The sequence below is a fragment of the Bombina bombina genome, unplaced genomic scaffold (assembly GCF_027579735.1).
Source record: "Bombina bombina isolate aBomBom1 unplaced genomic scaffold, aBomBom1.pri scaffold_927, whole genome shotgun sequence".
Taxonomy (NCBI): Eukaryota; Metazoa; Chordata; class Amphibia; order Anura; family Bombinatoridae; genus Bombina; species Bombina bombina.
In genome coordinates, this window is record NW_026511785.1 from 1 (window position 1) to 133,674 (window position 133,674).

Consider the following 133,674-nt stretch of genomic DNA (forward strand, 5'->3'; position numbering starts at 1 on the left):
TATTGCTCAGTGTTGAAGAAAAGTGGACTTATTTAAAATATGAATTGCTCATATTTATTTGTAATGTCTTTATTTTTTTGGCTGGCACATCCACCATCTGTAAAAGGATAAATATCCCAGTCATGGTGACCTCTGCATTATTTTCTGAATATTCTTATATACAGGCATACCCTTAAATTTATATGTATGATCCATCATATCCCACTCAAAATTACCATAAACCAATTTGTAATATAGATAAGGCGCTCAGTATATTACTACATAGATAACATTCCAGTCATCCTCCTGTTTGATGCATGACTTAAAATGTTTGTTTTTTATGTTGTTCATTTTTTTTATTTATTTTTTAATATATTTTTTTTCTTTATCTCTATTACAAATTCCAATTATTTTGGAGACATTTTGATCAATGCTTTAGTTTTGCTTTTTGAGATGATCATGTTGGTCATCCTTCGTTTTCAGTTTACTTTTACTTTTTACTTTTACAAGGACACGAGCAGACATTTTGGTTTTAATTAAATAAAATGTCTAAGGTGCCAGGTTTTGGTTTTATTTTAATCCTTTTTTTGTTTTGTTACTTCTGCAGCCACTATGTAGTCAAGTATTATGGCAGCTATTTTAAGAACACTGACCTGTGGATAGTAATGGAATACTGCGGGGCAGGATCAGTCTCAGACATTATTCGATTACGGAATAAAACTGTGAGTATTTTTGTATTTGTATTTTATATCCACTGTTCATGACCTAAACATAGAAGATTATTTTAAATCATAGCTTGCTCCTCTTGTAAAAGATTTTCACAATATTTGAGTTTTTTATTACATCAGAAGCATGAAAGCCAGAGTTAATGGGATATTCCAGTTAAAATTTAAATGCACATACAGTATCTCACAAAAGTGAGTACACCCCTCACATTTTTGTAAATATTTTATTATATCTTTTCATGTGACAAAACTGAAGAATGACACTTTGCTACAATGTAAAGTAGTGAGTGTACAGCCCTTATAAGAGTGTAAATTTGCTGTCCCCGCAAAATAACTCAACACACAGCCATTAATGTTTAAACCGCTGGCAACAAAAGTGAGTACACCCCTAAATGGAAATGTCCAAATTGGGCCAGAAGTGACAATATTTTGTGTGGCCAGCAATATTTTCCAGCACTGCCTTAACCCTCTTGGGCATGGAGTTCACCAGAGCTTCACAGGTTGCCACTGGAGTCCTCTTCCACTCCTCCATGATGACATCACGGAGCTGGTAAATGTTACAGACCTTGCGCTCCCCCACCTTCCTTTTGAGGATGCCCCACAGATGCTCAATAGGGTTTAGGTCTGGAGACATGCTTCGCCAGTCCATCACCTTTACCCTCAGCTTCTTTAGCAAGGCAGTGGTCGTCTAGGAGGTGTGTTTAGGGTCGTTATCCTGTTGGAATACCGCCCTGCGGCCCAGTCTCCGAAGTGAGGGGATCATGCTCTGCTTCAGTATGTCACAGTACATGTTGGCATTCATGGTTCCCTCAATGAACTGTAGCTCCCCAGTGCCGGCAGCACTCATGCAGCCCAGACCAGGACACTCCCACCACCATGCTTGACTGTAGGCAAGACACACTTGTTTTTGTACTCGTCACCTGGTTGCCACCACACACGCTTTACACCATCTGAACCAAATAAGTTTATCTTGGTTTCATCGAACCACAGGACATGGTTCCAGTAATCCATGTCGTTAGTCTGCTTGTCTTCAGCAAACTGTTTGCAGGATTTCTTGTGCATCATCTTTAGAAGAGGCTTCCTTCTGGGACAACCCTGCAGGCCAATTTGATGCAGTGTGCGGCGTATGGTCTGAGCACTGACGGGCACCCCTCACCCCTTCAACCTCTGCAGCAATGCTGGCAGCACTCATACGTCTATTTCCCAAAGGCAACCTCTGGATATGATGCTAAGCACGTGCACTCAACTTCTTTGGTCGACCATGGCGAGGCCTGTTCTGAGTGGAACCTGTCCTGTGAAACCGCTGTATGGTCTTGCCCACCATGCTGCAGCTCAGTTTCAGGGTCTTGGCAAACCTCTTATCGCCTAGGCCATCTTTATGTAGAGCAACAATTCTTTTTTTTCAGATCCTCAGAGTTCTTTGCCATGAGGTGCCATGTTGAACTCCCAGTGACCAGTATGAGAGAGTGTGAGAGCGATAACACCAAATGTAACACACCGTATAACACTAACTAGTCACATTACACTGGGAAGGGAAAATGGCTAATTGGGCCCAATTTGGACATTTCCAATTAGGGGTGTACTCACTTTTGTTGCCAACGGTTTAGACATTAATTGTTGTGTGTTGTTATTTTGAGGGGACAGCAAATTTACACTGTTATACAGGCTGTACACCCACTACTTTACATTGTAGCAAAGTGTAATTTCTTTCATGTAATTAGCAAGAGTCCATGAGCTAGTGACGTATGGGATATACATTCCTACCAGGAGGGGCAAAGTTTCCCAAACCTTAAAATGCCTATAAATACACCCCTCACCACACCCACAATTCAGTTTTACAAACTTTGCCTCCTATGGAGGTGGTGAAGTAAGTTTGTGCTAGATTCTACGTTGATATGCGCTCCGCAGCAGGTTGGAGCCCGGTTTTCCTCTCAGCGTGCAGTGAATGTCAGAGGGATGTGAGGAGAGTATTGCCTATTTGAATGCAATGATCTCCTTCTACGGGGTCTATTTCATAGGTTCTCTGTTATCGGTCGTAGAGATTCATCTCTTACCTCCCTTTTCAGATCGACGATATACTCTTATATATATATATACCATTACCTCTGCTGATTTTCGTTTCAGTACTGGTTTGGCTTTCTACAACATGTAGATGAGTGTCCTGGGGTAAGTAAGTAAGCTTATTTTCTGTGACACTCTAAGCTATGGTTAGGCACTTTTTTATAAAGTTCTAAATATATGTATTCAAACATTTATTTGCCTTGACTCAGGATGTTCAACATTCCTTATTTTCAGACAGTCAGTTTCATACTTGGGATAAATGCATTTGTTTCAATCATTTTTTCTTACCTTAAAAAATTTGACTTTTTCCCTGTGGGCTGTTAGGCTCGCGGGGGCTGAAAATGCTTCATTTTATTGCGTCATTTTTGGCGCGGACTTTTTTGGCGCAAATTTTTTTTTCTGTTTCCGGCGTCATACGTGTCGCCGGAAGTTGCGTCATTTTTTGACGTTTTTTTGCGTCAAAAGTGTCGGCGTTCCGGATGTGGCGTCATTTTTGGCGCCAAAAGCATTTAGGCGCCAAATAATGTGGGCGTCTTTTTTGGCGCTAAAAAATATGGGCGTCATTTTTGTCTCCACATTATTTAAGTCTCATTATTTATTGCTTCTGGTTGCTAGAAGCTTGTTCACTGGCATTTTTTTCCCATTCCTGAAACTGTCATTTAAGGAATTTGATCAATTTTGCTTTATATGTTGTTTTTTCTTTTACATATTGCAAGATGTTCCACGTTGCAACTGAGTCAGAAGATACTTCAGGAAAATCGCTGCCCAGTGCTGGAGCTACCAAGCTAAGTGTATCTGCTATAAACTTTTGGTATCTGTTTCTCCAGCTGTTGTTTGTATTGCATGTCATGACAAACTTATTAATGCAGATAAAATTTCCTTTAGTACTGTTACATTACCTGTTGCTGTTCCGTCAACATCTAATTTTCAGAGTGTTCCTGATAACATAAGAGATTTTATTTTTTTTAAATCCATTAAGAAGGCTATGTCTGTTATTTCTCCTTCTAGTATACATAAAAGTCTTTTAAAACTTCTCTTTTTTCAGATGAATTTTTAAATGAACATCATCATTCTGATACTGATAATGGTTCTTCTGGTTCAGAGGTTTCTGTCTCAGAGGTTGATGCTGATAAATCTTTGTATTTGTTCAAGATGGAATTTATTCGTTCTTTACTTAAAGAAGTATTAATTGCATTAGAAATAGAGGATTCTGGTCCTCTTGATACTAAATCTAAACGTTTAAATAAGGTTTTTAAATCTCCTGTAGTTATTCCAGAAGTGTTTTCTCTCCCTGATGCTATTTCTGAAGTAATTTCCAGGGAATGGAATAATTTGGGTAATTCATTTACTCCTTCTAAACGTTTAAGCAATTATATCCTGTGCCATCTGACAGATTAGAGTTTTGGGACAAAATCTCTAAGGTTAATGGGGCTGTCTCTACTCCTGCTAAACGTACTACTATTCCTATGGCAGATAGTACTTCATTTAAGGATCCTTTAGATAGGAAAATTGAATCCTTTCTAAGAAAAGCTTACTTATGTTCAGGTAATCTTCTTAGACCTGCTATATTTTTAGAGGATGTTGCTGCAGCTTCAACTTTTTGGTTAGAAGCTTTAGCGCAACAAGTAACAGATCATAATTTTATAGCATTATTATTATTCTATAACATGTTAATAATTTTTTTTGTGATACCATCTTTTGATATCATTAGAGTTGATGTCAGGTATATGTCTCTAGCTATTTTAGCTAGAAAAGCTTTATGGCTTAAAACTTGGAATGCTGATATGTCTTCTAAGTCAACTTTGCTTTCCCTTTCTTTCCAGGGTAATAAATTATTCGATTCTCAGTTGGATTCTATTATCTCAACTGTTACTGGAGGGAAGGGAACTTTTTTACCAAAGGATAAAAAATCTAAGGTAAATTTAGGTCTAATAATCATTTTCGTTCCTTTCCTCACAACAAGGAACAAAAGCCTGATCCTTCATCCTCAGGAGCGGTATCAGTTTGGAAACCATTTCCAGTTTGGAATATATCCAAGACTTATAGAAACCTATAGCCAGCTCCTAAATACCCATGAAGGTGCGGCCCTCATTCCAGCTCAGCTGGTATGGGGCAGTTTACGTTTTCTTCAAGAAAATTTGGATCAATTCCGTTCACAATCTCTGGTTTCAGAACATTGTTTCAGAAAGGTACACAATTGGCTTCAAGTTAAGGTCTCCTGCAAAGAGATTTTTTTTTTCTTCCCGTGTCCCAGTAAACACAGCAAAGGCTCAGCATTTCTGAAATGTGTTTCAGATCTAGAGTTGGCTGGAGTAATTATGCCAGTTCCAGTTCTGGAACAGGGGCTGGGGTTTTATTCTATTTCTTCATTGTACCAAAGAAGGTCAATTCCTTCAGACCAGTTCCGGATCTATCAATATTGAATCGTTATGTAAGGATACCAACATTCAAGATGGTAACTGTAGGACTATCCTGCCTTTTGTTTAGCAAGGGCATTATATGTCTACAATAGATTTACAGGATGCATATCTGCATATTCCGATTCATCCAGATCACTTTTAGTTTCTGAGATTCTCTTTTTAGACAAGCATTACCAGTTTTGTGGCTCTATCGTTTGGCCTAGCGTCAGCTCCAAGAATTTTTTTCAAAGGTTCTCGGTGCCCTTCTTTCTGTAATCAGAGAACAGGGTTTTGGTATTTCCTTATTTGGACGATATCTTGGTACTTGCTCAGTCTTCACATTTTCGCAGAATCTCATACGAATCGACTTGTGTTGTTTCTTCAAGATCATGGTTGGAGGATCAATTTACCAATCAGTTCATTGTTTCCTCAGACAAGGGTAACCTTTTTAGGTTTCCAGATAGATTCAGTGTCTATGACTCTGTCCTTGTCAGACAAGAGAAGTTTAACATTGATATCAGCTTGTCAAAACCTTCAGTCACAATCATTCCCTTTGGTAGCCTTATGCATGGAAATTTTAGGTCTTAGGACTGCCGCATCGGATGCGATCTCCTTTGCTCGTTTTCACATGCGACCTCTTCAGCTCTGTATGCTGAACCAGTGGTGCAGGGATTACACAAAGATATCTCAATTAATATCTTTAAACCGATTATACGACATTCTCTGACATGGTGGACAGTTCACCATCGTTTAGTTCAGGGGGCTTCTTTGTTCTTCCGACCTGGACTATAATCTCAACAGATGCAAGTCTTACAGGTTGGGGAGCTGTGTGGGGGTCTCTGACGGCACAAGGGGTTTGGGAATCTCAGGAGGTGAGATTACCGATCAATATTTTTGAACTCCGTGCAATTTTCAGAGCTCTTCAGTCTTGGCCTCTTCTGAAGAGAGAGTTGTTCATTTGTTTTCAGATAGACAATGTCACAGCTGTGGCATACATCGATCATCAAGGAGGGACTCACAGTCCTCTGGCTATGAAAGAAGTATCTCAAATTTTGGTTTGGGCGGAATCCAGCTCCTGTCTAATCTCTGCGGTTCATATCCCAGGTATAGACAATTGGGAAGCGGATTATCTCAGTCGCCAAACGTTGCATCCGGGCGAATGGTCTCCTCACCCAGAGGTATTTCTTCAGATTGTTCAAATGTGAGAACTCCCAGAAATAGATCTGATGGCTTCTCATCTAAACAAGAAACATCCCTGGTATCTGTCCAGATCCCGGGATCCTCGGGCGGAAGCAGTGGATACATTATCACTTCCTTGGAAGTATCATCCTGCCTATATCTTTCCGCCTCTAGTTCTTCTTCCAAGAGTATTCTCCAAGATTCTAAAGGAATGCTCGTTTGTCCTGCTGGTAGCTCCAGCATGGCCTCACAGGTTTTGGTATGCGGATCTTGTCCGGATGGCCTCTTGCCAGCTGTGGACTCTTCCGTTAAGACCAGACTTTCTGTCGCAAGGTCCTTTTTTCCATCAGGATCTCAAATCCTTAAATTTTAAGGTATGGAGTTTGAACGCTTGATTCTTGGTCAAAGAAGGTTTCTCTGACTCTGTGATTATTACTTTGTGACAGGCTCGTAAATCTGTATCTAGAGAGATATATGATAGAGTCTAGAAGACTTATATTTCTCCAACATAGGTGTGTCCGGTCCACGGCGTCATCCTTACTTGTGGGATATTCTCTTCCCCAACAGGAAATGGCAAAGAGCCCAGCAAAGCTGGTCACATGATCCCTCCTAGGCTCCGCCTACCCCAGTCATTCTCTTTGCCGTTGTACAGGCAACATCTCCACGGAGATGGCTTAGAGTTTTTTAGTGTTTAACTGTAGTTTTTATTATTCAATCAAGAGTTTGTTATTTTAAAATAGTGCTGGTATGTACTATTTACTCAGAAACAGAAAAGAGATGAAGATTTCTGTTTGTATGAGGAAAATGATTTTAGCACCGTAACTAAAATCCATGGCTGTTCCACACAGGACTGTTGAGAGCAATTAACTTCAGTTGGGGGAACAGTGTGCAGTCTCTTGCTGCTTGAGGTATGACACATTCTAACAAGACGATGTAATGCTGGAAGCTGTCATTTTTCCCTATGGGATCCGGTAAGCCATGTTTATTACGATGGTAAATAAGGGCTTCACAAGGGCTTATTAAGATTGTAGACTTTTCTGGGCTAAATCGATTCAGTTTTAAAACATATTTAGCTTTGAGGAATCATTTTATCTGGGTATATTGATATTATAAATATCGGCAGGCACTGTATTAGACACCTTATTTCTCTGGGGCTTTCCCATAGCATAAGCAGAGCCTCATTTTCGCGCCGGTGTGGCGCACTTGTTTTTGAGAGGCATGGCATGCAGTCGCATGTGAGAGGAGCTCTGATACTTAGAAAAGACTTTCTGAAGGCGTCATTTGGTATCGTATTCCCCTTTGGGTTTGGTTGGGTCTCAGCAAAGCAGATACCAGGGACTGTAAAGGGGTTAAAGTGTTAAAACGGCTCCGGTTCCGTTATTTTAAGGGTTAAAGCTTCCAAATTTGGTGTGCAATACTTTTAAGGCTTTAAGACACTGTGGTGAAAATTTGGTGAATTTTGTACAATTCCTTCATGTTTTTTCGCAATTGCAGTAATAAAGTGTGTTCAGTTTAAAATTTAAAGTGACAGTAACGGTTTTATCTTAAAACGTTTTTTGTACTTTATTATCAAGTTTATGCCTGTTTAACATGTCTGAACTACCAGATAGACTGTGTTCTGAATGTGGGGAAGCCAGAATTCCTGTTCATTTAAATAAATGTGATTTATGTGATAATGACAATGATGCCCAAGATGATTCCTCAAGTGAGGGGAGTAAGCATGGTACTGCATCATTCCCTCCTTCGTCTACACGAGTCTTGCCCACTCAGGAGGCCCCTAGTACATCTAGCGCGCCAATACTCCTTACTATGCAACAATTAACGGCTGTAATGGATAATTCTGTCAAAAACATTTTAGCCAAAATGAACCCTTGTCAGCGTAAGCGTGGCTGCTCTGTTTTAGTTACTGAAGAGCATGACGACGCTGATATTAATATCTCTGAAGGACCCCTAACTCAATCTGAGGGGGCCAGGGAGGTTTTGTCTGAGGGAGAAATTACTGATTCAGGGAACATTTCTCAACAGGCTGAACCTGATGTAATTGCATTTAAATTTAAGTTGGAACATCTCCGCATTCTGCTTAAGGAGGTATTATCCACTCTGGATGATTGTGAAAAGTTGGTCATCCCAGAGAAACTATGTAAAATGGACAAGTTCCTAGAGGTGCCGGAGCTCCCAGAAGCTTTTCCTATACCCAAGCGGGTGGCGGACATTGTTAATAAAGAATGGGAAAGGCCCGGTATTCCTTTCGTCCCTCCCCCCATATTTAAAAAATTGTTTCCTATGGTCGACCCCAGAAAGGACTTATGGCAGACAGTCCCCAAGGTCGAGGGAGCGGTTTCTACTTTAAACAAACGCACCACTATACCCATAGAGGATAGTTGCGCTTTCAAAGATCCTATGGATAAAAAATTAGAAGGTTTGCTTAAAAAGATGTTTGTTCAGCAGGGTTACCTTCTACAACCAATTTCATGCATTGTCCCTGTCACTACAGCCGCATGCTTCTGGTTTGATGAGCTGATAAAGGCGCTCGATAGTGATTCTCCTCCTTATGAGGAGATTATGGACAGAATCAATGCTCTCAAATTGGCTAATTCTTTCACCCTAGACGCCACTTTGCAATTGGCTAGGTTAGCGGCTAAGAATTCTGGGTTTGCTATTGTGGCGCGCAGAGCGCTTTGGTTGAAATCTTGGTCGGCTGATGCGTCTTCCAAGAACAAGCTACTAAACATTCCTTTCAAGGGGAAAACGCTGTTTGGCCCTGACTTGAAAGAGATTATCTCGGATATCACTGGGGGTAAGGGCCACGCCCTTCCTCAGGATCGGCCTTTCAAGGCGAAAAATAGACCTAATTTTCGTCCCTTTCGTAAAAACGGACCAGCCCAAAGTGCTACGTCCTCTAAGCAAGAGGGTAATACTTCTCAAGCCAAGCCAGCTTGGAGACCAATGCAAGGCTGGAACAAGGGAAAGCAGGCCAAGAAACCTGCCACTGCTACCAAGACAGCATGAAATATTGGCCCCCGATCCGGGACCGGATCTGGTGGGGGGCAGACTCTCTCTCTTCGCTCAGGCTTGGGCAAGAGATGTTCTGGATCCTTGGGCGCTAGAAATAGTCTCCCAGGGTTATCTTCTGGAATTCAAGGGACTTCTCCCAAGGGGGAGGTTCCACAGGTCTCAGTTGTCTTCAGACCACATAAAAAGACAGGCGTTCTTACATTGTGTAGAAGACCTGTTAAAAATGGGAGTGATTCATCCTGTTCCACTAAGAGAACAAGGGATGGGGTTCTACTCCAATCTGTTCATAGTTCCCAAAAAAGAGGGAACGTTCAGACCAATCTTAGATCTCAAGATCTTAAACAAATTTCTCAAGGTTCCATCTTTCAAGATGGAAACCATTCGAACTATTCTCCCTTCCATCCAGGAGGGTCAATTCATGACCACGGTGGATTTAAAGGATGCGTATCTACATATTCCTATCCACAAGGAACATCATCGGTTCCTAAGGTTCGCATTCCTGGACAAACATTACCAGTTCGTGGCGCTTCCTTTCGGATTAGCCACTGCTCCAAGGATTTTCACAAAGGTACTAGGGTCCCTTCTAGCGGTGCTAAGACCAAGGGGCATTGCAGTAGTACCTTACCTGGACGACATTCTGATTCAAGCGTCGTCCCTTCCTCAAGCAAAGGCTCACACGGACATTGTCCTGGCCTTTCTCAGATCTCACGGCTGGAAAGTGAACGTGGAAAAGAGTTCTCTATCCCCGTCAACAAGGGTTCCCTTCTTGGGAACAATTATAGACTCCTTAGAAATGAGGATCTTTCTAACAGAGGCAAGAAAAACAAAACTTCTAGACTCTTGTCGGATACTTCATTCTGTTCCTCTTCCTTCCATAGCTCAGTGCATGGAAGTGATCGGGTTGATGGTGGCGGCAATGGACATAGTTCCTTTTGCGCGCATTCATCTAAGACCATTACAACTGTGCATGCTCAGTCAGTGGAATGGGGACTATACAGACTTGTCTCCGAAGATACAAGTAACTCAGAGGACCAGAGACTCACTCCGTTGGTGGCTGTCCCTGGACAATCTGTCTCAAGGGATGACGTTCCGCAGACCAGAGTGGGTCATTGTCACGACCGACGCCAGTCTGATGGGCTGGGGCGCGGTCTGGGGATCCCTGAAAGCTCAGGGTCTTTGGTCTCGGGAAGAATCTCTTCTACCGATAAATATTCTGGAACTGAGAGCGATATTCAATGCTCTCAAGGCTTGGCCTCAGCTAGCGAGGGCCAAGTTCATACGGTTTCAATCAGACAACATGACAACTGTTGCGTACATCAACCATCAGGGGGGAACAAGGAGTTCCCTAGCGATGGAAGAAGTGACCAAAATCATTCTATGGGCGGAGTCTCACTCCTGCCACCTGTCTGCTATCCACATCCCAGGAGTGGAAAATTGGGAAGCGGATTTTCTGAGTCGTCAGACATTGCATCCGGGGGAGTGGGAACTCCATCCGGAAATCTTTGCCCAAGTCACTCACCTGTGGGGCATTCCAGACATGGATCTGATGGCCTCTCGTCAGAACTTCAAAGTTCCTTGCTACGGGGCCAGATCCAGGGATCCCAAGGCGGCTCTAGTGGATGCACTAGTAGCACCTTGGACCTTCAAACTAGCTTATGTGTTCCCGCCGTTTCCTCTCATCCCCAGGCTGGTAGCCAGGATTAATCAGGAGAGGGCGTCGGTGATCTTGATAGCTCCTGCGTGGCCACGCAGGACTTGGTATGCAGATCTGGTGAATATGTCATCGGCTCCACCTTGGAAGCTACCTTTGAGACGAGACCTTCTTGTTCAGGGTCCGTTCGCACATCCGAATCTGGTTTCACTCCAGCTGACTGCTTGGAGATTGAACGCTTGATTTTATCGAAGCGAGGATTCTCAGATTCTGTTATCGATACTCTTGTTCAGGCCAGAAAGCCTGTAACTAGAAAGATTTACCACAAAATTTGGAAAAAATATATCTGTTGGTGTGAATCTAAAGGATTCCCTTGGGACAAGGTTAAGATTCCTAGGATTCTATCCTTCCTTCAAGAAGGATTGGAAAAAGGATTATCTGCAAGTTCCCTGAAGGGACAGATTTCTGCCTTGTCGGTTTTACTTCACAAAAAGCTGGCAGCTGTGCCAGATGTTCAAGCCTTTGTTCAGGCTCTGGTTAGAATCAAGCCTGTTTACAAACCTTTGACTCCTCCTTGGAGTCTCAATTTAGTTCTTTCAGTTCTTCAGGGGGTTCCGTTTGAACCCTTACATTCCGTTGATATTAAGTTATTATCTTGGAAAGTTTTGTTTTTAGTTGCGATTTCTTCTGCTAGAAGAGTCTCAGAATTATCTGCTCTGCAGTGTTCTCCTCCTTATCTGGTGTTCCATGCAGATAAGGTGGTTTTACGTACTAAGCCTGGTTTTCTTCCAAAAGTTGTTTCTAACAAAAACATTAACCAGGAGATTATCGTACCTTCTCTGTGTCCAAAACCAGTTTCAAAGAAGGAACGTTTGTTGCACAATTTGGATGTTGTTCGCGCTCTAAAATTCTATTTAGATGCTACTAAGGATTTTAGACAAACATCTTCCTTGTTTGTTGTTTATTCAGGTAAAAGGAGAGGTCAAAAAGCAACTTCTACCTCTCTCTCTTTTTGGATTAAAAGCATCATCAGATTGGCTTACGAGACTGCCGGACGGCAGCCTCCCGAAAGAATCACAGCTCATTCCACTAGGGCTGTGGCTTCCACATGGGCCTTCAAGAACGAGGCTTCTGTTGATCAGATATGTAGGGCAGCGACTTGGTCTTCACTGCACACTTTTACCAAATTTTACAAGTTTGATACTTTTGCTTCTTCTGAGGCTATTTTTGGGAGAAAGGTTTTGCAAGCCGTGGTGCCTTCCATTTAGGTGACCTGATTTGCTCCCTCCCTTCATCCGTGTCCTAAAGCTTTGGTATTGGTTCCCACAAGTAAGGATGACGCCGTGGACCGGACACACCTATGTTGGAGAAAACAGAATTTATGTTTACCTGATAAATTTCTTTCTCCAACGGTGTGTCCGGTCCACGGCCCGCCCTGGTTTTTTTAATCAGGTCTGATAATTTATTTTCTTTAACTACAGTCACCACGGTACCATATGGTTTCTCCTATGCAAATATTCCTCCTTAACGTCGGTCGAATGACTGGGGTAGGCGGAGCCTAGGAGGGATCATGTGACCAGCTTTGCTGGGCTCTTTGCCATTTCCTGTTGGGGAAGAGAATATCCCACAAGTAAGGATGACGCCGTGGACCGGACACACCGTTGGAGAAAGAAATTTATCAGGTAAACATAAATTCTGTTTTCTTAGTGTCTTTCTCATCATTTTTTCTTGGCATTCTTTTTGAATACCGAGAATTTTACAGTTTCTTCCGGATGGTTTAGATAAAGGTTTGTCCGCAAGTTCCTTGAAAGTACAAATCTCTGCTCTTTCTGTTCTTTTTTCACAGAAGGATTGCTAATCTTCCTGATATTCATTGTTTTGTACAAGCTTTGGTTCGTATAAAACCTGTCATTAAGTCAATTTCTCCTCCTTGGAGTTTGAATTTGGTTCTGGGGGCTTTTCAAGCTCCTCCTTTTGAACCCATGCATTCTTTGGTCGTTATATTACTTTCTTGGAAAGTTTTGTTTCTTTTGGCCATCTCTTCTGCCAGAAGAGTCTCTGAATTATCTGCTCTTTCTTGTGAGCCTCCTTTTCTGATTTTTCATCAGGATAAGGCGGTGCTGCGAACTTCTTTTGAATTTTTTACCTAAGGTTGTGAATTCTAACAACATTAGTAGAGAAATTGTGGTTCCTTCATTATGTCCTAATCCTATGAATTCTAAGGAGAAATCATTGCATTCTTTGGATGCTGTTAGAGCTTTGTATTATTATGTTTAAGCTACTAAGTCTTTCCGAAAGACTTCTAGTCTATTTGTCATCTTTTACGGTTCTAGAAAAGGCCAGAAAGCTTCTGCCATTTCTTTGGCATCTTGGTTGAAATCTTTATTTCATCATGCCTATGTCGAGTCGGGTAAAATTCTGCCTCGAAGGATTACAGTTCATTCTACTAGGTCAGTTTCTACTTCCTGGGCGTTTTAGGAATGAAGCTTCGGTTGATCAGATTTGCAAAGCAGCAACTTGGTCCTCTTTGCATACTTTTTCTAAATTCTACCATTTTGATGTGTTTTCTTCTTCTGAAGCAGTTTTTGGTAGAAAAGTACTTCAGGCAGTGGTTTCAGTTTGAATCTTCTGCTTATGTTTTTCATTAAACTTTATTTTGTGTGTGGATTATTTTCAGCAGGAATTGGCTGTCTTTATTTTATCCCTCCCTCTCTAGTGACTCTTGTGTGGAAAGATCCACATCTTGGGTAGTCATTATCCCATACGTCACTAGCTCATGGACTCTTGCTAATTACATGAAAGAAAACATAATTTATGTAAGAACTTACCTGATAAATTCATTTCTTTCATATTAGCAAGAGTCCATGAGGCCCGCCCTTTTTTGTGGTGGTTATGATTTTTTTGTATAAAGCACAATTATTCCAATTCCTTATTTTATATGCTTTCGCACTTTTTTCTTATCACCCCACTTCTTGGCTATTCGTTAAACTGAATTGTGGGTGTGGTGAGGGGTGTATTTATAGGCATTTTAAGGTTTGGGAAACTTTGCCCCTCCTGGTAGGAATGTATATCCCATACGTCACTAGCTCATGGACTCTTGCTAATATGAAAGAAATGAATTTATCAGGTAAGTTCTTACATAAATTATGTTTTCTTCAGTGTTGTCACATGAAAAGATATAATAAAATATTTACAAAAATGTTAGGGGTGTACTCACTTTTGTGAGGTACTGTAGATCAATTACATCTGAAACATATTGCAATATATATGCATTGGCTAAAATGCTTCTAGTTAAAGTTATCACGGTTTTAGTGTTAACATTTTTCTCTGCACATGAACGTAAAGCATAGCAAGATATTGTCAGTGCTCCAGCATTTTAAATACTGCAGCTACTCAGAGCACCAGTAGGGCTTGTATTATGTCAACAAAAATGGAGTCATTGCCAGATGGTACAAGCACTTTAGACTTTCTGAGCAAGTGCGGTTTAAAAATACTGGTGCACGGTGCATACTTAAATACACTTTTGAAACACCTATATTGCTTTTATTAGAAGCTTTTTAGCTAACACATGTATATTACAAAAATGCTTCTATTCAAAACTGAAATGAAACAATGTGGATTCCAATTTTGTCTGGAATGTTCCTTTAAACTTTTAATTTTTTAGATAGAGCATGCAGTATTATTATCAAACTGACTTTGGTATCCTTTTGTTGAAAAGCGTATCTAGGAAGGCTCAGGAGCAGTAGTGTGGGGGTTAAACACAACAAAACATTATTTCTCTTGTTAAGTGTATCCAGTCCACGGATCATCCATTACTTATGGGATATTCTCCTTCCCAACAGGAAGTTGCAAGAGGATCACCCACAGCAGAGCTGCTATATAGCTCCTCCCCTAACTGCCATATCCAGTCATTCTCTTGCAACCCTCAACAAAGATGGAGGTCGTAAGAGGAGAGTGGTGTTTTATACTTAGTTTATTTCTTCAATCAAAAGTTTGTTATTTTTAAATGGTACCGGAGTGTGCCGTTTATCTCAGGCAGTATTTAGAAGAAGAATCTGCCTACGTTTTCTATGATCTTAGCAGAAGTAACTAAGATCCATGGCTGTTCTCACATATTCTGAGGAGTGAGGTAACTTCAGAGAGGGAATGGCGTGCAGGTTTTCCTGCAATAAGGTATGTGCAGTTAATATTTTTCTAGGGATGGAATTTGCTAGAAAATGCTGCTTATACCGGATTAATGTAAGTAAAGCCTTAAATGCAGTGATAGCTACTGGTATCAGGCTTATTAATAGAGATGCATACTCTTATAAAAATGTAATATAAAACGTTTGCTGGCATGTTAATCGTTTTTATATATGTTTGGTGACAAAACTTATTGGGGCCTAGTTTTTTTCCACATGGCTGGTTTGATTTCTGCCTAGAGACAGTTTCCTGAAGCTTTCCACTGTTGCAATATGAGTGGGAAGGGCCTATTTTAGTGCTTTTCTGTGCAGATAAAAATACTGACAGAGACATTCAGCTTCCCTCTGCATGATACAGGACATCTCTGAAGGGCTCAAAAGGCTTCAAAGTCATGTTTGAGGAGGGTAACAATCACAGTAGACTCTGGCAGTTGTTGTGACTGTGTTTAAAAAACGTTTTTGTCATTTATTATTCTGTTTTTGTTATTAAGGGGTTAATCATCCATTTGCAAGTGGGTGCAATGCTCTGCTGACTTGTTACATACACTGTAAAAATTTTGTTAGTGTAACTGCCTTTTTTCACTGTTATTTCAAATTTTGGCAAAATTTGTTTCTCTTAAAGGCACAGTAACGTTTTTTATATTGCTTGTTAACTTGCTTTAAAGTGTTTTCCAAGCTTTCTAGTCTCATTGCTAGTCTGTACAAACATGTCTGAAACAGAGGATACTTGTTCATTATGTTTAAAAGCCATGGTGGAGCCCCATAGGAGAATGTGTACTAAATGTATTGATTTCACCTTAAACAGTAAAGATCAGTCTTTATCTATAAAAGAATTGTCACCAGAGGGGTCTGTCGAGGGGGAAGTTATGCCGACTAACTCTCCCCACGTGTCGGACCCTTCGCCTCCCGCTCAAGGGACGCACGCTAATATGGCGCCAAGTACATCAGGGACGCCCATAGCGATTACTTTGCAGGACATGGCTGCAATCATGAATAATACCCTGTCAGAGGTATTATCCAGATTGCCTGAATTGAGAGGCAAGCGCGATAGCTCAGGGGTTAGACGAGATACAGAGCGCGTAGATGCTGTAAGAGCCATGTCTGATACTGCGTCACAATATGCAGAACCTGAGGACGGAGAGCTTCAGTCTGTGGGTGACGTCTCTGATTCGGGGAGACCTGATTCAGAGATTTCTAATTTTAAATTTAAGCTTGAGAACCTCCGTGTATTGCTTGGGGAGGTATTAGCTGCTCTGAATGACTGTGACACAATTGCAGTGCCAGAGAAATTGTGTAGGCTGGATAAATACTATGCAGTGCCGGTGAGTACTGATGTTTTTCCAATACCTAAAAGGCTTACAGAAATTATTAGTAAGGAGTGGGATAGGCCCGGTGTGCCCTTTTCCCCACCTCCTATATTTAGAAAAATGTTTCCAATAGACGCCACTACACGGGACTTATGGCAGACTGTCCCTAAGGTGGAGGGAGCAGTTTCTACTTTATCAAAGCGTACCACTATCCCGGTTGAGGACAGTTGTGCTTTTTCAGATCCAATGGATAAAAAATTGGAGGGTTACCTTAAGAAAATGTTTATTCAACAAGGTTTTATTTTACAGCCCCTTGCATGCATTGCGCCTGTCACTGCTGCGGCGGCATTCTGGTTTGAGGCCCTGGAAGAGGCCATCCATACAGCTCCATTGACTGAAATTGTTGACAAGCTTAGAACTCTTAAGCTAGCTAACTCATTTGTTTCTGATGCCATTGTTCATTTGACTAAACTAACGGCTAAGAATTCCGGATTCGCCATCCAGGCGCGTAGGGCGCTATGGCTCAAATCCTGGTCAGCTGATGTGACTTCAAAGTCTAAATTACTCAACATTCCTTTCAAGGGGGCAGACCTTATTCGGGCCTGGTTTGAAAGAAATTATTGCTGACATTACTGGAGGTAAGGGTCATACCCTTCCTCAGGACAGGGCCAAATCAAAGGCCAAACAGTCTAATTTTCGTGCCTTTCGAAATTCCAAGGCAGGTGCAGCATCAACTTCCTCCGCTTCAAGACAAGAGGGAACTTTTGCTCAATCTAAGCAGGCCTGGAAACCTAACCAGTCCTGGAACAAAGGCAAGCAGGCCAGAAAGCCTGCTGCTGCCTCTAAGACAGCATGAAGGAACGGCCCCCTATCCAGCGACGGATCTAGTAGGGGGCAGACTTTTTCTCTTCGCCCAGGCGTGGGCAAAAGATGTTCAGGATCCCTGGGCATTGGAGATCATATCTCAGGGATATCTTCTGGACTTCAAAGCTTCCCCTCCACAAGGGAGATTTCATCTTTCAAGGTTATCTGCAAATCTGATAAAGAAAGAGGCATTCCTACGCTGTGTACAAGACCTCCTAGTAATGGGAGTGATCCATCCAGTTCCGCGGACGGAACAAGGACAGGGTTTTTATTCAAATCTGTTTGTGGTTCCCAAAAAAGAGGGAACCTTCAGACCAATTTTGGATCTAAAGATCTTAAACAAATTCCTCAGAGTTCCATCTTTCAAAATGGAAACTATTCGGACCATCCTACCAATGATCCAAGAGGGTCAGTACATGACCACAGTGGACTTAAAGGATGCCTACCTTCACATACCGATTCACAAAGATCATCATCGGTTCCTAAGGTTTGCCTTTCTAGAGAATCTTTACGAAGGTTCTGGGCTCACTTCTGGCGGTTCTAAGACCGCGAGGCATAGCGGTGGCTCCGTATCTAGACGACATCCTGATACAGGCGTTAAGCTTTCAAATTGCCAAGTCTCATACAGAGATAGTTCTGGCATTTCTGAGATCGCACGGGTGGAAAGTGAACGAGGAAAAGAGTTCTCTATCCCCACTCACAAGAGTCTCCTTCTTAGGGACTCTTATAGATTCTGTAGAGATGAAAATTTACCTGACGGAGTCCAGGTTATCAAAGCTTCTAAATGCTTGCCGTATTCTTCATTCCATTCCTCGCCCTTCGGTGGCTCAGTGTATGGAGGTGATCGGCTTAATGGTAGCGGCAATGGACATAGTGCCATTTGCGCGCCTACATCTCAGACCGCTGCAATTATGCATGCAATTATCCATGCTAAGTCAGTGGAATGGGGATTACACAGATTTGTCCCCTCTGCTAAATCTGGAACAAGAGACCAGAGATTCTCTTCTCTGGTGGTTGTCTCGGGTCCACCTGTCCGAGGGTATGACCTTTTGCAGGCCAGATTGGACAATTGTAACAACAGATGCCAGCCTTCTAGGTTGGGGTGCAGTCTGGAACTCCCTGAAGGCACAGAGATCATGGACTCAGGAGGAGAAACTCCTTCCGATAAATATTCTGGAGTTAAGAGCAATATTCAATGCTCTTCTGGCTTGGCCTCAGTTAGCAACACTGAGGTTCATCAGATTTCAGTCGGACAATATCACGACTGTGGCTTACATCAACCATCAAGGGGGAACCAGGAGTTCCCTAGCGATGTTAGAAGTCTCAAAAATAATTCGCTGGGCAGAGACTCACTCTTGCCACCTGTCGGCAATCCATATCCCAGGCGTGGAGAACTGGGAGGCGGATTTTCTAAGTCGTCAGACTTTTCACCCGGGGAGTGGGAACTACATCCGGAGGTGTTTGCTCAATTGATTCATCGTTGGGGCAAACCAGAGTTGGATCTCATGGCGTCTCGCCAGAACGCCAAGCTTCCTTGTTACGGATCCAGGTCCAGGGACCCAGAAGCGACGCTGATAGATGCTCTAGCAGCGCCTTGGTTCTTCAACCTGGCTTATGTGTTTCCACCGTTTCCTCTGCTCCCTCGACTGATTGCCAAAATCAAACAGGAGAGAGCATCAGTGATTCTAATGGCGCCTGCGTGGCCACGCAGGACCTGGTATGCAGACCTAGTGGACATGTCATCCTTTCCACCATGGACTCTGCCTCTAAGACAGGACCTTCTAATACAAGGTCCTTTCAATCATCCAAATCTAATTTCTCTGAGACTGACTGCATGGAGATTGAACGCTTGATTCTATCAAAGTGTGGCTTCTCCGAGTCAGTCATTGATACCTTAATACAGGCACGAAAGCCTGTTACCATGAAAATCTATCACAAGATATGGCGTACATATCTTTACTGGTGTGAATCAAAGAATTACTCATGGAGTAAGGTTAGGATTCCTAGGATATTGTCCTTTCTCCAAGAGGGTTTGGACAAAGAATTATCAGCTAGTTCCTTAAAGGGACAGATTTCTGCTCTGTCTATTCTTTTGCACAGGCGTCTGGCAGAAGTTCCAGACGTCCAGGCATTTTGTCAGGCTTTGGTTAGAATTAAGCCTGTGTTTAAACCTGTTGCTCCCCATGGAGCTTAAACTTGGTTCTTAAAGTTCTTCAAGGAGTTCCGTTTGAACCCCTTCATTCCATGGATATTAAGCTTTTATCTTGGAAAGTTCTGTTTTTGATGGCTATTTCCTCGGCTCGGAGAGTCTCTGAGCTATCTGCCTTACATTGTGATTCTCCTTATCTGATTTTTCATGCAGATAAGGTAGTTCTGCGTAACAAACCTGGGTTTTTACCTAAGGTGGTTTCTAACAAGAATATCAATCAAGAGATTGTTGTTCCATCATTGTGTCCTAATACTTCTTCAAAGAAGGAACATCTTTTATATAATCTGGACGTAGTCCGTGCCTTGAAGTTTTACTTACAAGCTACTAAAGATTTTCGTCAAACATCTTCCCTGTTTGTCGTTTATTCTGGACAGAGGAGAGGTCAAAAAGCTTCGGCAACCTCTCTTTCCTTTTGGCTTCGGAGTATTATACGCCTAGCCTATGAGACTGCTGGACAGCAGCCCCCTGAAAGAATTACAACTCATTCTACTAGAGCTGTGGCTTCCACCTGGGCCTTTAAAAATGAGGCCTCTGTTGAACAGATTTGCAAGGCCGCGACTTGGTCTTCGCTTCACACTTTTTCAAAATTTTACAAATTTGATACTTTTGCTTCTTCGGAGGCTGTTTTTGGGAGAAAGGTTCTTCCGCTTAATCCCTGCCTTGTCCCTCCCATCATCCGTGTACTTTAGCTTTGGTATTGGTATCCCATAAGTAATGGATGATCCGTGGACTGGATACACTTAACAAGAGAAAACATAATTTATGCTTACCTGATAAATTTATTTCTCTTGTAGTGTATCCAGTCCACGGCCCGCCCTGTCATTTTAAGGCAGGTCTAAAATTTTATTAAACTACAGTCACCACTGCACCCTATAGTTTCTCCTTTTTCGGCTTGTTTCGGTCGAATGACTGGATATGGCAGTTAGGGGAGGAGCTATATAGCAGCTCTGCTGTGGGTGATCCTCTTGCAACTTCCTGTTGGGAAGGAGAATATCCCATAAGTAATGGATGATCCGTGGACTGGATACACTACAAGAGAAATAAATTTATCAGGTAAGCATAAATTATGTTTTCCTTAATATAAGGAGAGTCCACGGTTTCATTCCTTAATGTTGGGAAATACTGAACCTGGCCACCAGGAGGAGGCAAAAACACCCCAGCTAATGGTTTAAATACCTCTCCCACTTCCTCCATCCCCCAGTCATTCTTTGCCTTCCGTCACAGGAGGATGGCAGAGAAGTGTCAGAAGATTCAGAGTAGTTCCTTAGGAGGGGTATCTGCCCTTTGATATGGGACTGGATTTTTAAGTAGTCTTGTCAGCCTCTCAGTGAGAGCATTGACGAAAGTAAGGAGATGCAAGGGGAGTCTTTCTGCAAACTTATCCAGGCTGCCTGCTAACAGCTCCTTAAGCAATCAGTGTTGACGAGTTTCACTACTGCCTGCTCATTTTCTTCACTCAAGCCCATGTCAGGAGCGATGCTACAAGACTGTCACACTTGAGAGTCTGTGTTTCTGTTCCACAACATGGATTCTGGTAAGATTGTTTAAATTTTTACATATGTTTAAAACGCTATAATACAGGGTCACAGTGTGGCTCCTTTTATCTTAATAGAATCATCTCTCCTGAGAGGATTTTTGAACAGTGGGGATTAATAAAATGTGTTGCTTTGATTTTTTGATTCTTTTTTTGTGATATTATGTGGCTGGAACACACAGGTTTTTACTTTCACTTTGAACACTGCGCAGCTTGTAGCTTGGCACACTTTTTCTCATAGCAGGGGCGGTCCTGCCTTGCGTACCACGTGACCGGGAGTGGTCTCACTTTCATTTCCTCTTTCCTGACCGAGCTGGCTGTTGGAGAAGACGCTTTTTCTCTGTATTGTCTAAGTCTAGGAGGTGGTGAGTGCACCAGATATTAGGAGTATAAAGGTGCCGTTTTTTTGTGAGAAATAAAAAGATTGTTTTATTTCTGTGTTCCACTGTCATTAGCTTAAGCTATGGAGGATTCTGATATACTTGAGGGTACTCCCTCTATTCCAAATAGTAATACCTGTTTATATTCTGAGGAGGCCATGGTATGCCTGCCCTCTCAGCTATGTTCCACATGCCTTGACAAAGTTATTAGGTCTAAGAAGGTTAACCCCTTTAGTACCACTGAGCCGTCCACCTCTGAGGACTCGCCATCCCGTGAGGTGTATACCCATCAGTCATCTCCCTCATCACATGTAGCTTCCCGTAGCATGCCAGATCCTCCATCTGGAGGGAGCCTTTTACCATCAGACTTTACCACGCAGTTAAAAATGGTGTTGTCTGAGGCCCTCAGTGCTTTACCTCGCCCTGCCAAATGTAAGCTAAAGGTTAAACATAGCTCTCCGGTCCAGGGGTCATCAAGTGATTTATTGGATTTATCTGTTTTTCAATTATCCAAGGATGAGTCACTCTCTGAGGCTTCAGAGGGTGAACTTTTTGGGTCGGAGTCTGCTACCTCTAAACCTCCTGCAGCGGAGGAACCAGCCTTTAGATTTCAGATTGAACACTTACGTTTTCTTCTTAAGGAGGTCCTGTCTACATTAGAGGTTCCAGAGGTCAAGCTCCCTTATTAACCTTTGATTCCTAAATTAGACAGAGTTAACGAGGACAGGGTAGTGCCGTTAACTTTTCCTGTTCCTGTAAAAATAGCAACCATTATTAGGAACGAGTGGGATAAAATTGGATCTTCCTTTTCCCCTTTGTCTTACTTTAAAAACGCATTCCCGAACTCTTAATTGGAGATGTGGGGTTCCGTCTCTAAGGTGGATGGTGATATCTCCATGCTTGCCAAGCGTACTACTATCCCTCTTGAGTATAGCTCTTTGTTCAGAGAGCCGATGAATAAGATGGAAACTTTTCTAAGAAAAATGTTTCAACATACGGGTAATTTGTTTCAACCGGCAGCAGCTGTTGCCTTGGTTGCTGGAGCTGCGACCTACTGGTGCGACTCCTTATCGGAATTGATCGAGGTGGAGGGTCCCCTCATCGTTATCCAGGAAAGAATTAAAGCCTTGATAATTGCTAATTCTTTTATTTGCAATGCAAACATACAGATTATTCACCTAAATGCTAAGGACTCTGGTTTTTCAGTTCAGACCCGTCGGGTGCTCTGGCTGAAGTCCTGGTCTGCGGTTGTGACTTCTGAGGCTAGGAACTTCTTTCCCTTCCTTTTAAGAGAAATATTGTAATTGGTCCAGGCTTGGACTCCATTATCTCCACGGTTACAGGGGGCAAGGGTGCCTTCCTACAGCAGGATAAAAAGAACAAGTCTAAGGGACAGAGTTCTAATTTTCGTTCCTCTTGTTCTGAGAAATCCCAACGACAACAGTCCTCCTCTAAGCCTGAGCAAGCCAAGAGTACTTGGAAGCCGGCTCAATCCTGGAATAAATCCAAGCAGAGCAAGAAGCCCGCCGAGACCAAATCGTCATGAAGGGGCGGCCCCCGATCCGGTGCTGGATCGTGTAGGGGGCAGACTGTCGCTATTTTTAGACGCTTGGTTAAGGGACGTGCAGGATCCATGGGTCCTGGAGTTTATAGCTCAGGGATACAAGATAGGTTTCAAATCTCATCCACCCAAGGGCAGATTTCTCCTCCTCAAGCCTGTCTTCCAAGCCAGAAAAAAAGCCTTTCTGGGGTGCGTGTGGGATCTGTCCCCCTTAGGGCTCATTGTCCCAGTTCCTATTGCAGAAAGAGGTTTGGGATACTATTCAAACCTGTTCGTGGTTCCAAAGAAAGAGGGAACTTTCCGCCCGATTCTGGACCTAAAGTGCTTAAACAAATTTCTAAATGTTCCCTCGTTCAAGATGGAGTAAATAAGGTCCATCCTTCCCCTAGTTCAGGAAGGACATTTCTTGACACTATAGATCTGAAGGATGCTTACCTTCATGTTCCAATCCACAAGGATCACTTCCATTTCTTAAGGTTTGCGTTCCTGGACCAGCACTTCCAGTTCATTGGACTTCCGTTTGGTCTAACTACTGCTCCAAGGATTTTTACAAAGGTTCTAGGGGCTCTTCTAGACGTTGCTAGAACCCGGGGTATAGCAGTAGTTCCCTACTTGGACGATATTCTGGTACAAGCTCCATCTTTTTGTCTGGCGGAGGACCATTCGGTATCTCTTCTCTCTCTTCTTCGATCTCATGGATGGAAGATAAACTTTGAAAAGAGTTCTCTTATTCCAAGTACCAGGGTAGAATTCCTAGGTACTGTAATAGACTCCATATCCATGAGAATATTTCTAACAGACCAGAGATGTTGTAAGCTAGCTTCGGCATGTGTTGCCCTCTGGACCTCCTTAAGGCCATCTGTGACTCAGTGTATGGAGGTAATTTGTCTCATGCAGTGACGTGCAGTGAGGTCAGAGGCAGGTGAGGCACTGGCTTGGATACGCCTTCATTCTTTAGATATCCTTTGTTGAAGAAATAGCAATGTACATGGGTGAGCCAATCATATGAGGTATTTATGTGCAGCCACCAATCAGTAGTTACTGAGCATATTTAGATACGAGTTTCAACAAAGGATATCAAGAGAATGAAGAAAATTGGATAGATGTAAATTGGAAAATTGCATGCTCTTTCTAAATCATGAAAGAAAACATATGGGTTTCAGCCAGAGAAGTAGAGAACATACCATTAGGATAGCAACTTGCAAGTTTTGCTTAATAAATGTATTTTGTGTATGACCTGGTCAGTGTTGTAAGTTACATTTATTAAGCAAATAAGCACAAAATCACAAAATGGCTGCTCATTAAAATATATTTCTTATTTTAATATATTTAGTAATAGTAAGTTACAATACTGACCTTGTCTAACACAAAATACATTTATTAAGCAAATAAGCACAGCACTAAATCATAAGATGGCTGCAATATGGCTGCTCATTAAAATATATTTATTAAGCTGCCAGAGAAGTTGGGAAGTGGAACATAGATAGCATAGCCAGCAACTTGCAAGTTTTGCTTAATAAATGTATTTTGTGTATGACCTGGTCAGTGTTGTAAGTACTTACAACACTGACCGGGTCATACACAAAATACATTTACTAAGCAAATAAGCAGAGAAGAGGATCAGACTGCGTCACAAGTTCCTAGTTCCAACACACACAGGCACTTCAAATTTAAGCAGAGGGGGGCACCCACTACCCGGTCCCGTACTATTAACTTACAAGTTGCAACCCCAAGTGTCACAATAAAAAATATATATCATGATATTACAGGCTGTACTGCACGATCATCACACTATCACACGGCATGGCTTGTCATTCTGATGATGACTTACTTGTGTGACAGTGTGACGGACTGTGTGCACTTGGACGGCTCCTTCCTTCAGGTGAGGTCACAGGTGACAGCCGACAGGTCACGGTCAGGCAGGACCAGGGCAGGGCAGCAGCTGCGATATGCGGTGCGACGTGCGAGTCTCTAGTACAATAGATCAGGCAGCCTCCTCCTCCACTCGACTCTTGCGAGTCGCTACTTGGTTCAGGCTGAGGTGTCAGGCAGGAATGAGTGGCACTGGCTGCTGTTCCCGCCGCCGCGCTGCTCCTTCCTTGCGCATGCGCAGCCAGACACTCAGTCAGTAGTGCACTGTAAGGCTAAGCAGAGCCAGGGAGTCAACACCGGTGTTGATTGGATGAGCCGGTCTCCCAGGAAAAAGTCGAGGCCTCATGAGAGATGCCTCATATAGCAATTTTCTCATCCGCGCTGCTCCTGCAAATAACCACCGGGTGATGCTGCAGAGCAGCTAGATATAAAAATACACTACAAATATTGCACAATAGAGAAACACCAGAACCCAGTGCCTCTCTATTGCGCAATATTACAGTTTGACATGTAAAAAAAAAAAAAAAAATTTAACTTTTTTTTTTTAAATAAAATTCTTTATTTGTTTTTCTTTTGCCCCAAATGGCAGGTGCGGCACTGCCTTACCTGCCTCCAATGAGTGCACGTCACTGGTCTCATGGTGTCCAGCATGGACATCTTTCCCTTTGCCAGGTTCCGTCTCAGACCATGGGCATGCTGAGGCAGTGGATCAGCGATCATTCGGATCTGTCTTAACAGATTTCTCTGGACAATCTCTGGTGGCTCTATCCAGATCATCTGTCCCGAGGGACATCCTTTCTCAGACCATCCTGGGAGATTGTGACTACAGATGTGAGTCTATCAGGATGGGGAGCTGTTTGGAGTGCTAAGAAGGTACAGGGCCTGTGGTCTCAGGAGGAACGCTCCCTCCCGATCAACATTCTGGAACTTCGGGCAGTCTTCCATGCTCTGAAGACTTGGCCCCTTCTGGGTTTGTCTCGGTTTATCAGATTCCAATCAGACAATATAACCTTGGTGGCTTACATCAACCATCGGGGGGGGGGGGGGGGGGAAAGCACCCGAGCAATGAGGGAAGTATCTCGGATTCTGGAGTGGGCGGAGGCCCACAACTGTTCGCTGTCAGCGATCCACATTCTGGGTGTGGAAAACTGGGAAGCGGATTTTCTCAGCAGACAATCCTTTCATCTGGGGGAATGGTCTCTCCGTCTCGAAGTGTTTGCGGAGTAATGCTACAGGTGGGGGACACCGGAGATAGATCTCATGGCGTGTCGTCGATGGGCGGCCCTCTAAATTATATTTCTTCTGTTATGTGTGATCAGTCCACGGGTCATCATTACTTCTGGGATATAACTCCTCCCCAACAGGAAATGCAAGAGGATTCACCCAGCAGAGCTGCATATAGCTCCTCCCCTCTACGTCAGTCCCAGTCATTCTCTTGCACCCAACGACTAGATAGGATGTGTGAGAGGACTATGGTGATTATACTTAGTTTTTATGACTTCAATCAAAAGTTTGTTATTTTAAAATAGCACCGGAGCGTGTTATTACTTCTCTGGCAGAGTTTGAGGAAGAATCTGACAGAGATTTTTTACTATGATTTTAACCGGAGTCGTTAAGATCATATTGCTGTTCTCGACCATCTGAGGGAGGTAAAGGCTTCAGATCAGGGGACAGCGGGCAGATGAATCTGCATTGAGGTATGTGGCAGTTTTTATTTTCTGAATGGAATTGATGAGAAAAGCCTGCCATACCGTTAAAATGACATGTATGTATACACTTCAGTATTCTGGGGATGGTATTTCACCGGAACTACTGTGTTAAAGGTCACTAATCCTTTTAATAACTATTCTCATGTTAAACGTTTTTGCTGGAATGTAGAATCGTTTACATTGCTGAGGTACTGTGTGAATAAATATTTGGGCATTATTTTCCACTTGGCAGTTTTTTGCTTTAATTGTGACAGTTTCGTTTCTCTTCACTGCTGTGTGGGAGAGGGAGGGGCCGTTTTTGGCGCTCTTTGCTACGCATCAAAAAATTCCAGTCAGCTACTTTTATATTTCCTGCATGATCCGGTTCATCTCTGACAGATCTCAGGGGTCTTCAAACTTCTTTGAAGGGAGGTAAATTCTCTCAGCAGAGCTGTGAGAATTCTTATAGTGACTGTGTATAAAAAACGTTGTTTTGTTTTCTTATGTACAAATTTAATTAGTGTTGTTTTTTACTAATGGGAACAAACCTTTGCTAAAAGTTGTGTTGTTTTAAAGTTTGATGCAATAACTGTTTTTCAGTTCATTATTTCAACTGTCATTTAATCGTTAGTACCTCTTTGAGGCACAGTGCGTTTTTTTGCTAAAAAAGATTATAACCAAGTTGTAAGTTTTTTTGCTAGTGTGTTAAACATGTCTGATTCAGAGGAAGATATCTGTGTCATTTGTTCCAATGCCAAGGTGGAGCCCAATAGAAATTTATGTACTAACTGTATTGATGCTACTTTAAATAAAAGTCAATCTGTACAATGTGAACAAATTTCACCAAACAGCGAGGGGAGAGTTATGCCGACTAACTCGCCTCACGCGACAGTACCTGCATCTCCCGCCCGGGAGGTGCGTGATATTTTGGCGCCTAGTACATCTGGGCGGCCATTACAGATAACATTACAAGATATGGCTACTGTTATGACTGAAGTTTTGTCTAAATTACCTGAACTAAGAGGCAAGCGTGATCACTCTGGGGTGAGAACAGAGTGCGCTGACAATGCTAGGGCCATGTCTGATACTGCGTCACAGCTCGCAGAGCATGAGGACGGAGAGCTTCATTCTGTGGGTGACGGTTCTGATCCAAACAGATTGGACTCAGATATTTCAAATTTTAAATTTAAATTGGAGAACCTCCGTGTACTACTAGGGGAGGTCTTAGCAGCTCTCAACGATTGTAACACTGTTGCAATACCAGAGAAACTGTGTAGGTTGGATAAATACTTTGCGGTACCGGCGAGTACTGACGTTTTTCCTATACCTAAGAGACTAACTGAAATTGTTACTAAGGAGTGGGATAGACCCGGTGTGCCGTTCTCACCCCCTCCAATATTTAGAAAGATGTTTCCAATAGACGCCACCACTCGGGACTTATGGCAAACGGTCCCCAAGGTGGAGGGAGCAGTTTCTACTTTAGCTAAGCGTACCACTATCCCGGTGGAGGATAGCTGTGCTTTCTCAGATCCAATGGATAAAAAATTAGAGGGTTACCTTAAGAAAATGTTTGTTCAACAAGGTTTTATATTACAACCCCTTGCATGTATCGCGCCGATTACGGCTGCGGCAGCTTTTTGGATTGATTCGCTTGAAGAGAACCTTAGTTCCTCTACGCTAGACGACATTACGGACAGGCTTAGAGTCCTTAAACTAGCTAATTCTTTCATTTCGGAGGCCGTAGTACATTTAACCAAACTTACGGCTAAGAACTCAGGATTCGCCATACAGGCACGCAGGGCACTGTGGCTAAAATCCTGGTCAGCTGATGTTACTTCTAAGTCCAAATTACTTAATATACCTTTCAAGGGGCAGTCCTTATTCGGGCCCGGTTTGAAAGAAATTATCGCTGACATTACGGGAGGTAAGGGCCACGCCCTACCTCAAGACAAGGCCAAAGCTAAGGCTAGACAGTCTAATTTTCGTCCCTTTCGGAATTTCAAAACAGGAGCAGCATCAACCTCCACTGCACCAAAACAGGAAGGAGCTGTTGCTCGTTACAGGCAAGGCTGGAAGCCTAACCAGTCCTGGAACAAAAGCAAGCAGGCCAGGAAACCTGCTGCTGCCCCAAAGACAGCATGAACCGAGAGCCCCCGATCCGGGACCGGATCTAGTAGGGGGCAGACTCTCTCTCTTCGCCCAGGCCTGGGCAAGAGATGTTCAGGATCCCTGGGCACTAGAGATCATATCTCAGGGATACCTTCTAGACTTCAAATTATCTCCCCCAAGAGGGAGATTTCATCTGTCAAGGTTGTCAACAAACCAGATAAAGAAAGAAGCGTTTCTACGCTGCGTACAAGATCTGTTAACAATGGGAGTGATCCATCCGGTTCCGTGGTCGGAACAAGGACAAGGGTTCTACTCAAACCTGTTTGTGGTTCCCAAAAAAGAGGGAACTTTCAGGCCAATCTTAGATTTAAAGACTCTAAACAAATTCCTAAGAGTTCCATCGTTCAAAATGGAAACTATTCGGACAATCTTACCCATGATCCAAGAGGGTCAGTACATGACCACAGTGGATTTAAAGGATGCTTACCTTCACATACCGATCCACAAAGATCATCACCGGTATCTAAGGTTTGCCTTCTTAGACAGGCACTACCAGTTTGTAGCTCTTCCATTCGGATTGGCTACGGCTCCAAGAATCTTCACAAAGGTTCTGGGTGCCCTTCTAGCGGTACTAAGACCGCGAGGGTTTTCGGTAGCTCCGTACCTAGACGACATTCTAATACAAGCTTCAAGCTTTCAAACTGCCAAGTCTCATACAGAGTTAGTTCTGGCATTTCTAAGGTCGCATGGATGGAAAGTGAACGAAAAGAAGAGTTCTCTCTTTCCTCTCACAAGAGTTCCATTCTTGGGGACTCTTATAGATTCTGTAGAAATGAAGATTTACCTGACAGAAGACAGGTTAACAAAACTTCAAAATGCATGCCGCGTCCTTCATTCCATTCAACACCCGTCAGTAGCTCAATGCATGGAGGTGATCGGCTTAATGGTAGCGGCAATGGACATAGTACCTTTTGCACGCCTACACCTCAGACCGCTGCAATTATGCATGCTAAGTCAGTGGAATGGGGATTACTCAGATTTGTCCCCTACTCTGAATCTGAATCAAGAGACCAGAAATTCTCTTCTATGGTGGCTTCATCGGCCACACCTGTCCAGGGGGATGCCATTCAGCAGGCCAGACTGGACAATTGTAACAACAGACGCCAGCCTACTAGGTTGGGGCGCTGTCTGGAATTCTCTGAAGGCTCAGGGACTATGGAATCAGGAGGAGAGTCTCCTTCCAATAAACATTCTGGAATTGAGAGCAGTTCTCAATGCCCTTCTGGCTTGGCCCCAGTTAATAACTCGGGGGTTCATCAGGTTTCAGTCGGACAACATCACGACTGTAGCTTACATCAACCATCAGGGAGGGACAAGAAGCTCCCTAGCAATGATGGAAGTATCAAAGATAATTCGCTGGGCAGAGTCTCACTCTTGCCACCTGTCAGCAATCCACATCCCGGGAGTGGAGAACTGGGAGGCGGATTTCTTGAGTCGCCAGACTCTTCATCCGGGGGAGTGGGAACTTCATCCGGAGGTCTTTGCCCAAATACTTCGACGTTGGGGCAAACCAGAGATAGATCTCATGGCGTCTCGCCAGAACGCCAAACTTCCTCGCTACGGGTCCAGATCCAGGGATCCGGGAGCAGTTCTGATAGATGCTTTGACAGCACCTTGGAACTTCAGGATGGCTTATGTGTTTCCACCCTTCCCGCTGCTTCCTCGATTGATTGCCAAAATCAAACAGGAGAGAGCATCAGTAATTCTAATAGCACCTGCTTGGCCACGCAGGACTTGGTATGCAGATCTAGTGGACATGTCATCCTGTCCGCCTTGGTCTCTACCTCTAAGACAGGACCTTCTGATACAGGGTCCATTCAAACATCAAAATCTAACTTCTCTGAAGCTGACTGCTTGGAAATTGAACGCTTGATTTTATCAAAACGTGGTTTTTCTGAGTCGGTTATTGATACCCTGATTCAGGCTAGGAAGCCTGTTACCAGAAGGATTTACCATAAAATATGGCGGAAATACCTATACTGGTGCGAATCCAAAGGTTACTCCTGGAGTAAGGTTAGGATCGCTAGGATATTGTCTTTTCTACAAGAAGGTTTAGGAAAGGGTTTATCAGCTAGTTCATTAAAGGGACAGATTTCAGCTCTGTCCATCTTGTTACACAGACGTCTGTCAGAAAATCCAGACGTCCAGTCCTTTTGTCAGGCTTTAGCTAGGATCAAGCCTGTGTTTAAAGCTCTTGCTCCACCATGGAGTTTAAACTTAGTTCTTAACGTTTTACAGGGTGTTCCGTTTGAACCCCTTCATTCCATTGATATAAAAATGTTATCTTGGAAAGTTCTATTTTTAATGGCTATTTCCTCGGCTCGAAGAGTCTCTGAGTTATCAGCCTTACATTGTGATTCCCCTTATCTGATTTTTCACTCAGACAAGGTAGTTCTGCGTACTAAACCTGGGTTCTTACCTAAGGTAGTCACTAACAGGAACATCAATCAAGAGATTGTTGTCCCATCCTTGTGTCCAAATCCTTCTTCAAAGAAGGAACGTCTTTTACACAATCTGGATGTAGTTCGTGCCCTCAAGTTCTACTTGCAGGCAACTAAAGATTTTCGCCAAACTTCTTCCTTGTTTGTCGTTTACTCTGGACAGAGGAGAGGTCAAAAAGCTTCTGCTACCTCTCTCTCTTTTTGGCTTCGTAGCATAATACGTTTAGCCTATGAGACTGCTGGACAGCAGCCTCCTGAAAGAATTACAGCTCACTCCACTAGAGCTGTGGCTTCCACTTGGGCCTTTAAGAATGAGGCCTCTGTTGAACAGATTTGCAAGGCTGCAACTTGGTCTTCGCGTCATACTTTTTCCAAATTTTACAAATTTGACACTTTTGCTTCTTCGGAGGCTATTTTTGGGAGAAAGGTTCTTCAGGCAGTGGTTCCTTCTGTATAATGAGCCTGCCTATCCCTCCCGTCATCCGTGTACTTTTGCTTTGGTATTGGTATCCCAGAAGTAATGATGACCCGTGGACTGATCACACATAACAGAAGAAAACATAATTTATGCTTACCTGATAAATTCCTTTCTTCTGTTGTGTGATCAGTCCACGGCCCGCCCTGTTTTAAGGCAGGTAAATATCTTTTAAATTATACTCCAGTCACCACTTCACCCTTGGTTACTCCTTTCTCGTTGATTCTTGGTCGAATGACTGGGACTGACGTAGAGGGGAGGAGCTATATGCAGCTCTGCTGGGTGAATCCTCTTGCATTTCCTGTTGGGGAGGAGTTATATCCCAGAAGTAATGATGACCCGTGGACTGATCACACAACAGAAGAAAGGAATTTATCAGGTAAGCATAAATTATGTTTTTTCTTCTGGCACCTTTTATACCCTTATATTTCTCCTACTGTTCCTTGTTCCCTTGGCAGAATGAATGGGGGAAGTGGGAGAGGTATTTAAGCCATTGGCTGGAGTCTTTGCCTCCTCCTGGTGGCCAGGTTCAGTATTTCCCAACAGTAAGGAATGAAGTCGTGGACTTTCCTTATACAGAAGGCAATGCAATTATCTGGTAAGCATAATTTATGTTTTTATTTTTTATTATTACAGTTGCTTGTATAACAAACACATCACAACATTTTCTTTTGGATATATACATACACACACACACACACACACACACACACTCATATGACTTTATGTGCAGGCTGTAATGTTTGGTTCCACAGGAAGTGTTCTTTGTAATTCATGAAAAAGTGATGTCTGGGAAAATATGCAATGGAAACTTTTTTTTTAATAAACGCCACAATTATTTTATACCTAAATTGCATAAATATAGAAACTACTGGAAAATTACAAATTATATGTGGTAACCAGAAACACAAGAGGGTAAATGCAATCTGGGAAAAGAATTTTAATGGATTCAAGCTAAGTGATTATTATTTTTTTTTATATACAAGCCCTTAAGTTTGCTGTGCATTGAGCAACCCACCCCTGATATCTAAACAAAATCCATCTTGATTCTCCAAAATACTTTAACTTGACCATATGCCCTGCAGCAGGTCCTGTGAAATGAGCAATTTTATTTCCATTGCATTTCTGCTTCTGTCTCCTTTAATCTTTTGGTGAACCAAACTTTTTATATTTTATCATGGCCAGATTTGCAATCATGTTAACCTCAGAAAAGTCCCTGTTTGTTGATCCATATTAGATAAGAGATCTTGTACATTTTCCAGCTGTTCAGGAAGAACATCTGCAGTTACCACAGAGTATAAGGGAGCAGTGCGACCTTACACATGACTTTGAAGTGGGAACCGTGAAAAAAGCTAGGACAGCATTTAACCTTGTATTTCTAGAGCAGGCACCGAAATATGTATAGAGGCATTCTGTGGATTAAAATGCTTGTTTTGATTTTGGTCATGATTAAACAGTGGAAGTACGTACTACTACGTTTCAATGTGCTTAGAGAATGTACTTTTTTATGTTTAAAATGTAGTGTTAAAAAAAATAATAGGGCATGTAAATAACATGTCAATTCCTTCTGCAGTTTTATTTATGTATTTTAATATTTACATTTATTTATATCACTCTGTTCATGATGGAATCTGGTAGTGTGCTTGTTCTTAGAAGGTGCTTTAATAAAATAAATAAATAAAAGCCAAAAGAATCTCCAAAAAGAAAAACAAACAAAAAACACTAACTAAAGATCAACATTGGTCAACAACAGTGGTCAAAATGCATTCAGATTAGAGGCAGTCGTCAAGGTCTAAGACATTAGCGTATGAACCTCCTAGATTTAGCTTTCAACTAAGAACACCAAGAGAACAAAGCAAAATTGGTGATAAATAAAATTTTTGTCCTTTTCTTAAGGAGCTACTATTAGAATGGTTTTGAAACCTTTGCTCTTCATTCCTTTCATTGGGGTCAATCACAATCCTGTAGAAAGGATTTTGTGTAGAGAATTATTAAATAAACTTTTGTAAGGGATTGTGATGTGCCATATTTTACATGTTGAATTTGAAAAGAGGTACATCTTTTATGTGAGGGCAGTATCAAGACTAATTAATAGTTTCTTTACTATGGCATGGAGAGTCCACGATTCATTCCAATTACTAGTGGGATATTCAACTCCTGGCCAGCAGGAGGAGGCAAAGAGCACCCCAGCAAAGCTGTTAAGTGTCACTTCCCTTACCCATAACCCCCAGTCATTCTCTTTGCCTCTGTCAAGGGAGGATGTGCGAAGATGGTGTCTGAGAAGATTTAATCCTTTTATGGGTACTTTCCCCTGCAAGCAAGGATTGGTGCTATGCTGTGCCCATGTCAATCTCTTTAGTAAGAGTAATGGTGGCTATTAGCAGTTAGAAAGTGGTGAGGTTGTCTTTGCTTTATTTCTAATATTATTGCTACCCCTTTATAGAAAGCCAGGGTTGGTTACTCTGTTCTTTCTTATATCTTCAGGTCCCTGTCAGCGACCAGATGAGACTGACACACTTGGAGCTGCTGTGACTGCTCAGCAGCAGAAGACGCTGGAGGGTAAGTCCTTTTATATTTATTTCTACAGGACAAAATATCATGGGAAAGGAGATGGCCAGGAACCTAGGGGGACTTGCTTCCCTCACGAAGGGTAACATTTTTTTTTTATACATATCTTAGAGTTAGGATATGTTGCGGCTGAGCAGCTACAAAAGGGAATTTTTCCTCTCCCATAGCAGGCTATTTCTATTGCTAACCCTGGCAATTTCCTTGCTTGGACATATTTATAGCATATTCCCTGTGTTGGTTATTTTGTGAGGGATTAGACCTTGGATGGCACAGTTTGTTTTTTGCGCCTGTTTTCGTTACAAGGGTTACAGCCATAAGTACTAGGTTGTTGTTGTTCCCTTATTGCTAATTCCTTTGTGACATAGCTTCCAGGTCTGACAGCAGTATCTGGCAGCGGAATTAAGGTCGGAATTGCCTTTTTTCACGAAGGGTGTTTTTTACTTAGAAGAGTCCTGAGTTCAGGCCGTTATAACTGTTAGTTTGTTTCCCTCCCTCTGTTAACCCAGATCGCAGAAGTGTGAGGTATTTCACTAATCCTCTAAGGAAGTTTTATTAAGCACTGGTTTGTGTAATTCATTGTGAGCGGATATTATAGCGCTGATAAATGAGTCAGGCTCTGCCAAAATATGTTAGCTTGTCATCAGCTTGTCAAGTAAATCAAGACAGTCTGATACGTGGGATTTATATCAGAGCATTTTACTTCAATGGCAGTTAAATTGAGTGCATTGAGAGAGAGAGGCCGTTTCCTGGGCGTGGCCTGTTTCAATGCTGATGTTCAGCATAAGCTCCCTTACATTTCCCCTGTTAGTGGCGATCGCATTGCGCGCCTTTTAGTTTGTATCTCTTCCCGTTTACCCTCCTTTTAATACTGAGGCAGGCTGGATTTTTGGGGTTTCCTAATGTAGTAGGAATTATGTGTTTTAGAGTCTGCCGAATCACTGTCTGTTGTGCTTCAACTATTATTTAATATAGAATCCTTCGATAGCTCAGCAGGTAGAGCGGAGGACTGTAGTGCTAAAGCAGTAAAAAGGGTATATTCAATATAATTATTGGGAATAATCCTAATTCAACACAACAGCTGTCAATATATGTTCAGTTTCATTCTCCTTCATATTAATATTAATACTGGTATATTTATATTTGTAGAGGAGCTACCTTGCAAAGATTTTGCATTATGCAATATTTAATAATATGTTTTCCTATTTTTTTAGTAGGAACTCTGTATTTTCCTTCTCTCATTTTGAAGTGAATATTTTTGGTCTGTCTCGTCATATATGTTACATCACACACTCTCTCTCTGTTATGAGCTGAGTTTTTTCCCTCATGTCTGGGACATGTTTATAATCCTTTTTTTGTGTAAGGATTCAGATGTTTCTTGTCACGGACTCTGTGCATGGCTGGTGGCGTATCGTGCCTAAGGTAAAGGGCACTATATCCTCCCTAGCCGAGAGACTGTCTATCCCCCTAGAGCAGAGCTTTCCAAACTTTTCATGTTGGTGACACACTTTTTAAACCTACATAATTTTGCGACACAGTAATTCAACTGTACTAGCAAACAGGAGGTTAAACTAACTTGTTTTAAGAGATACGGACACATACATAAATGATATAATAATGAAATGCATTTACAAGTAGCAGTATGTATGTGCAAGAATTAAAAAAAAAAGTTTAATACCACCAATAGCTACTTACTATTTTAATGGGATGTATGAGGTTAATGGGATGAACACAGTTTCTGAATATTTGGTGGAATATTAGATGAAGACACTCGCATTTCATCATCAAGCATTTTTAAGCTTCCACTTCCTATCCATATATCGAGAACAGGAGTAGCACTGCACTACTGGAAGCTAGCTGCAAAAAACAAAAACAGTTTGACTTCTGACCTTAGCTCAGCATTTAAGCTGCCGCCCTCAGAGCTCTGCGAGTTGCACTGACTACTACCCGCACAGCAAACACACCGCTATCCCACTCACTGACTACACATGCAGTCACAAGCCGATTGAGGAGGCTACACGTGCAGTCAGGAGCCAATGTGCCGCCAAAGCTGCCAATGGGAATAGTTTCAGTTCCCTCTGAGCTGCGCCAATAGGTTAAGATGGTCTGTGACCCACTAGGTATCAATCACGAGTCCAGCATGTGATATGCATAGCAAGCAGGCGGAAAGTCAGAAACCCAAAAAAAAAAAAATGTAAAACAAATTTTAAATTAAAAAAAAATTGTGCTAAAGCAGGGACACACCTACACACTGCTGCCGACACACTGTGTCACGACACACAGTTTGGAAAGCACTGCCCTAGAGGATAGTTATTTTTTCAAGGATTCTTCGGATAAGTAATGGATACTTAAAGATGTTTCCACATCAGGATTTTCGATGGCTACCAGTGGCCAGTAAGATTTGCTGGGCCCATGGCTCTTATCCGCCGTCAATATCTGTTCTTGCTGTTACTCCTTGTCCGACCTGGGTTTTGAACCCAGGTAAAGCTTCTGCTTTCTCATCTGGGGTTTGCTTCTGTTGTCAGCTTGCATTCCTAATCAGAAGTTAAGTAATCATGGAGATTACAACATTCTGTATATCTTATTAAGTGTTTCTCATAGCACAATGGTAATGGTAACTACTTAAGAGCTTAGAGTTGTGAGTTAAATAGAGCATGGTCTTTATCGCTCCTTTTATATCTCTGTTTATCTATTTTTATCCTTCTTTTGGTCTACATGGTAGACGAGCAATCCCTATACAACTTTATCCATCAGTCTCATGTCTTTGTAGGCATTATCTCAAATACTCAGATCAGGTGCTGAGTATTTCTCCTTGATTGGTCGTAGGACTGGTTCTCTTTTCCTCTGTCCTGGTGGCTTGTTTAGGTTTCCCTGTCTCAGGCTCATGCTCCGAGACCTTTCTGGTAGTTGGTTACCACAGATACCAATCTTATGGTTGGGTAACCGTTTAAGGTCCGTTAAGAGATCTCGGAATCTGTACTCAATGTCATGATAGTCCGGTTTATCAGATACTATCGGACAACATTTTTTTCTGGCATTAGGCAGGAACATAGTATCCTTAGCAATGAGGAGGTAAACTGCATATTTTGGTGAGCAGAATCTCTCACTTCCTTGTTTATGCGATCTTGTCCCAGGTATGGACAACTGGGAGGCTGATACCTGATCTGGTGGACGTACTCCTAGGGGAGTCCTCTTAATCGGAGGTATTCTCAATGATAATTTTCAGTTGGGGATCCGGAGTCGGTTCTGATGATGTCTTATCTAGGCATCTAACTTGTTCGGATCCAGATTTTAGTGATTGCAAGCAATTCAGGGACGCCCTAGCATTTGCTTGGAATCGGTATGATCTCCATTTTTTTTCTCGGGTGTCTACCCGTATCAGGAGCAGGCTTCAGAGTTGGGATGCGGACATGGTTTCTATGTTGTCCTTTCCTCTTTTCTTTTTTCTCTGAGGAAGGACCTGCTACTTCAGGGTCCTTTTCTTCATCCAAAGCTAGTTTCTCTGAAGCTGACTACTTGGAGACCGATCACCTAGTATTGTCTAGGCATGGTATTTTCTGAAGGGGTTTTTGATACTATGCTTCTGGCTTGTAAGCTGGTATCTCGCTAGTTTTACCATAAGGTATGGCGTAAATACCTTTTTTGGTGTGAATCGTAAGCTTTTTCTCTTGGAACAGGGTAAAGGTAACCTAAATTCTGGCTTTTCTTCAGGAGGGCCTGGAGAAAGGTTTGTCTGTCAGCACTCTGGGTCAGATTTCTGCACTGTTTATTCTCTTGCTCAAACGTCTGGCAAATCTGCCAGATGTTCAATCTTTTGTTCAGGCTTGTGTTTAAACCTGTTGCTCCTCCTTGGAGTCTTAATCTTGTTGTTAAAGTTTTGCAGCAGGCTCCGTTTGAGCCAATGCATTCTGTTGATATTAAATTATTATCTTGGAAGGTTTTGTTTCTTCTTGCTATTTCTTTTGCTCACAGAGTTTCTGAGCTTTCGGCTCTGCAGTGTGATTCCCCTTACCTTATTTTTCATACGGATAAGGCAGCTACTAAGCTGGGATTTCTTCCTAAGGTAGTGTCGGATCGCAAAATAATTAAGGTATTTGTTGTTCCTTCTTTTTGTCCCAATCCTCCTTCCCAGAAGGAACGTTTTTTTTGCATAACCTGAATGTTGTGCGTGCTCTAATTTTTTACTTTCAAGCTACTAAAGATTTTCAGCAATCTTCTTCCCTGTTTGTCGTTTCTTCTGGTAAGCATAAAAGGTCAGAAGGCCACAACTACTACTCTTTCTCTCAGGTTGAGAAATGTGTTATCCGGTTAGCTTATGAGACAGCTAGACAACAGCCTCCTGAGAGAATTACGGCTCATTCCACTAGGGCTGTCTCTTCTTCTTGGGTTTTCAAAAAATGAAGCTTCCGTGGAGCAAATTTGCAATGCGGAAAGATGGTCCTCTTTGCATACTTTTTCCAAATTCTACAAATTTGATACTTTTGCCTCGGCTGAGGCTTCCTGTGGGAGAAAAGTTCTTCAAGCGGTGGTGCCTTCTATTTAGGTCCGCCTGTCTTGTTCTCCCTCCCTTTCATTCTGTGTCCTCTGGCTTGGGTATTCGTTTCCACTAGTAATTGGAATGAATCGTGGACTCTATGCCATAGGAAAGAAACACAATTTATGCTTACCTGATGATAAATTTCTTTTCTCCAACATAGGTGTGTCCGGTCCACGGCGTCATCCTTACTTGTGGGATATTCTCTTCCCCAACAGGAAATGGCAAAGAGCCCAGCAAAGCTGGTCACATGATCCCTCCTAGGCTCCGCCTACCCCAGTCATTCTCTTTGCCGTTGTACAGGCAACATCTCCACGGAGATGGCTTAGAGTTTTTTAGTGTTTAACTGTAGTTTTTATTATTCAATCAAGAGTTTGTTATTTTGAAATAGTGCTGGTATGTACTATTTACTCAGAAACAGAAAAGAGATGAAGATTTCTGTTTGTATGAGGAAAATGATTTTAGCAACCGTCACTAAAATCCATGGCTGTTCCACACAGGACTGTTGAGAGCAATTAACTTCAGTTGGGGGAACAGTGAGCAGTCTCTTGCTGCTTGAGGTATGACACATTCTAACAAGACGATGTAATGCTGGAAGCTGTCATTTTCCCTATGGGATCCGGTAAGCCATGTTTATTACGATCGTAAATAAGGGCTTCAAAAAGGGCTTATTAAGACTGTAGACTTTTTCTGGGCTAAATCGATTCATTATTAACTCATATTTAGCCTTGAGGAATCATTTTATCTGGGTATTTTGATATAATATTATCGGCAGGCACTGTTTTAGACACCTTATTCTTTAGGGGCTTTCCCAAAGCATAGGCAGAGCCTCATTTTCGCGCCGGTGTTGCGCACTTGTTTTTGAGAGGCATGGCATGCAGTCGCATGTGAGAGGAGCTCTGATACTTAGAAAAGACTTTCTGAAGGCGTCATTTGGTATCGTATTCCCCTTGGGGCTTGGTTGGGTCTCAGCAAAGCAGATACCAGGGACTGTAAAGGGGTTAAAGTTCAAAACGGCTCCGGTTCCGTTATTTTAAGGGTTAAAGCTTCCAAATTTGGTGTGCAATACTTTTAAGGCTTTAAGACATTGTGGTGAAAATTTGGTGAATTTTGAACAATTCCTTCATGTTTTTTCGCAATTGCAGTAATAAAGTGTGTTCAGTTTAAAATTTAAAGTGACAGTAACGGTTTTTTTTTTTAAAACGTTTTTTGTACTTTGTTATCAAGTTTATGCCTGTTTAACATGTCTGAACTACCAGATAGACTGTGTTCTGAATGTGGGGAAGCCAGAATTCCTATTCATTTAAATAAATGTGATTTATGTGACAATGATGCCCAAGATGATTCCTCAAGTGAGGGGAGTAAGCATGGTACTGCATCATTCCCTCCTTCGTCTACACGAGTCTTGCCCACTCAGGAGGCCCCTAGTACATCTAGCGCGCCAATACTCCTTACTATGCAACAATTAACGGCTGTAATGGATAATTCTGTCAAAAACATTTTAGCCAAAATGAACACTTATCAGCGTAAGCGCGACTGCTCTGTTTTAGATACTGAAGAGCATGACGACGCTGATAATAATATTTCTGAAGGGCCCCTAACCCAGTCTGATGGGGCCAGGGAGGTTTTGTCTGAGGGAGAAATTACTGATTCAGGGAACATTTCTCAACAAGCTGAACCTGATGTGATTGCATTTAAATTTAAGTTGGAACATCTCCGCATTCTGCTTAAGGAGGTATTATCCACTCTGGATGATTGTGACAAGTTGGTCATCCCAGAGAAACTATGTAAAATGGACAAGTTCCTAGAGGTGCCGGGGCTCCCAGAAGCTTTTCCTATACCCAAGCGGGTGGCGGACATTGTTAATAAAGAATGGGAAAGGCCCGGTATTCCTTTCGTCCCTCCCCCCATATTTAAAAAATTGTTTCCTATGGTCGACCCTAGAAAGGACTTATGGCAGACAGTCCCCAAGGTCGAGGGAGCGGTTTCCACTTTAAATAAACGCACCACTATACCCATAGAGGATAGTTGTGCTTTCAAAGATCCTATGGATAAAAAATTAGAAGGTTTGCTTAAAAAGATGTTTGTTCAGCAGGGTTACCTTCTACAACCAATTTCGTGCATTGTCCCTGTCGCTACAGCCGCATGTTTCTGGTTCGATGAGCTGATAAAGGCGGTCGGTAGTGATTCTCCTCCTTATGAGGAGATTATGGACAGAATCAATGCTCTCAAATTGGCTAATTCTTTCACCCTAGACGCCACTTTGCAATTGGCTAGGTTAGCGGCTAAGAATTCTGGGTTTGCTATTGTGGCGCGCAGAGCGCTTTGGTTGAAATCTTGGTCGGCTGATGCGTCTTCCAAGAACAAGCTACTTAACATTCCTTTCAAGGGGAAAACGCTGTTTGGCCCTGACTTGAAAGAGATTATCTCTGATATCACTGGGGGTAAGGGCCACGCCCTCCCTCAGGATCGGCCTTTCAAGGCAAAAAATAAACCTAATTTTCGTCCCTTTCGTAGAAACGGACCAGCCCAAAGTGCTACGTCCTCTAAGCAAGAGGGTAATACTTCTCAAGCCAAGCCAGCTTGGAGACCAATGCAAGGCTGGAACAAGGGAAAGCAGGCCAAGAAACCTGCCACTGCTACCAAGACAGCATGAAATGTTAGCCCCCGATCCGGGACCGGATCTGGTGGGGGGCAGACTCTCTCTCTTCGCTCAGGCTTGGGCAAGAGATGTTCTGGATCCTTGGGCGCTAGAAATAGTCTCCCAAGGTTATCTTCTGGAATTCAAGGGACTTCCCCCAAGGGGGAGGTTCCACAGGTCTCAGTTGTCTTCAGACCACATAAAAAGACAGGCATTCTTACATTGTGTAGAAGACCTGTTAAAAATGGGAGTGATTCATCCTGTTCCATTAAGAGAACAAGGGATGGGGTTCTACTCCAATCTGTTTATAGTTCCCAAAAAAGAGGGAACGTTCAGAACAATCTTAGATCTCAAGATTTTAAACAAGTTTCTCAAGGTTCCATCGTTCAAGATGGAAACCATTCGAACTATTCTTCCTTCCATCCAGGACGGTCAATTCATGACCACGGTGGATTTAAAGGATGCGTATCTACATATTCCTATCCACAAGGAACATCATCGGTTCCTGAGGTTCGCATTCCTGGACAAACATTACCAGTTCGTGGCGCTTCCTTTCGGATTAGCCACTGCTCCAAGGATTTTCACAAAGGTACTAGGGTCCCTTCTAGCTGTGCTAAGACCAAGGGGCATCGCTGTAGTACCTTACTTGGACGACATTCTGATTCAAGCGTCGTCCCTTCCTCAAGCAAAGGCTCACACGGACATTGTCCTGGCCTTTCTCAGATCTCACGGATGGAAAGTGAACGTGGAAAAGAGTTCTCTATCTCCGTCAACAAGGGTTCCCTTCTTGGGAACAATAATAGACTCCTTAGAAATGAGGATTTTTCTGACAGAGGCCAGAAAAACAAAACTTCTAGACTCTTGTCGGATACTTCATTCCGTTCCTCTTCCTTCCATAGCTCAGTGCATGGAAGTGATCGGGTTGATGGTAGCGGCAATGGACATAGTTCCTTTTGCACGCATTCATCTAAGACCATTACAACTGTGCATGCTCAGTCAGTGGAATGGGGACTATACAGACTTGTCTCCGAAGATACAAGTAAATCAGAGGACCAGAGACTCACTCCGTTGGTGGCTGTCCCTGGACAACCTGTCACGAGGGATGACATTCCGCAGACCAGAGTGGGTCATTGTCACGACCGACGCCAGTCTGACGGGCTGGGGCGCGGTCTGGGGATCCCTGAAAGCTCAGGGTCTTTGGTCTCGGGAAGAATCTCTTCTACCGATAAATATTCTGGAACTGAGAGCGATATTCAATGCTCTCAAGGCTTGGCCTCAGCTAGCGAGGGCCAAGTTCATACGGTTTCAATTAGACAACATGACAACTGTTGCGTACATCAACCATCAGGGGGGAACAAGGAGTTCCCTGGCGATGGAAGAAGTGACCAAAATCATTCTATGGGCGGAGTCTCACTCCTGCCACCTGTCTGCTATCCACATCCCAGGAGTGGAAAATTGGGAAGCGGATTTTCTGAGTCGTCAGACATTGCATCCGGGGGAGTGGGAACTCCATCCGGAAATCTTTGCCCAAGTCACTCAGCTGTGGGGCATTCCAGACATGGATCTGATGGCCTCTCGTCAGAACTTCAAAGTTCCTTGCTACGGGTCCAGATCCAGGGATCCCAAGGCGGCTCTAGTGGATGCACTAGTAGCACCTTGGACCTTCAAACTAGCTTATGTGTTCCCGCCGTTTCCTCTCATCCCCAGGCTGGTAGCCAGGATCAATCAGGAGAGGGCGTCGGTGATCTTGATAGCTCCTGCGTGGCCACGCAGGACTTGGTATGTAGATCTGGTGAATATGTCATCGGCTCCACCTTGGAAGCTACCTTTGAGGCGAGACCTTCTTGTTCAGGGTCCGTTCGAACATCCGAATCTGGTTTCACTCCAGCTGACTGCTTGGAGATTGAACGCTTGATCTTATCGAAGCGAGGGTTCTCAGATTCTGTTATCGATACTCTTGTTCAGGCCAGAAAGCCTGTAACTAGAAAGATTTACCACAAAATTTGGAAAAAATATATCTGTTGGTGTGAATCTAAAGGATTCCCTTGGGACAAGGTTAAGATTCCTAGGATTCTATCCTTCCTTCAAGAAGGACTGGAAAAAGGATTATCTGCAAGTTCCCTGAAGGGACAGATTTCTGCCTTGTCTGTGTTACTTCACAAAAAGCTGGCCGCTGTGCCAGATGTTCAAGCCTTTGTTCAGGCTCTAGTTAGAATTAAGCCTGTTTACAAACCTTTGACTCCTCCTTGGAGTCTCAATTTAGTTCTTTCAGTTCTTCAGGGGGTTCCGTTTGAACCCTTGCATTCCGTTGATATTAAGTTATTATCTTGGAAAGTTTTGTTTTTAGTTGCAATTTCTTCTGCTAGAAGAGTTTCAGAATTATCTGCTCTGCAGTGTTTTCCTCCTTATCTGGTGTTCCATGCAGATAAGGTGGTTTTACGTACTAAACCTGGTTTTCTTCCAAAAGTTGTTTCTAACAAAAACATTAACCAGGAGATTATCGTACCTTCTCTGTGTCCGAAACCAGTTTCAAAGAAGGAACGTTTGTTGCACAATTTGGATGTTGTTCGCGCTCTGAAATTCTATTTAGATGCTACAAAGGATTTTAGACAAACATCTTCCTTGTTTGTTGTTTATTCCGGTAAAAGGAGAGGTCAAAAAGCAACTTCTACCTCTCTCTCTTTTTGGATTAAAAGCATCATCAGATTGGCTTACGAGACTGCCGGACGGCAGCCTCCCGAAAGAATCACAGCTCATTCCACTAGGGCTGTGGCTTCCACATGGGCCTTCAAGAACGAGGCTTCTGTTGATCAGATATGTAGGGCAGCGACTTGGTCTTCACTGCACACTTTTACCAAATTTTACAAGTTTGATACTTTTGCTTCTTCTGAGGCTATTTTTGGGAGAAAGGTTTTGCAAGCCGTGGTGCCTTCCATTTAGGTGACCTGATTTGCTCCCTCCCTTCATCCGTGTCCTAAAGCTTTGGTATTGGTTCCCACAAGTAAGGATGACGCCGTGGACCGGACACACCTATGTTGGAGAAAACAGAATTTATGTTTACCTGATAAATTACTTTCTCCAACGGTGTGTCCGGTCCACGGCCCGCCCTGGTTTTTTTTAATCAGGTCTGATAATTTTTTTCTTTAACTACAGTCACCACGGTACCATATGGTTTCTCCTATGCAAATATTCCTCCTTAACGTCGGTCGAATGACTGGGGTAGGCGGAGCCTAGGAGGGATCATGTGACCAGCTTTGCTGGGCTCTTTGCCATTTCCTGTTGGGGAAGAGAATATCCCACAAGTAAGGATGACGCCGTGGACCGGACACACCGTTGGAGAAAGTAATTTATCAGGTAAACATAAATTCTGTTTCTTTCCGGTCATGGAGAGTCCACGACCCGCACTTATTTAAAAAAAAAATTTGTACAAATTTCAGGCACCTCTATACCCTTGTGTTAACTTTTTCCATTTCCCTTCGGCCGAATGACTGGGGGTTATGGGTAAGAGAAGTGACACTTAACAGCTTTGCTGGAGTACTCTTTGCCTCCTCCTGCTGGCCAGGAGTTGAATATCCCACTAGTAATTGGAATGAATCGTGGACTCTCCGAGAAAATTTTTCTGTGAGCTAACCGTTTGAATTGTTCTCCAATCAGCGCTCTCCCCTTTGGACGCCTTTTGTTGTAGCTAGAGCGCTTATTGGAGAAAAATTCAAACCATTAGCTCAGAGAAGAGGGCGGTGGAGCGCGGGATATTTTAATTTCATATCTATATTTAAAAGTAAGTTATAGTGCAACCTTATTACAACTGATGAATTAAACTCCATCTCAAATATCACTAACATTCTGGATCTGTTTTGAGTCAATTGATGTTTATGCATTTTTTGGCTCATTAAGCGCTTTTTCACTTTAAGTAGATTTCATTAAATATTTTAGATTTGGCAAAAATAGTTGAATGTTTAATGTTGAGTGTGTTTCACCTAGAAGTATGACGTTTGTGCGTTAATGGAATATTGTATTGTGTAAAATTTGGTTGCAACTGAGTTACATTAAAGGTCCTTTTTGAACGTTAAGCAACATTAAGCAGCCCAACATGTCAACATGTGCTTAATGAGATTTATTTGCAGTGTGGGAATCCAAAACTCATACTTCTGGAATAGGCTTGGGCAGTGATAAACTGAAAACACAATATTGCATTATGTCACATATAGTATAGGAATTGCTTGGGCTCATGTAGTATATAGGGTGAGGAATTAGGATGATATGACACACGATCATATATAAGTGGTGGATGTTCCGAAGGCCTGGGGAATAGTAACATTTCAATGGAAGGCCCCTTACATTTTTAGAGGAGATGATCACATGCAAGGTTAACAACTAATGCGGTATAAGGGGCGTTAAGGATATACGGAAGACATTGCTTAGTTGGAATTGTAATAAATAGGTAAGAATGGATGGATATTTGATTTAAATATTGTTACAATAAAATAATTGCACAACAGAGATCTATGTGAGATTAATCATTTATCCACCAATGAGAAATTATCCCATGCAGCTCCCCATATAAATCTTAGATTTTGAATGGATACATATGTTTATTTACAATTTCAATAAGCGACTTGGTCTTTATGATGCATAACTTTTGTAATGGGAGATTGACTATGGAGCTCTATATATACACACCTGATTTTGACATACTTGTTTAAATTGAGGTGTGTTTAAATTAGACATTATGATTGGCTACTAAATAGGATATTAAAGGTATTTGTAAGATTGGTATGACACGCCTGATGAAACAGCCAGCACGGCTGAGAAACGCGTAGCGTTCTGCTTAACAGGGGGCAAATACTCTTGTACCCCCCCCCTTTTTATATTATTTGTTTTAATAAAGAGGTTTTTTTTTATATTGGTACATGACTACGGTCAATTAGTCTCATTATCTAGGGGAGCAGTGGGTTGTTAACTCGACACCCAGTATCAGTGAGCTGGGATACTGGAATCTCCCATCTTGTGTGAATTACCTGGCCTCTTTGTGAGTATAAATGCTATATTTTCCTTCTGTAGAACTATGTATGGTGTTGCTGTAGTAGGAGAAGCCTTCTTTTGTCATCTATTTTACAGAGTGGATTGGGCAGTGATAAATTTAGCCTGTGCAAAGTTTTGAGATATTTTATTGATCTTATTTATTTTTTTGCTCATTCATCACTTTTCATATTAATCAGATTAAGTTAAATGTTTTAGATTTGGGAAAAATAGTTAAATGTGTCTAATTTTGAATATTTTTCACCTAAAGACCAGTGTAGATATGCGTCTTTGGAATATTTTATTGTGGAAAATGTGGTGGCAATTGAGTGATATTAAAGGTCACTTTTGTACATTAAGCAGCCCAAAAAAATGCTTTATTTGCAGCGTGGGATTCAAAAACACTTAAAGCTTCTTGAATATGCTTAAGCGGTGATAATCTTTGCTTGTGCAAAGTTTCATGGCTATTGATGGTTGTTTAGGCATTTTTTTGTCTCATGAAGCGTTTTTCATGTTAAGCAAATAACTAGGGCAGCAACTAACTATTATTTTCTTCTTAAATGGAAAGAGTCCACAGCTGCATTCATTACTTTTGGGAAATAAGAACCTGGTCACCAGGAGGAGGCAAAGACAACCCAGGCAAAGGCTCCTCCCACTCCCCTTATCCCCCAGTCATTCTTTGCCTTTCGTCCCAGGAGGTTGGCAGAGAAGTGTCAGAATTTTTTATTTTATTTTTTTGTCTCTTATGGAGGGTAGTACTCTTCGGCATGGGACAGGAGTTTTAAGTAGTCCTGTCAGTCTCTCAGTGAGGGCTTGGATGAAGGTTAGAGTCCGGAGATGCAGGGAGAGTCTTTCTGCGAAACCATCCCGACTCAGATTAACAGCTCCTCAAGCAATCAGCGTTTTCGAACTTCGCTCCGCTGCCTGCTTTCTTCTCTCAAGTCCATGGCGGAGGCAATGCTATTAGCCGTCACACTTGAAAGGCCGTGTTCCTGTTCCACAGCATAGATTCTGGTAAGATCGTTTCAATTTACTTTATTCATCAATGTACTGTAATGTAAATGTTTCCCGAGAGGCTACCACCTTGCGGGTCTAACTTATACATAAGGTTCTCAGTGAGTCTCTTGTAGTATCTTGGAATCGAGGGTTATTATCTCCTGAGGGGGATTATTGAACAGGGGGGTTTATAATCATGTTTATGTGATTCAACCTGCTTATGTGAGATGTTTTATGGGCTCTTGGTTTGGAACATTGAGGCCTTTGGAAGTGACACAGCCTTTTGTTTTGGAACACTTTTTTGGACTGTACGGTTCACCTTGTGTTCGGGCGTGGTTCTGTTCAGTTTTCCATTTCTGCATACCCGACCATGTGGCAAAGTAAATTTTCTAGTCCACAGGGGTCTGGTCATAGGAGGTGGTGAGTGCCCCAGCCATTAGGGGTGTCAGGTGCTGTTTTTGTTTTTACTACTTTAGTCTATATTTATATATCCTCTATCCAGTTATGGAGGATTCTGATGCTGAGACTGTGTGCTAATTTCAGATTCAGTTACGGAGGATTCTGATACTGAGACTATTTTGATTTCAGATTCTGTGTCCGGTGAAGAATCCGGATTGGCCTCTTTAACACATGTCAACCAGTTTTGTTCCGTATGCCATTTCAGAGCGCCTGGTTCCTCAGGCTCGGGGAATCAAGGGACTGCTGAGCCATCCGCCTCTGGGGGTCCTGTCCTCAGAGAGGCGAGTTCCCTACCAATTCATACTTCTACACATGCGGGTGACCCAGTTTCTGATTCCTCCATGCAGGGTGGCATGTTCCCCCCCCCCCCCCGGGGCGAGTCCAGACGTTTATTTGAGAATGTGCTCATTCCCTATTGTCCCGCACGTTCCGCCTTGGGGAGGGCCTCTACAGTTCTCTGAGGGTGTAACTGTCCCTGAGTGTTGTGCCTTTCGTTACAGGATTGCACGCCTTTGCATATTGCTCAGACATGTTTTTTAGTTATTGAATGACCATATCGTTGCCAGATACGGGGATTTTCAGTCTGCTAATTCGAATGGTGCACCTCATTAGACATGTGGGGATAAAGTAATCTCCTGATTGTCATTTGTTTGCGATCTTTCCCAGTTTTGAAAGATGGGGCTCAGTTTGGCTGGTCCTGCGGGTAGGCCTGTGTCTTTTTGGGCGTTAACCTCTGGTTTGCCTTATATTTTATTTATATCTGATGGGATGTCTTTTATTTGTTTTTATTTCCTTTGGGAACCTTCTGGGATTGATACTCTTTATTACTTCTTCGGAAGTTGTTTTGGACATATTAGTCCTATGTTAAAAATGTCTGTTTTCAGTTTTTTCCCCTATGAGGAAGAATGTATGCAGCTTGCCGGTTAGGACCCTAGGTGCAGGCTGGTCCTGTTGGGTTTGTTCGGTCTTGCGGCTGTTCAGACACGTGGCGCTGTTCTGCATGGCTGGTTCGGTAGAAGTGCAGAGTGCTCAGGTTATCATTTTATTTTCATGTTCAACTAAGCATTCGAGAGGACCTGTGGGTTTGTGAGGTGGGAAGGATTGTTTCAGTCCTTATAGCCTTCAGTCATAGAAGGCCGGGCAGGGGAGTTTTCCCGCTGCATCACTCTATCTGACATCTGATTTCATCAGAACTTAGTTTCCCTCCCCCATGTGGTGGAGGGTTGGAAGGCTTAATGCCCCTTACCGCAGTTAAGCGGTTTGGCCTTCATTTTTAGGCCTCTGGATTTGTCCTTTTGGGCTTGATCCAACAGCTTGTACAGGATAGCTGTCTAGCATGTGGATGGTTTGCAGTTTGAAACCAGTTGCAGCTCTTGACACCTTGCAGGTGTACGCGTAAGCTGTTTGTAGTGTATCTAGATGCAGCTCTTACTCTGTCTGTCTGAGTTATAAGAGACCTTTGGGTCTTCTTCCATTGTCTCCGGGTGAGTTGGCTCTCCTTTTAGGGATCTGTGTTTCCCGGTGATGGTTGTTCCCTGCTCAGGGTTTTTTGGAGCTGGGTAGGCTTATTGCCTTTCTCTTCCTTGTGTCCTCTGCTTGTGCAGAGGTGATAGAGAGACTAATCCTGCTAGTAGTTTTTTTTGTTGTTTTTTACCTCAAGGTATCCCTTGGTTGTCATGAGGCTCTGAGAAGTATCTTCGTACGACTTCTAGCCTTGCTCCTTGGAGCATTGGACTTTAGCTAGGGGTGGTTCCTTCCTTTGGTTTTTGAGTTCTTCTCGCTATCCGGATTCTCTGGATATGCATCCATACCCTTGTGTCTGGTTTGTCTAGGGTAAGGTTTGCGTGAACTATTAGGTGTCCGGACCTGTTTTTCTCCCTGAGACTTGAATATTCGCTTGGCCTTTTTCCTGACCAAGTCTTGGGTGGTTTTGGAATCTTGGATCTCAGGGCTGGTCGGGGTGTTCCACAGTAGTGGGAACTTGGGCTATGTCCTTGCTTCATCTACCTAACCTGGTCATGGTTGGCCAGGTTTTCTGAGTATTTTTTACTCTTTGGCACAGAGTAGCCCATGTCATCTGGTGGTTAGCCATGTGGCTTGAGCCTTAAAGGTGGTTGGTTCATACCCAGCTGCTGGCGTTGGATGTCCAATTTCTGGTGCTCCTTAGGGTTGCATTCCCCTGGTCAGCTTGCCAGTGTTCCTGTGGATTCCCTGCTCTGCAGGCGAATGGATTGGCTGTGCCTCTGCTTGGCAAGCTACTTGTAGGGGGTCCTTTTCTAGGACATCTGTGTTGAGAATTTCTCTTCCCATTAGCCGGTGACTTCGGGCCTTGAGGACAGTTGTTGCCTTTCCAGCATCATCCCTTTTCTTTGGGGGATATTATCCTCCCTATGGAGATTAAGTCCTTGTTTTGGCTTCTCCTGGATGGGAGGCGGAAAGGTGGGATTGGTTCCCCCAGGGGTCTTGCTGGCTCCAAGCAGACTTGTTGGGACTTTATTTTGATAGATCCTTAGGTCCATGGCCTTGTTGTCGGTTTTCAGAGTTGGGTTGTACTTGTACTCTGTGGGGATGGCTGTGCTATCCTTACGCTTGTTCCTTTACCTGTTTAGGGATTCTTTTGTTCCCCTGTCTTGGATCCCTAAGGCTGTGTTGGTCCAGCTGGGTGTGGGTTTGCAGGTCAGGATGGCCAAGCAGTCTAAGGAGCTGCGTTCGGGTCGCAGTCTCCTCTGGATGTGTGAGCTTTGTTGAGTCTATCCTGTTAGCTTACTCTGCTAGGGTATACATTTTTCTTTCAACTGGCTCCATTGATTTCAGAAGAGGGTTTACTCTTCCTTCGGGTTCTGAGGGTGTACTCTCCTTCTCTGGGGGCCTCGATTGAGGTTTTGCGTTCCCCTTTTTAGGGACCTGTGTGTAGGTCCGGCGACTTGGGTTGCCTGGAGCGTGCCCTCTGTCTGGGAGTTGCTTTTGCAGTCTGTTTCTTGCTTGACTGCTTCTTCCTTGCAAGTACCCTCTATCTCATCCTGTTATGGACTCTGTGTTCTCAAACTTGGGGTTTTTCACCTGGGTGTATTACACACTTTTTCATGGTTGAATGCTTTGGTATTCTATGGTCAGGCACTGGGAGGACTTTGCCTCTTCAGTTGCATTCCGTGCTTGCATGATGTTGCTGTCTCTGTGCCCGGGTTTCACTTGGTATAGGCATGGCCTCTCTTCCCTGTTTGGGTTCTTTTTTTTTTTGTATTAGGAGATCTTTCAGTTTCCTTGGTTCTCCTTTGCCTTGTTCCCTTTGGGGTTTCAGCTGGTGTCTCCATTTGTGGAGATGAGCGGTGGTTGACCGTTTGTTGGGCGACGGTGTCTCCTGGAGGACTGTTGGCTTAGTCAAGTCAGTTTGCGGTCTCTAGTTTGGCTTCTGGACTAACTGCGAGTCAGTGTCATTGGGGCTTTTCCTCTTAAAATTTTCTCGGCTTCGGACGAAGTGTTTTTTTTTTTTATTGGGTAGAGGTTCTGCAAGAAACTCCCTGGAGTGGGAACAAAGAGGCGCCAAAATAGGGTGATAACGTATAGACAAACTGACGTGACGGCAAACAGCAAAAGAACTACTCACAAGCAGAGCAGCACTATGGGTGCCAGATACAGTGGACCGGGACCTAATCGTCGCCCGACAGAGAAACACTCAGCTCAATTCTCAGGGCGATCACGAGGGATCCTTCCACCAATCCAAAGAGGAAATGAATTGATTTTAGAAACCCAGAGATAATTTGTTGCAACCGGGAAATCTTAGTTTTACTTTGCTTCCTTTGAAGGTGGTTGAAGCATTTAGATGGGCATGATTTCTTCAGTGAAAGGGGCTTTTTATTCTATATTGAAGCCCGGTTCCCCTCAGAGTGCAGTGCTTGTCAGAGGGATATATTTGGGGTATCGTTTGTGATACAATAGTTTTGCCTCATGGGAAATCCTTCATAGACCTTCTGTAAATTTAGTCGTAGGGACTCGTCTTCTGCGTCCCTTTACAGATCTACATTATACACCTAATCCATTACTTCTGATGTAAATTTTTATATATAGACACTCATATAGCGGGCACTTATTAAAAGTTTATCTATATAGTATATATATATATATATATATATATATATATATATACACACAGCCCTGGTGCCCTCAGTATGGGCCGCCTATTGTACCCTCCCGTCTTGGCATTCAGTGTCCTCTATAGCTTGGGTATTGTTTTCCCAAAAGTAATGAATGCAGCTGTGGACTCTTTCCATTTAAGAAGAAAAACATAAATTATTCTTACCTCCACCCGTAATTTTATGTGTGGTGTCCTTATTCTTCTGGCACCTTTCACCCTGATATTTCTTCTATTGTTCCTTGTTCCTCGGCAGAATGACTGGGGGATGAGGGGAGTGGGAGGAGTATTTAAGCCTTTAGCTGGATTGTCTTTGCCTCCTCCTGGTGGTCAGGTTCTTATTTCCCAAAAGTAATGAACGCAGCTGTGGACTCTTTCCATCAGAAGAAAAGGGAATTATTAGGTAAGCATAAGTTATGTTTTTCATAATAGATTAGTTGGTCAATTTATTTTTTGATTAATCGGATTAAAGAAAAATATTTTATTTTTAGATAACTAATTGCTTAAAGGCAGAGTTACTGTGAGAGCAGAACATGAGGTAATCGTGAGCAGGGCTGAGAGGAGCTAGAACAGGGCTTCATACAGGGTGAGGAAGCAGCTGCAGAGGGGGGCACCACTAGAGCATACAGGAAGCCTAAATACTCTGTACAGATAGGATGAAGGGGCATCCAGAATGTGTATATATAGGTTAAAGGGGCATCTAGGGCACAGTGGGGTCAATTTATCAAGCTGCTTCGAACAGGGGCGCACATACGCACCCCTGTCCGCTGCAGCTTGCTTCTGGCGGGCTGAATTCCACTGCCGGAATTAAGCATTGCAAACAAGCGCTATTTTGCTATTTTTATAATATCATTTCAGGATAAATTTCCTTTGGATTATAATGTATCTCAAATAGAAATCTTCAAAAAGAAGAATTTTATTTTTAAATTAAAAATCAGTTTTTTTTTTAAAACAATTCTTTAAAAAAAAAAAAAAAAAATCATTCATTTTTATCCACCCTGGTTGACCTGCATTTAGTGGGTGAAGTCCAGGATCATTCTACCTCTCTGCCCTAAATTCAGAGAGTAAAGCCTTCTGTTGTTGCTGCTCCTCACAGTGGCAGCTGAGTAGCAGTCAGATGAAGAGACACTTGGTCTTGTAGGTAGGGCTTAAAGGGATAGTCTAGTCCAAAATAAACTTTCATGATTCAGATAGAGAATGTAATTTTAAACAATTTTCCTATTTACTTTTCTCTTGTAAGGTGTATCCAGTCCACGGATTCATCCATTACTTGTGGGATATTCTCCTTCCCAACAGGAAGCTGCAAGAGGATCACCCACAGCAGAGCTGTCTATATAGCTCCTCCCCTAACTGCCACCTCCCAGTCATTCTCTTGCAGCTCTCGACAAGGGAAGTAGCTAGAGAGATGTGGTGCATTAATGTAGTTTATCTTCAGACGGTCCCTAAGGTGGAGGGAGCAGTTTCTACTCTAGCTAAGCGTACCACTATCCCTGTCAAGGACAGTTGTGCTTTTCTAGATCCAATGGATAAAAAATTAGAGGGTTACCTTAAGAAAATTTTTATTCAACAAGGTTTTATTCTCCAGCCTCTTGCATGCATTGCCCCAGTCACTGCTGCTGCGGCTTTCTGGTTTGAGTCCCTAGAGGAGGCTCTACAGATTGAAACCCCGTTGGAAGATTTTATTGACAAGCTTAGGGCTCTTAAGCTAGCCAATTCATTTGTTTCTGATGCCGTTGTTCATTTAACCAACCTAACGGCTAAAAATTCAGGTTTTGCTATTCAGGCGCGTAGGTCGCTATGGCTTAAATCCTGGTCAGCTGACGTGACTTCAAAGTCTAAACTTCTCAACATTCCCTTCAAAGGACAGACCCTATTCGGGCCTGGACTGAAGGAGATCATTTATGACATCACTGGAGGAAAAGGTCACGCCCTTCCTCAAGACAGGTCCAACAAATTAAGGACCAAACAGTCTAGTTTTCGGCCCTTTCGAAACTTCAAGAGTGGCGCAGCTTCAACTTCCTCTAGCACAAAACAAGAGGGAACTTTTGCCCAGTCTAAGCCGGTCTGGAGACCTAACCAGGCTTGGAACAAGGGGAAACAGGCCAAAAAGCCTGCTGATGCCTCTAAAACAGCATGAAGGAGCAGCCCCCAATCCGGAAATGGATCTAGTAGGGGGCAGACTCTCTCTCTTTGCCCAGGCTTGGGCAAGAGATGTCCAGGATCCCTGGGCATTGGAAATTGTGTCCAAGGGTTATCTTCTAGAATTCAAAACCTCTCCCCCAAAAGGGAGATTTCATCTCTCACTTTTATCTGCAAACCAGATAAAGAGAGAGGCATTCTTACATTGTGTTCAAGACCTTCTAATTATGGGAGTGATCCACCCAGTTCCGCAGGAGGAACAGGGTCAGGGCTTCTATTTAAATCTGTTTGTAGTTCCCAAGAAAGAGGGAACGTTCAGACCAATCTTAGATCTCAAGATCTTAAACAAATTTCTCAGTTCCATCCTTCAAGATGGAGACTATTCGAACCATCCTTCCTATGATCCAGGAGGGTCAATATGACTACCGTAGACCTAAAGGATGCTTTTCTCCACATCCCGATACACAAAGATCATCATAGTTTTCTTAGGTTTGCCTTTCTGGACAGGCACTACCAGTTTGTGGCTCTTCCCTTCGGGTTGGCCACCGCACCAAGAATCTTTACAAAGGTTCTAGGGTCCCTTCTAGCGGTCCTAAGGCAGGGGGGTAAAGCAGTAGCCCCAAAAAGCCTGCTGATGCCTCTAAAACAGCATGAAGGAGCAGCCCCCAATCCGGAAACGGATCTAGTAGGGGGCAGACTCTCTCTCTTTGCCCAGGCTTGGGCAAGAGATGTCCAGGATCCTTGGGCATTGGAAATTGTGTCCAAGGGTTATCTTCTGGAATTCAAAACCTCTTCCCCAAAAGGGAGATTTCATCTCTCACTTTTATCTGCAAACCAGATAAAGAGAGAGGCATTCTTACATTGTGTTCAAGACCTTCTAATTATGGGAGTGATCCACCCAGTTCCGCAGGAGGAACAGGGACAGGGCTTCTATTTAAATCTGTTTGTAGTTCCCAAGAAAGAGGGAACATTCAGACCAATCTTAGATCTCAAGATCTTAAACAAATTTCTCAGTTCCATCCTTCAAGATGGAGACTATTCGAACCATCCTTCCTATGATCCAGGAGGGTCAATATGACTACCGTAGACCTAAAGGATGCTTTTCTCCACATCCCGATACACAAAGATCATCATAGTTTTCTCAGGTTTGCCTTTCTGGACAGGCACTACCAGTTTGTGGCTCTTCCCTTCGGGTTGGCCACCGCACCAAGAATCTTTACAAAGGTTCTAGGGTCCCTTCTAGCGGTCCTTAGGCAGCGGGGTAAAGCAGTAGCCCCTTACTTAGACGACATTCTGATACAGGCGTCGACTTTTCAAGTTGCCAGGTCCCACACGGACATTGTTCTGGCATTTCTGAGGTCCCATGGGTGGAAGGTGAACGAAGAAAAGAGTTCTCTATCACCTCTAACAAAAGTTTCATTCCTAGGGATAGATTCGGTAGAAATGAAGATTTACTTAACGAAGGCCAGATTGTCAAAACTTCTAGACTCTTGCCGTGTTCTTTATTCCACTTCTCGTCCTTCAGTGGCTCAGTGTATGGAAGTATTTAATGATAGCGGCAATGGACATAGTACCGTTTGCCCGCCTACATTTCAGACCGCTGTAACTTTGCATGCTCAGTCAGTGGAATGGGGATTACACAGATTTGTCCCCTCTACTAAATCTGGATCAAGAAACCAGGGATTCTCTTCTCTGGTGGCTATCTCAGGTCCATCTGTCCAAGGGGATGAGCTTCCGCAGGCCAGATTGGACTATAGTAACGACAGATGCCAGCCTTCTGGGCTGGGGTGCAGTCTGGAACTCCCTGAAGGCTCAGGGCTCGTGGACTCAGGAGGAGGCTCTCCTTCCAATAAACATTCTGGAATTAAGAGATATTCAATGCTCTTCAGGCTTGGCCTCAGCTAGCTGCGGTCAGGTTCATCAGATTTCAGTCGGACAACATCATGACTGTAGCCTATATCAACCATCAAGGGGGAACAAGGAGCCCCCTGGCAATGTTGGAGGTTTCAAATATAATTCTATGGGCAGAGGTTCACTCTTGCCATCTCTCAGCTATCCATATCCCAGGAGTAGAGAACTGGGAGGCGGATTTTCTAAGTCGGCAGACTTTTCATCCGGGGGAATGGGAGCTCCATCCGGAGGTATTTGCCCAGCTGATTCAACTATGGGGCAAACCAGAACTGGATCTCATGGCGTCTCGTCAGAACGCCAAACTTCCTTGTTATGGGTCCAGGTCAAGGGATCCCCAGGCAGCGCTGGTAGATGCTCTAGCAGCACCCTGGTCCTTCAGCCTGTCTTATGTGTTTCCACCGTTTCCTCTGCTCCCTCGGCTGATTGCCAAGATCAAGCAGGAGAGAGCTTCGGTGATTTTGATAGCGCCTGCGTGGCCACGCAGGACTTGATACGCAGATCTGGTGGACATGTCATCCTTTCCACCATGGACTCTGCCGCTGAGGCAGGACCTTCTACTTCAAGGTCCCTTCAAACATCCAAATCTAATTTCTCTGCATCTGACTGCTTGGAGATTGAACGCTTGATTTTATCAAAGCGTGGTTTTTCCGAGTCAGTCATTGATACCTTAATTCAGGCTTGAAAGCCTGTCACCAGGAAGATCTATCATAAGATATGGTGTAAATATCTTCATTGGTGTGAATCCAAGGGTTACTCATGGAGTAAAGTCAGGATTCCCAGGATATTGTCTTTTCTCCAAGAAGGATTGGAGAAGGGATTGTCAGCTAGTTCCTTAAAGGGACAGATTTCTGCTCTGTCTATTCTTTTGCACAAGCGTCTGGCGGATGTTCCAGACGTTCAGGCGTTTTGTCAGGCTTTAGTTAGAATCAAGCCTATGTTTAAACCTGTTGCTCCGCCATGGAGTTTAAATTTAGTTCTTAAAGTTCTTCAAGGGGTTCCGTTTGAACCTCTGCATTCCATAGATATCAAGCTTTTATCTTGGAAAGTTCTGTTCTTGGTAGCTATCTCTTCGGCTCGAAGAGTTTCAGAGTTATCTGCCTTGCAGTGTGATTCCCCTTATCTGATCTTCCATGCAGATAAGGTAGTGTTGCGTACCAAACCTTGGTTTCTTCCTAAGGTGGTATCTAATAAGAATATCAGTCAGGAGATTGTTGTTCCGTCACTGTGTCCTAATCCTTCTTCAAAGAAGGAACGTCTATTACACAATCTTGACGTGGTTCGTGCTTTAAAGTTTTATTTACATGCTACTAAAGATTTTCGTCAAACATCTGCATTGTTTGTTGTCTACTCTGGACAGAGGAAAGGCCAAAAGGCTTCGGCAACTTCTTTCCTTTTGGTTAAGAAGTATAATCCACTTAGCTTATGAGACTGCTGGCCAGCAGCCTCCTGTAAGAATTACAGCTCAGTCCACTAGAGCAGTGGCTTCCACATGGGCTTTTAAAAATGAGGCTTCTGTTAACAGATTTGTAATGCGGCGACTTGGTCTTCGCTTAATACTTTTTTTAAATTCTAAAAATTTTGATACTTTTGCTTCTTCGGAGGCTATTTTTTGGGAGAAAGGTCTTACAGGCAGTGGTGCCTTCCGTTTAAGCGCCTGCCTTGTCCCTCCCTTCATCCGTGTCCTATAGCTTTGGTATTGGTATCCCACAAGTAATGGATGAATCCGTGGACTGGATACACCTTACAAGAGAAAACAAAATTTATGCTTACCTGATAAATATATTTCTCTTGTGGTGTATCCAGTCCACGGCCCGCCCTGTCATTTTAAGGCAGGTGTTTTTTAATTTTTAAACTACAGTCACCACTGCACCCTATAGTTTCTCCTTTCTCTTGCTTGTCTTCGGTCGAATGACTGGGAGGTGGGGGTTAGGGGAGGAGCTATATGGTCAGCTCTGCTGTGGGTGATCCTCTTGCAGCTTCCTGTTGGGAAGGAGAATATCCCACAAGTAATGGATGAATCCGTGGACTGGATACACCACAAGAAATTTATCAGGTAAGCATAAATTTAGTTTTTTCACCATTTTTGCTTTGTTCTTTTGGTATTCTTAGTTGAAAGCTAAACCTAGTAGGCTTATATGCAAATTTCTAAGCCCTTGAAGGCCTCCTCTTCTCTCAAAGCATTTTAACAGTTTTCCATCACTAGAGGGTGTTAGTTTATGTGTGATATATAGATAACACTGCTCACGCACGTGGAGATCCAGTGAGCCAGCTCTGATTGGCTAAAATGGATGTCTGTCAAAAGAACTGAAATAAGGGGGCAGTTTGCAGAGGCTTAGATACAAGGTAATCACAGAGGTTAAAAGTATATTTATACAACTGTGTTGGTTATGCAAAACTAAGGAATGGGTAATAAAGGTATTATCTATCTTTTTAAACAATAACAGTTCTAGTGTAGACTGTCCCTTTAAGTTAATGTGAAATCTCCTGGATATGAAGAGTAGTGTGTGTAGCCTAGGAACATTTAAGTGAACCAAGGGCTAAAAAGTGGTGTCAGGAGGACCTGTGTATGTCTGATAGTAGAAGCACAGTCATGTGTGTGTCTTTAGTATTGAGAGCTGATTTGTTGCCACACAGAGCTTTCCAGAAGGTGCAGAAACCGACAAAACTTTAAATCACGAAACAGTCTTTAAAATGTGAAATTAATTATAGATATATATTATATTTATGTTTTAACTTAGTATGAAGAGTTCGGTTTTTATGTACTTTAAGGAGATTACCATCAAAATCTTTGTTACATCGTTTCGTCACAAAGAGATGTTCACTTTCCATTGTACTTTTTGTAACCAATTTCTTTCTTATGACATGGAGAGTCCACAACGACATTCCAATTACTAGTGGGATTTTCTCTCCTGGCCAGCAGGAGGAGGCAAAGAGCACCCCAGCAGAGCTGTTAAGAGTCACTTCCCTTACCCATAACCCCCAGTCATTCTCTTTGCCTCTGTCAATGGAGGACGTGCAAAGTTGGTGTCTGAAGATATTTGATCCTTTTATGGGTATTTTTCCAAGCAAGCAAGGATTGGGGTTTAGCTGTTTCCACGTCAGTATCTTCAGTAAGAGCAGTGGTGGCTTTTAGCAGCTAGGAGGTGGTGAGGTAGTCATTGCTTTGTTTCTTAACATTGTTGCTACCCTAGTTATAGAAAGCCAGAGTTGTTTACTTTCTCTTTCTTTTTCTACAGGTCTCTGATAGGAGTATGTGTCCTTTCATGCCTTGTAAGCTGTCTTCCTGCCCGACAGCTGGATTTGCAGGTAAGTGCTTTTCTCTTCTAGGTCTTAGAGACTTGCACTTGGAAAGATTATTTCTGCAATATTTATTTTGGGACATAATTAATCCTTTATGTAGGATTTATTTTGGAGGCAGTGTAAAGGCACTTAATGTATGTGAGGAGACTAAGGGGTTAATGTCTTCATTTACTGTTTATGAGACGGTACCTCTGTGGCTGAAGGATATCTTATTTGTTAGCCTAACGTTCTGAGATGTTTGACAATATGATTGTTATTGGGAAATTCGGATGTTTGGAGCTGACTGAGGTGTAGAGGCGCATTCTTTGTTTTTCATTATTTGAGTATACTTAGCGCTTTTGCGCTCTGAGGAAATACATTCCTTTTTAAAGTGACAGTAGTCATTGTCAAGTTATTTTTCATTCCTTTAATTTTGGGTATTAATACAGCTATGAACACTGAACAGGAGTCTGTTTCTCTTAATAGATGTTTATTGTGTTTAGAGGCCGAAATTGTTTTACCTATGCAATTTTGTTCCTCATGTTTAGCTAGGACCCTAAAGCTTAAAGATAAATTACTGCCTTCTGAGCCTGTTGTCTCTCAGGATAATGCTGTTCAGGATATGCCACAGCTTTCTCCTCAAATGTTCCAAGCCTCAATGGCATCACATACAGTGCCCTGCGGTTTCACTCAGCCTCCTTAAGGCGTGTCTTTGCCGGTAGATTTTGCTGCACAGATATCTTCTGCTTTATCTGCTTTTCCCCATTGTGGGTAAGTGCAAGAGGAAAGCAAATAATTTTTCTGCTAGTAAGGTTTCTGTTCCAACTTCTTCTGCGATAGTTGACCCCCCATAAGTTGGATGAGGAGGATACCTCGGTAGCTTCTGAGGGTGAGATCTCAGATTCTGACAGTGTAAATCCTTTGACTGATTCTGAAGAAGTAAACTTCAGATTTAAGCTTGAACACCTTTGTTTACTTCTAAAGGAGGTATTGGCTACTTTGGACGACTCCGATCCTTCTGTCGCTGTCAACCCTAAAAAATCTAGAAGGCTTAATAAATACTATGATGTTCCTTCCTCTGTGGAAGTATTTCCTGTTCCAGACCGTGTGTGTCGGAGATCATATCACAATAATGGGATAAACCAGGGATTCCTTTTTCCCCATTTTTAAAAAATGTTTCCTGTCGCTGACTCCATTCAGGACTCATGGCGCACTGTGCCTAAGATGGAAGGAGCTATTTCTACTCTGGCCAAGAGAACTACGATTCCTATAGAGGATAGTTGTTCTTTTAAGGATCCCATGGATAAAAAGCTGGAGGCTTATTTGAAAAAAATGTATATTCATCAGGGATTACAATAGCTTCTTATTGGTGTGATGCTTTGTCTGAGCTGATTTTAGAGGGGATCCAAGATAGGATCAAGGCTCTCAAGCTGGTCAATTCATTTATCTCTGATGCCAACATGCAAATCATCAGACTGGGAGCCAAGATGTCTGGCTTCGCTGTTCTAGCTCGCAGGGCTCTGTGGCTAAAATCTTGGTCAACTGATGTTACCTCCAAGTCCAAACTCCTTTCTATACTGTACAAGGGTAAGACCCTTTTTGGTTCTGTCTGGCGGAGATAATTTCTGAAATTACATGTGGAAAGGGGTCTCTTCTACCTCAGGACAAGAAGAATAGATTTAAGGGGCGCCAAAATTCTAATTTTCGTTCCTTTTGTAACTTCAAAGGACAAAATTTGTCCTCCTTCCTCCTCCAAGCCGGAAAAAGTCCAAGTCCTCTTGGAGATCCAATCAGACTTGGAATAAGGGGAAGCAGTCAAAGAAGCCTTTATCTGAGGCAAAATCAGCATGAAGGGTCAGCCCCCCAGTCCGGTATTGGATCAAGTAGGGGCAGACTTTCCTTTTTTCGTCAAGCTTGGATACGTGATGTCCCAGATCCTTGAGCTGTGGACATAGTATCTCTGGGTTACAAAATAGGATTCAAGACTTGTCCTCCCAGGGGCAGATTCATCCTTTTAAGATTATCTGCAGACCAGGTAAAAAGAGAGGCCTTCTTAAGCTACGTTCAGGATCTTTTCCTCCCTGGGAGTGATTGTTCCAGTTCCTGTAGGGGAATAGGGTCAAGGATTCTATTCAAATCTATTTGTGGTTCCCAAAAAGAGGGAACTTTTTGACCCATTTTAGACTTAAAATCTCTCAACAAGTTCCTTAGGGTTCCGTCCTTCAAGATGGAAACCATTCGTTCCATTCTTCCATTGGTCCAAGAGGGTCAGTTCATGACGACCATAGACCTGAAGGACACGTATCTTCATGTTCCCATTTATAGGGATCATCACCAGTTCCTGAGATTTGCTTTTCTAGACAAGCACTTTCAATGTGTTGCTCTTCTGTTTGGCCTTGCCACAGCTCCCAGAATATTTACAAAGGTTCTGGGGGCTCTTTTGGCAGTAGTCAGGTCTCAGGGAATTGCGGTGGACCCTTACCTTTTCGACATCTTGGTTCAAACGTCATCTTTTCAACAAGCAAACTCTCATACAGAGATCTTGTTGTCTTTTCTACGTTCCCACGGCTGGAAAGTAAATCTGGAGAAGTGTTCCCTTGTTCTAGCTACAAGGGTGTGCTTCTTAGGGACCATCATAGATTCTCTATCCATGAAGATTTTTGTGACGGAGGTCAGAAAATCCAAACTTCTCACTTCATGTCTCTCTCTCTCTTCAGTCTACTTTTCATCCATCAGTGGCTCGATGCATGGAGGTAATTAGTCTGATGGTTGCCTCCATAGACATCATTCCTTTTGCTCGGTTCCATCTGAGATCTCTGCAACTGTGCATGTTCAGTCAATGGAATGGAGACCATTCAGATCTATCTCAGATGATAGATCTGGATCCTCTAACAAGAGACTATCTTTCGTAGTGGATTTCTCAGGGAACTTTCTACCGGAGACCCTCCTGGGTGATTGTGACCACGGACGTCAGACTGTTAGGCTGGGGAGCAGTCTGGGGGACGTTAAAAGCTCAGGGCCTGTGGACTCGGGAGGAGTCCTCTCTTCCCATAAACATCTTAGGGTTGAGAGCAATCTTCAATGTCTTGATAGCTTGGCCTCAGTTGTCTTTAGCCCGGTTTATCAGATTCCAGTCGGACAACATCACCTCAGTGGCTTACATCAACTACCATGGAGGAACTCAGAGCTTCCTTGCTATGAAAGAGGTGACTCGCATTATACAGTGGGCAGAAGCTCACACTTGTCTCCTATCTGCCATCCACATTCCAGGAATGGACAACTGGGAGGTGGATTTTCTGAGCAGACAGACCTTTCATCCCGGGGGGTGGGATCTCCATCCGGAGGTGTTCACCAGGATAACCCTCAGGTTCCAGAGTTCGATTTGATGGTGTCTTGTCAGAACACAACGCTTTCAAGGTACCGTTCAAGGTCAAGAGATCCTTAGGCCACCCTGGTAGATGCTCTGGCGGTTCCTTGGGATTTCAGTCTAGCATACCTGTTTTCTCCTTTTGGTCTTTTTCCACGAGTCATTGTTCGTATCAAGCAGGAGAGAGCATATGTAATTCTAATAGCTCCTGCATGGCCTCACAGGATCTGGTTTGCGGATCTGGTAAGGATGTCATCCTTTCCACCTTGGATGTTACCTCTGAGGAAGGACCTTCTAACTCGGGGTCCTTTTTTTCATGCCCTCTTCAGAATCAGGCCTGTGTTTAAACCTGTTGCTCCTCCTTGGAGCTTGAACCTTGTGCTTAAAGTTTTGCAACAGGCTCAGTTTGAGCCAATGCGTTCTGTAGATATTAAGTTGTTATCTTGGAAGGTTTTGTTCCTTATTGTTATTTCCTCTGCTCGCAGAGTTACTGAACTCTCGGCTCTACAGTGTGATTCCCCTTACCTTATTTTTCATGTGGATAAGGCGGTCCTTCGGACTAAATTGGGATTTCTCCCTAAGGTGGTGTTGGATCGAAACATTAATCAGGAAATTGTTGTTCCTCCTTTTTGTCATAATCCTTCCTCTTATAAGGAACGTCTTTTGCATGACTTGGATGTTGTGCGCACTCTAAAATTTTACTTACAAGCTACTAAAGATTTTCAGAAATCTTCTGCCCTATTTGTTTTTTTCTCTGGAAAGCGTAAGGGTTAGAAGGCCACTTCTAATATTCTGTCTCTCTGGTTGAGAAGTTTGATTTGTTTGGCTTATGAGACTGCTGGACAGCAGGCTCCTGAGAGAATTACGGCTCATTCCACTAGGGCTATCACCTCTCCTTTTGTTTTTCAAAAATGAAGCTTCTGTGGAACAGATTTGCAAGGCGGCAACATGGTCCTCTCTGCATACTTTTTCGAAATTTGATACTTGTTCTCGGCTGAGGGTTCTTTTGGGAGAAAGGTTCTTCAAGCGGTGGTGCCTTCTGTTTAGGTCCTCCTGCCTTTTTCTCCCTCCTTGTTCATTCCGTGTCCCCTAGCTTGGGTATTGGTTCCCACTAGTAATTGGAATGACGTCGTGGACTCTCCATGTCATAGGAAAGAAAACAAAATGTATGCTTACCTGATAAATTTCTTTCTTTCCTGACATTGAGAGTCCACAACCCCACCCTTAATTAACAGTAAACAGAGTGTCCAGCACCAATAAGCTAAATCTGGTGCATGCTGCAGGGTCCTGTATTCACCCAAATATAATCAATGTATAAAACACAGCAGCACCACTTCTTCCCAGCAAAGTTATGTATTTAATAGGACATAATTAAGCATCGCTGTACTCTGTTGGTTAAGACAATATTTTTTGTTAAACCTCAGGCATCTCTACACCTTTGTGTTATCAGCTTTTTTCATTTCCCTTCGGCCGAATGACTGGGGGTTATGCGTAAGAGAAGTGACCCTTAACAGCTCTGCTGGGGTGCTCTTTGCCTCTTCCTGTTGGCCAGGAGAGAATATCCCACTAGTAATTGGAATGACGTTGTAGATCTAATATGTCCGGAAAGAAAGAAAGAGAGAAATTTATTAGGTAAACATAAATTTTGTTTTTGCTTTGTTCTCTTGGTATTCTTAGTTGAAAGCTAAACCTAGGAAGGCTCTTATGATTTCTAAGCCCTTGAAAGCCGCCTCTTATCACATGCTTTTTCATTTGCTTTTCACAACAGGGGAGAGCTAGTTCATGTAAACCATATAGGTAACATTGTGATCACGCCTGTAAATTGTGGCAGACACTGCACTAATTGCCTAAAATGCAAGTCAATAGATAATAAATAAAAATTCATGTGATCAGGGGGCTGTCGGAAGATGCTTTAGATACAAGTTAATCACAGAGGTAAAAAGTGTATTAATATAACAGTGTTGGTTATGCAAAACTGGGGAATGGGTAATACAGGTACAGTATTATCTATCTTTTAAAACAAGAAAAATTCTGGTGTTGACTGTCCCTTTAACGCTCAATCTATTATTTTGGAACAAGGGAATGACCCTGAGCTTGTAAACCTGCACATTGCTAGAGCATGTATTTATTGATTCATCACATGGGAGCTAACTCCTATTAAACATAACTGCTTATGTGATACTCCTTAGGTGCTGCCTTGAATGATGTACAAATACCTGCAAGTGAAAAATGTTAATTTACTTAAAGGGACATGAAACCCCAAAAAAATATTTCATGATTTAGACAGAGCTTACAATTTTGAACAACTTTCCAATTTACTTCTATTATTTAATTTGCTTCCCTCTTATGTTATCCTTTGCTGAAAGGTTTATCTAGGCAAGCTCAGGAGCAGCAGAGAACCTAGGTTCTAGCTGTTGATTGGTGGCTGCATATATATATATATGGATTGTGATTGGCTTATCCATGTGTTCAGTTAGAAACCAGAAATGCCTTGCTGCTCCTTCAACAAATGATACCAAGAGAATGAAGCAAATTAGATAATAGAGGTAAATTTAGAAAGCTGTTTAAAATTGTATTCTCTATCTAAATCATGAAAGAAAAATGTTGGGTTTTATATCCCTTTAACTTCAATTGATTGTATTTTATTGCATTTATTTCATTATAAAATGTTACAAGTAAATTAAATACAATGAGGCACGTAGTGGTCTTAAATGAATCTCGCTTTTTTTTTTTTTAGCTAACAGAAGAAGAAATTGCAACTATCCTCAAATCCACATTAAAAGGTCTGGAATATCTCCATTTTATGAGAAAAATCCACAGAGATATTAAAGCTGGAAATATCCTCCTGAACACTGAAGGTCATGCAAAACTAGCAGATTTTGGAGTGGCAGGCCAACTAACGGTAAATACCACCTTAATACTTGTACATACAGATGTCTACATATTTACATGTTCCCTAAAGTATAGTTGTCCAACCTAAGGTCTAAGAATCACAGTATCCTGCTCCATTGCTAGTCTGGTGGCCATTATTTCCCCAAATGACATTACGGTCTTAACTGTAGAGGGGTTTAGCAGCACTTTCACAATATAGCTTTGCACCCCTAACACCTTTTGTGCTACAGTGTAGTGAAGCAATTGGCTGTGTTCATCCACTACCTTTCACCATTTGCATCACAGGGTGCTCAGCCAGGTGACTCATTGTAAGTTGTTAAACTGGAGAAGACTCCAAGTTGAATTCAGAGTAGAGTGTCTGTTCTCTACAGTTGTCTCACTCCTCTCCATCAGGATCACTCTCTCATACTCACTCTCATTCACTATGGCCAAAAGTATCCCCTTACTAATTGTTGAGTTCAGGTGTTTCAGCCACACCCATTGCTAGCAGGTGCATAAAATCCAGCACAAATGCATTTAATCTCTGTAGATAACTACTGGCAGTACAGTGGGTCATACTGAAGGGGCAGCGTAGTGCATAATATTTGCCTATTATCTGTTGCATCACTCACTTCAGAGTACCAAAGAGGGTTGCCACCACAGCCATGTTTCCTGGACACTTATGAGTTACACATGCTGCAGGATGTGCATGGAGGAACATGACTAGTGCTGTCCAGGATAACTATTTTTGTGCTGTCCAGGGGTGCAATTCATGTTCCTCCCTGCACACCCTGCAGCATGTGTAACTCATAAGTGTCCAGGAAAACATGGCTGAGGTGGCAACCCTAGTACCAAACCCTCTCTGGAAAACGTTAAAAGCGCTTTCACTAATATGTATTAAACGTTACCTTTAATTGCTTCACTGATTTAATAGACTTTTGCCATTATCTTGATTTTATGAGTAAATTTTTTTGCCCCCACTAGGATACAATGGCTAAGCGTAATACTGTGATAGGAACTCCTTTTTGGATGGCTCCTGAAGTTATACAAGAAATTGGATATAATTGTGTAGCAGATATCTGGTCATTGGGCATAACCTCTATAGAAATGGCAGAAGGAAAGCCTCCCTATGCAGATATTCATCCAATGAGGGTGAGACTTAAGTTCTATTCTATAATTACTTTTATATAGACATAAAACATGGTTTTATTCTAAAATGTTTCTGGAATCTTTGTATACTTCATAGTTTTTTTTCTATCTATATGATACTTAAATGTACTGGACTATTTGCGGAACAGAGTTTATACAGGTGAACAGTGTGCTTTATTATTGCAGGGCTGGATACATTACACTATGGCAACAATTATAGATGATTTTGGCATCTTAAAAATATATTGGCACAGTGTACCGCTAAAGAGTTTACCCAGCCCCATATTAAAGGGAAATTAAACCCACATTTTTCTTTCATGATTCAGATAGATCATGCAATTTTATATAACTTTCTGTTTTACTCCTATTATCATTTTTTCTTTGTTCTCTTGGTATGCTTTGTTGAATGAGCAGCAATGCACTACTGTAAGCCAATGACAATCGGGGTGTGTGTGTGTGTGTGTGTGTATATATATATATATATATATATATATATGCAGCCACCAATCAGCAGCTAGAACCTAGGTTATTTGCTGCTCCTAAGCTTTCCTAGATAAACCTTTCAGCAAAGGATAACAAGAGAAGTAAATTGGAAAGCTGATAAAATTGTATTCTCTATCTGAATCATGAGAGAACAATTTTGGGTTTCATGTCCCTTTTAAGGAAACATGTTTATCCATAAGTAAATCAGTCATGCCACACCAAAACAAACAAATTTACATGCAGTAATGGTTTGGGCTAGAAAAGAAAAATATCTTATCTCCAATTTTTATTTATTTTTAAAACCATCTAAGCTTTAAATATGCATGATATTGAACATCCTTGTCCATTTAAATGGATATGAAACCCAATGTTTTCCTTTCATTTAGCCACCAATCAGCAAGCACTACCCAGATGCTGAAATATAAATGGGCTGGCTCCTAAGCTTACATTCCTGTTTTTCAAATAAAAATAGCAAGAGAACTAATTTTTTTTATAAAAAAAATTAGTAAATTAGAAAGTTGCTTAAAATTGCCTGCTCTATCTGAATCGTAAAAGAAAAAAAATTGGGTTTCATAACCTTTTAAGTGTGGGGTTAATTTTAGTGGCCAGAAACAGGTGAGAGTGAGAGATAATGAAAGGAGGTAAAAAAACTAATGAATTAACTAGAGGAAAGAAGATGACAGAGAAGTGAACATGAAAGTAGCCATGACTCAGATTTAGTGCATGAATAATTTCCAGGAACAAATAGATTCTGATGTTCTACAGTTAAGGAATTATACAAATGTTTATTTTTTTTCTAATTTTGTATTCATTTTTTTTAAAATGCATTAGCCCTTGGTAGAAAACTGAAGCAATAGCTCCTCGTGTTTTCCCTTGCAGTCATGTGTCTAAGAATTTCTTTTTGTTGCTGATTACTCCTACGAGGAGTTGTGGAATTGCAAACGTCACTCAGTATACAGGAATAACGTGGGAACTTTTCATTCCAGCTCCTGTGTTGTTCTTAAAGTAGTTAGAATGTATCATATGGAAAAAGATCTGCACTGTTGTTTTTCCATGGTTCATCCAAAACCTGCAACAGCCAGCGTCTTAGTAATTGGGTACAATAGATGTGTGTGTGGATATACTGTATGTATATATATTTCACTAAAAATCAGAGAACAATCTCAAGAAATAAAACAAAAGTAACATACAAGAAATGGTACATGTTGAATGGCAGCTGTTGTGGCAGTGAAAGTGGCATTTCTGTTCATGGTCTACATTTGAGACCATATGTATATTTAAAAATAAAAATAAAAAAAATAAGATAAAGGTATCTCAAAACATACTAGATTCTAATGGTACACTTTAGTGCTTCTTGGCATAAAAATCAAGTTGTAATTACATTGTCATTAATTGTATGTAATGCCACAATTCTAAAATTATGTAGTCCAGTTTACAGACCAGTAAAAATGTAATATTTATACTAATTTGTATATAGATAATCAACCTATTTGTATATTTATACTCCTAATTATGCAATGTAAATCATTATTATTATTTAGTTCTGCTTTTTAAAGTTAAACCTGTATTTTTTTGTTTTGTTTGCTTAATAATTTTAAAGTTAAACAAAGTTTTGGTTATGTTAGACTAAGAATGAATAGGCCAACACAAATAGGTGTAGTTGTGTTCCTTGGCTTAAAAATATGGCACTTTTTTTTTTTTTTAAATACTCTCAAGTGGTGCCCTTTATTCTCGAACGATACTTCTATATTCTTTTTTGTAATTTAAGGTTTAGCGGGGGATCTGGAACACTTGGGCAAATTGTTACTATTTATATTATCCCTTGATCCCTTAAAAAATATTTATACAAAATGCCTTGTGTGGCTTTTTACATTGTTTAAAATCCAAAGCTTTTATAATCCTTTAGATAAAACAGCAGTGACCTATTTATCACTATCTATTCATGTGCCTCTTTTTTTTAATTTTATTTTTTTATATTTATTATATTGAGGTTTTTAGACAGATTAACATTGTAGTTGACATGAGCCATGTCTCAAAATAAACAGAGAAAGGAACAATGTTCATAACATTACAGTAACAGAATCATTTACATATATAGTATCAAATGATTTTTAGGCGGATCTAACTGAAACCTCCTTTTTTAATTTTATATGAACCTCCCAAATCACAAATAGGCCACATTTGGACCCATGTTTAGTAACTGGTTTCATTGGAGGTTAGCTAGCGTGATATATAGCCACTTTTGGGCATGGTACAGTAAAAGATATAGGCTAGACAGTGTAGACCATGAACAGAAATCAGAAGTCAGTGGTTCTCAACCAAAGTGATCTCAAGGCCCGGTAAATTTTAGCTAGACATGTCCAGGGCCCGGTAGAGATATATATGATCAGCCCACCCCTGCTGCTCACTATATATATATATATATATATATATATATATATATATATATATATATATATATATATATATATATATATATATATATATATATATATATATATATATATATATATATATATATATAGTGAGCAGCAGGGGTGGGCTGATCAGCCAGGCAAATAGGACCTAGGCCGAGGGACCAGCAAGTAGGGGGGCCCACAAATGGCATCTCCACGGATCCTGGTGTATTCTTTAAGCTGTAGTTTTCAGTTGCCCTATCAGTAACTAAGCAAATAAGTGTGGGTTTAGTGGGGGCCCTGGCAGGGGTCTGTCGCTGTGAGGGCCATGGAGTGTGGGGTCTGGCCCTGGAGGTTGGGTGCCCTTTCTCTGGACCTTAATGTTGGGGGTCCTGGCTCTGGAGGTTGAGGGGCCTGTTGGGGGCAGGGCAGGGAGGCTACCATGTTCATTTGCATAAAATGTTATACATTTCGGTCAGTGTGAGACAGTGTTCCTGGGGCCTTGATTGGTCTCAGTCTGCCCCTGGTGTGCAGTGGGGTAAGAGTGTGCAGTGGGGGCATGACAGGTCGGGGCCCACCAGCAGGGCTATCACGGCCCGGTACTGGGCCACAGCCCGGCTGTTGAGAAACCAGGGGCTAGAGTTATCGAGAAACATATATATTTCCATTCAAGGAGGATAACTTATCTTATGAATATATGTATGATACAACCTTCTATTAAGCAGATTTGGTTGATTTAGAGCATATTATTGGGATGTATTCATGTTTTGGTGCCGCCCCCGAGGGGAATTCTTAACATTAAAAGAGATGAAACCTCTGACCCTCAGATAAGATTAATGGTTAATAGGGTATTAAGAGCTAGGAGGAAGAAAAATCTTCAGTGTGTAATAGCATGCTGGTGAGAGCTTATATTTACCTGCAGAAGGATCACCCTGTTTATATGTAGCACAAAATACCTGCTCTAGAGGAGTGTCCCATAGTTTGTATGATATTATCTTATTAGCTAAACAATAATACATATACAGTAATAAAACATGTCAGTGCTGTACAGTAGCGTAAATCTGTAGCTGATGTAGTATTTGTAATGATTTCATGGGGAGCCAAGGTTAATGCATTAGATCAGGATGTTCCTTATGGGGGCTAGAGAAAATAATCAGGAAATATATGTTGGAGCTGACTGGACACCAATGTTGAGAGTACTCCAACTCTGTATTATTATAGGTCCCTGGAAGGCTACATCATGTTAAACCATCCTGGGTATAGCTATGCAGGGTTAACTGAAAATGTTAAAGGAGAATATTAGGGGTAGGATAAGGCTACATCAAACAATGTAATATAGAAGGTTTGCTGTTTAATATGTGTATGAATTGTAACTCCAGTATAAATAAACCTTAGGAGACGGCAACTAAGAGACATAATACAAAATGCATAAATCAAATGGAGACGGAACAAAATTCCCCTCTTCAACCTATACCGCATGAAATGTAAAGGCCTTGTAATGTCGTCTGTTTAGCCTATACATCTGTCTGGTGTGTGGGTAGTATTGTACTTGATCCAGGTAAGTTCCAGAGGGTTACAGTTCCCAGGAGAACCGTCTGTAAGTACTTCTCTACTGGCAAACAACCGAAGGGAGAGATCGATGGGAGGACCGGCTCTTCTAGATTAGTGTCCTCTGTTAACTCCGGGTTGGCATCTAATATGTTAAGATCAGGCTCCAGGCTGCGTCGACAGCTCTCCGGGGGGAGTGGCCGCACCTCCCAGAAGATTGCCTACCGAGGTATGATTGCTGTATCTTGCCAGTGCCGGTTTTGAGTCAGTGGACTGGGTCTCCATTAAGGCGTTCTCTGTCATGGGTGCATCTGTTAGCTGGATGTTTGTAGGCGTACTATGATCTGACCCTTTTCCATTTGGAAATTTATCCTCCATATCTTCCCCATGAACTACTAGAGCGAGGTTGTTGAAATTGCTGCATATATTTTGCTCTAAATCCTGTAGAAGGTTGCACAGCACTATAGCAAAATCATCCTTCTTTAACAAAAGCCTTTCTTAAGCTTAACCCCCATAGTACGGGGGGAAGGGGTAGATGTTATTCGTGCGAGGCCTCCAGCTGAGTATCCATCGTCTCAAATCTTGGTTAAACGGAGTGATACTTAGCAATAGTTATAATGAATTGTGTAGCTTATATTAGGTCACCTATGGATGACATGTATGACAGAAAAAATAGGACCACACAAAGTAGTGGTGTATCCGAAAAAGAATGAGGTGCACCTCTTTTATGCTACTCCTTGTAAAATGGATAATTGGATTTTAATCTGGTGTAATAATATAAAATTATTATAAAAATTATAGTATGTTATAAAAATAATATAATAATCAAATTCAAAAGAATTAATAATAATATTATCCTTACAAATGGTATAAATTGTTCCCTTGCAAATATGTACCAAATCAACAGCAAGTATATAGTATAAAATAATATATATACTTAAACCCAGTCCTTAGTGCAAGTGGTATGTAATCAAATGTCCATAGGTGCCAATGATGTCACAATATAATATAATAATCAAATTCAAAAGAATTAATAATAATATTATCCTTACAAATGGTATAAATTGTTCCCTTGCAAATATGTACCAAATCAACAGCAAGTATATAGTATAAAATAATATATATACTTAAACCCAGTCCTTAGTGCAAGTGGTATGTAATCAAATGTCCATAGGTGCCAATGATGTCACAATTCGAGATATATGATGATCCGAAGGGACCCAAAAGGATAGCAGCTCTCTCCACAAAAAATGATGACAGTATCCCTTGTCCTAGAATAAAGACAAAGAAGAGGCGCTCTGGTGCAGATAATCCTAAAAAGTATGAGCACAACCACTGTAATACAAACTCAGTACTCACAAGTGTGTTTGCACATGCAGTGCAATAATTGACAAGCCGAAGCTTCAGAGCCGCTCGGCTGACTCACTCAGGTCCGGTCAGCTGCTTGCAGCAATCACGCTCCTGTAATGTAATGGAAGAAAAACGCCCTTGGTGCAGATTACCACGACCAATCGGACAAATAACGATGAGCTTATACTCACAAGCGAAGTTGCACAATGAGTGCAATATTGGGCAGACCGAATCTTTAAGAGCCGTTCGGCTGACTCCCTTTAGGTATAACAGCTATTTCCCGGATTGCTGAATGATTATTCAGGGCTGGCTGCTATTCTTGTAAACAAACTGCTCCAGGGAGAGTCAAACACTCTTGCTATTCCAATTGGAGTCGGTGAACACAAAATTTGATGGTTATTATACTCCAGAGCTTTGGGTAGAGAATAATATATCCAAGCAAGGTAGAACAGGTATAAAACTTTTTTTAAAAACTTTAAAAAGTGGCTTTGCAATGCGTTTCTCGGCTGCAATGCCGTTTCATCAGGCTACATAAATTTGTGAACTACCTTATAAGAGCTATACAAACCAATCGAAAATGAGCATTCTTACACACCCACATTACACATGTGTGCTAATTAAGTCAAAGGTTTAACTGTGAAGTGGGTAATGGGACTGACAGTTTGATACAAATGTGAATTTTCTCATAAAAATCTTTGGGCAAAGGACAAAAAATTGTGAGCGGTATACATATACATACAAATATGACATATAAGCTAAATCTAACAGATCTTAAAAATGATATTATTAGCACAATACATGAGATCTATGTATACTATTTCATTACTTTAACGAGTGATTGGGCTAAAATTCATATAATATCATCCAAAGAACATTTGTATATAAACAAAAATTTACATATAAACAATATTTACCACACTGTATGTGGAATTACATCAATTTGTATGATGTTTAACAAACGATACAAAGTGAATAATAAAATTCTATAATGGCTGATGCCCTTGATGAATAAAGGTGTGTGTATATAATATTTCTGTACATAGCTTAACTAGTGATACTATAGTGTTTGTTACATACTAAAATAATAAAATAAATTGCTATGTATAAAATAATAAAGCTTATTTTATATTTTTATTTTAAAGGTGCTAACTTAAATAAAAAACCTAAGCAGTTGAAGTTGATATTGGTATATATTCATGTTGTCTCTAAAATGATGTAATTTGAATATGGATGTCTGTACTGTAATTAAAATAATTATTACGATAATAAGAAGATAAGGACCAAACAAAATAATTTCCGTTCCTTTCGAAACTTCAAGAGTGGTCCCACTTCCTCTTCCTCTGTGCAAAGCAAGAGGGGAACTTTGCTCAATCCAAGCCAACCTGGAGACCTAATTAAGCTTGGAACAAGGGTAAACAGGCCAAAAGCCTGCTGCTGCCACTAAGTCGGCATGAAGGGGTAGCCCCCGATCCGGGACCGGATCTAGTAGGGGGCAGACTCTCTCTCTTTGCTCAGGCCTGGGCAAGAGACGTTCAGGATTCCTGGGCAGTAGAAATTGTAACCCAGGGATACCTTCTAGATTTCAAGGATTCCCTTCCAAGGGGGAGGTTCCATCTTTCTCAATTGTCTGTAAACCCAACAAAAAGAGAGGCGTTCTTACGCTGTGTAGAAGACCTTTTTACCATGGGCGTGATCTGCGCAGTTCCAAAAGCAGAACAGGGGCAGGGGTTCTACTCCAATCTGTTTATAGTTCCCAAAAAGGAGGGAACCTTCACACCAATTCTGGATCTCAAGATCCTAAACCAATTCCTAAGAGTCCCATCTTTCAAGATGGAGACCATTCGGACTATCTTACCATTGATCCAGGAGGGTCAATATATGACCACCGTGGACTTAAAGGATGCCTATCTACACATTCCTATACACAAAGATCATCACCAGTTCCTCAGGTTCGCCTTTCTGGACAAGTATTATCAGTTTGTGGCTCTTCCTTTCGAGTTGGCCACAGCGCCACGAATCTTCACGAAGGTGCTAGGGTCCCTTCTGGCGGTTCTAAGGCCACGGGGCATAGCAGTGGTGCCTTGTCTAGACGACATTCTAATTCAAGCGTCGACCTTCCAACTAGCCAAGTCTCACACGGACTTAGTGTTGGCCTTTTCTAAGATCTCACGGGTGTAAGGTGAACGTAAAAAAAGAGTTCTCTTTCCCCCCTCACAAGAGTTTCTTTTCTAGGGACTCTGATAGACTTGGTGGACATGAAAATATTTCTGACGGAGGTCAGAAAATCAAAGATTTTGTCCACCTGCCGAGCTCTTCACTCCATTCCTCGGCCGTCAGTGGCTCGATGGACAATGGACATAGTTCCGTTTGCTCGCTTGCATCTCAGACCACTGCAACTATGCATGCTCAATCAGTGGAATGGGAATTATGCAGATTTATCTCCTCAGATAAATCTGGATCAAGAGACCAGAGACTCTCTTCTTTGGTGATTGTCACAGGATCATCTGTCCCAGGCAATGTGTTTCCGCAGGCCAGAATGGGTTATATTGACGACAGACGCCAGCCTTCTAGGCTGGGGTGCAGTCTGGAATTCCCTGAAAGCTCAGGGTTTGTGGACTCGGGAGGAGGCTCTCCTACCGATAAATATTCTGGAATTAAGAGCGATATTCAATGCTTTCCAGGCATGGCCTCAGCTGGCTTCAACCAGATTCATCAAGTTTCAGTCGGACAACATCACGACTGTGGCTTATATCAATCATCAGGGCAGAACAAAGAGTTCCTTAGCCATGATAGAGGTCTCAAGGATAATCCAATGGGCAGAGGCTTACTCTTGCCATCTGTCAGCTATCTATATCCCAGGTGTAGAGAACTGGGAGGCAGATTTTCTAAGTTGTCAGACTTGTCATCCGGGGGAGTGGGAACTCCATGCAGAGGTGGTGTGATGTGCTACACGCACTGTTGAAGGTTATGAATTGTCTTGAAGAAGGCCTCTAGATGGGCCGAAACGTCGACATTCTTTGATGTGAAACTGTTCTTGTAAATAACGATTACATTTTTTATAAGTCCTGTGAGTGCCCTCCATCTACAAAGCTTATATATATATATATATATATATATATATATATATATATATATATATATATATATATATATATATATATATATATATATATATATACAGGTGGCCCTCGTTTTACAACGGTTCAATTTACACCGTTTCAGAATAACAACCTTTTTTTCCAGTCATGTGACTGCTATTGAAAAACATTGAGAAGCAGTGCATTTATTAAAATAGCCAGTAGGTGGAGCTGTCTGCTTGTGTTGCAGCAAAGCCAAGCAAGCGGAAATTAATCAGTTTAACCAGACCTGAGCTATCGAGCAGATTTCAAAGGAACAAGATTTTCCTGTCTATAAATCAGTCCAGATTGGAATGCATAGGAAGAACTGTTTTCAGAAAAATGCAAGTGAAGTCTGTGTTGTGTGATTATTTTATTAGGTTTATAATGCTGTTTAGCATGTAAAGTCTTCATTTCAAAGCTTTAAAAATAATGTATTAGGTGTTACTTATGACAATTTTGAGAGGGGCCTGCAACCTATCTCCCTCACTTCCCATTGACTTACATTATAAACTGCGTTTCAATTTACAACGGTTTCGATTTACAACCATTCCTTCTGGAACCTAACCCCGGCGTAAACTGAGGGCTACCTGTGTATATATATATATATATATATATATCTATCTCTCTCTCTCTCTCTCTCTATATATCTATATCTATCTAATCTATCAAGTGCTCCCTGAAGACTCTACTATTCAGGGATGCTTACAACCTACGCTAACCTTCCTATTTCCACTGCTATCCCCTTAAACCCCATAGCATGTAAGCCTATGAGCCCAGCTGTTTGTAGTCTACCTTCATAAGAGCCGACTACAACAGTGCAACTCTCGACAGGACACTTCACCCATTTGATCCCTGTAATCGTTTTTTATATACCACCCATGTTCATAGCGCTGCGGAACCTGTTGGCGCTCTATAAATACCTGATAATAATAATATACACACACACACATATTTTTAGCACTGTATCTGAACATTAAAAGGACCGGGCATTTCAGACAAAAACTTCCCCCAAAAGACCAGAGCATTTTTAGCATTTTTGCCATCACTACATTTAAACAGAATTAGAGCAATTTTTTTTTATTTACCTATCAAAACTATATATTTTTTTTTTTTAGTAGACAACCCAAAGTATTGAGCTAGGCCCATTTTGGTATATTTCGTGCCCCCATTTCACCGCCAAATGCGATCAAATAATAATAATAATAAAAAAAAACGTAAACTTTTTCACAATTTTAGGTTTCTCACTGAAATGATTTACAAACAGCTTGTGCAATTATGGCACAAATGGTTGTAAATTCTTCTGTGGGATCCCCTTTTTTCAGAAATAGCAGACATATATGCTTTGACATTGCTTTTTGGTAATTAGAAGGCCGCTAAATGCCGCTGCGTACCACACTTGTATTATGCCTAGCAGTGAAGGGGTTAATTAGGTAGCTTGTAGGGTTAATTTTAGCTTTAGTGTAGAGATCAGCCTCCCACCTGACACATCCCACCCCCTGATCCCTCCCTGACCCCCCTCAAACACTTCATTTACCTCCCCCACCTTACTATTGTCACCGCCATCTTAAGTACTGGCAGAAAGTCTGCTGGTATGAAAATAAAAGCCTTCTTTTTATATATATATATATATATATATATATATATATATATATATATATATATATTTTTTTTTTTTTTTTTTTTTTTTAAATATATTTTGCTGCAGTGTAGCTTCCCCCCTGATCCCCCCCCTACCTATTTGCCACCATCTTAGGTACTGGCAGCTGTCTGCCAGTACCCAGTTTGCTTCAAAATTCGCAATTTAAAAAATAATAATAATAATTAAAGTCCCATTTTTTTTGTCTGTAGTGTAGCTGCCCCCCTGTCCTCAATACACTTACCCCCTCCCAGATCCCTTTCTATTAACGGATCCCACATGGGATCCCCCTCATTGCCCCATCTCCCCCCTGAATGACGCTGATTTTTTTTGTATTCCCTGTAGTGTGGCCGAGCGGTCCTAATTACTCCTGCCATGCTCCCGCCTCCTCCATCGATGGGCCACCCACCAACGATCGGCACCACCGCTGTCCGATGCAGAAAGCGCCACAGAGTGGCCCTCTCTGCATTGGTAACTCTGCAAATCTCTTTCTGCTGTGTCCCAATCGTGGGGCATGCAGAAATGGCAAAATCTTGCTATTTTGCTGGTCCTTAAAGGGACACTAAACGATGAAAAAAATTTAACTTAAACATTTCAATAGATATATTTTAATCATATTTGTAATTAGTTTTGCGTGTCATATTTTTACCGTACATTAGTTATGCAGCTCCAAAATTTTATTGATTTCCAAACCCACCAATTTAATCTTATTTTTCTTTCACGAATCGTCTACGATAACCAGAGTTATCAAGATGTCCGACTTTGTGAGTAATGCGCATGCGCAATCATCTAGAAACGTCATTACATATGTCACCTTCCATTTACACCGCAGACCGTCTGAATCGATATTTCCAAACAGATGTTACCCAGGAATAGACAATGTAAGATCGTTACGCTGCGCTGCGAGAATAACCCTTTAACAAGCATTTAAATACATAAATATTTCATTAGGAGAATAATGATGAATGAAACCTCTAATATTTTAAAATGCATTTCTTAAGGATCTAAGTAGTTTATTTAATTACTCAAGGATTTAGTTACTATTAGTGTTGGATGCTATATGTGTGGTATCAGCGGCACCACTGACGTCTGAACTTGCAAAGCAAATAAGAAAAGAAGAGGTTGTGGAGATTACAACCTCTGATAAGTATTGCGGTAGGCTATTTCTTGCTTGTGTAAGTACCGACTGAAAATGGAATCTGTTGATTACTGTGCTGCTAATGGGACTATACATCTCCCCTTGTAAAATGATAGCTAAATCAGACTAAGTACTCAGGAGGATCCCCCGATTATTCTCTATATATATTTTGCCCCGCTAATAAGCATATATCTTTATATATGGGGAGATGTATAGTCCCATTAGCAGCACGGTAATCAACTGATTCCATTTTCAGTCGGTACTTACACAAGCAAGAAATAGCCTACCGCAATACTTAGCAGAGGTTGTAATCTCCACAACCTCTTCTTATTTGCTTTGCAAGTTCAGACGTCAGTGGTGCCGCTGATAACGATACCACACATATAGCATCTAACACTATAGTGCTATGGGTTATAGACAGCAGTATATTATAGCGAAACCTAGACACCTGTTGGCAACTACCTCCTTTTTTATCCAGTTACTGTAGAACAGCCAATATTTGTATTTATTAAAGGGTTGTTGTGAGCATTTTATCACTGTTTGCCTAACCTAATTTATTCGTGAATTCAAAAAGCACCTAGCTTTTATATTGTCTACATGTTCAGTATATAATACCCCCAGTGACAACAGGAGGTTTATAGCGAGCGTGGGTATATACAAAATCTTTTTCCCCCTGAATATTGAGCATACAATTACAAATCCTGCTGTTCTTTATAATTATTTATAATTCAAGACAATTATGTTCCTCTCATAGTTTGTTTAGGATTAGCTTGTAATCAAGCCGTACACAGTATGAATAGGAGTACCTATTCAATCGATCTAATTTTGAAAAGCGCATGCGTGTCGCAAGTAACTTGTTATGGGTAAGTCTGGCATCTAAGTGGTAATATGCGCATGCGCTAATGGACATATAGTATTGCGCATGCGCTGGGTGACGAATACAAGCAATAATGAGATGCAAGAAATCGCGCTGTGATTGGATAATAGTTTTTGCATTGACGTCAGCAGAAACGGGGTTTGGCTTTGATGGCGTTTTTTTAAAATGTAATATATTATTTTATTCATCTTCTAACACTCGTTTTCCATTCTAAGTGGGTAAGTTTGGCTAATGAGGGTTTATAGATACGATTTTGATTAAATTTAGACAACGAAAAAGTAAAAGTTTTGGAATCCTTTAAAGGGACAGTCTAGGCCAAAATAAACTTTCATGATTCAGATAGAGCATGTAATTTTAAACAATTTTCCAATTTACTTTTACCACCAATTTTGCTTTGTTCTCTTGGTATTCTTAGTTGAAAGCTTAACCTAGGAGGTTCATATGCTAATTTCTTAGACCTTGAAGGCCACCTCTTTTCAGAATGCATTTTAGCAGTTTTTCACCACTAGAGGGTGTTAGTTCACGTATCTCATATAAATAACACTGTGCTCGTGCACGTGAAGTTATCTGGGAGCAGGCACTGATTGGCTAAACTGCAAATCTGTCAAAAGAACTGAAATAAAGGGGCAGTTTGCAGAGGCTTAGATACAAGATAATCACAGAGGTTAAAAGTATATTAATATAACTGTGTTGGTTATGCAAAACTGGGGAATGGGTAATAAAGGGATTATCTATCTTTTAAAACAATAAAAATTCTGGTGTTGACTGTCCCTTTAAGGGCATAACGACCACCGTCGTACAGGGTACGGCTCTGGTCCTTAATGGGTTAAAGTCCTTTTGTGGATTTTTTTTTCTCTTAACACCCGAGATCTCATATCTTTGAGCCCATAAATCTTTTTTTGTACAATATTTTTTGGGAATCATTTTTTATTAAACAGTGTTATTATGAGTATAACTGTAGTTTGTAATGTATTTTTGATGTGTTTTGTGACACTATTTTAGTTTAGGAAAACAGTTAACCACAGCTCTGAGATTGAGGTAAGAACTGAAGCATAAATTGGAAAGTTGTTGTAATTTGTATGTTCTATCCAAATAATAAAAGGAAAAATTGGGGTTTCCTGTCCCTTTAAATCCTTGAAACTGCTGATTTTCCAAATGTATCGTACACATAGTTAGGGGGATAAAGCATTTGAAATGGTAAATATTTGAATGGATTTAAATGTCTTAAAAACATTTCACTAAAACTTGCGTAGTTTTTTTTTTTACATATAAGTCTATGATATAGGATTTACATTGATTCCCAAGTGAAGGATTTTATATATTGTTTGTCCCTTGCTGCTCTTGTTGGGTTTAGTCAATCTGTTTATTTCTATTACACAACCTGTAATTATTGATCAAAGAAAAGTACAGTTTTCTCCAGAATGTATATCTAGTATCTCTTGATTTGTTACATTTTCTCTTTTTTAAAGAGAGAGAGAGAAATAAAAAGTTTTATGTCCAAATGTCTCACATTTTATCTTGGTGAACACTGGAATTTGTAAGTCTTAAAGTGAATAAATAGTTGGTTTTTGGACATAGTTGTGGTAAAACGTTTCCAGTGGAAAGGAGGAAATGAGTTAACAAGGTTATAATGCTGAAACTTTAATGCTAAACTCTCATCACTTCCTTGGGGACTGAGCAAGGATTCAGTTCTGCACAGTGGGTAATGGAGAAAATTAGTAATCAATTTTGTGTATATATAGAAAGAGATTTTACTATTTTTATATAAAAATTCTAGGGCCATAATAGTCGATAAATTACATGCTGTAATTCGTAAGAACATGTCATTTTAAGACTACCCTACAATACGCTAGTTGCACGACAACTGGTGCTGTTGATTAGATTAGCGGCGTTTTCCGTTCTGGACCAGCAGTGCTTTGCGGGTGCCGCACATTGTACTTCTATTGTGTGTTTAGTCCCTTTGTGAGGGTTAATTATACAGTAGTGTAGAAGAGAATGTAATTTTAAGACTAATCACTCTAACGATTTAGAGCATGCCATTTTTTGACTACTATGGCTCTTTAATTACTTTTTTTTAAAGGTTGCTGTAAGCTTTTTCAACTGTATTTGACTGTACCTCTATTTTATATGCAAAGCTGTTTAGTTGTTCTCATACATTCAGCGGCAGTCTGTAAAATACACACAATCATTCCATTCCATTAGCTCTTTTTCCCTATCGGGGTTTAAGTTGTAAATGCGTCTAAAAATGTTTGTGGCATTATGGAGAAAAAAAATGTCCCCACTTCTTAAAAAGAAAACAGCGATTATTAGCAGATTAAATTAAAATATTCATGGTTTGCCTTGACTAGAAGTTCAAGATAAAGTGTAAACTTTCAGCCATATTTTTTATTTATTTTTTGGCTGCCAATAAAAAGGTAAATAGATCTGAAAACGATGGAATTTAAAATATGTATTATTGAACTTAAAGGGATAGTAAAGTCCAAATGAAACTTTCATGATTCAGATAGGGCTTGCAATTTCAAACAACTTTCTAATTTTACTTTTATCATCAATTTTGCTTTGTTCTTTTGTTGTCCTTAGTTGAAAGCTAAACCTAGGTAGGCTCATATGCAAATTTCTAAGCCCTTGAAGAACGCCTTTCATCTGAATGCATTTGACAGTTTTTCACAGCTAGAGGGTGTTAGTTCATGTGTTTCATATAGATAGCACTGTGCTCACGCACGTGAAGTTATTTAGGAGTCAGCACTAATTGCCTGAAATGCAAATCTGTCAAAAGACCTGAGATAAGGAGGCAGTCAGCAGAAGCTTAGATACAAGGTAATTACAGAGGTAAAAAGTATATTTCTATAACAATGTTGGTTATGCAAATGGTAAATAAAGGGATTATCTATCTTTTTAAACAACATTTTTGGTGTTTACTATTCCTTTAATTGGACATTTATTTATCTTTATAAACTGGATTGATGTGTATGATTTCCTGACAGTCTAAAGATCTTCTTTGTGCATTGATATTTTAGTAGTGCTGTGTAGTTCCTTGCTGTGTAAGTTATGGCGCATTTGCAAGGTGGCAGTTAGATCCCTAGTTTGTCCTGTGTCACCTCTACAGCCGGTTAAACCAAACACTGAGTCTCTGGCACGTATAGCATATAAAGACTAAAGTTTAACTGAAACTTAGTAGTGCAAGGAATCGGTTTAATAACAGAGTTAAAATGCGACTGCACTAACATTATCTTACCGTTTTTATGTTGACCCATTGTAGTGATCTTACGTTTTATTATCTGTCCGTATTTCTTGCTATTGCTGTTAATCATGACACAATAATAAAAATATTGAAAATGACCATTAACTGTAATTGTTTTATTTACAGTATATGTTATGTTCTATGTTTTTGTTGTGGAGAGATTACAGTTCAAAGTGTACAAGTTCAGCGGTGCTTGGCATTATATCCTGTAGTATTTTCAGTTCTAAAAACCAGGAAACAATAAGTGTTGTATAAAAATAAATGAGACCTAAACAAAAATAGATTTTGAAAACCATTCAATTTTCTACAATCAGTTAAAATAAAATCACTGTTTGAAACAGAAAATGCATTCATGGAGAAACTTGTATTGATTACAGATTAATTATTTGATTGCCATAGCTTGATTTTCAGCATAATATTTTCAGGCTTAATGTAATCCTCTACCGAACAGCTGGAATCACTCAAACCACTTAATTGCATTTAGTTGCACCGGTTACCAAAAGGTAAAGGGGTAATTTTCATACATGAGTTTTGAGAGGTAATAACAACCATCAACCCTAAAAAGGTCATCAGCCAATTTAAAGGATTAGAAAGTCTTTAAGTTTGTTAATGATATAAATCTTGTACAAAGCCATACTTAATTGAACATCTCTGAAATTTGTTAGCCATATTACAATTATGTTGTTTTTTGGTCTTCAAATATAATATTTTTTATTCAGTTGTTCACTTATAGAGTAATAATTGGTCATCAGGATGTTTTCATTTGCAGGTGAAAATGTGAAAAAAGTTACTTTGTTTTGTGTTGTATATTTCTGATGTCATAAAGAGACAGAAAATTGAAATATGGATTGGGCATTTCAATTTTTAAATAGAAGCATTTTTGTTATATACTTCCATTTGCAAAAATGCTTCTAGTAAAACGTATTACAGTTTATCAGTTGTATATGGATATTTGCTGTGAGTGCCTTGTGAACCAGCATATGTGCATCTATAGCATATGTGCATATTCTGTGAGTGCCTTGTGAACCAGCATATGTGCATCTATAGCATATGTGCATATTCTGTGAGTGCCCTGTGAACCAGCATATGTGCATCTATAGTATATGTGCATATTCTGTGAGTGCCCTGTGAACCAGCATATGTGCATCTATAGCATATGTGCATATTCTGTGAGTGCCCTGTGAACCAGCATATGTGCATCTATAGTATATGTGCATATGCTGTGAGTGCCTTGTGAACCAGCATATGTGCATCTATAGTATATGTGCATATGCTGTGAGTGCCTTGTAAACCTACATTCAAATGTTACACCTTCTCGGACAGCTGGCACAGGGCACTCACAGCATATGTGCATATGCTTCTGAAACCAGTAATAACTTTTACTAGAAGTATGTTTGCTAGTGGAAGTATATTGCAAACCTGTTTCTTTTCAAAATTGAAATTGACCCATTCACATTTCAATTTTGAATTTTCTGTCCCTTAAATATAAAAAAACAAACCACCTGCTTGTGGTATAGCTATGAAGAGCTACTTACTATGTTAAAGCAGTAAACACAATGTAGTCCTAAATAATGTTTGTACTTTTTTTTTTTTTTTTTATTGATGTTGTGCTTTTAAATTATATATTTTTTTAATACTGGGACATTTTAAGTATTTCTTTCTAACATTAAAATTTAGGTTCCAAGAAATATCTGTGTTTTTGTCCCTATCACATTATTTTTCTTTTTATCTGATCTGATCCCACTAGCTTCCTGGACATGTGTTGATTTATTTAGATTCTGTTTTAGTTATGACATGCGACTGATAAAGGCAAGCATGAAAGCCAGGGTGAATTTTCTTTGCTTTTTCTGGACATGGTCCATGGTCTGCGGTATTTATGTAAAGTACAATTTTTGTTACTTGGGAATGCATGTTGAAATTATCCTGTACACTGTTTAGCTGGAGGCCGGTTGGCATTGCCACAAAGCTAATCTATTGCCAGCAGTCCATTTCCTACTTGGCCAAGCAAAGGCTTTAAATAGAAATCTTACATGACTTTTTAAACAAGTGTTTTTGGCATAGAGGAAATGGTGGATTCCATACAAACAAGCATTACTTCCTTTTCATAACCACACTGCAGCTACTCGTAAAAATGCACCAAGCTGCACGTGAAAAAAAAAAAAAAAAAAGACAGGTTAACAGTACCATTTTGTATCTACTTGGAAGTGTTTTCTTTGGGTTCTGTTCTGTGAAATAACATCCTTTTAGACCCAGCTATATGGTTATGGGTAAACACTGACATTGCACTATAGAGCAATAATAATTTATTTACTTTTGTCATTAACTATGCAAAATGAAAGTTGTTTCATTATGCATAACTAAACACTTTATAGAAAAAATCTCAAGCTGTTGACTCTTTTAAAGTGTGTGTGTATGTATGTGTATATGTGTGTGTATATATATATATATATGTACATGTATGTATATATGTGTGTGTGTGTATATATATATATATATATATATATATATATATATATACACACACCCTGTTCCAAATTATTATGCCAATGATATCTCTCATTTACCTAAATAATTGATGTAACCAACAGTCAGCATAATTCTCATGTTATCAACTATTAAGAGTACAATTCAATTTTTTTTTTAACAAACCTCCTAATGATAACAGTATTTTTGTTTCAAAATAAAAAACTTACAATGCACTGTTACAAATTATTACGCACAGTAAGTTTCAAAACACTTTATAGGTTGTAAAGAACTGAAAATTGTCATTTGTTGTGTTTGCAGCATATTTACTGAAATCAAAAGCTATTTCAATCAAACTTTGAACAACATTTTAACTTTTTAAACATTTTAACAGGTCACATTACATTTTAACATAGGACCCCTTATTTGATAGCAGCTTCACAAGTCTTGAATCCATTGAACTTGTGAGTGTTTGGACAGTTTCTGCTTGAATTTGTTTGCAAGATGTCAGAATAGCCTCCCAGAGCTGCTGTTTGGATGTAAACTGCCTCCCACCCTCATAGATCTTTTGCTTGAGGATGCTACAAAGGTTCTCAATAGGATTGAGGTCAGGGGATGATGGGAGGCCACACCATGACTTTCTCTCCTTTTATCCCCATAGCAGCCATTGATGCAGAGGTATTCTTTGCAGCATGAGATGGTGCATTGTCATGCATGAAGATGATTTTATTACGGAAAGCATAGTTCTTCCTTCTGTACCAGGGAAGTAAGAGGTCAGTCAGGATCTCCACATGCTTTGCAGAGGTCATCTTTACACCTTCGGGGACCCTAAAGGGGCCGATCAGCTCTCTTCCCATGATTCTGGCCCAAAACATGACTCCACCACCGCCTTGCTGACGTCGCAGCCTTGTTGGAACAGGGTGGCTGTCCACCAACCATCCACTACTCCATCCATCTGAACCATCCCGGGTTGCACGGCACTCATCAGTGAACAGGACTGTTTGAAAATTAGTCTTCATGTATTTTTCTGCCCAATGCAGCCATTTCTGCTTGTGAGCATTGGTTAATGGTGGCTGAATGGAAGGTTTATGCACAGTTGCAAGACTCTGGAGGACTCTACACCTTGATGTCCGTGGGACTTTAGAGGCAGCAACAGCTTCAAATATCTGTTTGCTGCTATGTAATGGTATTTTAGCAGCTGCTCTCTTGATCAGATGCATGGATCTGGCAGAAATCTTCCTCAATGTGCCTTTATCTGCACAAACCCATCTGTGCTCTGAATCAGCCACAAATCTCTTAATAGTGCGATTATCACGCTTAAGTTTTCGTGAAATATCTAATGTTTTCATACCTCGTCCAAGGCATTGAACTATTTCACTCTTTTCGGCAGCAGAGAGATCCTTTTTCTTCCCCATATTGCTTGAAAATGGTGCTCTTCTTAATAATGTGGAACACCCTCCTTTAGTAGTTTTTCCTTTTATTGGGCTCACCTGGCAATCTAATTATCACAGGTGTCCGAGATTAGGAAGAGAAAAGCACTGGTGGCTATACCAATAATTGAGTGAGTCAATACACCACTAACAACAGTTCCTTAGAGAGGCATATACATATATATGTATGAATAGGGTAACCAGTTCCTGCAAAATATAAGTTGATAAACAGCAGTGGATATATGTATATCACTAAATGCTTCTTTTTCTCTTTCAATGCTGCAGCAGGATGTTTCGTAAAACAATTCAGACTAGACGAAAAACCCCAATAGGTTGTAAGCTGATAGAGGTAATCTTTATAGCCTTCATAAGCCACAGTAACAGGTATTCTATTCGGTGTGGGAGTGATATATAAAATAGAGACAATGTAAATATGACAGCTTTTAGCTGTATCAACTCACCACCACCTAGAAGTGACCTCTTCTCTATATCTCCGTTACCGTGCGGCTAAGTCGTGATCCTGTTGCCTGGGGGGGGGGGGTAAGTTGATGGGAAATGGCGTGCTATCCAGACGCACCCTCAGATCTTCCACATCAACACTTGTCTCCACTCCTCTGTAGTATAGCGTGTTGATACACGGCCTGGAACTTCGCTGACCAAGAGCGCGGGGGGGGGGGGGGGTGTCTAGTTACCTGGTGCCTTATTCAGCCAATCGGGTACATCACAACTGGTACTTCTCGGTCCTCAGAGAAACTGTATGGGAGCTCTGCCAGCCAAACAATTCCTGGTCAAAAGATACTTGTAGAGGAAAAATGAGTATCGTAGGCTGGAGTTATAAAAAATAAAAGGTTCTTTATTTTCGCCAAACAATGGTAAAAAGACCACAGGAGGTCCAAAGCAGATAGTAGTTCACAAAAACACACAGCAGTGAGTAATGAATAGCTGACATGTTTCGGCCTGCGGCCGTAATCATAGCTATTTAATACACCTGCAAGAACAGTATTTAAAAGCAATACTCGGCAACCATTGGACAAATCCTAATCCAATCAGTTCCCTTAACTAAAGGGGTGTGTAGTATTCGATTTTGTAGCAGCATACTATAAAACTCAATATACTCAAATATGCTAGTTACTGTATAGTAAAGTATATGTGAAACAGTAATATATACATAGGAAAGAAATAAGGTAAACTGTGTTAAAGGATCTTTGTCCCCACAGACAGGAGTTAATCACAATTCTTTATAAAAACGTATCTAATGGTTTTCTGCAGAAAATCCCCAGTTTTGTAAAGGATTATAATTGACTCCTTTTTGTCAGGAAAAAAAATTGTATTGTGTACATAGGGTTAGAATGTATATTAAAGGGACACTGAACCCAAATTTTTTCTATCGTGATTCAGATAGAGATAGAGCATGCAATTTTAAGCAACTTTCTCATTTTCTCCTATTATCAAATTATTTTCATTTGGGGAACACACTGTGTTGTTCTTGCTGATTGGTGGGTAAATTCACCTACCGATAAACAAGTGCTTTCCATGGTCCTGAAACAAAACAAATAGCTTAGATGCCTTCTTTTTCAAATAAAGAAAGCAAGAGAACGAAGAAAAATTGATAATAGGAGTAAATTAGAAAGTTGTTTAAAATTGCATCCTCTATCTGAATCACGAAAGAAAAAATTTGGGTTCAGTGTCCCTTTAATAGGTGCAAAAACAGGAAAAAACATATTTTTATAACAATACAACAAATTTCTCCAACATAGGTGTGTCCGGTCCACGGCGTCATCCTTACTTGTGGGATATTCTCTTCCCCAACAGGAAATGGCAAAGAGCCCAGCAAAGCTGGTCATATGATCCCTCCTAGGCTCCGCCTACCCCAGTCATTCTCTTTGCCGTTGCACAGGCAACATCTCCACGGAGATGGCTAAGAGTTTTTTGGCTTAAAAGCATTATCCGTTTGGCTTATGAGACTGCCGGACGGCAGCCTCCTGAAAGAATCACAGCTCACTCCACTAGGGCTGTGGCTTCCACATGGGCCTTCAAGAACGAGGCTTCTGTTGACCAGATATGTAAGGCAGCGACTTGGTCTTCACTGCACACTTTTGCCAAATTTTACAAATTTGATACTTTTGCTTCTTCAGAGGCTATTTTTGGGAGAAAGGTTTTGCAAGCCGTGGTGCCTTCCATTTAGGTGACCTGATTTGCTCCCTCCCTTCATCCGTGTCCTAAAGCTTTGGTATTGGTTCCCACAAGTAAGGATGACGCCGTGGACCGGACACACCTATGTTGGAGAAAACAGAATTTATGCTTACCTGATAAATTACTTTCTCCAACGGTGTGTCCGGTCCACGGCCCGCCCTGGTTTTTTTAATCAGGTCTGATGAATTATTTTCTCTAACTACAGTCACCACGGTATCATATGGTTTCTCCTATGCATATTTCCTCCTGTACGTCGGTCGAATGACTGGGGTAGGCGGAGCCTAGGAGGGATCATATGACCAGCTTTGCTGGGCTCTTTGCCATTTCCTGTTGGGGAAGAGAATATCCCACAAGTAAGGATGACGCCGTGGACCGGACACACCGTTGGAGAAAGTAATTTATCAGGTAAGCATAAATTCTGTTTTTGTTTTAGGTTCAATGTAAGAATTCACATTATCTTAATTTATTATTTTCTATCCCTGGGAGACTAAAACCTGATCAGACATGAAGGGTAAAAAAGAAAAAAAAGTGGGAGAAAGGGGGGATGAAGATATGATCTGTAACTGTAAGAAATGTTGCAATTCTCCCAGATTATAAGAAATCCTTCTGTAAACCAGGCATGGTCAAAATAGTTGAGCATCTAGTCCAGTGGTGGGCAATTATCAGCCCTCCAGATGTTATGGACTACATCTCCCATAATGCTCTTTCAGCCAGAATGCTGGCAAAGCATCATGGGAGATGTAGTCCATAACATCTGGAAGGCCGATCGTTGCCCACCCCTGATCTAGTCCCTTTCTTGGGATGCGGTGTCTGACATGACTGTAACTAAGTCATTCCTAAATTCCTAACCCATCTCTTTTCTCACTATACATAATCCAAGTCTCCCATAGAAGCAGTGCTTGCTATTCCTTAAAAGTAGTTTTACACTCTGTAAGTGTAAAACTTGGAATAAAACATTTCCAGTATTTCACTATACAGAAACAAGCTGCTGTGTAGATTGTCTGTCTGAATTAGCTTGAGATGAGGGCAGAAAACTCACCCTTACTGGATAATGTAAGAACACTACTTGATTGACTAATTAGCCTATACACCTCTGTCCAATAATTCCTGACATATTGACAGTCTCACAACATATAGAGGTAGGTGCCTGTTTCTTTGCCTCCTCTAAAGCAGGGGTCGCCAACCTTTCGGACCTCAGGGACCACTAAACTCACATTTTTTTAATCCCATGGACCACTAACATGATTTTTTTTTTTAAAAAGGTACAAACCTCTATAATGTATGTATGTGTGTGTATATGTGTGTGTGTGTGTGTGTGTATATATATATATATATATCTTTATATATCTATATATATATATATATACATACATATGTGTGTGTGTATATATATATATATATATATATATATATATATATATATATATATATATATATATATATATATATATATATATATATATAGTGTGTATGTGTGTGTGTATATATATATATATATATATATATATATATATATATATATATATATATATATAGTGTGTATGTGTGTGTGTATATATATATATATATATATATATATATATATATATATATAGTGTGTATGTGTGTGTATATATATGTATGTATATATATATATATATATATATATATATATATATATATATATATATATATATATATATATATACACTGCTCAAAAAAATAAAGGGAACACTAAAATAACACATCCTAGATCTGAATGAATAAAATATTCTAATGAAATACTTTGTTCTTTACATAGTTGAATGTGCTGACAACAAAATCACACAAAAATTAAAAAATGGAAATCAAAATTTTCAACCCATGGAGGTCTGGATTTGGAGTCACACTCAAAATTAAAGTGGAAAAACACACTACAGGCAGATCCAACTTTGATGTAATGTCCTTAAAACAAGTCAAAATGAGGCTCAGTAGTGTGTGTGGCCTCCACGTGCCTGTATGACCTCCCTACAATGCCTGTGCATGCTCCTGATGAGGTGGCGGATGGTCTCCTGAGGGATCTCCTCCCAGACCTGGACTAAAGCATCCACCAACTCCTGGACAGTCTGTGGTGCAAAGTGAAGTTCGTGGAGGGAGCGAGACATGATGTCCCAGATGTGCTCAATTGGATTCAGGTCTGGGGAACGGGAGGGCCAGTCCATAGCATCAATGCCTTCGCCTTGCAGGAACTGCTGACACACTCCAGCCACATGAGGTCTAGCATTGTCTTGCATTAGGAGGAACCCAGGGCCAACCGCACCAGCATATGGTCTCACAAGGGGTCTGAGGATCTCATCTTGATACCTAATGGCAGTCAGGCTACCTCTGGCGAGCACATGGAGGGCTGTTCGGCCCCTCAAAGAAATGCCACCCTACACCATTACTGACCCACTGCCAAACTGGCCATGCTGGAGGATGTTGCAGGCAGCAGAACGTTCTCCACGGCGTCTCCAGACTGTCACGTCTGTCAAATGTGCTCAGTGTGCCCCTGCTTTCATCTGTGAAGAGCACAGGGCGCCAGTGGCGAATTTGCCAATCTTGGTGTTCTCTGGCAAATGTCAAACGTCCTGCACGGTGTTGGACTGTAAGCACAACCCCCACCTGTTGACGTTGGGTCCTCATACCACCCTCATGGAGTCTGTTTCTGACCGTTTGAGCAGACACATGCACATTTGTGGCCTGCTGGAGGTCATTTTGCAGGGCTCTGGCAGTGCTCCTCCTGTTCCTCCTTGCACAAAGGTGGAGGTAGCGGTCCTGCTGCTGGGTTGTTGCCCTCCTACGGCCTCCTCCACGTCTCCTGATGTACTGGCCTGTCTCCTGGTAGCGCCTCCATGCTCTGGACACTACGCTGACAGACACAGCAATCCTTCTTGCCACAGCTCGCACTGATGTGCCATCCTGGATGAGCTGCACTACCTGAGCCACTTGTGTGGGTTGTAGACTCCGTCTCATGCTACCACTAGAGTGCAAGCACCACCAGCATTCAAAAGTGACCATAACATCAGCCAGAAAGCATAGGAACTGAGAAGTGGTCTGTGGTCACCACCTGCAGAACCACTCCTTTATTGGGGGTGTCTTGCTAATTGCCTATAATTTCCACCTGTTGTCTATCCCATTTGCACAACAGCATGTGAAATTGATTGTCACTCAGTGTTGCTTCCTAAGTGGACAGTTTGATTTCACAGAAGTGTGATTGACTTGGAGATACATTGTGTTGTTTAAGTGTTCCCTTTATTTTTTTGAGCAGTGTATATATATATATATATCTATATCACCTCCATTCAGTTATCTGCCAAGTGAACGGGGTAAAATTAAATTTAATGATATTTTGGTTGTTGGCACATATTTTATGCTGCCCTTTTTTCTGTTATTGTGTGGTAGTACCACAGCTCTTTAAAGGTGCATTCTAATCCCTATTGTTTAAAGGGACACTCAAGTCAAAATTAAATTAGATTCAGATAGTGTACACAGTCTTTTTATATTCACCAGATTCTACTGAGCATGTGTAAGAATTCATAGAATATGATTTACTTATAATAAGCATTTGTGATTAGCTGATGGGTGTCACATGATAAAGTGGGAGTGGAAATAGACGTAACTTTGAAATTTGTCAGAAAAAAAAAATCTACTACTCCTTTGAAGTTGACTAAGTGCTATTGCATTGTCTTTTTATTATGCATTTGTTGATTATGCAAATCAACTCTATTTGACACTTTTAAAATGCAGCCATTTTTTCAACTTCAAATACAATTTTATCTATGCTTAACCAGTGTCCATGCTTTATGCCTTTATAGGCTTTATGGTTTTCCTTGCAGGAAATCTTTTCAAAGGTTCTCTTTTATCGGTCGTAGGAATTCATCTCCTACCTCCCTTTTCAGATCGACGATATACTCTTATATTCCATTACCTCTGCTGATACTTTTTCAGTACTGGTTTGGCTATCTGCTATATGTGGATGGGTGTCTTTCGGTAAGTATGTTTTTTATTATATAAGACACTCTCAGCTATCGTTTTAAATATATGTAGTTTATTTTATTTTAGTATCTCTTAAGGAATTGCATGTTTATTGCAGGAAATGTGCCACCTGGTGTCATACTCTGTATTAATACTCAGGGGCTCGTTTATGGAACCCTTGAGGTTCAGGCTTGTAAATGTAAGCTTGCAACCACAATTTAAAGAAGCAGAGGTCATATGATTGCTGTTTCCTAATATATTACCCAAACTTATCAGTGTGGGGTGATAGACAACTCCTGCTCTTGTTGTGACTGTGGACGGACAGGTTTCCTGTCTGGGAACTTGTCCACCTAAACCTCCTTAAATATACCTTTTACTATGATTGAATATCAGCTTTTCAATTAAAGGAATTTGTTTATCCCAAGATTTACTGTCATTCAGCTTAATTTCAGATGGTTAGTATACTGATCAGCTTGATATATTTGTACTAAAATTGGTATTTTATGATGTTTCAGAACAGGTATAAATAATCTTTCCCTTATTCAAAACTAGACCACATATAAACTATTTCTTTAACAAAAAAATCATTCACTGTAACAAAGTTATACAGAATATTAGGAATTGGGAATAAAAAAAATACACCCCATATTCTGCTTATTGATATGTTTTTTTACATAACATATATGGGGTTTGAAATTCCTAACACGAAAAAATTTGTTTAAGCTGTGCTTGCCACTGGTAAAAGCAAACTTGCCAGATGTTTTTTATTTAGAAATTATTTCACCTGTTAAAACACACAGGAATGTTTCAAACACCTTTTATTTTTTTAATTTATTTATTTTTTACTTTCCTTCCTTTCTCTTACTATTTAGTAAAGAGAGATCTGTAAATAATTGGCGACCCCTTCTTTGCATAGCTTTGCTATAATATAATATATCCTTCATGCTTGGTTAGATGATTAAACCTGCTAACTTATAGACTGTAACAGGTAACCAGCCTTATTCATAGGGCCACATATGTTGTACCTTAAATGGACCTTAAACACTTTGAGATGGTAATATAAAATGATAAATTGTATATATAAAACAGCTCTGCAATATACTTTAACCCCTTAAGGACCAGCGACGTACCCTGTATGTCACTGGCCTTTTTTTGGGACTTGATTGTTTTATAGCGCGGTCTTGCCACCAGCGTTGAGACTGCTCTATTCCACAAAGCCTGCTGGAGGGAGTGCATTAATAGCGTGTTCTTGCTAGACTTGTGCTTTTATGTCCTGAAAAAACCCTTGACGACAAGTGACATACAGGGTACATTGTGGTCATTAAGGGGTTAATTATTTATTTTGTCCTCTTTGCCTGTAATTCCATTCTGAAATTGTGAGCTTTTCAGTTCCTGTTAGAAATGGAAGTGCAGAACACTGTTAAACCCAGCACAGCCATTGGCTGCACACTCTAGTGACCTATTTATAACTGTTTCTAATTGGCCACAGCAGAGAAGGTAACACACGTTACAACATGGCAGCTCCCAGTGTTTTATAGACACTAAAACTTTACACTTATTTTGTCACTTTTTAAACAACTAATGAAACTTTAAAAAATACATCTACATGTTACTCATGGACTAATCTTTTCTTTGAATGTATCATTCTATCTAGCATGTATTTAGTGTTTAATGTCCCTTTAAAGCTACATACTACCCTTACTTTGTAATCACAGGCTCACAGGAAATGGATTTCATTCAAGTGTTTGTGTTTCTGAATTAAAGGAATAGAAAGATAAACTTTGAAATATGCATGAGTGCATTTAAAAGGATATGAAACCCATGCATATTCTTTTGTGATTCAGACAGCATACCATTTCTTTCATATAGGTGGCGAGAGTCCACGAGCTGTTGAGTATGGGATATACATTCCTATCATGAGGAGGCAAAGTTTCCCAAACCTCAAAATCCTATAAAGCCCCTACTTCTATTATCAAATTTGCTTCGTTCCCATTAAATTCTGTGTTGAAGAGATACCTAGGCTACCATCTAGTGCTCTTGCAAAACTGTTGCCAAATAGTGCTCCAAAAATGGACCCACTCCTAAGCATATGTCTCTGCTTTTCAAAAAAAGATACCAAGAGAACAAATTGATAATTTAAGTAAATCAGAAAGTTGTTTAAAATTCCATGCTCTATCATGAAACATGAAAGAAAAGCTTTGGGTTTTGTATCCCTTTAAATTTTAATTTAAAACATTTGTGCACAATAGTTACATTAGCAAAAATGCTTCTAGTAAGTTATTACTGTTTTTCAGTGGCATACACACATCTTCAGTGAATTCCTCATGCTCTTGCATTCAAACACTACACCATCTCAAAGGGTAAACCGTGGCTTGCATGACACAAATTAAGTTTTTACTGATGCAGTACACACCATTGCCAGATATCTGAGCAGTCATAGTGCTTGAATCCTGATCCTTTTGTCACATGTAGCATTTTAGTTTTGAACTTTCTATGGTTTTGAGGTAGGACGAGTAGAGGTAGTTAAAGTTTACTGTGCAAAATAAAAGAAATTTCTCTTGTAAGGTGTATCCAGTCCACGGATTCATCCTTTACTTGTGGGATATTCTCCTTCCTAACAGGAAGTGGCAAAGAGAGCACACAGCAGAGCTGTCCACATAGCTCCCCCTGCAGCTCCACCCCCCAGTCATTCTCTTTGCCGGCTCTAAGCAATATGGTCTCTCTCGGAAGGGTAAAGTGAATGTGGTGTAATATTTGTAATTTTTTGTTCTACAAGCAAAAGTTTGTTATTTTAAATGGTACCGGTGTGTACTATTTACTCTCCAGCAGAAAAGAGATTAAGATTTCTTCAGAGAGGAAGATGATTTTAGCATGTTGTAACTAAAATCCACTGCTGTTCCCACACAGGACTGAGGAGTACAAGAAAACTTCAGTTGGGGGGAACGGTTTGCAGGTTAGGCTGCAATAAGGTATGTTCAGTCATTTATTTCTAGACAAAACTGTGATAATGCAAGAAAAGGACTGATAAGATCCCCATGAGGGAAGGGTAAGCTTTATTCAGAGACTAAGTATGGAATTACAAGCTTACATAATAGGGCTAATTTATGCTGGTTGACACTATTTTATGGAAGTTGACACTTTTTTATGACAAATGGTTTTTACTTATAAAGATCGTTTTTGAGACACTTAGAAGGTCCCTTTGGGTTTCTTTCAGGGGTTGTTACCCACATGGCTAATATTTCAACTCTTAGGAGTGTTTCTTTAGGCCTCACAGCACCGGAGTAAGGTGGGAGGGGCCTAATTTCGCGCCTCAGATGCGCAGTTAGTTTGACTAGATCTTAAGGCTGTGTTTACATGGTGGCTCCTGCTACAGTTTGAGGACCCATAAGAAGCATTTTCCCCATAAATCTGACTCCTAAGGGAAGGTAGGGCCACAGCAGAGCTGTGGCAAGGTGCTAAATTTGTTTTAACCGGTCTGTTAGCTTACTATTGATCCGGTTTGGGCATTAAGGGGTTAATCGATTTTTTTGCTAGTTGTGCAATCTTACCAATGCTTTAGGTACATACTGTGAAAATTTCAGAAAGTTTGGTGCATTTTTCACTGTTTTGGAAAATTGTGTGCCTTTTTTATTTCTTAAAGGCACAGTAACGTTTTTTTGCAAAGTGTGTTTTTGCTTGATTAATGTGATTTCTAAGCCTGTTTGTCTTACTACTAGTCTGTTAAACATGTCTGTCACCAAGGAAAATCCTTGTTCAATGTGTTTAGAAGCCATGGCGGAACCCCCTCTCAAAATGTGTCCCACGTGTACTGATATGTCTATACATTTTAAAGACCATATTGTTGCACTTAAAAATGTGGCCCAAGATGATTCTCAGACAGAAGGTAATGAGGTTAGCCCGTTGACTTCTCCCCAAGTGTCACAACCAGTTACGCCCGCTCAAGCGACGCCTAGCACCACTAGCGCGTCTAACTCTTTTACCTTACAAGATTTGGCGGCAGTTATGGATAATACCCTCTCAGTATTTTTATCTAAGCTCCCGTGTTACCTGCAAAGCGTGATAGCTCTGTTTTAAGAACAGATTATGAGCATTCTGACACTTTAGTAGCCGTATCCGATATACACTCACAATGCTCTGAAATGGGGGCGAGGGATGTGCTGTCTGAGGGAGAAATTTCCGATTCGGGAAAGGTTGCTCCTCAGACAGACTCGGATACGTTGGCTTTTAAATTTAAACTAGAACACCTCCGCTTATTACTCAGGGAGGTATTAGTTACTCTGGATGACTGTGACCCTTTGGTGGTTCCAGAGAAATTGTGTAAAATGGACAAGTACCTATAAGTTCCTGTTTACACTGATGTGTTCCCGGTCCCTAAGAGGATTGCGGATATAGTAACTAGGGAGTGGGATAGACCAGGTATTCCGTTTGTTCCCCCTCCTGTTTTTATGAAAATGTTCCCCATTTCTGACACCACGCGGGACTCGTGGCAGACGGTCCCTAAGGTGGAGGGGGCTGTTTCTTCACTTGCTAAACGCACAACCATACCAATTGAGGACAGTTGTGCTTTTAAAGATCCTATGGATAAAAAATTAGAGGATTTACTTAAGAAAATTTTTGTTCATCAAGGTTTTCTTCTCCAACCTATAGCGTGCATTGTTCCTGTAACTACTGCAGCTGCTTTCTGGTTCGAGGCGCTGGAAGATGCACTCCAGACGGAGACCTCATATGAGGATATTATGGACAGAATTAAGTCTCTTAAGCTGGCTAATTCTTTTATCACAGATGCCGCTGTCCAACTAGCTAAGTTAGAGGCAAAGAATTCAGGCTTCGCCATTCTGGCGCGCAGGGCGCTATGGCTCAATTCCTGGTCGGCCGATGTGTCGTCAAAATCCAAACTGCTGAACATCCCTTTCAAAGGAAAGACCCTTTTCGGGCCTGAATTGAAAGAGATTATCTCAGAAATCACTGGGGGAAAAGGCCATGCTTAACCCTATAGGACAAGTCCTTTAAGACAAAGAACAAACAAAATAATTTTCGTTCCTTTCGAAATTTTAGGAGCGGTCTCGCTTCATCCTCCCCTGCTGCAAAGCAAGAGGGTAACACTTCACAACCCAGGGCAGCCTGGAAACCTTACCAGGGCTGGAACAAGGGTAAACAGGCCAAGAAGCCTGCAGCTGCCTCCAAGACAGCATGAAGGGGTAGCCCCCGATCCGGGACCCGATCTAGTAGGGGGCAGACTCCCTCTCTTCGCTCAGGCCTGGGCAAGAGACGTACACAATCCCTGGGCCTTAGAGATTGTATCCCAGGGATATCTTCTAGAATTCAAGGACTCCCCTCCAAGGGGAAGGTTCCATATTTCTCGTCTGTCTACAGACACGACAAAGAAAGAGGCATTCTTACGCTGTGTAGAAGACCTACATACAATGGGAGTGATCCACCCAGTTCCAATTGCGGAACAAGGGCTGGGGTTTTACTCAAACCTGTTTGTGGATCCCAAAAAAGAAGGAACTTTCAGACCAATCCTGGATCTCAAAATTCTAAACAAATTCCTCAGAGTCCCATCTTTCAAGATGGAGACCATTCGGACAATCTTACCAATGATCCAGGAGGGTCAATATATGACTACCGTGGATCTAAAGGATGTGTATCTACACATTCCTATCCACAAAGATCATCACCAGTTTCTCAGGTTTGCCTTTCTTGACAAGCATTTTCAGTTTGTGGCTCTCCCTTTCGGGTTGGCCACTGCTCCCAGAATTTTCACAAAGAGGTGAACATCAAAAAGAGTTCTCTCTCCCCCCTCAAAAGAGTTCCCTTCCTAGGAACACTAATAGACTCGGTAGAAATGAAAATATTTCTGACGGAGGTCAGAAAGTTAAAACTCTTAACTACTTGCCGAGCTCTTCATTCCATTCCTCGGCCGTCTGTAGCTCAGTGCATGGAGACAATCGGACTAATGGTAGCAGCAATGGACATAGCCCCTTTTGCACGGATACACCTCAGACCACTGCAACTATGCATGCTCAAACAGTGGAATGGGGATTATGCAGATTTTTCTCCTCAAATACAGTTGGACCAGGGGACCAGAGATTCTCTTCTCTGGTGGTTGTCTCAGGATCACCTGTCTCAGGAAATGTGTTTCCGCAGACCAGAGTGGATCATTGTAACGACCGACGCCAGTCTGTTGGGCTGGGGTGCTGTCTGGGACTCCCTGAAAGCTCAGGGCTTATGGTCTCGAGAAGAAGCTCTTCTCCCGATAAACATTCTGGAACTGAGGGCGATATTCAATGCTCTTCAGGCATGGCCTCAGCTAGCTGCAGCCAAATTCATCAGATTTCAGTTGGACAACATCACGACTGTAGCTTACATCAACCATCAAGGGGGAACAAAGAGTCCCCTAGCAATGATGGAAGTAACCAAAATAATCAGGTGGGTGGAGGATCACATTGCCACCTCTCAGCAATTCACATCCCAGGAGTAGACAACTGGGAAGCAGATTTTCTAAGTCGTCAGACTTTTCATCCGGGGGAGTGGGAACTTCACCCGGAGGTATTTGCCCAGCTGACTCAGCTATGGGGCACTCCAGAATTGGATCTGATGGCGTCCCGTCAGAATGCCAAACTTCCTTTTTACGGGTCCAGGTCCCGGGATCCCCAGGCGGTGTTGATAGATGCTCTAGCAGCGCCTTGGTCCTTCAATCTGGCCTATGTGTTTCCACCGTTCCTCTCCTTCCTCGTCTGGTTGCCAGAATCAAGCAGGAGAGGGCATCAGTGATTCTAATAGCACCTGCGTGGCCACGCAGGACTTGGTATGCAGACCTAGTGGACATGTCATCCGTTCCACCATGGACTCTGCCAATGAGGCAGGACCTTCTACTTCAAGGTCCTTTCAAACATCCAAATCTAATTTCTCTGCGTCTGACTGCTTGGAGATTGGACGTCTAAATCTATCTAAGTGTGGTTTCTCTGAGGCGGTTATCGATACCCTGATTCAGGCTAGAAAGCCTGTCAACAGGAAAATCTACCATAAGATTTGGCGAAAATATCTTGGTTGGTGCGAATCCATGGGCTACTCATGGAGTAAGATTAGGATTCCCAGGATATTGTCTTTTCTCCAAGATGGATTGGAGAAAGGATTGTCAGCTAGTTCCTTAAAAGGACAGATATCGGCTTTGTCTATTCTTTTACACAAACGTCTGGCGGAGGTACCAGACGTTCAAGCGTTTACTCAGGCTTTAGTCAGAATCGCAGAAGAGTTTCAGAGTTATCTGCTTTACAGTGTGACTCCCCTTACTTGGTGTTCCATGCAGATAAGGTAGTTTTGCGTACCAAACCTGGTTTTCTTCCTAAGGTTGTGTCTAATAAGAATATTAACCAGGAAATTGTTGTTCCTAATCCTTCGTCAAAGAAGGAACGTCTGTTACACAATCTTGATGTGGTTCGTGCTTTAAAGTTCCATTTACAAGCAACTAAGGATTTCAGACTAACAACTTCTTTGTTTGTTATCTATTCTGGTAAGAGGAGAGGTCAAAAGGTGACCGCTACCTCTCTTTCCTTTTGGCTGAAAAGCATCATCCGTTTGGCCTATGAGACTGCTGGCCAGCAGCCTCCTGAAACAATTACTGCTCATTCTACCAGAGCAGTGACTTCCACATGGGCTTTTAAAAATGAGGCTTCTGTTGAACAGATTTGTAAGGCAGCAACTTGGTCTTCGCTGCATACTTTTTCCAAATTTTACAAATTCGATACTTTTGCTTCTTCGGAGGCTATTTTTGGGAGAAAGGTATTACAAGCAGTGGTGCCTTCTGTTTAAGGTACCTGTCTTGTTCCCTCCCTTCATCCGTGTCCTAAAGCTTTGGTATTGGTATCCCACAAGTAAAGGATGAATCCGTGGACTGGATACACCTTACAAGAGAACAGAATTTATGCTTACCTGATAAATTACTTTCTCTTGTGGTGTATCCAGTCCACGGCCCGCCCTGTCATTTCAAGACAGGTGGTTTTTATTTTTCAACTACAGTCACCACTGCACCCTATGGTTTCTACATTTTCCTCCTAACCTTCAGTCGAATGACTGGGGGGTGGAGCTAGAGGGGGAGCTATATGGACAGCTCTGCTGTGTGCTCTTTGCCACTTCCTGTTAGGAAGGAGAATATCCCACAAGTAAAGGATGAATCCGTGGACTGGATACACCACAAAAGAAAGTAATTTATCAGGTAAGCATAAATTCTGTCTTTTCTTTTGTATGGTGTTGAGAGTCCATGAGTCTATTACTCAATTCCCCAAAACTACAAGGGTATTCCATCCTCCCTACCTCACTGATTTGCCAGTTTAATCTTTGCGTCTCAGGAGTTGGGTGAAGAATTGAGGTGCTCCAGATTCTGCAATGACAGGGGTCCACCAGAAAGCTGCTACAAAAAGACTGATGATTGGTGTATAGGGTTGTGACACAATTACTCTTGGTGAAGGAGTTAGTTACAACCCTGCCGCAGGTGTCACAGGGACTGGTCCTCTAGGCTCCTCCTGTTGGGTCGTCAAGATACTCCTTAAAGTGATCCTCCGCTTTGATTTACACAGCACTGGATGGGTTTTTATTCTGGAACTAGCTATTCTGCAGTGGGTAATCTCACTAGTTTGAGTGCAGTTTTCAGTTAAGTATTTCAATTTATGCACTCCCACAGGCTATTAGAAGGTGCAGTAGTTAATGTACATCCATAGCCAGAGGATAAAGGTTTCTTTCATGTAATTGGCAAGAGTCCATGAGCTAGTGACGTATGGGATATACAATCCTACCAGGAGGGTCAAAGTTTTCCAAACCTCAAAATGCCTATAAATACATCCCCTACCAAACTAACAATTCAGTTTTTTTTTTTTTTTTTACAAACTTTGCCTCCTATGGAGGTGGTGAAGTAAGTTTGTGCTTGATTTTTATGATTTCTTCTATGATAAGCGCTTCTAAGCATTCTGAAGCCCAATTCCTCTGAGTACAGTGTTTGTCAGAGGGATGGGTGTCTTTCGATAAGTATGTATCATTATTTTAAGACACTCTCAGCTATGGTTTGGCGCTTTATGTATTAATGTAAAGTTTTAAATATATGTATGTTACTTATATTTGCCATGAGCCAGGTCTATGTGAATTTCCCTTTGCAGTCCAGCAGTTTCATTATGGGAATCATGTTTAGGAAGATTGTCTTATCTGGGGTATAGTCTTTTTTTCAATTTGACTTGTTTTTCTTGGAAAACTTGCGGGCAAATTGCTGTTATTTATTGCGTCATTCTTGGCGTGAGAATTTTTTTGGGCGCGAATGTGCGTCGGTCATGATGCAGGTTAATCATTTCCTGCTTCATGACGCAAGTTCGTCATTTCCTGCGTCTTAGTTGACGCTAGGTTGTTTGGCACGAAATTGTGTTATGAAGCGAGTTGCGTCATTTCCGGATGTTTGTTGGGGCCAAAACATTTCTCAACTTCCTTTTGCGTTGTGCGTCATACTTGGCGCCAAAAAATTTAGTTTTATTTTACCTCACTTTCTATATGCTCCTTGCCTTCTTTATGCTGAGAGGGCTATGCTATTTGCTTTTTTTGCCAAATTTAGCACTTGCATTTTTTCCCATTCCTGAAACTGCTATATGTGGAAATAAGATATTTCTGTTTAAAGTGATGGTAAAGTTAGGTGGTCAGCTTAGCACAGTTAGATCCGTTCTTTAAAAATAATATGAGTTTAATTAATCGTTTTTATTTAATCTATCTCTATCATTTTCGCCGCATACAAACTGATATTTTTCTGATGTTTAAATCTCCCCACTTCCCAATGCATATCTTACTTCCTTGTCACGTTTTTATTATATCCAATTGACTTTCTGGCCGATCGGTGGCCATGAAGCTACGTCATCATAATGTGTAATCTATTGCGCATGCGCAAAACCTGTTCTACACGCAATTCTGTCAGACGAGCGTGCCCAATTCGTGCATGTGCACAGCTTTTTCTGCCGAGAAAGTCAGCTGTGAACGAGCATTTCAGCTACATATAGAGCGGGTGGGACCACTCTATACGTAAAGTCCTAAAAATACAGGAAGAGGAGGGTGGGTGGAGCAAGGACGAACACGGTAGGTAATTTTTTTTTATAAAATATAACTTCAATTTTGACAAAATCAATAAAAAAAAACATAGCGATGCTTATATATTAATGATAAATATTACATAGATGTTTTGCTGAGGTTCAAAATTTACTTAAACTTTAATGTTATTTTTCATTTTTTACATTTTACAAAATGTCTCAATCTGATCCTGTCTCAAAAGCTGCTGTAGCCTACCTAAACACAGTTCTACCAAAGCTAAGTGTATCTGTTGTAATAAAGTGGAGATTATATCTCCAGCTGTAGTATGTAACAGTTGTCATGATAAGCTTTTGAATGCAGAGAAGGTTTCTATTAGTGCTAGTACAGTATCTGTTGTTCTAAAGTACATGATATCCCTGTTGATATGAAAAATTTTATTGCTGATGCGATACAGAAGGCTATGGCTGCTATATAAACTTCTCATAATACTGATGAAATTGGTAATGACCGACAACATACTGATATATCCTCCTCTGAAGAGGATCTCTCTGGTTCAGAGGATCCTACTTTAGACATTGACACTGATAAATCATCTTATCTTTTTAAGATTGAGTATAATCGTTCTTTGTTAAAAGAAGTGTTTATAACTAAATGGTAAAATTCTGTCTATAAACCTCCTGTGACTACTCCTGAGGTTTTTCCTGTTCCTGATGCTATTTCTGATGTGATTACTAAGGAATGGTCTAAGCCTGTTACTTCTTTTGTTCCTTCTTCAAGGTTTAAAAAGTTGTATCCTTTGCCAGTGGCTTGATTAGAGTTTTGGGAAAAAGTCCCTAAGGTTGCTGGGGCTATTTTTACTCTTGCTAAACGTACTACTATTCCTATGGAAGATAGTACCTCTTAAGGATCCTTTAGATAGGAAAATTGAATCTTATCTAAGGAAGGCTTATTTGCATTCTGGCTATATGCTCAGACCTGCCATTTCTATGGCTGATATTGAGGCTGCATCAACTTTTTGGTTGGATAGCTTAGCACAACAAGAAAAAGACTCTGATTTGCATAGCATTATTCGTTTGCTTCAACATGCTAATTATTTTATCTGTGATGATATTTTTGATATCATCAAGATAAATGTTAAATCTATGTGTTCAGCTATTTTAGCTAGAAGACGTTTATGGCTCAAATCATGGAATGCTGACATGGTAGCTAAAGCTAGGTTACTATCTTTCATTCCAGGGTAATAATTTGTTTGGTTCTCAGTTGGATTAAATTTTTTCCACTATTACTGGGGTGAAGGGAGTTTGTTTGCCTCAAGATAAAAAGTCTAAAGGCAAATCTAGAGCTTCTAATCGGTTTCGTTCCTTTTGTCAGGATAGAGAACAGAAAACCACTCCTTCTCCTAAGGACTCTAGCTCCAATAGGAAGCCTTCCTCGAGTTGGAATAAATCCAAGCCTTACAAGAAACCAAAGCCAGCCCCTAAGACTGCATGAAGGTGCGGCCATCAATCCAGTTTTACTGGTGGGGGGCAGATTGAAATTATTTCAAGATGTTTGGGCAGGTTCCATTCAGAATCATTGGATTCAGAATATTGTCTCCCAGGGGTAACAAATAGGTTTCAGAATAAGACCTCCTGTGAGATGAATTTTTCTCTCTCACGTTCCAACAAATCCTGTGAAAGCTCAGGCTTTTCTGAAATGTGTTTCAGATCTAAAGCTTTCAGGAGTGATTGTACCAGTTCCAATTCTGGAACAGGGTCTGGGTTTTTATTCAAATCTATTTATTGTCCCGAAGAAGGAAAATTCTTTCAGATTAGTTCTGGATCTGAAATTTTTGAATCATTTTGTAAGAGTCACAACTTTCAAGATGGTGACTATAAGGACTATTCTGCCTTTTTGTTCAGCAAGGTCATTACATGTCCTCAATAGACTTACAGGATGCGTATCTTCATATTCCAATTCATCCAGACCAATATCGGTTTCTGAGATTCTCTTTTTTTAGACAGGCATTACCAGTTTCTTGCTCTACCATTTGGCCTAGCAACAGCTCCAAGAATCTTTTCAAAGGTTCTCGGTGCCCTTCTATCTGTAATCAGAGAACAGGGTATTGCAGTGTTTCCTTATTTGGGCGATATCTTGGTACTGGCTCAATCTTTTCTTTTAGGAGAATCTCACACAAATCAACTTGTGTTGCTTCTTCGAAGACCTGTTTGGACGATCAATTTACCAAAGAGTTCCTTGATTCCTCAGACAAGGGTCACCTTTTTAGGTTTCCAGATAGATTCAGTGTGCATGACTTTGTCTTTAACAGACAAGAGACGAATTAAATTGGTTTCTGCCTGTCGAAACCTTCAGTCTCGATCATTGCCTTCAGTGGCTATGTGCATGGAAGTTTTAGGTCTCATGACTTCAGCATCGGACGTGATCCCCTTTGCTCGTTTTCATATGAGACCTCTGCACCTTTGCATGCTGAATCAATGGTGCATGTATTATACTCTGTTATTACAGTTGATATACTTAAATCCAAACATTCAACTCTCTCTCTGTCCTGGTGGTTAGTCCATCATCGGATTATTCAAGGGGCCTCTTTTGTTCGTCCTGCCGGGACTGTCATTTCAACAGATGCAAGTCTCTCAGGTTGGGGAGCTGTCTGGGGGTCTCTGACAGCACAAGGATTTTGGAATCCTCAATAGGTGAGGTTACCAATCAATATTTTACAACTCCGTGCTATTTTCAGAGCTCTTCAGGCTTGGCCAATGTTAAAGAGAGAATTATTCATTCATTTTCAGACAGACAATATCACAACTGTGGCATATGTCAATCATCAAGGGGGGACTCGCAGTCCTTTAGCAATGAAAGAAGTATCTTGGATACCTTTTTGGGTGGAATCTAACTCCTGTCTAATTTCTGCGATACATATTCCAGGTGTAGACAATTGAGAAGCGGATTATCTGTCGTCAGTCTTTACATCCAGGGAAGTAGTTTCTCCATCCAGATGTATTTTGTCAGATTGTATAGATATAGGGTCTCCCCTAAATAGATCTGATGGCTTCCCATCTAAACAAGAAGCTTTCCAGGTCCAGGGATCCTCAGGCGTTGATGGTGGATACGTTAGCAGTTTCTTGGTTTTACCATCCGGCTTACATTTTTCCTCCTCCTAGTTCTCTTTCCAAGGTTGATCTCCAAGATTATATTGGAACAATTGTATGTGTTTCTGATAGCACCAGCGTGGCCTGACAAGTTTTGCTATGTGGACCTTGTCCGGATGTCCAGTTGCCAACCTTGGCCACTTCCTTTAAGGCCAAACCTTCTGTCTCAAGGGCCGTTTTTCCATCAGAATCTCAAATTGCTAAATGTGAAGGTATGGAACTTGAATGCTTAGTCGTAGAGGTTTCTCTGACTCACTGATTAATACTATGCTACAGGCTCATAAGTCTGTTTCAAGACAGATTTATTATCGGATTTGGAAAACCTATATTTCATGGTGTTTTTCTCATAAATTCTCTTGGCATTCTTTTAGAATTCCTAGAATTTTACAGTTTCTTCAGGATGGTTTGGATAAAGGTTTGCCTGCAAGTACTTTGAAGGGACAAATCTCTGCTCTTTTTGTTTTATTTCACAGACAAATTGCTAATCTTCCTGATATTCACAGTTTTGTTCAGTCTTTAGTTCGTATCAAGCCTGTTAATAAATCAATTTCTCCTCCTTGGAGTCTTAATTAGGTTTTGAAGGCTTTGCAGGTTCCTCCTTTTGTTCCTATGCATTCTTTGGATATTAAACTACTTTCTTGGAAAGTGTTGTTCCTTTTGGCTATCTCTTCAGCTAGAAGAGTTTCTGAATTGTCTGCTCTCTTGTGAGTCTCCTTTTCAGATTTTCCATCAGGATAAGGCTGTTTTGCGGACTTCGTTTAAATTTCTTCCTACGGTTGTGAATTCTAACAACACTAGTAGGGAAATTGTTGTTCCTTTCTTGTGTCCTAATCTTAAGAATACTCTTGAAAGATCTCTACATTCTTTGGATGTTGTAAGAGCTTTGAAATATTGTGTCGAAGCTACTAAAGATTTAAGGAAGACATATAGTCTATTTGTTGTTTTTTCTGGTCCTAGGAAAGGTCAGAAAGCCTCTGCCATTTCTTTGGCATCTTGGTTAAAGTTTTTGATTCACAAGGCTTATGTAGAGGCAGGACAGTCTCCGCCTCAGAGAATTACAGCTCATTCTACAAGATCAGTCGCCACTTCTTGGGCTTTTATGAATGAAGCTTCGGTTAATCAGATTTTCAAAGCAGCAACTTGGTCTTCTTTGCATACATTTACTAAATTTTTCCATTTTGATGTATTTGCTTCTTCTGAAGCAGTCTTTGGTAGAAAAGTTCTTCAGGCAGCTGTTTCAGTTTGATTCTTCTGCTTATGATTTAAGTTTTTTTCTTGAAATTTATTTGAAATTTTTTAAGACTTATTTTTTTGTGGATTTAATTTTTTCAGCAGAATTGGCCGTTTTTATTTTATCCCTTCCTTTCTAGTGTTTCTTCTTTGGTCACCCACATCTTGGGTATTTCTATCCCATACGTCACTAGCTCATAGACTCTTGCCAATATGAAAGAAATGAATTTATCAGGTAAGTTCTTACATAAATTATGTTTTAGAGTGTTACAACACTATTTGATTATAGTTTATGGGAATTTAAAGGAGACATGTATGTGGGGCTGTGAAACTTCCGAGGGCACTGGTGGCAGACTCTATTTATATGTATTTGTCAAAAATTGGATTACTTTTTGTACAAGGACACTTTTATTAGCACTCAGCAAGTGCTCTTCTGTGATTTGTGTTACTTTTGCGTGCACAGTTTTATTTCACTTTCAGGCCTAGGAATCCTCTGCACATAGCGCGTGTTTTCCCCAACTACACAGTTTCTAGTTTTAGCTGAGTCCCACTGCTGATTTGTGCTCTTAGTTCTCACTGCGGTGGTAGGGGGACTGAAGAGTTTTCGACACTGCAGGAGTTAACTCTTTTTTCACCTTCCTGCTTGTGAGAAGTGTCTCTTTGTAGCATTTTTAAAAACCTTCAACACTTTGAGGAGCTAAGATTCCTATAAGTCCATGAGCTTTTAAGGTATTTTATTTCTAATATTTATAGTTATTGTTGGGTATTTTGTTTTCACAATTTCTGCCACCACGATCTCTGAAGTTTTTTTACAGTACTATTTTCATACTATTGCTTTGTTCCTTGAATTATTTATTTATTATCGGTTATTTGTAGAGCGCCAACAGATTCTGCACCGCTATAAACACATGCGAAGTACAACAAAACAATTATAGGGATCAAATGGGTAGAGGGCCCTGCCAAGAGTTGCACTGTTGTTGTCAGCTCTTAAGAAGGGGATCTACAAACAGCTGGACTCTTAGGCTTACATTCTAAGGGGGTTCAGGGGATAGCAATGGAGGAGAGGAACTGGTATAAAGTAATGTTAGCGTAGGTTGTATGCATCCCTGAACAGTAGAGTCTTTAGGTAGCGCTTGAAGCTTTCAAAACTAGTGGAGAGTCTTGTGGAGCGAGGCAGAGAGTTTCACAAGATGGGAGCCAGTCTGGAGAAGTCCTGTAAACGGGAGTGTGATGAGGTAACAAGAGAGCAGAGTAGGCGGTCATGAGCAGAGCGAAGGGGACGGGAGGAAGAGTATCTGGAGACAAGGTCTGAGAGATAGGGGGGAGCAGTGCAGTTGAGGACTTTGTATGTCAGAGTGAGAATTTTGTGTTTGATCCTAGAGGCAAGAGGAAGCCAGTGAAGGGATTGGCAGAGAGGTGCAGCAGATGAAGAGTGTTGTGTAATAAAGATGAGCCTGGCAGAGGCATTCATTATGGATTGTAAAGGAGTTAGGCGGCAGGTGGGGAGACCAGAAAGGACAGAGTTGCAGTAATCTAGGCGGGAAAGAATGAGAGAGTGGATTAAAATCTTAGTTGTGTCTTGTGTAAGGAAGTGTCTAATTTTAGAGATGTTTTTAAGGTGGAAGCGGCAGGCTTTAGCCAAGGACTGAATGTGAGGAGTGAAATAAAGATCTGAGTCAGTGACCCCGAGACATCGGGCATGCGGGGGGTAGGGATAATGATGGAGTTGTCGACAGTTATAGAGAGATTGGGGCTGGATATTTTGGAAGAAGGGGGGAAAATGAGGAGCTCAGTTTTGGAGAGATTTAGCTTGAGGTAGTGAGTGGACATCCAGGAAGAGATGTGAGAAAGACAGTTAGTGACACGGGTTAGCAAGGAAGAAGATAGGTCTGGTGCAGAGAAGTAGATTTGGGTGTCGTCGGCATACAAATGGTATTGGAAACCGTGGGACTTTATTAGGGAGCCTAGTGATGAAGTTTAGAAGAGAAGGGGACTGAGGACAGTGCCTTGCGGTACTCCGAAGTAATTGATGTTCTCTTTTATTGACTGTCAGCATTTATTTTTCATTGCATTTGTAATTCATTTGTATTATCTGTCTAATACTTTACTCTGTAATGGAGCATACTGGAACTGTCCCCACTTCTGCTACTTTATATCCTTTAATAGGATTCTGCAGTCCAATTCCAATGTATGTTGTGCAAACTGTCAGTTGTTGTACCCCCAGCACATCTCTTGTATGGATCACCTGTTGCATGGTAATCAACCTAGTACTGCATTTGCCTCTAAAGGATTCTGTCCTCCCTCTGTTTGTTTTGCACAGGGAAGTTCTTCAGAATTTGCTCCAGGTTTTAAGGATTTTGTACGTTCTACTGTGTCTGAAATTTTGGCGGCTATGCCTCCACCAAGTGAACGTAAAAGAACTAGGTCTGAAAAATCTTACTTTTGGGTATTTATCTTCCCATACTGCGTCTTTAAAGACTGTCATCAAAAGCTATTTTAAGGGAATCAGATTCAGTCTTCTGAAGGTGAATATAATTCTGATTCATTCATCGCCTCCTCCTAGTGGTTAGGAGTGGAATCCCAGCAGTAATGGACTCAGACTCACTACCTAGAAAGAAATGAATTTATCAGGTAATCATAAATAGTTTTTTTAACATTTTAATACATTTTAAAACACGCTTTCCTTTGAAGTGTGTTCTAATAATTGCACTTGTAAAGTTAAAGTGAAAGTCAACCCTAGCGTTTGTGAAACGCTAGGATTGACTATTGAAACAAATAAAGGGGACTTTCATTCATGAAGTATAACATACTTCATGCAGAAAGCTCCTTTATTTGTTTCAAGCAAAAGCTGTTCTGAGCTGCTTAGGCAGCTTAAAGCAGATCGCTGTTTTGCTAAGAGGTGACATTTCCACCTCTTAGCAAATAGCCATGCGTGAAATCCGGCTCCCAAGGGCGCCAAGCCGGATTTCCCGCATGGCTATTGGCTAAGAAGTGAAAACGTCACCTCTTAGCAAAACGGCGATCTGCCTTGGGCTGCCTTAGCAGCTCAGAGCGGCAATCAATTGAAACAAAGGAGCTTTCTGCATGAAGTATGTTATACAGTACTTCATGAATGAAAGTCCCCTTTATTTGTTTCAATAGTCAATCCTAGCACTTCACAAATGCTAGGGTTGACTTTCACTTTAATGTTTAGTAAGCCTATGGTTTCATATTAACACATATTGTCTCTCCAAAATCAGACGCCAGCTTACCTGCCCATTTAAAAGAAGTAGTCAGCCCTCATTTTGTGGTGCTTTGCCTTACTAAAAGCTTTATAAACTTAAAATTGCATGAAGTACATGTGATACCTATGTATCTATTGCTTACTGGCTCTCAGGGACCATACCTACAGTACAGTTTCTTCAGCATAGGAAAATCCATTCTTCAAAAACAAAAGAACTGCAATAGATTTTTTACCACACTTTTTTTTTAGATTGAGCACAAACACATTTTTAGGGCATCATAAATTCTAGAAAAATAAAAATTTAAAAGTAATTTATTATAGTTTTGTTTTCCATTGTGTATTGTTAATAAGTACTATTGAGATACTTATCAAGGAACATTACTCAAGTCACATTTTATCTGGTCTTCTTGTTAAAGTTCTTTCATGATATACAGTATTTTTTGTAATTTAATTTTTTTAAGTCTATTAAAATGTTCAAGGACATAGGGGTTGATTTATGAAGCTGTGGCGGAGAGGGGCGCACATACGCGACCCTGTCCGCAGCAGCACGCCTCTGGCGGGCTAAATTCTGCTGCCGGAAATTCAGCATTGCACAAGAATGCAATTTTGTGCTCTTGTGCCCGCGCACAGCCAATCTAAGAGGTGGCGAGAGGTTAGGGAAGCAACTGTCCGATGAACACTGCAGGTTCTCTTGCGAACCTGCAGTCATAGGGGGTCGAAGGCTAGCCAAAGCCTTTGATAAATCGACCCCCAAGTGTGTTTTTTTTCTTTCTTGTGTTAGATGACATATAAGCTAGATTAAAGGGTGAACCATTTACAAACTAGTATAGTAGATTATCTCTATTGCTTTCATTTTTTTAAATAACCTGGGATGATAACTTTACATGTAAACCATGAATAGTGTTAATTGGCATTTATCTTTTCTGTGGCTTTTTAAAAAAAGAGCTTAAACTTTAAATGTGTAATCAAGTAGCAGGCACATACCACATTCCAAAGTCAGACAGCAATTGAAGAAGTAATTGGTAATAAATGGAATACATTTACTACTTGTTGGCATATGATGTTTTGATTAAATGAAATACGCTCATATTCTCTATATAGATCATTATAAAAAAAAGATATAAATAAAAATAGGAAATTTGAAACATGCCTCATTTGATGGTTGGCTTTCACTTGACTTTGATTAATCATTTTCAAAGTAAGCAGTGAATCAGTACTGTAATTTTAAAATTACACACACTCTGGTTAACTTGAAATTTAAGCTATGATAAGTGTAGGATAACTTAATGGTGGTTACTTTTATGGGATACTGTATATTTTTGTAGCATAATTCTTGTGCTTGTTAATCTGCAAAACTGTACCGTGGTCCCATGGAGATATTTACATGAAGGCTTAATAGACAGATGTTTAAAGTTTGGATATCATTTTCAAAGTACTATATCCCTTAAATTCTAAACTGCAGCTAAATGGTATTTGATAGTTTTTCATTTATACCGATATGGTAGTTTTTACCAGACATGCCATACTAATGAATTTATGATTATGTCTAAAAAAAAAAAAATTGATTGATTGTAACTAGCATATATACACACAGGACTCAAAGTTTCAGGTCCTAAGCTACTTGCCAGACCAAAATGTTACTTGCCACTTCTGATCCCACCCACCTGTCCACACCACACCCACTATCCCACCCCCTCTGCGTATATTTAGCCATTTTAAAAAAAATATTGTGCAGTATTTTTTAATATTTTACACCATAACAAATTAAGTAATTTTAAGACAATTATTAAAACTATACTTACAGTTGCTTTTAAACTAAGGTTCTCACATCTCTGGCAATTACCAGGTCACAGGGTTTCTCAAATATTTTTTTACATGTATTTAAAGGGACATAAAACCCAATTTTTTTTCTTTCATGATTCAGATAGAGCACACAATTTTAATCAACTTTCCAATTTACTTCTGTTATCAAATCTTTTAGTTTTGTTGTTATCCTTTGTTGAAAGGCAAGGATGTAAGCTCAGAATTGTGCACGTGTCTACAGCACTATATGGCAGCAGTTTTGCAACAATGTTATACATTAGCCGGAGCACTAGATGACAGCACTATTTCCTGTCATGTAGTGCTTCAGGCATGTCCCCGCTACCTACCTAGGTATCTCTTCAACAAAGAATATCATGAGAAGGAAGCAAATTTGATCATAGAAGCAAATATGAAACTTTTTTTTTACATTTCTTTTTATTCAAGGAGTTCAGATACATGATACACACAGGTAAGGATATACAGCAGAAAAGTTATTGCAATACATAATAAAGTCAGTCTGACAAAATATTCAAAATGAGGGTTTACAGTATGTGTATACAATTTTTCTTGAGATAAAGCAGAGGAGCAATATAAGTATGAGATCTAAGATACATCCATCCCATTGTATAGAAACAAAGATGTTTTAAATCAGGAAGTCACTTTTAGTAAGTAAAGCAACTAAGATTAGTGGGATGTTGAGGATTACTTGAACTCCTTGTTTTTCTAAAATAACAAACCAAACAAACATAAAACAACACAAATAGAACCACGATAGAACAACAACAATAAAGTCAGAGTGTGAATCTTTCCTCTTTTACCTTTTTAAAAGTGAGGATTATTACAGTTTGTGATATATATGGAGCTGAGTTATCGTGATTTAAATTCTCAGTTACTAAGTTTTATGGTACTAAGGTTTAAATGTGAGGACTAATATGCTTTCATTAGACTAACATACAGTCAGGTAGTGTGTGATCCCATTATCTTCTATTAGGAAATAAGCAGATAACCTGCTAGTTATAATCCATGAACATAGGACATTTAATAAGATTTTCATTTTGGATGGCTCATAATGCATGGAACGCCAGTAGCGAAACGTCAGTATCATGAAAGTGAGTCTCAGGGCTTGGATCAAAAAGTGAAGGGAGTAAATTAAGTTAGGAGGGTAAATTAGTGCCGGAAAAAAAAAAAAAAAAGGAAGGCTAGGCTACTACATGTGTTGAGTTGGAATCCCATTCATCGAATTGTAAATAAGAACAGTAGTACTAAGCATATCCAGAGTACGTATGGAATGATTGTGACAGTAGTTTAACAGGTTGGGGGAACTTAAATGGAGGAACAAACCATTTCGCTAGCCAAATCTATATAACAATAGAAAAGAGGGGCAAGACAATATCACAATAACTTGTGAACCCTCAAAAGGTCACAGTGTATGGGAGTGTATATATATATATATATATATATATCTCAAACTGATTAAAATAATTACAGAATTGTGGGTAAGGGTAATTATATGTCGCTAGCCATGGTGCTTGTGTTGTCAACTATATATTTAGTGCAAGAGAACAAAAGCTGACCTCGCAGTATTACATGCAAGATCTATTTAGTGAGCATTTTAAACTAAAGAAATTAAACCTCGTTAGAGTTGTGCAGTAATTCAAAGAAACTTTTCTTTTTGTCAGAGTAAACGGTTCTAAAACCTGGTAAACCTCTTATGATATAAGTGCAGTTCGGCCAACACCATAAAGGACTGAAGGAGTGTAATTTGGAGCCAAAGGATGAATAGCAGTCCATAGTGCAAATGTGTGGGTTATAGTGCAGCTGGTAGATAAGCGAGCTTCATGATGCCTGAGTCTCCATATGAAGTTGCACACACAGTCTAGTCAGTCCCCATACGTTTATTGTGTTATGAAGGGATTAGGACAAAATGTCAGCAAGTTATTAGTCCCTACCAAATGTAAGGAAAGTCTAGTGTAGACCAAGACAGCACCGCTAGTTTGATGTTCACTGTTGTAAGTGAAGGCACACATCAAAGCCTTCAGATAAGCTGCAAGTGTTCACCCAATGCCTGCTGGAGGTGATAATCCCCGTAATATTACTGCTATAGGGATAGTTTGCCTTACGATACACCAGCTAGGCCATTGATCATTCTCCTAGAGGGGCAGCATGATGTGAACACTACAGATCATTATTGAAAATGCGCGTGGGGTTTCAGTGTCGCAAAATTCAGAATTTCTCTTCACTGTCGACCCAGTCAAATCAGATGGCTTGTATTCTTGGCTCTCCCGCAAATAGCAGAATGACGTGGGTGGTTCCAAGGCAGATGTCCGCCATGATTTCCAGGGAAAGTCCCCCACAGTTGTGCTGTTCATTGCGCACGTCGTCCTCTAGAGCTCTGTTTCCCACTGAGTAAGAGAGATAGGTGTCTATGCAGTAGTAACGATAATCTGATACAGGTCCCCCTGGGTATTTAGCCTGTTGTGCTGAGATACAGCATGTCAAGTTGTCGGTCAGGTTACGTCCCTTACCAGCCTCACATGTGTCCGGTCTCTGCCGAGTCACAACTGCTGCATTCTGTACTTCTTCGCAGAGATCCAAGCAGGTGTTCAGTAGACCATCCAGCAGCAGGGTTAACACTGCACTTAGCTCTTTAATAATGTCTGCGTAGACAAGCATGTTTACTTTAAAAGGTGATGAGTGTATAACGGTGGAGGCAAATAGGTTCCCCTAGCGTGACAGGGAAAGTCCTTCTTGGATAAATGCCTTCCAGGGTAGATAAGATGATATGGTCTCGATCCACTATAGTTCCCGGGCACAAGTTCTGCCAAGGGAGGTGTAGATGGCCAAGAATTGCGACAGTGAGATAATAATTTAAGCGTAGTCTCCACAGAGCTTCAGCCTGTTGCTGCCATCTTGAAATGCCTCCCACCGGAAGTGACTGGAAACTTTTTTTAGATTGTATTCTCTATCTGAAACATTTTGGGTTTAATGTCCCTTTAAGAAATCATTTTTTTCCCTTTCTTTCCTCTCTGGGGCTTTAAAGCTTCCTAAATTTATATTATTAAGCCATTTTGATCTGTAATCCTCATGGCTTATTTAAAAAGCAGTTCTTTTTACAGTCTTGTCTTATTCTTTTTGGCGATTTATAACTTTCTGGCTCAGTCATTATAAAGGCTTATTTGGAATTGTCATGGATGGCAGCAACATGGTCTTTTTTTGTATACTTTTGCAATATTCTCCACTACTGTATCATAACCCTTTACAGTATGTATTTTTGACCTTCATATTTCAATGTTACAACCACTAAAAGCTATATATATAATTATACAGACCGCACTCGCTGGGTTTGACATACTTCAGTATTTCTTTCTTTATTCTGGTGACGTTTCGAGGATAATCTCCCCTTCCTGAGACCTGGTCGAATCATCACCAGAATAAAGAAATACTGAATTTTGTCTGAAACCCAGCGAGTGCAGTCTTTATATTTTCTATTTATTTCCCCTGCCGGCACCCTGGTTGTTATTTTTGGTTAGTGAGAGTGCAGTATATATAGGAGTGGAACAATATCACTATGGTTCAATAGTCATGGGTAAAAAGCTACTAGCCCAGTGGGAAAAAGTTGGTAGTCCACTCAATCCTCCGGGACCACTGGAAATTTCTATCCCTGTATATACAGAAAAATTGACTTTTGAAGTGGACGGCGGAGTGCGGGGTATTTGAATTTCATATCTATATTAAAAAGTAAGTTATAGCGCATCTTTGTTACAACTGATGAATTAAACTCCACCTAAAATATCACTAACATTCCAGATCTGATTTTAAAAAGGGGAGAGTTTAACATCACTTTAAGAATGTTTTTAAAAAAAAATAAGAAATGTTAATAGTTTATTTTTATCAATTAAGAAAAATCTAAATCAAATCAATATTTTGTGTGATCACCCTTTGCCTTCAAAACAGCCCCTATTCATTATTTTCTGTTTTGATTGTTTTTTTTTTGTTTTTTTTCATGCGACAGTTCAAGTATGCTCCACTTTTTTCCTGCTCCTTTTTGTATTGCTCTTATATCTTTTCCTTCCTTCTTCTTTTCCTGGCTTGGCTATAAATCAGACTAGTTTTCAGTATGGGGGAGGGGGTTTAATGGGCCAGTCAGGTAAAAAAATAAAAAATATGATTTATATAGGAAATGTAATTTTAAACAATTTTCCAATTTTACTTTTATCACCAATTTTGCTTTGTTCTCTAGGTATTCTTAGTTGAAAGCTAAACCTAGGAGGTTCATAATCCATTTGCTAATTTCTTAGACATTGACGACTGCCTCTAATCTGAATGCATTTGGACCACTAGAGGGCATTAGTTCATGTGTTTCATATAAATAACATTGAGCTCATGCACGTGAAGTTACCCTGGAATGAGCACTGATTGTCTAAAATGCAAGTCTGTCAAAAGAACTGAAATAAGGGGGCAGTTTGCAGAGGCAGAGATACAAGGTAATTACAGAGGTAAAAAGTGTATTTCTATAACAGTGTTGGTTATGCAAAGCTGGGTATGGGTAATAAAGGCATTATCTTTCTTTTTAAACATCATTAATTCTGGTGTTGACTGTCCCTTTAAGGGCTCTTGGTGTTTAGGGTTCTTTGCCTCCACCTAGTAGTCAGGCGTATAATTCCCAGTAGTAATGGAGCATGGACTCTCACCACCAAGAAATTAATTTATTAGGTAAGCATACGTTATATTTTTCTTCTGTTCACTCACATCGCATTTTGTTAATTGATAAAAATAAACTGTTAACATCTCTTGTTTATAAAAAAGGCGTTTTCATGTTTATTTATATTTTGATTAAATATTTACACACACATTCTATAATAACCCAATAAAGGGTTGTAAGGTCTGCAAGGCCTATAAAGGGTATAGCCACACTAAGCTAAATTTTAGATGTGGCTGGTGGTGGCGCTTGGGTGGAACTCATGGGTGTCATAGGGATTCTAAACCATGGCTCCAGGGCCTAATTTTAAGGTGCCAGTGGCTCCCTGGCGCCTGGGCTTTTAGAGCCTTGACCTAAAGCACGTGGGCCATTTTTAGCATTTGGAATTATTTATAATGGATTGCAGTGCTATGTTGGTGCTATGCTTCTTAACATTTCTAACTGGCTTTCATGCAGTGTGGTGGCCAAGCCCAGCATTATATTCCCTTCTTTCTCGCTCTTTCTCTCTTTTTCTCTTGAGCTCCCTTAAGAAAAAGGCACTTACAACAGGTAATCTAAAAGGGTTAGAGACTCACAAGACCCCTTGTTTCAAAGCACGGAAACCCCTCTTCAAAATAAAGCTATTACATAGATTTTAATAGCCAGGTAATCACCTGATGTAAATAAATTTGCATTTATTTGCGTAGAAGCTTATGGGAGCGCCCGTATATGCACAATAAAATTATATAACTTTACATAAAGGCACTTATATGAGGATAACCCCTTCTTTTGAGTATAGCGTTTAGAAGAAAAACACACACAATGGTTTACAACCATCTCTATTAAAATTGTAATGAAAATATTCATGTCAGAGTATATGAATATTATGATGAATATTACATATGTGTACATATATATATATATATATATATATGTATATTTTATACACTGTATATGTTAGATGAGAACTCAGGATTAATTAAACATGAGTTTGTTGAACACAGCTTCTAATACACGTCTATCAGGATTGACGATCAGTAGAGCCTTTTTGAAACACAAACATTTCTTTTCTAAAGGAAATAGCTCAGTGACCCTATTCATTTGACTATATATGCAGATTTTTATAACCTCAGAACATTTGGTGAGGTGAGAAAAGAATGTGTTCAAGGACCCCTTTGGAATTTGACACGTGTGATACAACAGTTCTATCTCACTGAATCTCTATTTGAAGACTTACTGCAAAAACCCCTCTTGGGGGAAGGTGACACAAATAAAATCAAATACTCATCTGCACTGCTGGCTAAACAGGAAATATGCTGTTTTAAAGACTCTTACAACTCCTCATGGATTGACCCCATGTGGTGAGTATGAGACAAAAAGTCTGGCAACTGAAGTTACTGAAAAGTTCGAATGTTAGGATAATACAGTGAAGACAAATGACTTACAGTATGATTCATGATATATATATATTAAAATTAAGCACATTGTATTAGGTGGATGATTGCTGCAGGGGATATTTATATAGGAAATAAATTCAGATATACATAGAAATGATGTATATGTTTTGAAAACACAAAAGATCTTACTTAGCCTCTGTGTGTTTAAAAACATGAATAGATGTTTATGGACCTGAAGAGAAGTGATTATTAACATTTATTTTCTTATTTCAGATCTACATAGACAGGATTCACTTGGAATACAGTACAATACTGAATTAAAAATAAGCTATTATTCACATATAAATGCCAGGATACCGATAAAATTGTAATGCATTTTAAGCTACTAATTAGCAGTATTAAATTACCTTAATATAATAAAATGTTAATAATATAACATATTTGGTATCAGAATAATCAGAAAAAATAACCTAATATTAACCATCTGTAATTGGGGTTATATATGATTAATGCAGAGAGTGTGATCTGATTAAATAACCATTTTATAAAAAAAAAATTAACTTGCTTAAAAATGTCAGAAATGCTGTATTGTATTGCTATGTTGTACTGTATGCTGCCACCTGGTGTTATGTTGCGAGAACTACAGCCAGAAGGTTCTTTCTGGCTGTTAAAAATGAAATTTCCAAGGGCCAATCCGATTTAGACTTCCCAGATAACCAATGGGAAGGTCAGCTCCCGTAGTGCCACCCACATGATGTCATCAATGATTATATAATGGGAGTGTTGAATGCACAAGAGAGAGTTGTCTGTAACTTGTTGAAAATTAGTGATCTGATTTTGGCTGCGATATACCTGAAAAAAAAAAAAGTTCACTTCAGCAAGGAGCTTAAAACTTATCCTTGATTTGTGCAAAAACCTTCTTTCAAATGAGATGACCTAAAGACCGCTACGAATTGGTTCAAAATTGGTGAAGTATATTGTATTTTAAATTGGTAGTTATAAGCCTAGGTTTTGTTCAAATCTGTGTCTGAATTGGCTAAGTAACTCATCTATACAAGTTCTGATATTGTCGGTTAATTTTGTATTAGGATAAATTGCAGTTAAATAGCAGAATATATATTTTATCCTATTGTTTTATAAACACTGTTTAGAATTGTATTACTTGGATGTTAAAGGTTTTTAGTCCCATTGTGTTAAATAAATAAGGCTGAATTGTGAAGGTATATTGTTCTGGGTTTTGTAAGAAGAATAGCATATCTTAAGAGTTGGTTCTAACGCATATAAACTTTTATTTAGTTTCCTTTTATTGCAAATATAGTTCAATATGTTTATGGATATTAACTAAATAAAAGAATTCAGATATTTATATTAATTGTATGGTCTAGTAGGTGCATGGTTGATAAGGGTTTCTATTTCTTTGTATTGTGTTTATAACCCTGCCATAAACTTATATATATTATTTGGATAGCACTGCTAAGATTTTCATAAATATACTGACATAATAATTGGAGGCATTGCATGAGATTTAATAATATCCATCATAATTGATATAATATATTTGTAAGTAAATAGAAATTATTATAAAGGAGAAAAAAAAATAAATTCATATTTCGATATTAATATTTTGAAGATATAATTTTTTTTGAAAAGTTGAAATATTAATTTTCATATTTCGAGATTGACATTAATATCTTGAAATATTATTAAAGATTAATTTTGAAAAATTAATAAAAATATTAATTTTTCATATTTCAAAATTAATCAAAAATATTAAATTTTCATATTTTCAAAGTTAATCAAAAATATTAATTTTTCATATTTCGGAATATTAATTTTTCATATTTCAAAATTAATAATATTTTTTTTTTTTTTAAATATAAAATTTTTCTCTCTTTTTATTGGCAAAAATTGTATTAGCATTTTATTTAAATAAATACTAAACCAATACAATAATGTCTGTAGCCAGAAGTGACTCATTTAATTCTATACATAGCAATGAAATTGGTCCCATTACAATACCCATTACTAAAGGTCAGGTCCTTAAGAAAGATATCTTAAGTTACATTAAAGGGAAGTTAAATATTGCTGGTGAATTAAATGATTTTGTGGATATGCTTGAAACTAGGGCTAAAAATATTACCGTTAATAATAATATGTGGAATGAAGAGAATGAATTCTTCCAGGAATTATTAATGATTAATCAATGCAAAGATCCCAAAAAGCGAGAAAAACTAATACTAAAATCTTGGCCCCTTCTAATATGCATAATTGACGAAATGTCGTTTTGTGTCACAGACAAACGATTGCAAATACAGGAGCTAGAAAATAGTATTCGTTCCTCGCGCAGACGCGAAGAGGGTTTAAAAACAGCCAAAAATAAAATGGATGAATTTGCCCAAAACCTAGCCACCTTAGATAAGCACAATATGGACTTAATCGCACAGATACAAGATTTAAATAAACAGCTTGCGCAAAGCCAGAGAGAATTAAGCGATTTAAAAAGGTCATATCGCCATAATGAAAACCCCTATATTAGCAATGAGAATAATACAGATAATGCTAACTCCTTTAGCGAACGCGTCAGGGACGAGGTACGAAAATATATAGAACAACATAGACAAATGACCCCTAACGGGTCAGAAGTAGATTTCCCAAATAGACAATCCCCTCAGGATGTAAATCCAGAGGACAGCTGTAGCGCAGCTGATGCGGGGGAGGGAAACTCTAACAGAGAATCCCAAAATAAGTCTGATAAAGTCTATGATCCCCATAAAATAATCACTTTCGTACAACGCGCAGTACCTATATTCTCCAATAAGGGAACAACATCTGTAATTGATCATTTACAGGCTTTTGAAAATGCGTTAGCTATAATGAATGTTACAAGTGAGAAATTGAAAATTGAATTTCTACCTTGGGTATTTGACAGTAAGCATCACAAATTCTTTGCCTCACTAAAGGATATGAATATTCATTCCTGGAATGGGGTAAAACAACAATGCAGAAAAGAATTCGGGCAATATCGCACTAAAACTGCCGCGAAAATAGCGGTATATGGTTTAAAGTGTCGTGCGAATCAGAGTCCAGTCGAATTCCTTTCTGTATTGAAAAATGCGTACAGTATGGCTGAAGATAATCCCAGATTTGATGGCTCAGAATTTGTAAATTTATTTTTTGAAGCATTGCCTACACCCATCAAAATTAACTTAGCTAGAGATTTTGATGAGGACTGCTCATTGGAATGGCTGATCAAAGAGAGTACAAAATTATACTCTATTCAGCAGTCCAGTGAGCAGGGGGTTAAAAAGGAGTCAAAACCCAAAATTGTGGCAGAAACTAGGGTGTCACCTAGCCCCCTCAATTTGGAGTCTAACAAGAGGACTTATGCAGAGGTGGCCAGTCAAAACAGGCCATCTCCACAGAGGTTTAATTCTGCCCCTCCCCCTACACAGGTTGAGGCGCAGGGAGACTATAACCAAAGTGGGGGACATAATCAGGTGAATAATTACTCACAAAGAGAATACTCACCAAATAATTGGTATCCGCGCAAGGGTAGATACAATAGACGGCGAAGATATTCTCAGGGTAACCAGACACCCCAGAGATATAATGCTCCCCAAAGTACTAACGCTGAACAAGCTGAACCCCAGGGGCAACCACGCCAGAATAGAAATAGTGGCCCTGATTCTGAGGGAACCCAATGGTCCAGGAATCAGTACAATGGGGCACCAAGAGATAGGCCCAGGGGTAGAGGTAACTTGTACAATCAGGTAGATATGCTGTTTACCCAATTAAATCGGTTGAGCGAACAAATCGCTAATATGAGTCAAAAATCTACGGCTCAGCAACCGAACAATACTTTTTTAGGGGTACAGCCAGTGGTCAGCAGTGGACCACAGGCACAGTCATAAATACTGCAGTATCACCTGAAGGGGAGGGGAGAGATATACAAAATGTAGTAATAAATATCAATGATACTAATCATGTTATCTCCCCACAGACCGGAAACGGACAAATTAGCTGTGACAATGAGCGACATCAGCCGGAAAAAGTTAACAAATCTCTTCCTTTGCAGCTCTCTCTTAACCTTGTTTCCACAGATGCAGTACAAAAGAATCCAGCCGACCCTGTCATAGAGGAAACAGGTAGGTATGAAGCTTCTTCTGCATCGGAAAGCATGGCAAACTCAGGTAATACGTGGCGAAGCCCACAAATGTATGAGAATGCAAATTTTATGTGTGAAATGATAGAAACTGCAGGAAGATATTATGTACTAGTTGAGCTGCAAGATTCAGTCTCCAACCCTATCAGGGGATTAATTGACACTGGGTCACAGGCAACTATCTTATCCCACAGATACTACACACAGCTAAATGAGCTAACATCCCACAAACCTAAAATAAAAGAATTTGACGGTTCTCTAATAGGTGTTGGGGGTGACTCCCTAAAAGTCTACGGTACTGCCTGGTTAAAATTTAAATTGGGGAACAGGGTCATAAGACACCCTGTCATTATAGTGGATCTGCCAACTGATCGTTTAATTATTGGTAGTGATCTCCTGAAACGACTAAGCACCATAATTGATTGCATAAATAATGTAATTTGGTCACAAGTTAAACGGCCTATCAATTATGAAAAATCTGGTATATCTCGCACCCGACATAGCTGTCACGTGGTGGAAGAGAAACCAGATGCTGTGGAGATTCATTTCAGGAATAACTCTGTACCTGAAATCACTATTCTACAAATAGATGATCAGACTCCTTTTAGTGGTTCTGATGGTAATACTTTTAAAATTTCGCCTGGAAAGATAGCGAATATTTCCCTAGATGGCGATGTATTAACCATATCACTCCACAAGGGGGATCATAAAATCCCTAAGGGGGGAGGCCACACTCAATACCTCACAGGGATTGAGAGAGTTAAAGAGGATCTATTTATCCCTATACAAGTACATGACCTTGGTAAAACCAAGTATGCTAAAATAAACTTAAAACAGGAAGCTAGCTATATAAGCGAAGGTTTATTAGCGCAAATAGCTGAACCTAAAGTGATTAAATATCTTTCTCCCCAAGACCACTGTGTCAACGGCCTGGATGACAGGTCTGAAAGCTATAACATCACAGCTAAGTGCTTATTATCTATCTCTATTGGTAATAAGTCAGTGAAGCACCTGTTTTTAGTTTTAAATACTCCCCATAATCAAATATACATTGGCAATGATATCTTACATAGATATGCCATACAAATAGATTTGATTAATTCTTGCCTCTGGAGCAGGTTAAAGGGGGACCCTAAAGTATTTCAGGATGAAAATGCAGCCCTGAAATCAAACCAGCAATTGCCATATGCTGTGAATATGCAGGTATCTAGCGATGTTATAATTCCTGCTGGGGCTGATAAATTTCTTTTACCCTTACAGGTAAAGAGAGGGCAGAAATTAAAAACTTCTGAAACACTGATTTGCCTCTCCCATAGAATACAAAATCTGGGTGTCACAGTGACTTACACTCCTATGGTGAATATTGGAACTGTTCCAATACATATTATTGTGCATAACATGACCCCACAGGATATAACATTATCCAAGGGAACTACCATAGGATATGCACTGGAATCAAGTTATTACACTTTTGGATTCCAGAATAATGTAATTGGGCTAATACCTGAAGGATACTTAACTGAAGAACAATTAACAGAACAATCCTTTGCATCTATGCCAGAGGGTCTATTTAATATTCAGTCTATTTATCCCTTCAGCTCAGAGGAAGGCATCTGTAAAATTGAAGAAGCCTCTCTAGTGTTTGATCAGCCAATCAAACAGCAAGATTACCCCAATCCCCAGAGTCATGGGAGCAATGTAAATTATAATCAAGGGGATCTCACCTCTAGGTTGGAAGAAGCCTATGAAATAGGACAGCCTGAAATCTTTCCAGGATTTCAGCAAATAGTCGAAGAGCAAACATCCTTAGCCAATGGCTGTTCTAGCGATGATGAACGCCAACAGCTGCGAGAACTCCTGATGGAGTACAAGGATATTTTCGCTAAGGATTCTTATGACTGTGGTACCACAGACTTGCACATTGCAAGAATACAAACAGATCCTAATGCGCCACCTGTATTTGTCAAACAATACAGACTTCCCTTAGCCTCATATGATTCTCTTGCAGAGATCATAAGGAATTTGGAAGAAAGAGGTATTATCAGACAGGTGCACAGCTCTTATAATAATCCTATTCTAGGTGTCCTTAAGCCCAATGGACAATGGCGTTTGTGTGCTGACTTAAGACAGCTAAACAAACGAGTATACATGTCTGGCTGGCCTGTACCATACATTGACCAGTGCCTAGCACAAATGCAAGGATCCAAAATATTCACTGCCATTGATTGTGCACAGGGATATTGGACCATAAAGGTACATGAAAAGGACCAATATAAGCTAGCATTCTCCTTCCAAAAGGTCCAATATGCATTTCAAAGACTTCCTTTTGGATACATAAATTCTGGACATGAATTTGCTGTATTCATGCATAAGGCTATGCCTGATGCACTGGAAAGGGGGACCTTATCTTATGTTGATGATGTTTTAATCAAAAGCACAGACTTTGAAAAACACATCGCAGAGCTTAAACACGTCCTCAGCCAACTTAAAAGGGCAGGTGTCAAATTATCCCTGCAAAAAGCTCAATGGTGCCGCACTCGTGTAAACTTCTTGGGACATGAAGTTACCTCTGAAGGATTAAATCCCCAAAAGAAAAAGGTGGAAGCTATAGTGAGTTCTAAAAACCCAACTAACCTAAAGGAATTGAGATCATTCCTGGGTATGACAAATTATTCTCGCAAATTCATTGATAATTATGCGGAATTAGCTAAACCACTACTGCTTCTTCTGAAGAAAGATGTGAAATGGCACTGGAGTGAGTCTCAAGAGACAGCCATCAGAGAGCTGAAGAGAAAACTCACTCAAGCACCTTGCTTAGCGTACCCTGAAGGTGGCAAACCTTTCTTCTTAGAGACAGGTTACACAGATATAAGCATGAGTGCTGTGTTATACCAAAAGCATGATAATTTGAACAAAGCCATTGCTTATGCGAGCAAAAATCTATCCCCAGTAGAAATAAAATTTAGCGATTGCGAAAAAGCCCTCTTATCTACTGTATGGGCTCTACAAAATTTCCGCAGCTATATACAGGGCGAGAAAATTATTGTAGAAACGGCCCACCAGCCTTTGCTATATTTGCAAAGTGAGAGAATAAGAGATGGGAATTTGTCTAATAGCCGCATAACAGCGTGGACTCTTTCCTTGCAAGGCTGGCCCTTAGAAATTCGCTACAAGCAGAATAAAAAGAATACAGTCGCACAAGGGCTCGCTGAGCTCCACGACTGTACTGCTAGTGATCCTGGGGAAGAATTATCAGAAGATGATTTTCTGGAGGAACAATTGCTTTCCCCATATAAAATGTACAATGAGGACCATTGTCAAACATTACCTTGGGTATATGTTGATGGTTGTTCTTACCATGCCACTATTGATAATGAGCGCAGATTAGTCGCTGGCATTGGTATAACTGGGGCAAACGGATTCTCAAATATATCTGTAGGTTTCAACATTGGACCAAGATCCAGTCAAGTTGCAGAACTAACTGCTGTTTTAAAAACCATTGAAATGGCTATTGAACATGGTATTCATGAATTTGTGATCATAACTGACTCAAATTATGTGCGTGACAGTTTTGTTGAATACCTGCCAACTTGGAAAAGAAATGGCATGCAGAAAAGCAATAACAAACCAGTCAAGCATGGCAAATTGTTCTGCGAGATTGATAATCTGGTAGTATCCAATGATTTAACCATACACTGGAAAAAGACCAAGGGTCATTCCAGAGTTTTAGGTCCTGATAAGGAAGGCAATGACCTTGCGGACTCATTAGCCAAACAAGGAGCCATAACTGGAGAACTCCTTAATATTGAACACTTAATGGGTGCAATTCAGGTAGAAGCCATTACCAGAAACCAGGCAAAACAACAGAGTGAGCCTAACTTGGTACAATGGAGTCAGGATTCTCCTAGTGAGGACCTGATCACTAGTCAAAAAGAAGACCCCATTGTAGGCATCTTCTATAAACACATAGAAGATCCTGAAAGCAACCCCATCTCAAAGGATGATTGTATTGGCAAAGAAGATCTGAGAATCTTAATAAAATCTAAATCACAATTCAAATTACAGGATGGTTTGTTAATTAGAACCTCCAAAACTGGCATCCAGCAGTGGGTAGTACCCACCAAGTTCAGAGGTCTAATGCTTCAACATGCCCATGATGCTCCCACATCTGGTCATCGCGGTACCAAACTCACGTATGAAATATTGCGTGATTATGCTTTTTGGCCACACATGTTGAAAGATGTTCAAACCTACTGTCAAGGGTGTTTAATCTGTCCACAGTTCCAACCCACTGCACCAACACATAGAGCGCCATTGCAGAAAAGGGGGATGGTAATGCCATGGTCAGATATACAAATTGATTTTATTGGCCCGGTAACAAGATCATCAAGAGGTAACAAATACATGTTAACCATAACATGCCTGTTCACTAAATGGGTAGAGTGCATTAGTGCACCTAACAATAGTGCTGAAACATGTGCAGCATTGCTCATCAACCATGTATTTTCCAGATTTGGTTTGCCCCAAAGAATCGAATCAGATCGGGGGACCCACTTCACTAGCGAAGTAATGACAAAAATGTGGAAAATACTAGGGGTTAAAAGAAAGCTCCATATTGCTTATAGAGCTGCCTCAAGTGGTGGTGTAGAGCGTTACAACCAGTCCATTGTTAAAATCCTCAAAAAGTTTGTGAGTGAAACAGGTAAAGACTGGGATATAAAACTACCTCTAGTCTTAATGGCATTAAGAGCAACTCCAAGTAGTGCTACCAAGATGTCACCTTTTGAGCTGATGACTGGTAGAAGAATGGTTCTACCTCAGCATCTGCTGTACCGTACATCAGACCAAAATTTGATAAACGCTGCCAATACACATCAATATGTGGAAAACCTAAGGAGACACCTGCAACATGCCTTTGCATTTGCTCAAAGGAATTTAGAAAGAGCCGCAACTGCCACTAAAACCTATTATGATCTCAAAACATCCAAAAAGGAATATGAAATAAATGATAAAGTTTATCTTTATAACTTTGGAAGAGATCAGGTTAGGGAGAAGAAATTTCTTCCCTCATGGAAAGGTCCTTTTGTCATTACTGACAAAATATCTCCAGTGGCCTATAAAATACGGATCCCCAAAAATGAAGGTTTCATAGATAAATGGGTACATATAAATCAACTGCGGGCATGTCATCCCAGGTCCCAACTACAAGTCATAGAGGGAGAATGAAGTGTCATATCCCCAAATACACTAAAGACATACTGTAATTTAAAGATGCCTAACTGATAAACATGAAAGCTCAAAATAACAAACTTTCTTCATAAGAGACTGTCTATGAGGTATACGGTTGATCCTCATCAAATACCACTGACTTTAAGCCAATTCAAATACATGTGTCCTACATCTATTTGAAGTTGGAAGGGGGATTTATGTCAGAGTATATGAATATTATGATGAATATTACATATGTGTACATATATATATATATATATATATATGTATATTTTATACACTGTATATGTTAGATGAGAACTCAGGATTAATTAAACATGAGTTTGTTGAACACAGCTTCTAATACACGTCTATCAGGATTGACGATCAGTAGAGCCTTTTTGAAACACAAACATTTCTTTTCTAAAGGAAATAGCTCAGTGACCCTATTCATTTGACTATATATGCAGATTTTTATAACCTCAGAACATTTGGTGAGGTGAGAAAAGAATGTGTTCAAGGACCCCTTTGGAATTTGACACGTGTGATACAACAGTTCTATCTCACTGAATCTCTATTTGAAGACTTACTGCAAAAACCCCTCTTGGGGGAAGGTGACACAAATAAAATCAAATACTCATCTGCACTGCTGGCTAAACAGGAAATATGCTGTTTTAAAGACTCTTACAACTCCTCATGGATTGACCCCATGTGGTGAGTATGAGACAAAAAGTCTGGCAACTGAAGTTACTGAAAAGTTCGAATGTTAGGATAATACAGTGAAGACAAATGACTTACAGTATGATTCATGATATATATATATTAAAATTAAGCACATTGTATTAGGTGGATGATTGCTGCAGGGGATATTTATATAGGAAATAAATTCAGATATACATAGAAATGATGTATATGTTTTGAAAACACAAAAGATCTTACTTAGCCTCTGTGTGTTTAAAAACATGAATAGATGTTTATGGACCTGAAGAGAAGTGATTATTAACATTTATTTTCTTATTTCAGATCTACATAGACAGGATTCACTTGGAATACAGTACAATACTGAATTAAAAATAAGCTATTATTCACATATAAATGCCAGGATACCGATAAAATTGTAATGCATTTTAAGCTACTAATTAGCAGTATTAAATTACCTTAATATAATAAAATGTTAATAATATAACATATTTGGTATCAGAATAATCAGAAAAAATAACCTAATATTAACCATCTGTAATTGGGGTTATATATGATTAATGCAGAGAGTGTGATCTGATTAAATAACCATTTTATAAAAAAAAAATTAACTTGCTTAAAAATGTCAGAAATGCTGTATTGTATTGCTATGTTGTACTGTATGCTGCCACCTGGTGTTATGTTGCGAGAACTACAGCCAGAAGGTTCTTTCTGGCTGTTAAAAATGAAATTTCCAAGGGCCAATCCGATTTAGACTTCCCAGATAACCAATGGGAAGGTCAGCTCCCGTAGTGCCACCCACATGATGTCATCAATGATTATATAATGGGAGTGTTGAATGCACAAGAGAGAGTTGTCTGTAACTTGTTGAAAATTAGTGATCTGATTTTGGCTGCGATATACCTGAAAAAAAAAAAAGTTCACTTCAGCAAGGAGCTTAAAACTTATCCTTGATTTGTGCAAAAACCTTCTTTCAAATGAGATGACCTAAAGACCGCTACGAATTGGTTCAAAATTGGTGAAGTATATTGTATTTTAAATTGGTAGTTATAAGCCTAGGTTTTGTTCAAATCTGTGTCTGAATTGGCTAAGTAACTCATCTATACAAGTTCTGATATTGTCGGTTAATTTTGTATTAGGATAAATTGCAGTTAAATAGCAGAATATATATTTTATCCTATTGTTTTATAAACACTGTTTAGAATTGTATTACTTGGATGTTAAAGGTTTTTAGTCCCATTGTGTTAAATAAATAAGGCTGAATTGTGAAGGTATATTGTTCTGGGTTTTGTAAGAAGAATAGCATATCTTAAGAGTTGGTTCTAACGCATATAAACTTTTATTTAGTTTCCTTTTATTGCAAATATAGTTCAATATGTTTATGGATATTAACTAAATAAAAGAATTCAGATATTTATATTAATTGTATGGTCTAGTAGGTGCATGGTTGATAAGGGTTTCTATTTCTTTGTATTGTGTTTATAACCCTGCCATAAACTTATATATATTATTTGGATAGCACTGCTAAGATTTTCATAAATATACTGACATTCATTTTTTTTTAACTCTTTTTGATAAAGAGTTCTTGCATGTCATGTTTGATATATAGATAGATATGTGTGTATAGATATATAGATATAGATACATAGATACATAGATATAGATACATAGATATAGATACATAGATATAGATACATAGATATAGATACATAGATATAGATACATAGATATAGATATATAGATACATAGATATAGATACATAGATATAGATACATAGATATAGATACATAGATATATATATATATGCTGGGAGATAGGGGGGGAAAATTGTGATTGTGGTTTTCACGTCAGCACCCCCTGTAACCTCCATAAGCCCCCCTCTGTAACCTACATAAGCACCCCCTTTAACATCATAAGCACCGCCTGTAACAACCATCAGCCCCCAACCCACCTAAGTCCCAGAGCACCACCCTCCCTGTAACCCGCATTGGCCACAGCGCACCCCCCTCCCTGTAATCCGCATCGGCCACAGCACACCCCCCTCCCTGTAATCCGCATCAGCCACAGCGCTCCCCGGTAAATCGGCCCCCATCCCTGTAACTCGCATCAGCCACAGCGCACCCCCCCTCCCTGTAACCCGCATCAGCCACATCGCTCCCCCGGTAAGTCAGCTCAATGTCTCGAGGTAGGCATGGCAAGTCGGCACCCCTCCTGTACGTCATAGGTGACGTCAAATGGGACGGCGCTAAAAATTGCATACTCTCGCGGTTTCAAAACCGCGGTTTAAAATCGCATCCGCGATTAATCGTGCAGCCCTAATAAATAAATAAATATATATATATATATATATATATTTATTTTAAATGTTATAGTTTGAATCTGTTGGGTCTGCTAACAAAACTGTAGCCCACAGTGAAGTTTAAATGTGAGTAGCATCTTAAAAAAACAAAAAGGTGGAAATGGCTCGCTTTTCAGTGTCTAATAATGATCAAGTCTAATTTAAAGATATTGGGCTGCCACGCCTGATCAATAAAGAATTACTTTGGCGATTCTCTGATGTCTAGTGTAGATAAATATGTACAGTGAATGCTTTTTTTCTGCAAACATGCTAAAAGGACAAATAGGCAATGATAGTCATTTTACATGTTTTTCCCCTGATGTGATGAGTTTTGTTACTAAAATATTGAAAAGATTGCATTACCAGTAAACTAAGGTGAATTACTGTGACATTCATTCTCTGGACTTAGAATGTTACTCAATTTATTTCCTGAAGTAAAAACAGAGACTGGTTTGCACCCTTATTTTAATTGCTCATCACAAAGCTGGCACAGGGTATATTTCTTGCCCAGTATTGCCTTCAAAACACTTAATAAAAAATGTTGAATGTTTTTAATGTGAAAAAATGATTAAAAAGAATGATTTCCAATCATTCTGAATTTGTTCAGTTAAAATGTGATGGTCCACAGGCAATTTATAATCCCTTTCCTGTTAAAACATTTAGCAAATTTTGTAGTAGTTGCAATGAGCGAGTTTATGGAAACATGACTTCAGGTGGTTTTAAAGTACAGCAAAATCTTTAATTTAAATTTGATCGCACCTGTTTCCATTTAGTTCTTCTGGCAACAAAAGTGCTATCAAACTGGTTAGGAGACCACCCTGAAATTTGAAAGCAACGAGATGGAGTGAAATCACTGCGGCCTTTTTATTTCATTCTTTGACAGATGTTCTGTACTTTTTAAAACAAGTTTTCAAATCTTTTCAAAAGTTAACTACGCAGAAACAAAACCACTAGTGTTTCATGAGCACTGAATAAGAATAGTTTTTTTTCTTTAAAGGGGCATTAAACACATTGATATTGTAATAAAATGTTTAATTTGGTGTAGTAAAAGCATTTTTGCTTTATATTTTCATAATTTTTTAATCTCATTTTTAATGTAATTTAAATCTAAATGTTGTGTAGTTTCCAATTCATGGTAAATGTATAAGTACTCTAGGCTTAGTTCGACAGCATAAAATTAACAATAGAGCATGCAATTTTAAGCAACTTTCTAATTTACTTCTATTATCATTTTTTTGTGATTCTCTTGGTATCTTTATTTTAATGTAAGCTTAGGAGCCGGCCCATTTTTGATTCAGAACGTGGGTAGCGCTTGCTCTCATTGGTGGCTACTTTTAGACAACAATCAGCAAGCACTAACCAGGTGCTAAACCAAAAATGGACCGGCTCCTATGCTTATATTCCTGCTTTATCAAATGATACCAAGAGAACAAAGAAAAATTGATAATAGGAGTAAATTAGCAAGTTGCTTAAAATTGCATGCTCTATGTAAATCATGAAAGTTTAATTTTGATTAGACTATTCCTTTAATACATATTTTAATTAATAATAATGGAATCTTTAAAAAAAAAATCAATAAGAAATAGGTAAAAAATAAATAAAATAAATCTTATAAGTTATCCATGAGTTTAATCAAGTGTCTATTTGAGCTAGAAAGGCTAGAAAATGATCCGGTTAGTGAAGTTACAAAGTTACAAATATCCATGTGCAGATCTAATTTGTTACTAAAAGTTCCCCACTTGGTACTTGTTTTGTTCAGATCCTGGTGAGTGTGATGTAACCAGCAAGTAGTCCAATATTTATCACGGAGTGAAGCACCATAATTCCTCCCCTGGAAGTATCGGGCAGGAGCGTGGGAGGAGACCACCAAGCAACAGAATGGTAGTTTTGCAGCTGTCATCTATGCCAGACCAGTCTCTGGTTGGTATAAAATGTTATCTTTCTGGCAACATGGGAGAGATCTGTTCAGGATTACTCGTTATTGCAAATAATTTCACAGGGGTATTGAATAGGTTTTCTTTCAAGGCCTCTTTGGGGAAGATTCTCTCTGTTTTGAGTGCTTTGAGGTCCTTTAAAGGCACAAGTTTTTTGGTTTGTATATAGAGCTGCAACAACTAATCGGCATAATTGATAATAATCGATTATGAAAATAGTTATCAACGAATCTCATAATCGATTAGTTGGTTAGCATTTAATTGGTCTGTGCACTGCACCAGCTGCTTCACTCCGATGAGCTCTTGCACATGGTATTGTGTTTTATGGTTATGCCCTTAGCCCAAAGGAGTCTACAGACATTTCACTATATGTAGTATAGGACACTATAAGTTTCTTCTTAAATTTACAACTACTCCTGTCTTATGTGCAACCCAGAAATAAAATAGGAGTCATAATTTGTATTGACTATATTATATCAGGTGATCTGGGACTGTGCTTTTCCTCGTTCACTTTCCACCCATGCGACCTCAGAAATGCCAGTACTATGTCCGTATGAGACTTGGCAATTTGGAAGTTTGACGCCTGTATCAGGATGTCGTCTAAATAAGGGGCCACTGATATGCCCCGCGGCCTTAGGACCGCCAGAAGTGACCCTAGAACCTTCGTGAAGATTCTTGGGGCTGTAGCTAATCCAAAGTGAAGAGCTACAAACTGGTAATGCCTGTCCAGAAAGGCAAACCTGAGAAACCGATGATGATCTTTGTGTATCGGAATGTGAAGATAAGCATCCTTTAGATCCACAGTAGTCATATATTGACCCTCCTGGATCATAGGTAGGATGGTACGAATAGTTTCCATTTTGAATGATGGAACTCTGAGGAATTTGTTTAAGATCTTTAGATCCAAAATTGGTCTGAAGGTTCCCTCTTTCTTTCATGTAATTAGCAAGAGTCCATGAGCTAGTGATGTATGGGATATACATTCCTACCAGGAGGGGCAAAGTTTCCCAAACCTCAAAATGCCTATAAATACACCCCTCACCACACCCACAAATCAGTTTTACAAACTTTGCCTCCTATGGAGGTGGTGAAGTAAGTTTGTGCTAGATTCTACGTTGATATGTGCTCCGCAGCAGGTTGGAGCCCGGTTTTCCTCTCAGCGTGCAGTGAATGTCAGAGGGATGTGAGGAGAGTATTGCCTATTT

General features: G+C 40.3%; 1 protein-coding gene across 1 annotated transcript; it reads left to right on the top strand.

The window, feature by feature from the left end:
• Window positions 1–586: 586 nt before the first annotated feature.
• Window positions 587–66,811, top strand: LOC128643950 (serine/threonine-protein kinase 3-like; the record flags this gene model as incomplete). Its single annotated transcript, XM_053696718.1, has 3 exons — window positions 587–701; window positions 65,467–65,631; window positions 66,585–66,811. Coding segments are annotated over 3 exons (487 nt in total), but the record flags the coding sequence as incomplete, so codon positions are not given.
• Between the last annotated feature and the right edge of the window lie 66,863 nt (window positions 66,812–133,674).